Source organism: Scardinius erythrophthalmus (assembly GCF_964197995.2).
Source record: "Scardinius erythrophthalmus genome assembly, chromosome: 6".
NCBI lineage: Eukaryota > Metazoa > Chordata > Actinopteri > Cypriniformes > Leuciscidae > Scardinius > Scardinius erythrophthalmus.
In genome coordinates this window covers 4,213,383-4,357,561 of record NC_138226.1, presented here as the reverse complement: position 1 = coordinate 4,357,561, position 144,179 = coordinate 4,213,383, and the positions used below count along the sequence as shown (strand labels likewise).

The 144,179-nt window shown below is 37.7% G+C and overlaps 1 protein-coding gene across 1 annotated transcript; it reads left to right on the top strand.

Annotated features, from left to right (window-relative positions):
* The first annotated feature begins 43,141 nt into the window (after window positions 1-43,141).
* On the top strand, window positions 43,142-109,421 carry fign (fidgetin). Its single transcript, XM_081367885.1, has 2 exons — window positions 43,142-43,251; window positions 106,758-109,421. Exon 2 carries the CDS (start codon window positions 106,766-106,768, stop codon window positions 108,977-108,979), a length of 2,214 nt encoding a protein of 737 aa, XP_081224011.1. The 5' UTR covers window positions 43,142-43,251; window positions 106,758-106,765; the 3' UTR covers window positions 108,980-109,421.
* Window positions 109,422-144,179: the final 34,758 nt, after the last annotated feature.

The window sequence follows — 144,179 nt, the reverse complement described above, 5'->3', positions numbered from 1 at the left end:
TTCACCCAAAAATGAAAATTCTGTCAGTAATTACTCACCCTCATGTTGTTCCAACCGCGTAAGACCTTTGTTCATCTTCGGAACACAAATTAAGATATTTTTGATGAAATCTGAGCTATGTCTCACTCCTCCATAGGCTGCTATGTGACCGAAACTTGCTGGCCCAGAAAAGTTATTAAAGACATCGTTAATATAGTCCAAGTGACTCCAGTGGCTCAATCTTAAGTATATCAAGCGACGAGAATACTTTTTGTGCGCAAAAACAAACAAAAATAATGACTTTATTCCACTTTTCATTTCCTTCTCTCTGGGCCTCTAGTTGGTTCGCGTAGTCTTTTTGCGCAGCGCGTCTGTGTTACACGTCACCACGTAGGCTCACTATTGGCCGACGCCGGTCATGTGTGTGATGCGTGAAGACGTGCAACACAGACGCGCAGCGCAAAAACACTACGAGGGTGAACTAACCCTTTAACTACTTAAAGATACAAGGTACTTAACGGTTTTAGAGAGGGAAAAAACTAGAATCCTGTAAAGCATTGGGAACAGCATAATTAAAAACGATGGAGAAAAAACTCATTTAATTACAAATGCTGATTATTTGTATAAAAACAATATATTTTTTAATTATTGCAAGATATGCATATATATAAAAACATTTCAGTATTTTGAGAGTGTATGGAGATCGACTTGATCATTCGCAGTGCTTCATGGTAGTAGGTGGAGCTCTTTTGCTTTTTTCGACTCTCTGATTGGTGTAATTGTCTGTAGAGCATCATGGGTAATGCAGTTTTTCACCAGGAATTCCACTGTCAAACACGATTATTTAAAAAACAATAAGCTGAAATATTGCGGGCCGACGGCTTCAACAGAAGCAAGTATTAACACCCTCGTAGCTCACAGTAGATCTGTCTTTAAAGGTTTAAAGTTATTGTTCAAAATCAATTTCCCTATGGAGAGAATGAATGAGTTTTTCACTTCTGGAACCTGAGACTGTTTCTCTCTATAGGAGCATTAGCTCTTTGTGTATCTGTTGTGCATGGATAATGAGAAATTTCTGTTTTTAAATATTTTAGGGGAATTTCATTTTAATTTAAGTTCATTTATTTATTTATTTTTATATACAATTTTGTTATACTATCCAAAGGAACAACACAAAATACATACAACAATACATACAATACATACAATACAACTTTCCTACTCAGTATAAATAATCATTAAATAAAAATAAATAAATAAAAACTATTAATAAAATAACATAAGAATCGTTTATAGAAAAACCCATATTGGTTGGCCTAAAAAACAAAAATTCTGTCAAGTTTAATTGCAGATTTTTTTCATGTTTATCCACTCTATAAAGCTATCTCCATAACCATAGTCCCAGTGGAAAATAATGGAAGAGAAAATAACACTAAAAGAGCTCAGTAGCAACTGCCCACTCCCATGATGCATTGCAAATGACATAATCAAGTTGGTCTCCATATACTCTCAAAAACATGTATATTTAAATATAGTGCAAAAGTCCTCAAATAAACTATATTTTAAACTCATATTCATAAAAAATGTTATATTGTACATTGCTGATTTGATTGTTATTTGCAAGCTTACGTTTATATTTATGCATTTGGGAGATGCTAATCCATAGCGAATTTGGATTTAATGTGAACGTTTTATCAGTTCATGCATTCCCTGAGAATCGAATGTAGCTTCATGGGATGATTGGATCATTCCTTTACAAAAGATTGTATATTATACACTGTAAAAAATATATTTTTTTGAAGTTGTAAATAAAACAAAAATGAATAGTACGTTTTACAAGAAAATACTAGTTCAGTCTTTCCACTTTAGAATTTCACGGGTACATTACAATAAGGTCCCATTAGTTGACGATAGTTAATGCATCAACTAATATAAACTAACAATGAGCAATGCATTTGTTACAGTGTTTATTAATCTTTGTTAACGTTAGTTAATAAAAGTACAACTGTTCATGTTAGATCAGATCCATTAAATAATATTAACAGAAGTTTTTATAATGTATTATGAAATGCTGAAATGAACAGATTAATAAATACTTTAGAAGTACTTTCATTGTTAGTTCAAGTTAACTAATAACTAATGTTAATGAATGAAACCTTAGTGTTACCAATTCATGTTTAATTAAATGTGTCACACTTGCTGTTTCTTTGTAATGATTTGTGAAACTTCTGAGTGGAAATAGTTTCAAAGCCAGTTTTGTTCAGTGTGCACGTGTGCACAACGCCTTTGTCTTTGTTTCTGATGCGCAAAACACCTATTTGCTATAAATTGATGTTTGTAACGTGATTAACAGAGCTGGTTTACTTCAAGGCTTAAAAATCTTGCTTGAAACATTTTTTGGAAAAAACCAAGGCCGCTCACTATGGCACTATATTCGTTAGATGGTTAACTAGCTCTGTCTGTTCACAGGTCTCTTTTCTAGCATTGCTTTGTCTTTCATTCTTATTCCGTCGGAAAACATGGTGTTAGCCTCCTGCGTGCACATAAATCCACGCCGTCTACATCAAAGCCTTGTGATTTAGCCCATCTTTCCTCACCCGAGCTCTCCTGTGAAGCTTACACAGAGTCCTAACCAGATGTGGCGCGACTGCGAGATGCGTCAAAATCAATCAAAACCCACAGCCAATCAGAACCGTGTGTGGGCGGAGTCTTGCGGCGAGTGCACGGCACCAGAGAGTAATCTTGACGGCACTCGCAAGAAAAGTAGGCTCCATAATCAAATTCACAAATATTACACCATTTAAACATTATTAGAAATACCGAGTTACTAAAACAATCTTTGTCAAAGAATACACTTGTTTGTTCACAGTTTGAACGTTCTTGTTTCCATTTGTTTCATTTCAAGATCTGAGGTGAATTATCCATTGTTGCTTTTACAGCTACAAAGCTGGAGCACTAAATGATATTCAAAGTCACATTGCACGCTTTTAACATTAAACAAAGCACATAAACAGCACCTGAGATTATCATCAGCACACTCTGTGTTTGTTGTTCCAGCGCGACGTCGCAGAAAAATAGAAACCGTTTCTAAAATAGAATTGTCGCGTGTCACGGCTGGTTAGGACAAACACTCTGAATAACATGGAAAAGATACCTTTTATCGCACGTCGCGTCGCATGTAGTTAGGATACGGTGTTAGAGTTGATCTCACGGCATAATGCGTCCAGCGTTCTATATATCGAGAGCTAATATTGGCTTGGGCTGGTGCTGATTGACCTGTATTCTGGAATGGCCTCTCTCTGGGCGGCTCCACCTGGGGCCTGATGCTGTCAGAGAGAACGGATTGATGACAGTCATTCAGTGATGAAGCTGTATTCATCATCCCTGTCCAGAGCTGCACTGGCCAGATGGAGTGTGACCATCCATCCACTGCCAGGGACACATCTGTTCCTCGTGTTGCTTAGAGTACTAACAAGTCAGCGGCTCCCTCAAAAGCCAGCCGATGTCAGGCTGAGGGGAAGGGGAGAGGATGGGGGAGGGTGGAGGCGTGCAAGAAATCGGACCCGTTTTCTCAACGCTTTTTTAATCTCGTTTGATGTGTTCAGCTCTGTCTGATTCCTCTGTCAGATTCTAGTGGCTTTATTGGCACGATAACGAATAGAAGCTTTAGATTGCCAAAGCTTTATTATGCTCACATGTACGGAGGCTGATATCGCACCGTTCAAAAGTTTGCGGTTTTATTTGAAGGAAGACAGTAATATTGTGAAATAATATTACACTTTCAAATAATTGTTTCCCATATGAATACATTGTAAAATGTACAATGTACATTCAGTTTCTCCAGTCTTCAGTGTCACACGATCCTTCATAAATCATTCTAATATGCTAATTTGCTTCTCAAGATACATTGTTATTATTATCAATGTTGAAAACAGTTGTGCTGCTTAGGATCTTTGTGACTTTTTATCAATGAATGCATCATTGCTTTACAATTCAATGTATATATTCAATGCATACATTGGCAGGAAATGTTTGTTTTTGTTTACAGTATATGTATGTGCATCCTCCCCTTAATGTGTTTTGTGGTATCCGCCTTTGGAATCACTGGCGCACAATGAGGCATTCTGGCTCAGAGCCCTTTTTTTAAGGCTGACAAGGACAAGATCAGCACTCGGAGAGACAGGCAGAGCAGCGTTTTCTTCTTCTTTTCTTGGCTGACAGACAGGCACCACACAAAGAGACAGCAGCAGAGCCCACCTCTAATCTCTGTCAATCTGTCTCTCTCTCTCGCTCTCTCTCGCTGTCTCTCTCCACTAGATACTCTCCACTAATTCCCACACAGCGATTACAGTTATTATCACACCGAAGCAACACAATAAACACAGTCTGATGCTGCCACATCAAGAGACATGTTGACAGTCGGCGTAAGAGAGAGCCAGACAGAGTTTGTTTTGCTTTCTGTTTTTTTTCCCCCTCTTTTTCTTCTTTTTTTACACAGAAGAAGAAGGTCAAGGATTTTCTGCTTAACGATTTCAATATGCCTCTTCAGCTTTGCTCATTAGAATTCAGACTTTTGCTTGAGGAAAAATTAAAACAAACCGTTCATACCTGTATGTACTGCATCTGCTTGTTTTCACTGCAGAATTGTAGATTTTATCTGTCCTTTTCTGCACATGCAAACACATATAAACACACACCGTTTAACCAGGATTTGTTAAAGTCAACGTGAAATGCCAATCAACCATTTTTCTTATTATTATATTTTCATGATTTTTATTATTTTGGAATCATGCAAAATAAGACTATTAATACAGGAATTTGCTAAATATGGAAATAGAAATCTGATTTCATGTTGACTTTAGATGATGATGAATGACTTCTGTTTGATAAATAATGCCACTACCTGTGCTCGTCGCTCCTTCTTTGACAGATTCTCCATGACACGCTCCAGTCTACACCCTTCATATGAACCTCTCATCTGCTTCTCCCAGCTGCTGCTTATTAAAGAAATACGCCACAAGAGACCATGTGTTACAGTGATTTACAGTTTCAGTACAGTTACCATGGTAAAATCAATGCAACATACAGAATCTTGTGGATTATTGCTTCAAAAAAACTGCACAAATAATACTTTAATTAATTACTTTAATTTACCACTTGAACCCCTGGTTTCCAGACAAGACTTAAATCTAGTCCCAGACTAAAATGCATGTTTGAGCTGTTTTTACTGAAAGCAACTTGAACTAGCTTGAACTAGCATATCTTCAGATATGTCACTGCCATTGTTTTGTCTCAAGATGCACACCAGTAATGCTTTTTTTCTAAGGCACATTTATAAAAAGCTACTTAAATGCCCCAATTGACCTAAGGCCTAATCCTGGCTTAATCTAAGCCCTGTCTATGAAACCAGGCCTAATTATAATATAAATAATTAGATTTTTTTTACCAAGTAATATAGTCTGAAAAAGACGTACTGTTAAATGTATTAAAAATGCATTATAGTATATTTGTATTGTACTAAAAACATACTCAAGTAAATTTTTAATGCATTTAAAAGTACATCATTTTCACCTGGGAATAGTTCTGTTATCATTTATTCACCCTCAGGTTGTTCCAAACCTGTATGAGTTTCTTTGTTCTGCTGAACACAACAGATCTTTTGAAGAATGTTGGTAACCAAACAGTTGATGGATCTCATTGACTTCCATATTCTTCAAGAAAGAAATTCATACAGGTTTGGAACAACTTGAGGGTGTGTAAATGATTTTTCATTTTTGGGTGAACTATCCCTTTAAATGTAGGCTGTTTATGTTTGCATTAATAGAATGTGCAGTCAGAGGTTTATGCATGTGCAACGACTTTAAACGCAGCTGATCCAATCAGAATTCAGAGTCAGAACAACCCCGTTTTTGGTGATGTTGAGTAACGCGTGTTATCCCTCGTGCACCGCTGTGCTAGTTTAGTCTGACTGCAGGATCAGTGCAGACAGAATGTCGTGCCGCTCCGTGTGAGTTCATTAGGTGCCCGGGAAACTGAAGGAGGCTCCGGAGAGAGCCGCGGGAACTTATTCACTGTCTTAAGACTCAATCCTAATCACCTCACTATAGCGTGACTGACAGCAACGCTCTTCAACGTGATTGAAAGTATCGACTGCTCCATCGCTCACTTGCGCTAGCTCTGTAGCCGCGTGCGGGATGCACAATCACAGGCCGCGCTTTCAAAAAGAGATCTCTTCATCTGCCCTAATCATCCAATCAATAATTAGTGTCGGAACAGCGGCACTCTGGCAGGGTTCAGTTAGGCTGCTCCGCTTCACACTTAATTTCTTCATCTCCGTCTTACTCTGACCACCGGGAAAGGAATGTGCTGAGTCAACTTGACTCTGTCGAGTTGTAAACGCTGTAACACAGTTGACATTGAGATTCACAGACACCCTCGGCGCGAGTGTGTGCGTGCATCCTGCAATGAAACGTCGGCACTATTGCTGTCACCTTCAGGAATGGCAGAGAGCCAGCTTGAACTGGTGAGGAGAGCTGCCGTCCGCCTCATGGACATGCAGAAGTTGTTCATCTATAATGTCAGTCTTTACTCAGATCTTATTTTAGTGTATTCAGTTGTGTTTAAGTCAAGCATCACTAGTACTGCAGCTATTAGGGATTCAGACACTCAGAAAACCTCAGGAACAGCATAGTAACACCCTGGCAACAACCAGGTAAGCATATAGCAAAGTGTAAAACACTCAAAATGCGTTAGCAATTGCATAGCAACACCCTGGCAACCACCCAGAATAACCTACAGTAGTAACCAGACAGTCAATTGTTAAAAAACTAAGAACACCTTTGCAACACATTTGCAACAACCAGATAAGCACATACCAAAGTGTTAAAACACTCAGAACACCTTAGCAACACCCTGGCAATAGCCAGGTAAGCACATAGCAACGTCCTAAACGACTCATAACACCTTAGCAACAGCACAGCAGCGCCCTGGCAAGAACCAAGTAAATGCATAGCCAAGTGTTAAAACACTCAACACCTTAGCAACAGCATAGCAGCACCCTGCTATCAACCTAGTAACTACATAGCCAAGTGGTAAAACACTCAGAACACCTTAGCAACAGCATAGCAGCACCCTGGCAACAACTAAGTAACTGCATAGCCAAGTGTTAAAACACTCAGAACACCGTAGGCACTGCATAGCAACACCCTGGCAACAACCAGGTAGGCACATAAAGTGTTAAAACACTCAGAATGCTTCAGCAACTGCATAGCAACACCCTGGCAACCACCTGGAATAACCTAGTAACTGCACAGCAAAGTGTTAAAACACTCAGAACACATTAGCAACAGCAAATTAAAGCAACACCCTGGCAACAGCCAGGGGGCAGTAGCATAAAATTAGCCATTATGTTAAGACTGTGACTCAAGTCAAAACTAGTTTGACCAACCAACAGTAAGACATGAGGCGATCAGTCTTACTTTTCCGATTCAAATGAGACCGTTCTACCTGTTATGTCACTGATTTTAAAAAGTGAGCTAACTTTTAAGACTAGTCTTAGCAGTTTATGCCACCGGCCACAGGTAAGCATATAGCAAAGTGTTAAAACACTCAGAATGCTTTAGCAACTTCATAGCAACACCCTGGCGACCACCCATAATAACCTACAGTAGTATCTGCACAGCAAAATGTTAAAAACTCAGAAAACCTTTGCAACTGCATAGCAACACCTTGGCAACACCCAGATCAGCACATACCAATGTTAAAACACTCAGAACACCTTAGCAACACCCTGGCAACAACCAGGTAAACATATAGCAGTGTAAAAACACTAAAAATGCTTCAGCAACTGCATGGCAACACCCTGGAAACCACCTGGAATAACCTAGTAACCGCACAGCAAAGTGTTAAAACACTCAGAACACCTTAGCAACAGCATAGCAACCCCCTGGCAAGATGATCTCCCACACAGTGTCTCATGTTCTAGTGTGATGCTGCTGATACCTGTTTACAGGAGATGATGACTCACCTGTAGCCATGTGAACGGAAGAAGTTTGCATCTGATTTAACACTGAAATCATGAATAAACATTTTTCCATTCTGAATCAGGACAGTATGTTTTTGCATACAGCATAGATTTGTTGCATTCTTGGCTTTTTTTATATTAGGTAATAATAATAATTTATTTGTTTGTGTGTATAATATATATGGATATCTATCTATTTTACTTGCTACTAAGTGCCTCAAAACAGAAGTCTGGTCTGATTATCTTTGAAAGATTGTATGCCTCTAACCTGACCATTTTTGGCAAAACCAGTACTAGCACTTTAGCAGTGAGTGGCTCTCATCTCATATCACAAGCAGCTGATCTGCACTGGGAATTAAGCATCAAAAAAATAAATAAGAGGAATAAGAGGCCTCAAACAGTGTCCAAAGTGTCTTTGTGTTTCTTCAAGTGTGTGTTGTGTGCATTAGTGAAATCAGAGGATTCGATTACTGTCTGTGTGTTAGAATGGAGCGGAGTGAAGAAGCCTGTAGCAAGCTGTTTTGTTGCTGCTTTGGCTCTCTGGCTGCCTGCAGGCAAGACCTCTGTGAGCAGAATGAGTGAAGCAAAGTCCCTGCAGGCAAACAGACAGAGAGACAGAGATGGATCAAGAAATGTTCATGTTTGCACGCCATTCACGGACCGCTGTTTTCCTTTTTCTTACAGAACTGGCCAGGAAAAAACATTGTTTAATCATGGTTATTTTATGGAATAATTCACCCAAATCACTATTGTGTCATTATTTTCTCTCTCACATTTTTGTTTAAAACACAAAAGGAGATTTTTTTTGAGGATCTTCATGCAGCTCTTTTCTTTTCCATTCAACAATAGTAGTCAATATGACTCATGCACAATATTTAAAGTTTTGTATATGATTATATATATATATGTATGTATATATGTATATATATACATTTTATTTAAATTGTGCTTTTCTTATACCCGAAGCTACAAAAAGTACAGAACAAAAGTATATCCATAAAAAATAATAATAATAATAATTCCAACAAGGGGTAGAATACAATATACATCCAGTGTCTCCAATTAAGACACAAACACTATCTTAAAAAGATGGGGTTTTAACTGTTTCTTAAAACTACCTGATGTTGGGGCATTCCTAACAGTTAAAGGTAATTAAATCAAATATATATGATGGTGCAGTTCCTTGTACAGCATTATATGCTAAAATAAGAGTTTTAAAATCAATACGGGCATGGACCGGAAGCCAATGCAGGTTCCTAAGCACACCAGAGATATGCTGACTAGAAGGAGTATGTGTAAGAACACGTGCAGCTGAGTTCTGGATGTGTTGCAGGCGCTTAATAGACTTTGCAGGTAGGCCAAGATAAAGGGCATTACAATAATCAACCCTAGAGGTAACGAGTGCATGGACAAGCCTTTCTGCATCAGGTAATGAAAGAAAAGGCCTAATCCTGGCAATATTCCTGAGATGAAAAAATGCAGATTTTGAAATGCTCTCATTATTTAATAAATATATCTTATTCTCATTACTGTAAGTCAGAAAATAATACTATTCAATGTTTTAGATAATTTAACAATTTACATTTTTACATATTTATACAATATTACAGTATTTAAGTTTACAATATTTATACATTATTGTTCAATTCATACAAAATAAAATTTCATATTTTTTTTTCTTTTGATTTAGGGGTGAAATTAGACTTGAACTTGGATTTGTGAGATTCTCTCTTGAGTTGAGTTTGTATTTAATGCTGAATATTCCTATAAGGTCTGTTTATGATAGATGCTGTTCGGTTTCAATTATTTTGCTCTGAGGAAAAGCTTTTTTCCTTCACTTTTTTCTGTCTTGTATCAGACATACAGTAACGGCATTACAGTTCTGACCCAAAGCCTCCAGCAGCCATCGGCTAATTGGTGCAGGTCTGAGGCCGGGTCACCCGATAATTAACCAAAATTGGTTGTAGCTTTAAAAACCTTTCTATATATAAAATCCCATATACAGGGTGAAATGAGGTATGAATGAGAGAAATCTGTTGATGTGTGGCAAAAAGTTTTAGTGACAAAAGTTACATCTGACAGTTGCATGCCATCATTTTAATTAAATTTGTTAATATTTATACTAAATTATAATATTTCATATTCACAGTAATACTTTATTTAGACATTCTAATAACTAAGAATGCAACTACATGTAACTAATAAGCAATATTCGTTAGTGTTGACTACTGACATTTGACAACCTCAGTGTCGAAGATCAAAAACACGACGGTCTGTGCTCTTAAAAATACAACAAAACCACGGCTTCGATCTGCACAGTACTGGGTTTGTATATGTTTTTGTGTGTTGATCTGTGAGCAGTTCACTTGTTTCGGTCGGATTACCCTTCCATGCATTCAGTGTTTTATGAGTTCTCTTTTAGAAATGAAGTTGCTAACACTGTATTTTGATGGTACACTTTACACATTCTACTAACTATTTTGCAACTACACTCTAATTAGATTATTACTAGACTGTCTGCTTAATATCTGCTAACACTTTATTCTGATGCCCCCCAGCAGACATTATACTGACTATAGTAGACCATCGAAATAAAGTGTCACCTAGAAGTTTCTGGAAAATCAGCCATTCACAGATCTGTGCTGAGGAAACAGCTTTGTTGGACTTTGACTGAGAAAAAGCAGCTTATTCATATTCATAGGTCATATCTACATATTAATATTATTATTAACTTATTAATTGACAGCATTGTCAGTTTAAAAATGAAATAATTTTTTATATGCACAGTTTAAGAATGTACAAATCTTCTGATGAAGAAACACTGTACATTAAAGACCTTTTAATGCCAAATACATGTTTAAATGATAATGGACTAATAAAGGTAATAAAGGTTAAAAATAAATGAGCCCTCTCGGTACAGATGAATTTAATGAATTCAGCAAGTATCAAATATTAGTGAAACACGTTATAATACCGTTATAATGTCAAATTAGTTCAATGCATTGCATAATGTGATTGGTTTTAATTAATCTCATTTTATAAATATGAAAAAAAAATGATCTTATGAATTCAATATCATGCACCTCAAACATTTACATGTATCAAAAGTTAAAAGGATTGATGGCTATAGGTTGAAAAACTGCTGATGCACACTTTACGTATGAGTACTTATGAGATCACGTTGGTAAATTACACATTTTCCATTAGATGGAAAGTTTTTTTTGTTTTGTTTTTTTAATGTTTACATACCGTATCTCTTAACCACAGAGAGGACAAACCCGATCTCTCCGCCGATTATACACATTTCTGCCACATTTGCATTCAGAATGGCAGTTTGCGATTTGCCAAAAATGAATATTCAGGTGCTGTTTAGCACATCTCTACAGAAGTATATTTTGAGGATGTATTTACTTGAGAGAAAATGGACATCAATTTGCAAAAATAGAGCCCATTTTCCAACTCTTCTCTTCCAGTCACAGTGTCTCTAGCTGTGAAGTGTTGTTCTTTTAACCTCCCTTCATGCGCCAAAGTAGCTCAATTTGCTAAGGGCCTGTTGGAGAAGAAGCGTACTACAGAAACAATCGCTTACGTAATGTTGAAGTGTAGCTCTCTGTAGACACTCCACTGAAGCCCACAGAAAGCGCGTTCCCACCGGCTCCTCTGCGCTGAGGAATCGCTCACCTCATCCAGTAAACGAGTCAGAGATAATGTACAGTCAGCCGGTCATTATCACAAAATAAACCCTGACTGGGTGATCTGTATCATCCTGAAGAGGCTTATTTTGTGATAATGAACGTCTGACTGTACATTATCCTACTTATTACACGGCGATGTAACAAATAAATAAGTGGACTTTTAAATTATTATGTGAGAAGAAAGACTGGGTTAATTATTTTGTTTAACAAAAAATATTTGACCAGAGTGGCCTAATAAACCAATCAGAATCGATTATTGCAGAGAATTGTGAACTATTGTGAGTTATTTAGTTGGCTAGAAACCTGAACTGCATCAGATTAAGTTTCATTGTAAGAATTGACAGTTGCTGATATAATTTACATCAGAACATCTGTCAGGATGCATATATATTACACTTAGGTTTTCCACTTTGATGCGTGTGTATGTACTGTATATATATATATATATATATATATATATATATATATATGTATATATATATAAATTGTGATTGTGTTTGTAAGTAATGATTACTTATTAATTGACAGCATTGTCAGTTTAAAATCTAAAGAGCACAGTTTTAGGAATGTACAAATTGTGTTTGTAAGTAATGATTTCTCAGACATTTTATTGTTTTATTTTACATTTTATTTTATTAACTGAAATAAATATGTATCATCAAAGAGCATTTCCAATAATTATCTCAAGATAATAGTGGTAAAAAGGACATGCATGTTTTTATGTATTCGGAATATGTTGATTACCGTAATCGGAAGATGGTGTGCATGTAAACATGGTCACTGAGTAATTATAATTCCAGTATCTGTCCCGTTTTCCATCAATGCCAGCAGACAGGTGCTTGGTTCAAATCAAACATATCAGTCTTGTTTAATTGGCGAGAGAGAAAGAGAGAGAGAGAGAGAGAGAGAAAGGAGTGCCTGCAGTCCGATGCGTGTGAATTGAGTTTGGTTTTGGTTGAAAGGATCTGAGTTAAGGTGCTTTCATATTACTGTGCATGACAAACAATGAGCAGGGGAACCAATTAGTCTGTTGAGCTGAGAAAAAAACTCACGTCTAGTAAATCCCAGCAGATCTGTTATGATTCATATCCAGGAAGCATTTAGCTGACTATTTCTTTGTTTGCCAATGGCTTAATTATGGAACCACTGTAGCATTGTGTCTCCCCCGAGGGCGACTTGTTGGAGAAGAGCCAAGTGCATTTTTAATGCACCAAGTGTGTTTAGATGGCAAGTATGAGAGTGTGTGTGTGTACTGAAGACAGTTTCTATGAAAAAGCACAATGCTATTGACAGAATCAGTGTGTGAATGTAGTACTTTGGCTATAGGCATAAAGTAGGGGTGGATGATATGAACTCATTTTTATCACATTAATGGTGTGTTTCACAATATGCATCATTTGGTAAAGACTAACAATTAAAAGTGCTGCAATTTTGTTTTATTATTCAAAACAGCTTGACATTATGTGATGCTTAAAAAAAACCTTACAGAAAAAGTACTGTGGCGGTACCATGGTACAGCAATGGCATTACTTGGTACTCCAAGGTTCCTTTAAAACTGGTTTTAATATGGTAAATGGGCCAATGACATGGCGTGTCAATTCTGGTGTCCAAAGCATATTCATAATATTAAAAATGTATACATTTTTAAATGCACTTGATTAAGTGACTATCAAAAGTCAAAAGTCCCATTTATGTAAAAAAAAAAAAAAAAAAAATATATATATATATATATATATTACCATACTTTTTACTTTTTGGTTACTTTTGGTTACTTTAAATTTCAAAATCACTTTTTTCTTTACTCTGCCTTTGACATGTCTATTAATTTGACATCATTAATCCCTCAACCACCTGACTTTATTCTTGCATGTAACACACTTTTCACCATCCAATCAATTCCTGATGGATGAAATCAAGTCCCACCCTGGATTTTTTTCTTCCTTAAATAACGCTTGAATCAAATTTGAAACACATTTCTAAAGCCTCTATATTATCAGCATGATCAAAAGTTTGATTAAAACCTGTTGCACACAATCTACTACAATGCTTCTGTCATCTAATTGATAGTTTATAGACTTCTTTAAATGTAAGAGTACATTTTATACTGTTAATAATATTTCAAGATGAACATTTACTGGCCTGAAGCAACTTATGTTTAATTATCAATACATAATTTTTTTTTTTTAGAACAATCATGTTAATATGTGAATATCAAATACGATCTATCAGGCTTTTGAGGCTTTTTGTTTATTGTATTGTATTGCATTATATGTTTTGCCCCACAATACAAACTACAGAGATTTGTTCATAAATCTAAGCATTTAAAAATCACAACTGATATTTATGTGCATTTTGTGTAAGTCTGTGATACTGTTATGAATATCTTGGCCACATAAATATCAGCATCTGCTGCAAATAGTAGTTTTGCTCAGTTTTGGCCTCAGAATAAAATTTAGGTGTTTTTTCCTTGTCGAGTATGAGCTCCATATTCTCACTATATCACACTGAATGAGCCATTAAAGCCCGATGTAACAAAATAATAATAATAATAATGTTTCTAAAAGTTCATTAAACAAAAATAGGATTTCATATGTCAGGCTTTACAGGGTTAAATCCCGTTTTGATACGTATGTCAGATTACAGAATGGCTGTTTGTATCATGTTGTCCTCAGTATGAATGCTTCAGTGAGGTAATAGGAGAGACTTTATTCACTTGTCAGACCCAGTATGTCCACAAAACACTGATTTTGTCATATAGTATGATGTGTTTTTTCTGTGTATTCTCCGGCACAGAGGTTGATGAGGGCCGTGTAATGATCGCATTAGTCTGGTCTCACTTTACAAACACTCTTTTATCCAGCAGTCAAACAATGGCAGCGCAGAGTGGAACAACAAAGTCAACGAGAGTGGAATGTCGTTTGACTTCATTCATCCCTCGCGCTCTCTTGTTCGCTCCTTCTCTCTGCTTTGTACCTGTGAATACAAATATGTTCCTTTTTTCCTCTCTTTATTTGTGTTCTTTATCAGAGTTGAGTACGCACACCTATGTGTGTGTGTGTGTGTGTGTGTGTGTGTGTGTGTGTGTGTGTGTGTGTGGGCTTTGATAGCGGATCTGTTAGCTTCCCCCTCAGGCAAGACGCCTGTGTTTCTGAGCAGGTACACACACACACACACACACACACACACACACACACACACACACACACACGCACACGCACACACACACACACACACACACACACACACACACTCATTGTCATGTTCTTTCTGTGCTAAATGCCCCCGGCTCTACCCAGCACACAATATGATCATTGAGCTGCAAAATGGCTCTGACAGTCCTGCTTTTACAGTGTTGGCAGATACCTATTTCGAGAGAAGAAAAGTAACACTTGCTCTCTGTCTGTGAATACAGCTGGATCTGAATCCCCTGAATATTTGTGTGTTGTGTGTCTTTTTGTGTTATCTTTCCGTTTGTTTCCACAGCAAGACACTGAAAAGGTGGAGTCTATATGTGCTGGATTCAATGTTTTAAGAAATTCTCTTCTAAATGAAAGTTAAGGTCTTGTCTATTTCTTTGGCATCCCTCCACAATTCCAAGACTAAAGGCCTGTTCACACCAAGAACGATAACTATAAAGAGACCATTTCAATATCCACACTATAGCGGATGAGATCATTCTATTTGTTATCAGCGCGCACTTGTCTGGCACTTTAAATGCTCGAGCTCGAGGATGGATTCTGATTGGCTGTCAATGTTTCTATCATTCATCAGCTGAATAAAATCGTTCTGAAAGTGATTCCAACGATATCATTTCTCTGTGCCGTTATTGGTTTAATTGTGGTGTGGAGTCTGCAATTCTTTAATATTGATAATGATTTTTAGAACTATGGACCCTATAGGCGGATCTTTTGTGACGTCATTGTTTATGTTTGCCGCGTTGCATCACGGGAATCGTGTGGCAGGAAACACCGCTAGATACCTGTAATTTGACTGTTTTGCACGTTTGGAGGAGGATTTAGAGAAGAGGATGGTTCACTCTTGCTGTGTGGTCGATTGTACGGCTCGTTGGGGGCCTGATAAAAAGTTTTTTCGAATTCCCTCCGAAAAGGATCGCGAAAAACGAAAGAAATGGTTGCGTGCAATTAGGCGATTGAACCTGGACGCTCCGAAGCCTGGATTCCTAACGTTCCTGATCGAGTTTGTGAGGCTCATTTTGTTCATGGTAGCCCTAAGTCTTAGTGACTATGTATTTATAGAAGATTGAATAAAATAAAAAATAATAAAACTGAGTCAAATCAACCGAGTCATATGTTTTCGCGTTCTGATTCAGGTGTCCCAAACCGCGATCCACAGCACCCAGACTACCGTATTTTCCGCACTATAAGCAGAGGCGCACCTTCAATAAATGGCCTATTTTATGACTGTTTTCATATATAGGGCGCACCGGATTATAAGGCGCATAGAATAGAAGATACTGCAGACAAACGTTTGACTGGGTTTGCGTTATGCAGTGGTCACCAACCTTTTCAAGCCTATAAGATCACATCCAAGTCCAAATGTAAACCAAGATCTTCCACTTGCAAAAAAATATGAAAAAAACAAGTGGCTGAGCTGTAAAACCTTGTTTATACTCGACGCGTCCGCATGAGCGCGAAGGTAATAAAAAAACTAATATCCGTCTGCTCGGGCAGATTTGCCTTACAGCGCGCGCGCCTCCGCATCAGAAGATGCACGACTTTGAGCCGAATCTGCCCGAGCAGACGGATATTAGTACATCTCATCATCACCCAGTTTGCGCGTCTAAATCAGTTGTATGGTCTGGTGTTCAGTCTAAAACAAAACAGTTGCATCAAGTATAAATGCCTCGTCTGTTTGGGGAGCTGCACGCACAGTCAGCGGAGATCTCATATGGGCTTTGAATAACTTCGATTTTGTCACCAATACAAATTTTGAGCTTCTCTCCAAACCTCCTCCGGTCTTCAGATGTTAAAGTGCTTATATATTGTGGATTTTACCTGCTAACTCTCTTGAAAGTGCTCGTCGCGTCTTTACAGCCCGCAATACTGTTTGATTTGTTGCCACACAACCACTCGCGCATGCGTACAAAGATGTCAACAAAGATCCTCCTATTTTTACGATCTAAGCGCATGGTCTAAAGCGCAGGCCGCAAGTTCCCTTAGGGCGTCTCCGAATCCACTTTTGCTAGTTTAACGACGGGAAAAACGGTCTGCGCGCCAGGCGCATGGTCTAAAAGGGTTGTCCCTATTCTCTTAATGAGTAATGGGTGTGTTTTCGGATTTACGTGCATTAAACCAATCAGAGTCTCATCTCCCATTCCCTTTAAATGCCAATTGGGCTCGTGTCTGGCATTTGATAGTGGAAAGACCGAACGCGTCTCCAGAGCGATAAAGGAACTGCTCGTGCGCAAGGTAAAAGTGCGAAAGCAGACCATCTACGGGACAAGCCGGATTCCACCATATCTTTATGTACACAATAATAATCTTTTACATTGTAATCCTTTCATTTTAAATATTTGGTATGTTCGTATGCTGCTGTAGAGTCCTGCACGGGTTCGGGTACCCACGGGTGACCCGCAAATTTTGTTAAAACGGGTGAAAAATATCCAACTGTGTCGGATAGGGGTGCGGGTCGGGTCGGACACGGGGGGAACACGGGTCTAAACACGGGTTTAAAACAATCACATGTAAACATGAATAGACATGAAGCAACCACAATCTGATTTGTTATTTTTATTTTTATATTTATTTTTTGGGATATTATTATTATTATACATATTGTTTAGGGGTGGATTTATAGCATTATCATACCATACCATATCATATCATTATATTATATTTATGCCATTTATACAGTGCTATGCATAAGTTTAGACACCCATGCTAAAGTTGGCTAAAAAGAGGAATGAAAAAATCATCATTAAAATCCTAGAGATTGGCATGGAGTACTTTCCATAAGATCATCTCTCAATGCAAATCAAACTAGCTATTAGGCTAACTGAAATAAAACCATGCCAATCTCTAGGTATGGTGAAGGCTATGTGATGATGTGGGGCTATTTTAATTCCAAAGGCCAAGGGAACCTTATCAGGATGCATAGTATCCGGGATCCATGAAGTAACTGGCCTTTAAAAATAAAAATCTGCCTGCCTCTATGGGAATTTAACATAGGGGTGTCCAGACTTATGCACCCTGTATTTTAAGGAAGAACATTTATTTATTTACGATACATTATTCATTCACAAAGAAAAATGGTGTCCTTAAAGGTTGTATTTGTCCTAATTTTTTTAATTAAGGCATTAAGTTCAATTTCTTGAATTTTCTTGATTTTTTATTCCTCTTTTTAGTCAACTTTAGCATGGGTGTCTAAACTTATGCATAGCACTGTATATTATGACACTTACTGGCAACCCCATTGATAACTTGAATCATTGAATCAACTTAGTATCTTGCAAACATAGCTTTCATTTGACTTTAAGTATTAATTCAATCTAATAGGAGCTTGCGATTTCCACAAGTGCTTCTAGTATTTATTTATTTTATCCAGTAAGCATATAAGGTTTGTTAACAGACTAACAGCATGCTATTTGAGGCTGACAAAACCATCATGCATGTGCCTGAATGACCTGCTGCGATGCAGTGAGTGTTGTCTGTAAGACACAGAGCGTTTAGTCCCTGTGTGAGACGACTGGAGTCTCTGAGATTACCCCGAGATGGAGAAATGCTGAAAGTGATAGACAGAGACACAGGTGCTCAGGGATGCATGCGGATCCGCGAGCCTCAGAGTGGCTGATAATGGAAGCAGTCGCGGCTGTGGCCGTATTGATTGCTCAGGCCACTAGTTTATTGTTCTAAGGAGTGACTAACAACAACCCGCTGGGTTGCAGCTTCTCCTGGCTCGACCGCTCCAGCCGCTTGGGCCAGAAGAGCCGTGTGTTTAATTGTTTGCTGTGTTGGTCGGGCCGCAGCAAGGGTGTCCGCAGGGACACGGGCCGATCCAGCCTCTGACCTCTCTCTCTCCACAGCGTGATGCACTGATTGAGAGAAGAACCTATCAATGGTGTTTCGTCCCCTCTGCTCTCCAATTAACAGACAAAACCCAGGTTTAGTCCTCACGGAAGGACCGCTGGAGCAGCAACACAATGGAAAACTAATAGATGATCATGGTTCTGCCAGGGCGGATCAGGGAGATCCATGTTTGGAGTGTTTGCTTTTGATTAGACTGAGGCATTTCAGTTAGTAAAGCTGAAATATGCACTGCACAAAATCATGCTCTTAATCAATGTTGTAGTATTCTTGGGGGCTAGGGGGGTATTATTAACTTGAGAAGCAAAATTGTGAATTATGTTTAGATTTCTTTCCCTTTATTTGGCTAATTACTTACTTTTTAAGCATAAACCTCACTAAATTCTGCTGATTTATACTTAAAATAGACCAAAAAGAGACATTCCTCCATGTTTAACATAAAACAAATAAATACAATTAAAGCTATAGCCTAATAATCAATACTAGAATGATTTTAGAATTTTTCCTCCTCAAAAATCATCCTAGGGTACAGAAATGTTCAATAACTATAACATAAACAAGATGATAATAATAATGATATATTGAGATTTGATTCAAGACGATTACTTGAGGGTTCCCCTGTGACAAATCTTCAAACATGATCTCATTAATATTCATTGCTATTTATATATGTGTCGATATTGACATTAAAACACTGTAACATAAACCTTTTTTTTATGTATGTACAATTTTAAAGACGCACAAATGTCAATGAATCTTGTGAGGTTCAATACATAATGTTGAATTTATTGGAATCCATAAACGGATGGTTTTTTATATGTTTAATAAATGAGATTCCTTAATTTTTACTTAATATTTACTTACTGCATTGAGCTGATTTGACATTCTCATGGTGTCTGACTTTCAAAGATGGTTTGGACACAAACAGAAAACCGGTAAATAAGTGAAATACACTATACTGTAAAATAGACACTAATATTTTACTTGAGCTTTTATAATAATGCAGTTCAGTCATAAACGGTCCAAATCAGTGTTATTTGGTGTGTAATTCAGTTTAATATGTTTTATTTTATATCTCAAGTAATGATTTTTTAAAAATGTTTTACAATAATAATGGTCCAAATAACTTTTATTAGCATCTGGATTTCATCTTTAAACAAATAAGGGTTTCTCCATCATTTACTGATGAATGTTATGCTATGTGTTTCGGTATGAGTCTTACATTCATGCTGTCAGTGTGTTGCTATTCATATTCAAAGTGTATGAATCAACGTCTACCCCGACATACACAAATGTATGTGTACGCTTACCAACGAATACGAATGAGATTATCCTGGTTATCTAGCACGTCGTCATGCATATAATGCAATCAAGCAAAAGTAAATGGCCTACAAACTCAAATATTTCTATTGTACACCACAAATGTCAATGGCCGCCACTGCAGAAGTGCGTCAGAAAAGTCAGATTGGAGATTGATCGTCACTCTAGTTTCGCTATAGCAGACACAGAGAGGAGTTAATTTCAGGTGACATTTCAAACATGGTCTGGTGGACTGTGATGCCCACAAAAACAAGCTAACGGGGGCCGTCGGTGCAATTCCTGCTCCAGTGCTCAATCACACAACTAAATGTAGATATCCAACCATCTTCAAATGAACAAACACAATTTGGCAAATAGTACAAAATGAAATTGAGCGTCGTGCGCTTTCCAATCCACTCGCAAGGCTCTCCGGAGGTCCCTCCCCAGGGCCTGCTGAACGGCCGAGGAGTCGGCCTCAATCCTCACAAACATTATCTGTGAGCGAGTGAACTCTATTTGGGAATTGGTAAAGCGCACGGTGAGAGAAATGGACTCGGAATAGAACAGGCCGGCAAATTCCATTTCACATCTGAAGTGGCAGAGCTGCAGAGAGATCATTTGGTTTGGAGTGAGTAAACACTGAGGAGTCCATCGCTCACCATGACTTATGTGTGTGTGTGTGTGTGTGTGTGTGTGTGTGTGTGTGTGTGTGTGTGTGTGTGTGTGTGTGTGAGAGAGAGAAAGGCAAAGACTATAAAACATCAGGACGTAATTCGGCTGTGTGTAAACTCAACATGGCATAAAACAGAGGTGTTTTTTTTTTTTTTGCCACATATAGATCATTTACCCTCTAACTATCTGCCCGTCTGTCTAAAATGCTCAAATGCTTGACATGTATTTAAAATATACTCTAATAATCTTTTTTTATTTACAACATAAAAATATATATATATATATATATATATATATATATATATATATATATATATATATATATATATATATATATATATATATATATATATATATATATATATATGAGCAATAATGATATTCCTCATACATTCTGGTTAAGTATTAAAGTACACTACTGCAATTATTTAGATTTTTTCATTTAAATTCACTTTTATTTTTATATTTTCTAATATGTTATATTTTTTATATTTTATATTATGTTTTAATTTTTATAAATGTCTATACGTATTAAGTTTTATTACATTTGAGTTATTTGAGTTATTTTATTTTAAATTCTTTTATTTCAGTTCATGTTTATTTTATTTCAAGTATTTTTTTTTTTATGGTTTTAGTTTAAGTTAATGATGATAACACCAGTTCATCTGTAAATAAATTTGCCTCTAAACAGTATTTCTCTGACGGTTTCTCCATCATTCACTGATAAATGTTATAGGCTATGGGGTTCTGTATGAATATTAACCTCAATTGCATTCAAATTCTATGCTGTCAATGTATTGCTATTTATTTTCATATTCAATGTGTATGATTCAGGGTCTGCTTCAACATACATAAATGTATGTGTACGCTTACCTCCGAATACGAATGAGATCATCCCGGTTATCTTGCTGTTTCTTTGCAATTTAGTCTTACATTTAAAGAACCAAGACTTGAAGTTGAATGAAACTTTAACACTCTTCTTGTGTTGCCTTGCATACCCTGCTACTTTCCTTTATTTTATGTTTCATAATAAGCAGGTGATTTGTAAGCCTCGCACACACTTCCAAATCTTTCTCTTGGCTGTTCAGATCTATAATGCAAAATATCTGCAGTAGGAGTCTGGCCCGCTTTGTTGTTTTGACATTGAAAACATGCGTTTTCTATCAGCTCGCCCTCACTGCTGCAGTCAATATATTGAGCAAGTGTATATATGTGTAATGGAGGTATTAGAGGAGGCTGCTGTAGGTGAGATGTAGCCTCTATTTATAGCTGTTTATTTTAATTAATATTTACACTGATCAATGGCATGGTAAGTGCTAGCTAAAGAGAAGTCGAGCTATACGCTGAGCCGAACACTTTCAGATCCTCAGCTGATGTAGATCGTTCAGTAACTGCATTTGGAAAACATTATGAGCTACTGGTTAATGGGACACATTCACTGGTGATTTAGTGCTTGATTGCAAATAAAATTGGCATTGGTGTTTGAAATCATATTGCTGTTATTACTGTTTTGTTAAAGCAATAAGCCATGAGAGGCATTGATGTCATTTTTACCGTGGTAAGGGGTTTATATGCAAAATGCAATGGCTAATACTTTCTAAAACTGTAAGTCACTGTCAACATCATGAAAGATATCAATGTTCAATAAATAATTAGTGATGGACTGATATATCAGCCATGCAGGCCAACAATATTTGACTATTTTGATGTAAAAAATAAATAAATGTATCATTAAATTGTGTGTATTTATGTGTAGTCTCTTATGCTCACTAATGCTGCATTTATTTGATCAAAAATACAGTAATATTGTGAAATATAAAAACAACTGTTTTCTATTGTAATATAATTTTGAATGTAATTTATTCCTGTGATCAAAGCTGAATTTTCAGCATCATTACTCCAGTCTTCAGTGTCACATGATCCTTCAGAAATCATTATAATATGATGATTTGCTGCTTAAGAAACATGATTGTTATCAATGTTGAAAACAGTTGTGCTGCTTCATATTTTTCATGTTTTTGTGGCATTTATTTGAAATCACTGACCCTTATCAATGTGTCATAAAACATTACATCAGAATTTAAAGCTTGAACTACTGTATGGTATCCGTTTAATATTAAGATCATATTTATCATTTAAAATAGCTCCTATTAAGATCTCTTTTTGTGATAACAGTGTTTCTTTTATCAAATGGAGTGTTGTTTGTTTACATATTCATAGCTAATTTTTCTACTCTTTAATGGTAAAGTGACCCTCCTCACCCCGATCTCTCTGTCTCTTTCTCTCTTTATAAGGTTGGAATTCTTTCAGATAAAATCAGAGGTGAAGTGAAGCTCTGACATCATTCTGCCAGTATGAAACGTCTCTATTGGCATATGCTAATGACTCTAATTGAAGGACCAGTGACTGATCTTCATGCTGGGAATAAAGTTATTTAATTAGACACAGAAACCAAATGACAGATTAGCACAGATTTACATAGTGACACTAACAGACATTCAGTGTTAGGGAGTAACTAACTGAAATTAGTGATGCTATTAACTAATCTATGTACCTTAGCTGGTTTATATACAATGCAGCTTGTCTAACAATCTACTTTTACCAGTTAGCATTAAGTAGCTGTTTTCGTGTACAACTTCATTGCCAAAGCGGTAATCACATACATCCTCTTATTTTCAGTTTAGTGCTTTATGGAGACAACAAAAGCTCACTGAAAAAAATATATATTTTTGCTGCTTGTTCAAATTGCTTAGTTAAAATGAGCTTAAGCAACACAGTTGCTATACATTTTGTCCTAACTTAATTTGATTGTGTTCAATCTGCTTAAATATATGTAAAATTTAAGTTTACTTAATCCATTTGTGTTGGATTACATGAATGATTTGTGTTGCATTAACTGAAACTGGGCGGTGCATGTTAGTTCCCAGCATGCTTTGCATATGTTAAAATAAAGTGTTATTTTATGTTTTTTTGAGAAAATGAGAAAAGGGGAAGACTTGAATTGTGAAGAATTGAATTAGTGTGTAATTGTGTTTAATGTTCAATTACATTGGAATTATTAGAACCATTTAAATTACAGTGGGTTCCCATTGTGGAGAAGAGTGGAGCATTTTGTTAGGTTGTGGACTGATTCAATTACTTTTAACTGCTTTGGCTGACGGAGCATGTAAATCTTAGCAGTTAAGATGTTAATATGTGCTACTGCTAGCAAATAGCTAGCTATAGTCTATCAATTAAATTGTGTGTCACTAAAATAAATGAAATCTTAATGGATGGATGAATATATAAATATGAATACCTGAATCATATCAGGGAGCCTTTAAAAATTCACTTTGAGACTACTTAAATGGGTCGCTTAAAATTACTTCATTCCATGTTGATGTTACATGAACAAATTATGTTTGTTTAACATAACCCAGTTATGTGGAACCTGTTGACATAAAAAAGTTAATTAAAGCCAACATATCATTTTTTTTAGTGCTGCACATTTGTATTTCCAAACCAGTGGTCTGGTTTGACTAATAGACTTATTAAAATAAAAGTAAGATTGATTACAATAGTTGCAAATGCAGTAAACAGTTAATTTACTCTCTCATATCATATATGTAACAAGACTGATTCCTTTTTGTGAGTCAGTTCATTTAGATGGTTCATGTAAATTAACTGGTTCAAAAAGAAACGAGTCGCAACATGTGCTCTTTGTTTTGGGAAAGATTGTATTAAAAGCTGCTGTTCATTACTTTTAGTTTTATTAGTTGTCATTCATGTAGTAAACAACCAGTTTACTCTCTTATATTTAACATTGTGGAAATACGATTCCTTTTTTAAGGAATTAATGGAAGGTTAAGGTTAATTAATTAGTTTTATTAGTTTAATTAGTTAGTAATTAATTAACCTTAGTTAATTAATTAAGGTTAATGGAAATGAAAAGGTTCAGATAACGAGATGCAGCACGTCTTCTTTGCTTTTGGGAAATATTTTATTGAATGCTGCTGTTCTTCGTTTTATAAAATTGCTGTTTTTTGTTTGTTTTATTAGCTGTATATGGTGTGCAATTATCAGTTCAAATTTAATTATATTAGCCTATTTAAGATCTTCCTCGTTGTTGTGCCACATAAATATGGCTAGTTACGTACCGGAATGGAGCTAGTTATCATATTTTGATGAAAGATTACAAATATTTGTATTTAATTATGGTATTCAGAATTTATTTTTATTGTCGGTTGCTTATAATCAAGCAAGTCCAATTTACTCATATCATACTGGGATTTAATCAACCTGAGCAGCAAAGCAAAAACATTACTCCCTTTAGTTATCTTGTCTTCACAGGCTTTTTGGAGTAAAGTTAAGAATGTGAATAACCTTGCTACAGATAAAGTAATAAATCTCTTGAAATTTGAATTAAAATCTCTACTTGCATTCAGCGTTATTATTTCATCTCTGGCCCTGTGCTATTCACTCATATGAATTGTCAGACCCTTTCACAGCATATCAGACATTTCCCAAAATATTCCAGCTGTGAAAAGGATGTTGGACCGCCACGACTATGGACGCAGCACTTTAGCGCGATAGACAGAGAATCTAACTCTCTCTCACACACACACACACACTCCTGGCGGTCATGAAAGGGAGTGGCGTTAATTGAACGACCTTGGCATGGGTGGGTTTTTCAGGAGTTCCACTTCAACATCGAATGCAGAGAGAGGAAGACAAAATTGTGTTTTAGTGGGTATTTTAAAACCATGTGCTTTGACCATGTCTCACTGAACACTGACCATTGTTGCTGAAAATGACATTTTATGGTTAACAGTTGTGACCTTCTTCAGGAAGCTTTTAAATATAATAGGCCCCAGTGATAATCACATGTGAATGTACCAAAGAAACATGACTGCACAATACGTCAAAAAAAAAAAAAAAAAAAAAAACGGTTGATATCCATTCACGAGGCTAAGACATTTTCCTTTTCACAAGTCTCAAAGAGGCATTTGTTTAGTCTGTATATAATGTATCCATAAATTAGCAAGATCTAAAATGCATATCGCAAACCATCGACCTCTTCAGTGTTATATCTAATACTTCTGGTTGATTTCTTTAAATACTATAGGAGTGTAAAACACAAGCTCTGTCCAATGTCAACATGAATACTGACCTTGTTTGCTGTCAATGCATGTTTTTGGTCTTACTGTGAAACTACTTTTCTCTGACCTGGGGCTGGTTTCATAAACTGCTAAGACTAGACTTACAAAGTTAGGCTACATTCACAACACGAGCCTTAATGCTCAATTCCAATTTATTAGAATAGCACATTGTATAACACATTCACATTGTTGTTTTAAATGTGACCAATATCAGATTCCAGTGACCCGCATGTGTAACCCCTCCACCCGGGTCCTACTCACCCCACTCTCTGCGGGCCTGGAACCCGGGTCTCCGGCGTGTGAGTCAGGCGCTCTAACAAGGAGACTAAAGACTACAGCCTCTAGCGTCTGTCGCTAGGGCACCAATTGAGATCAGAGGATTGAGGTTTACTCGCACAGAGACTACTAGCTGGCCTCCGTTACACTCCCTCCCCTAAACCTCACTCCCATCCGGGTCACGGCACCGATGTAACCCCTCCACCCGGGTCCTACTCGCCCCACTCTCTGCGGGCCTGGAACCCGGGTCTCCGGCGTGTGAGTCAGGTGCTCTAACAAAGGAGACTAAAGACTACAGCCTCTAGCGACTGTCGCTAGAGCACCAATTGAGATCAGGGGAGTGAGGTTTACTCGCACAGAGACTACTAGCTGGTAGGGCTGTCACTTTTTATTCGATATTCGAATATGCATTCGAACATGACGTGAAATATCCGAAACCGAACTATAAATAAACTATCCGGTTTTTAAAGTGCCATGTTTTGCGCATTTTTTACAGTCTATGATTAGACCGTTTGCTTTTTATTTTATTGTTTGCCATCTCATCCAGTAGCGGCCGCTCTAAACGTATTGTAGCGTAGGCCCATGACCAAATCAAGCGAATAATAGCCAATAGCCAGCTTGTTTTGAAAATGGAAGATAACGACAAGACAAATGAGTCCGCGCTGTAATTCCTGCCTATTACACACACACACACACACACACACACACACACGACCCACAGAAAAGACACGTGTCAGTATCGAGTTCTCTTTCGGGCTTGAACAAACCATAACACACAAATTATGCCAAATGTCCGTTTTGTCGAGTGTCCTCATAAGAGCAGTCTTAAATTATTTAAATAAAGTCTTAAATGAACGTAGAGATTTGTGAGAAAATGCGACGCATGTCAGATCGCGTCTCTGTCCGCAGCGGCTGGTCTTAAAGTGTCATTAATGTTAATAACAAAGGTAAGAGAGTACATTACTCACTCAGACACGGCGCCAGGAGGATTATTATACCGGTAGCCTAATCATGAATGCACTCCGCTATCTTTTAACACATCTCCGGCGAACGGCTTTTTCACGCAAAAGAAAAACTCTTCATGAAGCACAGTGAAATTCAGCGACCATGTGGCGTTTCCTGATGGATCGAGGTTGTTCGTTAACTTCATTTTACTCGTAGATATTCGAATATATTCGAATACATTTCTTGATATTCGATATCCGTTCGAATTTGATTTTTCTCAAAAGTGACAGCCCTACTAGCTGGCCTCCGTTACACTCACTCCCCTAAACCTCACTCCCATCCGGGTCACGGCACCGATGTAACCCCTCCACCCGGGTCCTACTCGCCCCACTCTCTGCGGGCCTGGAACCCGGGTCTCCGGCGTGTGAATCAGGTGCTCTAACAAAAGAGACTAAAGACTACAGCCTCTAGCGACTGTCGCTAGAGCACCAATTGAGATCAGGGGAGTGAGGTTTACTCGCACAGCGACTACTAGATGGCCTCCGTTACACATACGCAAAAGAACGATAAAAAGACGTCACACAGAACACTGTCATATGGAAGTAAACACAGATGACATTTAAGTAAGAGATTACGCATTTGTTTATTGCAGAGGTGTATTCACATTCATTACTCAGGTAGAAGTATAGATACTAGGGTTTAAAAAGACTTCTGTAGAAGTTGAAGTATCAACTCAAGCTTTTTACTCAAGTAAAAGTATAAAAAAAGAATTATTTCAAAACTACTTAAAGTATAAAAGTAAAAGTAATGTAAGGAAAAATCTCTCTCTCTCTCTCTCTCTCTCTCTCTCTCTCTCTCTCTCTCTCTCTCTCTCTCTCTCTCTCTCTCTCTCTCTACCCCGATTTCTCCCTCGCTTACTTGATGCGATTTGCCTTGATTTCTCCCTCGCTTACCTGATGTGATTTGCCCCGATTTGTCCCTCGCTTACCGCATATAGGTTTCCTTCGGAGGACTTTTGGCGCTGCGCACAAACAAATGTGACTACAGCCTCTCACAAGTTAGAAAGACACCACAAGCCGGCGTAACGAGGTTATTTTTAAAATGTAAGGAGTAGAAAGTACAGATAATTGCGTCAAAATGTAAGGAGTAGAGGTAAAAAGTCGTCTGAAAAATAATTACTCCAGTAAAGTATAGATACCCCAAATTTCTACTTAAGTAAGGTAACAAAGTATTTGTACTTCGTTACTTGACACCTCTGGTTTATTGTGTGATCTGCTGCGGAACCCCAGTGAATTTATGAGCAGGCAATATTAAAAACAAAGACGTAAATGTGAAAAAAGAGAGCAGCGTTTTTAAACATTTATGATGTTTTGCTTGTTTATAGAGCTGTCACTGTAATACTTCTGAGTTCTGACACATCACTGTCCTCCACTGACTACCTTTCACAACTGTCTTGATAACTTCGGGTATGTAAAATCTTTGAAGTGACTCCCATGAGCACAGAATTGTGACAAATGACGATCTAGAGTGACGTAAAAGCCGCATGAATTCCGATATGACCATTCAGACTGAGGTCACATTGCAAAAACATCAGACCTGAATGGAATTTAGTACCACATATGGAAGTGGCCCAAATCGGAATCAAAAGATCATATTCCGGGCCCTATTTTTACGATCTAAGCGCATGGTCTAAAGTGCAGGGCACAAGTTCACTTAGGGCACGTCCAAATCCACTTTTGCTAATTTGGGAGAACAATGGGAAAAATGGTCGACGCTCCCGGCGCATGGTCTAAAAGGGTTGTCCCTATTCTCTTAATGAGTAATGGGTGTGTTTTGGGATTTACGTGCGTTAAACCTATCAGAGTCTCATCTCCCATTCCCTTTAAATGGCAGTTGTGCTCACGCCATGGCGGATTCGCTATTTACATGACGGAATTTGATAGTGAAAAAAAACGAACGCGTCTCCAGAGCGCAAGCACGAGGTAAAAGTGAGATCTACAGGACAAGCTGGATTCCACCATATCTTTAAGTACACAATCTTTTACATTGTAATCCTTTTATTTGAAATATTTGGCATGTTTGTGTGCTGCTGTGCGTCTCTGTGTGTGTAATAAGCAGAGTGTACGCGCGTTGTGGACACGCCTATAGGCGCACATTACTAACGCGCTCTTTAAATAACAAAAACAAAAAAAATATTGTGCCATTTAGACCGGGTTTCAGTTGGTCAATCTATTTCAGTTCCTCAAAATAGCAACATGCCAACAATGCGCCAGAACACACCTCTTTTTTAGACCAGCAGCCCATGGGCGCACAAATGGGCTATTTAAACAACGTGGCGCAGGACGTGAAAATGATAACTGCGTCGGACTGAAACTAGCAAAACACACAAGCATCGCAGCTGGCGCTGCATTGCACCGGGTGTAAGATAGGGCCTTCCATGTTTTTGTGCTGTTCACAAAACAGACAAAAACAGATCTGAGTCACATATGAGCAAAAATATTGGATTTGGGCCACATTTAGCTGCAGAAATACCACAAATCCTTAATTTACAACAGCACATCCCGTTTGAGATCAGATTTGCACATCAGCAATGTCTAATTGTGCAAAACATTAGCATTAGCATAACATCCAGCAGTATGAAAGCCAAAAACAACTTGGCGACCTACAGCAATTAAAACGTGTTTGTGAACGCCCACTCCTTTTTTTTAACCCTTTGCAATCAACCATCACAATCCATTCCGTTATGTAACGTCCATTTTTCAAGATCCAAAATGGATAAAATCAAGTCCTGTCTTAGTTTTTTCTCATTGAAATACGAAACATGGTTTGCGATCATCCACATTTCATGTCGACTTTAATACATTTTACATGTTTAAATCCATTCCACGTAAAACATCCGCAGGTTCTTGACTATTTTGACTAATTGGCTCAAACTCTTATGTGTGCCGCTCACTGCCTACATCTCTGCCATTTGTTTCTTCCTCCTTCTCTCTGTCAGTGCATTAAATAAATAATAGCCTGTTGGTCTGTATTCCAGATGAGTGCTGTTCCAGCCGGCTCAGAGGGATGTATCTGTGAGATATAGGATATATATTTTCTCTCTGAGATTAAGAGATGAGCGGGCGGGGGAAAGAGGGAGAGGGTGAAGGCCTGGGCTCCTGCTGTCGGACAGAGCAGGGCTGAAATGGCAGATCCATCAAAGCAGCGGAGCTTGTCTCACCTGGGGTGGGCTCAGACCCTGGCACCGCAACGCAGCGCACCGCGTGCCGCCAACGGTCTGCAGCTAGCGGATCGGGAAAGAGAGACAGCGTTTAGGTGTGTAAGGGAAAATGACCTGTGAATATGTGCATGTGTAAAAGAAAGAGAGATGCCGAGAGGAAAAAAAAGCGAGGGAGGGAGCGAGTGAGCGCGTGCTGCCCACTGGCTCAGAGCCAGACGAAACACCATTGTCCTTCACCTTCCACAGCATCCGCCTGACACGCAATTACAATAACTTTACACTCTTCAATCTTCACTCATAACCAGTGTCTTTAGCTCTCATATATTTACCCATAACTAACTTTACACTCTTCGCGTTATGCTTGCATTCAGCATCAACATTTAATTCTAACATTTGGGGCCCTATTTTAACGATCTGAAACGCAAGTGTCAAAGCGCAAAGCGCAAGTAACTTTGTGGGCGGGTCTTGGCGCTGTTGCTATTTTCCCGGCGGGATAAATGACATTTGCGCCAGGCGCAAATCTAAAATGGGTTGGTCTGAAGTAGCTTCATTATTCATAGGTGTGGTTTGGGCATAACGTGAAATAAACCAATCAGAGCGTCATCTCACATTCCCTTTAAGAGCAGGCGGATTGTTCTAAAGCGTATTCGTATTCTAACGGCGGATTTGCCAGGCGCGCGCCAGGAGCGGTTCACAGCCAAGGAGAGCAACGGACTCGTCAGGGACGTTGGGGATGGAGAAACCCACCCAAATTAACTTCGGTTAAAAAGGCGTATGATAATTTGGGTAAATGTGTAAGCTAGATGTATGTTTTTATAATAAATTATCTATCTATCTATCTATCTATCTATCTATCTATCTATCTATCTATCTATCTATCTATCTATCTATCTATCTATCTATCTATCTATCGTAATAATGTATGATTTGCAAAAATGAAAACTGCTGCCTCTGTGTAGATGAGAGAATCAAAGTGCGCGTTGTGCACACGCTACATTGATTATGGCCAAGCATGCGCCCTTAAAATAGCATATGAATAACATGCGCAACGCGCCACTGACTTTAAACTATTTTTTCCTGGTTTGTGGCGCAATTGTTTTCTAAACCTGCAAAATAGCATGAAGGAACGTTTGCGCCGGGACACGCCTCCTTTTTTGCGCTGAACCGCCCAGGGAGCGCAAGTTCATTCCCTAGTTTAACGACGTGCTTCTGTGGAGGGAAAAGCGCACTTTGCGCGGGTGCAAAATAGGAATGATACGTGCGTCGGTGTACAAAGTCAATTGCGCTGGGTGCAAGATAGGGCCCTTGGTGTATTTCATATTCTAGGTAATAGACTGATATAGGCTGATAGAGCTGTTGTTAACCAGAGGATATTTGGCCTAAACTTCAGAGTATTTACTATTTACACACACACACACACACACACACACACACACACACACACACACACACACACCCACACACACACACACACACACACACACACACGTCTGGTTCACTATCTTTGTGGGGACTCTCCATGGTTTTTATACTGTACAAACTGTATATTCTGTCTCCTTACAATAACCCTACCCCTAAACCTACCCATCAGAAAACTTTCTGCATTTTTACATTTTCAAAAAAATATAATTTAGTATGTTTATTAACCCATTTCCCTCGTGGGGACCGCTAGCTGGTCCCCACAATGGAGGTGATCTCAGGTTTTACTCTCCTTGTGGGGACATTTGGTTCCCACAATGTAATATAAACCAAACGCACACGCACACACACACACACACACACACACACACACACACACACACACACACACACACACACACACACACACACACACACACACACACACACACACACACACACACACACACACACACACACACAGAGAGAGAGAGAGAAATAGAGAGAGAGACTATCGGCCTATCTATTGATCTATCACTTGTTTGTATTTAAAGATAGTTTACACATTGATTATTTAAATATATATATATATATATACACATACCCACACACACACATTGGCAGGAGACTATACTGTATACTTTCTGATTGGCTATTCATTATATTAATGCAGTAGAACATATGTGTGATCAGTAATTTCATACGATAACAGTTTAATCTGATCAAATTTATGTTTTTGATCAGCATAAACCTTATATGTAAAGTTGCTGTCTCTAGGTTACCACATTATCTATCTTATATAAGGCATATTTCTGAAAACAGTCATGTTTAATGTTTAACTTCATGCCTACAAACTTGTACACGCTTGTGCAGCGTTGACTTTACCAGCCACAGGTACTGAATGAGTGCAGCACTCACAAAGCGTAAACTATTGGACACCTGTGTTACTGTAGGTGCAGCACTACTTCCATGGTGTCATTTGCATATTCTATGTACCGTTTAAAGTGATGTCAGTGCACCTTTCACATTTACATGAAACCAGCATGAAGAGGGTCACGTGACCTTTGCACAATAACCACAATTGACAGAAAAAACATGTGCGGTGACATCCATCCATTTACACCGGACTCACGTTAAGATTTTACACTAAACGCATTCTGTCACTCTGTAAAATGGAAGTTAAAAAAAAGCAGCAGACAAAAGGTGTGTGGGGGGTGAGGATTGTTCCGCTGTATTTAACATTCACACACAATGCTGCGGGAAAGTGACAATTGCTTATCTCCATGGCGATCAATAATGGCTACGGGTTTAGTTCGCCGAGCGCGTGTCTCTAATGCGGAGAGGATGTCATTATTATTTTCTGTCTCCTAATGATGGTCATTATGCATAGCCACTGATTGAATTCCATTTGTTACCTGCGTTTGAGTCTGAGTAGAATAATTACCATTTAAGTGTCTCCATTAAAATTCATACACGAAGGCCTCCTGTTAAAAATAACTAAAGTATTCTTTGAATGTGAAATGAATTGCATTTCAGCCCAACCCTGATTTAAATACTTGATTAAAGAATAGGGCTGTCGGCACAGATTGTGATTTATTAGAAGATGCTCGATGATCAGCTGAAAACAACTTGTAGCTCTTGTGTCCTGCATTCGTATTTAATATTTAATTAAAATGGATCTGCTGCTGGTAAAACACAATCAATATCCGGCTCTCTGTCGAAATTACATTTTCAACCTCCCGCGCCTCATTCAAAACAAACATTGTTTTTCATTACGTCGAACATCGTCCTCAAACCCTGTTTGTTTGTGGTCAATTCTTGGTGCTGTTTCAGTTCAATATATGCACGAGTTGATTTTTATATCGGATTTGAATGAATACTCGATAAATCCGACAAAGGACAGCCTTGAGACCATTATTGTACAGTATAAATAGACAGATTCATTTTTAACTTGTGCATGTTGGTCTTATTGCTGCTTTCATTAAACTGAAGCGGACTATACAATTTACAACTGAAGGATTGTTTCTAATTCTACATTCTGAATGGAATAAATACTAAACTAAATTCTGCCACATTCAAAGCCCCTGAAACACACGTGGCATATTTTATATTAATGTGATATTAGTGCGACTATAAGTTAGCCTAAAGTTTTGCTAACAAACTATATTACATGCTGTAAGAATTGTTTATTCTGATTAACAAATCTAACTTGTGACTATTATGCTAAAGATTATGAACAGCCTTGAACATGGTAAAATCATGGTAAAGATGCATTGTGTTCTTACTGTATATAACAGTTCTGACTCTAAATTTTGATTGGAAAACATTATAAATGAAATGGCGGGCGATAATATAGTTTACATTTTGCGATGATATAGGCATTCAAGCAGTTGAGATATGCTATAGACCTTTTGCGCCAGAGAAAAGAGGGCGCCGCCATTTTTAGAATATTGTCTTTGAACTATCGTATTTGCGGTCGCTCTGTATATTTCTATGGCATCGCTGTCCAGGAGTATTTAGCTTTTGAAGTGCATTTACTTGATGTAAAGTTAACGAAAGTTATCATGAGGACTGTAATGTTTAAAGCAGATGACTTAACAAATGTCAGTCGACCGGGAAGATTTTAAAACGAGACGTTCATTAATAAACATGCAAAAACGCTGTGAAAATACAGACCGGAAGTCAAAAGACAACGAGTGCAGCGCTGAAAAGGGGCGGGGCTACATAAGGTCTATTGTGAAGCGGAAATGGATTCAAATGGATGTCCTACGCGAGTATACAGTATGCAGATAAAGTTGGATATACTTTTATATCCAACTTTATATAATGAGCCGAGTGATAATATAGTTATATTTTGTGACAAAATAAACAATCAGGCAGTTGAAATTTGCTATGTGTCGCTTTACGTGAGTGTACTGAGAATAAGCTGGATATAGAGCAACTAAACACATATGTGACCCTGGATCACAAAACCAGTTACAAGTCGCACAAGTATATTTGTGGCAATAGCCAACAATACATTGTATGGGTAAAAATTGTCGATTTTTCTTTTAAGGCAAAAATCATTAGGATATTAAGTAGAAATCATGTTCTATGAAGATATTTTGTAAATTTCCTACCATAAATATATAAAACATTTATTTTTGTGAGTGAATACAGCACAATCGTGAACATAAATGGACAACTTTAAAGGCGATTTTCTCAATGTTTTGATTTTTTTTGCACCCTCAGATTCCAGATTTTCAATACTTGTATCTCGGCTAAATATTGTCCTATCCTAACAAAACATACATCAATGGAAAGCTTATTTATTCAGCTTTTAGATGATGTATAAATCTCAATAAAAAAAATAAAAAATAAAAAAAAAAGACCCATGTGACTGGTTTTGTGGTCCAGGCTCACATATACAGGTAGGTTACATGTATAATAATGTGCCGGGTAGCTATGTTGCATGTCAACCTATTGTTTGGTGGATGATTTGTAATTTTTTTTTAAATATATAATTATAATGAATTAATTTAGTGATTTATTGAACAGTGGTGTCTTTTATGCTTTGTTCACCTAACCCCTACCCGTGGCTATTGCTTTAACAGACTTCAGAAACTTCATTGGATTCGCAGTAAACTGTGGCCATTCTGTCTCTTTAACGGCTGCCAGCTACAGCTCTATGAATACATGGTTGTTTTCCTCTTCACTAGATATCTCGAGCACCAACGAAAACATGTCACTTCTCGTTTGTTGTTTTCCTGGAGTCCACCCCTCTGTCCGTCCACCCAAGTGGAATTAACTGTGTTTGTGTTGCAGGTAAATAAGGCGTGTAGGGCCCTAATACAGCCATCGCTCGGCAAGAGCCCAGCTGCGGCCGGGCGTCTATTCCACGGCGAGGAGGGGGGCGGTGGGAGCCGTAGTGAGACCTAATCAATCAATGCCAGATTACGGCTAAAGCCACTTCCATACCCATTAAAGGAGGACAAATGCAGAATTGCAACTGAACAAGTTCTAGTTTTAAGCCAACAGTGGGACTTCCTGGTTATTTATCAAAGTCATTGCTGGTGAGCCAGCATGCCTGGCCACGCAATTGTACTTCTCAGCGAGAGTAGGAGCTCTGCTGAAAGGAGCGTGTTTATGCCCTCAGCTGTGGCGCTGTCAGCCTGCTGGAATTTACTGTAAATCACATTGCTTTTATTGCGAGATTTAGTATCTTATCCTCTGTGGGCTTCATCCACTGCGAGCTTGTCCCCATTAGGACGTTAGCCCGAGACCATAAAGGGACTTGGCTACACATCATCATATAATGTGAAACCAAACCTTTCATTTCTCTCCCTTTCGTTCACCCGCTCTCACTCTCGTCTTTGTCGCCTGCCCGTTATTCCCTCTTTAAGCCCATTTGCCGACAATTGCGACCTCAGACTGGCTGGATTCTCGCTGTCATGTCTATTAATGGAATAGTGCTTTCGGAAATAAAATTCATGATGTCATCATTTGCTCACCTTAATTTTGTTCCTCTGATTTTTTTTTTAAAAAATCATCATGCAGCTCTTTTCCATATATTCTTTAAAAAATGGCTCCAACACCCTTTTTCTTTTAAGGTCATAGCAGAACCATTGCTAACACTTTGCAATAAGGTCCAACTAGTTTACATGAGTTGATGCATGAACTAATATTAACAATGAGCAACACATTTATTCATTTTTGTTCAAATTAGTTAATAAAAAATACAACTGTTCATTATTAGCTTGGGTCCATTAAATAATAGTAATCGATACAACTTTTGATTTTAATAATGTATTTGTAAATGATTAATGATTAATATGATTAATAAATGCTTTTTTTCATTGTTAGTTCATGGTAACTACTGCAGTTAGCAAACGGAACATTATTGTAAAGAGTTACCATATACAATTTTTTGGTTCCCCAAAGAACGTTTCAGTGAACAGTTCTTAAAATATATATATTTTTTTTCTTAGTGTGAAGAACATTATAAAGAACCTTAGAGCCATTTGTGCACTAGAAAGGTACCATGTATGTTAAAGGTTCTTTATGGAACCATATGTGCCAATAAAAAAAAAAAAATTTTTTTTAGGAATGTACATTGTTTGTATTGACCACAACTGTCATGCAATAACATTGTGTGTGAAACACACTGAAATTTAAGTCTATATTTGTTAAAGTTTCAAAAGAGCTGGGGAAGGAGATTTGAAAGGTGGAATGGAAGGGGAAAGCGTCTTGAATTTGAATCTGTTCCTCACGCAAAGTTATCGAAAATAGCGATCAGGATTGTAACGACACTAGGGTGAGAAAATAATGACAACATCTTAAATTTTGTGTGAACTATTTCTTGATCCTGGTAATGCGCAAAACACATGGTTCATCTGAGCGCAAGCAGAACCAGACTTGTTACTCTGTTCAAGGAGAAAGTCGTTATACCAAATGAAGACATTTTTAATGATGCTGCCATGATTTAAAGCATTACAGACCACGTTAACAAGTATTAAATTAAACACCTCACTTCATGAGCTGTGCTTTCAGAGCTGGCATTGTTTGGCTTTTTCTCCAAAGGATTTGTCTCCATCGAGAAAGAAAGAAAAAAATCTCATGAAATCTCTGCCAAGCTCAGTTGAAATGATGGAAGCTGACAGCAAAGTCTGCAGGCAGAAGGTTAAAAAACAGCACATCACGTGACTGGACAAACCCCTAACCCCAGTCCTGAGGAACCAGACAATTTCACTGTGTGTGCGTGTGTGTGTGTGTGTGTGTGTGTGTGTGTGTATGTGTGTGTCTGTCTAAGTAAACAACCTTAGAAACACATTCCTATCAAATTAGCAACTAATGCAGAGTCTACACTGCCCCGATCATTATTACTTAAATGGTTAATCAGTTGAAATCCATTTAGATAAATGGCTGTTGTTAACCACAGCAGAGACGAGCGGCTGAAGTGAGGAAAAACACATTTAAGGTGCAATGTCATGCATTTAAGGACTATTTCATCACCCTCTTTAATGAGTACTTATATAGCTCACATTGGTGCTAAACTTCACCGGGTGTGGTATTAACCACTACAGTGATGGTTTACGCATATGATAATAGAGCATAATCATTTTCATGGACAATGACAGATTTGCATAGATAGATAGATAGATAGATAGATAGATAGATAGATAGATAGATAGATAGATAGATAGATAGATAGATAGATAGATAGATAGATAGATAGATAGATAGATAGATAGATAGATAGATAGATAGATAGATAGATAGATAGATAGATAGACCTGTTTGAAAACAATATTTTTTGCAATTCCATTAGGTGGCGCAGCGCTAGTGGCTCAGAAATTGCACAGTGACACTTTATGGATAAATTAAGAAATACATATTTTTATGCATTTATTTTTGCTTCGAATAGAGATCATGTTAACTCTGACTATTCTGAAGTAAAATGTTTATTTTTTAGGGATTTACCAAACCTGAATACATGAAACATGAATGTAAAGTTTTCATAATTTTCATAGACATGGCTGAATTGTTATTTAGTAATAAGATTGTGTGAGTCTTTGATTCGAGAACGAATAAATTGTGCCGCTGTTGCCACTATAGCAATACAGCAATTGATTACCACAGTTAAAAAGTTATTCACGATGACATGCAATTTGCAGAAACATACCAAATGTCATTCATTTTCAATTTTTGAAGTTGGAAAGCTCAACTATTTTCAAATCAGCAATGATGCGATGTGACAGCTACCAATGAGAGCGCAGAGAGCGATCCACCACGGGATAAAACTGGATACTGCATTCGAGTAGGAACGCCTACGAGCAACCAGAGACTCGCCAACCTCCGGGTATTTAAGCGCTGTCAGTATAAACAGGCCTTTATGGGGGTTTGATAAACATCCCATTGTAAAATCACTGTAAGTGGCTTATTGGTTTAACAATGTACAGCCAATTATGTCAATATGCATTGTTGTATCTCATCAGAATATTTTGATTCAACAAGCTCAAATGACTAAATATGTTATCAAAATTTCCTCGCAACAAGGGAACGGTGTGCACTTGAACAGTAATTACCAATTAAACGACTAATCAATACACTAACAAGAAACCGGAGCCGTGCTTCATCCGTAGCTAATGTTATGCTAGTGTGTTGTGTGTGTGTGTGTATTAGTGTTTTTGAGGATTTGTGGTGGATGTTAGGGCAGTGCAGGCACACACTCACGTCTCCGATGTGCGTATGTGTGTGTGTGTCTGGATGATGTGTGTGTTGACGTGCCGTAGCAAGAGTTCAGGGAGGCAGCTGAGCAAAATAATTTAGAATGTCCTGCCTGCTGACACAAGGACAAAAGGCGCAGAGAGAACTTTCTCATATGCGGCTGGGAGACAATGGCGGCCGCTCTGGCTGGAGTCTACACAGCGGTTGTTTTCTCTCTGACCTCTCGTCCTTAGAGTGATGGTCGAAGGCAGCAGACAGCAAGGCTCTCCTGCATTACTCCTGCATCGTGCCCGTGCAGCGCGCAGGTAGAGAAACACCAATACTAATGGACAGCTTCTCTTCAGCTGTTTCTTACAGTGACAACCTGGAGATTAATAACCGTCCTGATTGCATCAACAGTTCTGATAGAGCTTACTGTCTCTCTCTCTCTCTCTCTCTCTCTCTCTCTCTCTCTCTCTCTCTCTCTCTCTCGAATGCTCTGTTCTAATACCTAATTTTGAGCAGCACTTCCAAGACTTTTCCAAAAGGTAGTAGCTAGGGCTGCACGATATTAAGAAAAATTTGATATGCGATAACTCATTAAATAATGCGATATTCGATATTCGATGCGATAATGCCTAAAGTGTGTAAAATACACTTAAAATATCTTAAAAATTCTATAACCTACATACGTGTTTCACATTCTTTTTGTGACAAGAAAACATCCCTACAGCTTCTGAAAGTGAGCATCAGTGTTTTACTGTAGCATAAGAAGTGTTATTTTAACATCAGTGGGGTTCAGGGTTTCTGGTTATCCTACATTAGGTTTATTTAACAACAGAAACTGAATAATCAAATGTAAAAATAAAACACTTAGTTTTCACTGTATGAATTAAATATATACTTGTTCTTATTAAAGCTACAAAAGTTATTCAGCCAAGAGCAGTGAGTGATTTTCTCTTTGTCTTTTGTCATGACCCCAGTTATTGCAAGCCATTGCGATATGCATATCGCGATATATACATTTGTGATATTTCGATAATTTCGATATATTGTGTAGCCCCAGTAGTAGCATTATAGTAAATAAAGATGCCAAATTCTAAGGCAGCATTGCATGTCTTTTTCAGCCAATGCAATCCATGCACCAAATAAATCTTAAGTTGTGGACGAAATTTTATTATATTCATATATTTTATTCAACTCCGAAAAGAATAGATAAAATATTTGTGTGTGATTTAAAGTTGGCATGAAACGGAAATTGTGATCATATTTTTTCTTCCCTATTGTGACGTATATCTGAGTGAAAAAAAAAATTTAGGATGGGACTTTATTTTGCTATGTGATACAACTCGACAGCAACCTTTTCGTGCTTGTACTGTCCCAAAGTGAGCGCATACAGAATGGGCCTTATCAGTCACGCACCAGAGGAAGACACAAAAAAACAGCATTATCGTAATCGATGGTCAACCAACATTATCAATATGTGTTTACATGCCTGCAAATCAGTCACTTATGAGGTTGTAACTTAGTTAGAAAGCAGATGCCTATCCACATTATTCCTACGCCCCATGGCGCATTATGGGTGTAACTTCCGTTAAGCTGTAAACAATCAGTGAAAGACTCGCTCTATGAACGCAATACGTTAAAAAGGTGTCACAATGAGATGACATTAATCTACTCACCCTTCAACCATCGAACATTAAAAGGAAATTTAAAAATGTAAAAGCATCAACAAGGTACTTTCAACAGACCAAATAACCCCAAAAGCGCGAGTCTTTGGTTAAATATCACTGTAGTAATATATATCTGTATTATGTAACTTACGTTGCCTTAATCAAAATTGTTCATTAACTTCAGCATTACGTGATACTATTTCAAAGTGATTTCTGTCATTTTGACTGATAGTAAATTGCATTTACCTGTGAAAACAAACCTGGAAAGAGAAGTGAGGATTTGAGGAGAATAACGAGAAATTCTTCATGCATTCCAGTGAATTAATGAAATATATCGTAAATTAAATTCCGGAGAACAGACCACAAATGTGCAGTATATGTTGTCCTTTTTCATACTTTTACAGCGGATTGCAAAGGGAAAAAAGAAAATAATCACGAGGAAAAGAAAGCAGCGACTGAAAAGAGCTCTTGCCATAGATATTCTTGTTATAACATATCATGTTAAAATACCAAGTATTACGTTTTTCTCATGATAAATCATGAAGGAAAATTGACAGCTCATCCAGTCAAACTGACAGATCAGCTTTATTTGTAGGGCAACCTTATGATTTGAAATGATTTGTTTCAGCCTTTTTGAATGGAAGTTCCCCAAACCGGAAGTGCCACTCATAATTCAAAACGCAGTAAGCTCGTCAGGAATAAGGTGGATATGTAGGCGATAGGCAGCTCACTGGGTTTTGAAACAGAGCCATTTTATCTCTCTCGCTTTCTTTGTTCTTTCTTGTCTGGTCCAGTTTACCATTTGTGTCTGCAGCATTTAATCGGATGCCCCCCCTTCCTTAACTGCACGCTTCCTCTACCCTCATCACATACATATTGTTCAGACATAATGAGGGCTGCAAGGTGTGGTGGGACTCAATCAAATCAAAATTTGAGATGCAACAATAGAAAAGAGGGACTCAATGGGTATCCACCGATCAGAGTCTGAAGTAGTACAGTAATTATTACCTTAGATTGCGGCAAGCAGTCGTTTGTTAGGAAAGGCTGAATGGAGTGGTGCTGACTGCCGACGGGCAGACATTCTCCAAAGGCTTTGGGGCTGTACTGGAAATGGCCTGCAAACTCATCGGGGAACGCTCAGGGCCAGATCGATGCATCAACCCAAGGCCCCAGCGCACGAATGCGAGAGGCCATGCTGGGACTGTGGGTTCCACAGTACACATCATGTGTCTAAACTCCAGGTCCTCAGCCAGGTCCCTCTGGGTTGTCAAAAGAGCACTGGGAGACGGCAGAGAAGAGGTGTGGAGTGGTTTTGTCATGGTGTGATATACGACAGGATGTCAAACTCAGATACAAGAAGACACATCAAGATTTGCCCTTCATTTTTTTTTTTTCTCAAAAAACCCAGATAGATATACACCATAAAGGTATGATATCTACAGTTTTGTCCACAAATAAAGATAAAATAATGTGATTGTTTTAATGGTTTATTTGTAATTAAATCCCGCAATAAATAATAGCACTCAAGCATTAACATGCAGAATTAATCATAAGTATCATTCAATAAAAAGCTTTTCTTTTTTTTTCTTTTTTTAAGAAAATGTGACTGGTGCTTGCTCGTGTAAAATGCTAGGTTGTTGTGGGTGTAAAGTTAGTTGTGATATTGAAAAATGTATAGCCTTAAGGATGAGGAATAGTAAAACGCCTATTAAATCACAAATTTCTTAATTTTATTATATATTTGTAGTGCTGTCAAACTGATTAATCGTGATTAATTGCATCCAACAGAAATGTCTTTGTTTATATAATGTGTGTGTGTGTGTGTGTGTGTGTGTGTGTGTATATATATATAACGTTATATATATATATATATGTGTGTGTGTGTGTGTGTGTGTGTGTGTGTGTGTGTGTGTATATATTCTATACGTGTGTATATACAATATACAGTACATACATTTTATGTTAGAATTGATAAATCGTTTGACAGCACTGATATTTAGACATTGAGGTACAATAATTCATTTACAATATTACACACTTTTTAAAAACTTTTTAAAAACGTAATGTTCATGAACTGTCATAATAGAAATAACGATGGCTACATGCGAATATTTACATTTATTTCTATATTTAGCAGTCTACCCCCTGACTGTGTGTTTTTATATTAATGTAACGTTAGTTCTGAATGTTATTTGACTTTGTTCTGTCAGTTCATTGAAAATAGATTAAAAAATAACGATCGCCACGTTTGCTGCGCAGTGATTTAGTGAACGTTTTTCGCTCTTACGACGTGGATTTTACAATATATCAATAATATTAAATACTATACTCACTTATTGTACTTGTGTTATATATACACATCGTGTATAGAGCCAAAAAGTCCATATACAGCCCACTAATGAATAATTCCTGTCAGTGTACTGTGACAGGACAGCGAGCGCTACTCCACTGAGAGTGTTTAGGCAAATCTGACCGTTGCTTTGAATTTGGCTCTCGCGCAGCGCGCATGCGCAATCTGCGGCACGCTGTGCTTCTCTAGAGCAGCTGTTTGGGGTTTGAAATTCCAACATGGCAGAGGCAGTGGTCAGTCTTCCCCACACTAACTTGGAATGGTTTCAAGTCGCTTAACCCGCAGAAGCATTCATCAGCGTGCCCGTCGGATCGATGCCGCTCTAACCCGAGAGGTTATCCTGTCATACTAACAGGTAAGAGTTAACCCGGCTATTTCCACCGAAATTAGGGAATTAAACTGGACTAGAGGAGAGGAGCGCGAGCGCCTGCCTTTATCGCAACGCATGTCCAGTCCATGCATCACCGGGCTGAATTGAAGCGCTCGCGCTGTCCATATCTAAATACATGGATTGTGTTTTGATACGAGATGTGATCGCGCGTGCAACGGGATGTTAACGCGCAGGCGGATGAAGTTGATCAGTGATAGTTGAATATGATTAATTACATTTTGCATTGGAAAGTGAGAGTGGGTGGGGTTAAAATTCGTAAAAGTAACTTTCTGGTGCACTAGAGCCGCATTATAGCCTACACAATAATAATCTGAAAAAGTTTTTGCATCCTTCCTTTTTTGCGTATCATAGAAAATGTGCATTTTTTTATTCTTGACTTTTTTTGGGACCGCAAATGTGTTTTTAAAGTAAAAAGACATACAATGCGTGTTTCCATTAAGATAATAATATCGTTTCTTTAAACCTGGGGAGGGAAACTGACATGAGCTCGCTGTCGTGGTCATGTTTTTTTTTTCTCCTTCCCTCTCTCCTCCTCTCTCTCCTCCTCTCACATGTTGTCCAAGAGCTTTTGTTGGTTTTGCCTTCTTAATTATATGCATGTAGGTTAAATGAATACCTGACGAAAAGGCCCCTGGTTTTCACAGTGTAATTCGATAGCTGAGAGGAAAAAGTGGCTGTAAGCAACCTTTGGAATTCACATTTTCCTTTCTCCTGTTTGCGCCTTTGAGAAGATGATCACTAGCTCCAGTGTACATGGTACGTTGATTTATTGTTTATATTTTGGCATACACTATTACATTTGTGCTTGTGCTTGCATGGTGTGGTTTGTTTTAGTCATGAAATGCGTGCTAGACTATAAACAGCAGCTATATTCACGTAACCTGTTAGATTGTATGTTAATAATGCATGCATGATTCTATTTCACACGTATAAAGCAGTCCTAATGTATATATCTTGATCTAACTTAAGCGTGTTTGTATAAAAGTTGTGCAAATTTGCATATATTGCATATATAATTATAAGAGTCGCGTGCGATGTGTTTACCTCAGTCTGTCAGAACTGAGTTGACACAATGTCAACTTACTGTCAAAATGATGACTAGCGACTTATTTTTGAATTAAAGACGTGGTCTTTAAATATGTATTATCTTTCATATCTTTAAAGAAGACATGTAACATTAATATTTACTATAGTCTTTGAAAATATACTCTAATGTCCTAAACCGAGCCCTTTTTTACAAGCAAAATTACTATTTTTGTTTTACATTTGCCGATTATTTTGTTTTATCTAGGCTTTAATTTGTTCTAAACCCAACTATATTTAGATTGAAATAACTTAGGCATTTTAAGTTTGAGTTAATTAGCTGTGTATGAAGTTGTAGTTGGTATTTGTTTAATTGTAGATTTGCATAAAACTTCAGTCTGGAGTGATATGCATTCACGTTATTCATTATCTCTTTTTGCAGTCTTTTTCAAAACAGCTTAAAAATGTACTATATATATACAAAGTCTTGGTTTATTCAAGCCAATTATATTATTTGATATACTAAATCAATCTCAAAACACAATGTTTAGTGGTTAGGTAGAAATTTGTCCCTGTAAATATTCACTTTTTTAGTATCAAGCACTAAGCGGGCACAGAGAAGTTACCAGAAGGAATTACTGTATGTGTCCGCATACATTTTTCAGCCTTAATATGGGACTTCATCCATCAGTGAGGTTGTATATTACTACATTTTATGTAGTTCTTGAACACATATTTGCATGAATATTTGATGTGCACCCTGCATTATGCACATTTAGCTATTTTTCTATGCATGTCCTTTCTTCTTTGTACTTGTGTATATTTCTTTCCCAACTCTTTAGCTCTGGCTCTTAGTTCTGTGGATGTTGTCAGATTAGAAACTTGAGGTCAGAAATTGATTTGTTGAAGGTTATGCCACTGTCAATGCAAACTTGTAGTGTTTTTTTTTTTTAAGGGAATTGAATGTCGATTTGTTTTACATTTTCATATTCAAACCTTTGGTTTTCACTCTCAACAAACTAACCAACCAACAAAACCAAAAAAAACCCCTCAATTTTTCATTTATAATGTTAGTTATTTTGTGAATACCTCTTGCATTTGCATTTTGTTATTTAAAAACACAATCAAAAATCGCCTGACTAAGACTGAAGTGTGTTTTCCAAGCCTCTTCAGCTCTATCAATAGAAAAATGCACTACATGATGAGTGATTTCATTACAGTAGAGTGTTTTTTTGTGATGTGTTTTAATCAAAGTGGACATTGAGCATGTGTTTTTTTTCTTTCCTGTAGGGAGGTCTAATAAGCCATTAGATGTGTAATGCACTACAGTTAGCAGAGGTATATTAACACAACAGGCATCAGTGACCTAATTTAGCTTTGCAGATCTGAGTTTGAGGTGTAAATGTTATTAATAAGTGTACTTTAAGCTTTTAATATGATACTATTTTGACAAAGTGATGTGCTAGGTTGGTGCTCGGAGGGATTCCTTGTGGGCGCAGCGAGCGGCTGACGTGTGAAAGTGCTGTTATCGTTAACTGGGTCCCGGTTTAACCCCAGGCTGGGCTTTATGAGCATGTTAAACGACACGACAGCTTCACACACTCCTGATTGCGCGGCACGTCAGTTTGCGTGAGCCTGTGTGTGTGTGTGCGTGCGTGTGAGTCCGCAGGGTTGACATGAAACCTCATGTTGAGTTTTGTGGTGTGCGTGATGACAGATGCTGACCCCTCCCCTTTTCAGCACCCTCTTTGCTTGATGTATCTTGTGTTGACATTCTAGCACAGGGCTACAGGCAGCTTGCTACACACAGACTGCTACACACAGACCTATAGAAGACGTTCATCCCGCGCGGATGATGCGGCAATTAGCAGATGCGTGCAAACAGTTAGATTGGGGCTTGCGTTTGGCCAATATTTTGACAAGTTTCATACATATAGTGATAGCGTCGGCTGCAGTGTTCATTAGTTTGTATTCTTGTGATGTCTGAATGTACTGTCATTTGTATTTAGCAGTTAAATGTCTTTAACATATTATTTTTGTCAAATTCTTGCACAAATCTATTACAGGGTCAGGCAGTTTAAACATATTTAGAACTAGACCGCTTTTCTATGATAAAAATAAGTATACTGTGCAGTTTCAACAGTGTCATGCAGTGAAATGAATCTAAAAGCATGTTGAATGTTTTTTTCACAGTTATTTTGCATGCATTTTTAAATCTCTTTATTTGAGGGTTTTTTTTTTCAACATGTAACCTAGTGACTGTAATGTTCATTAGTTTGTATTCTTATGACGTTTGCATATGTACTGACATTTGTGTTTAGCTGCCCGTATCATGCAAGTTAATTGGCTCAAACACATTATTTTTGGAAATTTATTTTACAAATCTGTTACATGCAGTATAAACATATTTAGAAATCGACAGCTTTTCTATTGTTTACCAATTTCTCTAATTATTTTACATGGATTTTTGTAATTATCTCATTAGTTGTGAGTTTTTGTACTAGTGAAAGCAAATATTTTGCAGCATTGTATACACTGCATTTAAAATATATGCATCTAAAAACATAAAGGCCTATATAAATGTGTTTATAGCATATATTAATTCACATTCATCAAACTTGCATTCATTTGAAACAAGTTTTTTGTTGACTTGCTTGTTGGTCTGATGTATTAATATTGGCAACAGTGAGGCAGAAGCATTGTTCATCAAAGAAAAGATTGAATTCTCACATGATCACATCTGACATGATCTGGTGTAAATATAATATTTTTCAATATGCAGATTTCAATTTCCCTCTGTTCTGATGGTTTACAAACCGCTCTTTTACATATTCATAGAGGCCATTAACGTTTGGAGGGTTTGTGTGAAATGCACTGTAGTTTTTAAATAGACTCTCCACACTGTAAAAATGTTTAGACAGAAAACCTAGAACATTTAATCTGGATTTATTCAGGTCAATTACCTTAAATTATTGAACGAGTCTAAATCAAGCTCAGCTTGGTTACACTTAAAAAACAACATACGAGTAAGTTGCATTGCATTCAGTGTATGACAGAGTCGTTCTATTGATCTGTGTTTGGCATGTAGAGCTTTTTGAAGCAAATGCATCAGGCTGAGATTGTGAGCTGTTACTCATCATGACACAATGTGGGTTATGTAGGTTTGTGGGGGGGTTTTTGTATTTTTTTTTTAAACAGTAGATTGCAACCTTATTAATTGTTTAGTAACAAAGCTCACCACAGAATGTTTCTATAAGGATCCTAACAGAATAGTACAAGAAATATATTTTTAAAATCTGTTGGTGCATCTTTAGCAAGTCAGTTACAGGTTAGTGGTGGGCGAATGGCCAAAAGCGTATGGTACGAGTATTTGAAATCCCAGTAACTGTATCACAATATAGTTATTTTTGCGAGGAATTCTAAAACAAATGGATTATATAAATAACCATACGGTTATGCATGTTTTCTGACTAATCTGAAATGATTAAATGATGAAAATCTTACAATTTTACAAATGAAAGTTTATGGATGTCAACTAAGAAATAAATAGATCTGGCATTAGTTCAGAAAACGGCTTGAGTTAAGGACTAATTGATTCTAATTGGACGAGCCACATTCAGATCTGTTCTAAAATAGTTAATATGCACAAACCTGTTTTTCAGTGGTGCATGTGTGTATTTTCCCATTGCAATGTTCGAATCGTATAAATAACGTACAATGGTCCATGTATGTGCCACAGTACAGCAAGCGTCATGCTGTAGGTATACCGGGATTTACGGTTTAGAAGCCCAGCGTTGGCAGAAGACGATGCCGTTGGTGCGTCAGACGTGTAAGTGGCCCGGGCCTCCTGGGATTGTTTGTATAAATGAGAATGACAGGTTTTATCTCAATCTAATGGTGACAATTAAAGGGAACCTTCAGACTAACTCGGCTCGCTGGCGGATGAGCACCTTGGGGGATCTCGGGGGCCGTTTCAAATTGATGAAACACTCATCCGTACAGACGGATACATTTGTCAGTCTGTGTAACAAATCTTATTCGGTACCCCCTGTCTCCGTTTCAGACAAAAGCCCGGCTCAAATGAAATCAGTAGCGGCTTGTCATCTTTAAGCAAATATGTTAAGCGTAGTCTCGCGTGCTTTTCATCCGAACGCTGAGGAAGAACCCCAAGGGAGACGGACGCGTGCAAACGCAACAAATTTCATTTCCACGCAGGGATCGCTCTCTCTCTCTCTCTTTCTCTCTCGGTCTCTCTCTCTCTCTCGTGGCAGCTGGCTGTGTTATCTTCGTATGATTCGGTGTGCGCTGACAATTCTTTCACTGATCTAAGTTAGAGTGCATTTGGAAGTGGTTGCAGCTGTCTGTTGCTATACTGAGAGATGTGTTTGCTCTACTGCAAAGATGAAGGACCATGAATCCTTGACATCCCCCTCCCGCTCCTCTCCACCAGCTCATTTAGACACTTTCTGTCTGTCGGCCTCTCTCTACCTCCCTTGCTGTGACTGACAGCATACAGGGTTGCATGTCTTTTAAAATGCACATATGTCTGTTATCCGTGCTGTAGGCCTGTTTTGCTTTCTCGGCTCTGAAATCATCCTCTAGAGTCGCGGATGAAGAAAGTATTCGCGCTCGAGGCTGTCGTCTTTCCCCTTCCATGTATCTTAAACGCATTACATTTTCCTTTTAGTTTGCTTAAGTCAATGTTACTGGAATTTCATTATTAAGCGGTTGTTGTACCCGTAATGATGGTATCGACCGTGGCGTTAGGATGCTATTGTGCACGGTGGCGTGAAGCAAAAAATGTCCAGGCGTTCTGCTCCAGTAAATGTTCCTGCCATTGAGATATTGGACAAAAAGGCTGTCTGATGATGTAAAAGATGTAGCGGTTCATCGTAAACCTGAACAGAGGTGAAGTGCCCTCATCTCTCACCAGTTTATCGGCCTCTCCATGGGGCGAATCAACAAATGAGGACTTAAACGCGCCACACGTATTGATTTGCAGAATACTTGATTTGATTCATTTGGCTCGCTGTGGGTTATTTTTAGTCGATAATCGTGTGCAAGAAAAGACACTGAAAGGTGTTTGTCTCAGTGTCTTTTCTCTTTCATTAGGGTCCCGCTATGGCTGGCTCAATGTAAATGTGGTGATTTTAGCGTTTGTCAGGACGGTTTGAACTGTAGTTAGCCGGCGATGTGATCTGATCAGAGGAGCGTAACCGTGATTGACAGTCAGCGGTGAGGACGCCACTGGACTCCCGTTCATTATGATACGTCGCACACACACGCAGAATAATAAGTCAAAACAAAGCAAAATCATGCCTCTGTTGACAGTTGGCTCCATTTTAAAAGCTTTAACTCGTTGAGGATGGATGTGAACACAGAACATTATAGTTGATCGTTGCTTTTGTTGATTAACAGCATTTGCTTTGAGGGATGCATGATTGTATGAGTGATTTCTCTGTTAGTATAGTTCAGGTTAGACTGTTATAAAGCTAAAAATCTGAAAATATTGTATTGCCCTTTTGATGATATTTTAATATTTATGTATTTGCTCTCAAATTGCTTATAAGTGTGATATTTATTTGTTTATCTTTTTTTAAACTTAATTTCAGCTAGTCATTGTGGTCATATATTTAAAATGTTTAATGTTAGAAGTTCCCTAAATACGGTAAATAATGATTAGTTAATATAAGTCAATGTAAGTAATCCACACTGTTTTTCTCCTGAACGAACACTGAATAGGAAGGATGGTAGTTAATTATTTTCGTTTATATGCACCAATATAACTTTGCATGATCGTAAACAGATATTTACTTGCATATATTTGTACTAAAACATTTTGATGCATGGTGAACATTTTTAGTAATGTCACAAATGAACTGTTGAATCAGAGTTTTGTATTGATTCACTGAAACGGACAGTTTGAACTGATTCACTGAAATGATTTAAAATGTTTAATGTCAGAAATAAAATAAAGATCTAGCTGAAGTAATCAAGGTTTTGCAACACTGTTTTTCACAGCAATTTACTTGCATGTATGTTTACTAAAACATTTTTAATGTGTGAAAAACACATTTTTGGCGACGTCGCACAATTGTGGAATCAGAGTTTTGAATTGATTAATTGACGGACAGTTTGAACTGATTCACTGAAATTATTTAGAATGAAGAAGATCTAGTTAAAATAACCACGGCAATTTACTCGCATATATTTTTACTGGAACATTTTAATGTGTGAAACAACTTTATTGTGAATTAATTGTTAAATCAAAGTTTGAATCAGTTATGGACAGTTTGAACTGATTCACTGAAATGATTTAAAATGTTAAATGAAGAAGATCTAGTTAAAATAACCACAGCAATTTACTCGCATATATTTTTACTAAAACATTTTAATGTGTGAAACAACTTTATTGTGAATTAATTGTTGAATCAAAGTTTGAATCAGTTATGGACAGTTTGAACTGATTCACTGAAATGATTTTAAATGAAGAAGATCTAGTTAAAATAACCACAGCAATTTACTCGCATATATTTATACTAAAACATTTTAATGTGTGAAACACTTCTGTGAACAGCGACTTTATTGTGAATTAATTGTTGAATCAAAGTTTGAATCAGTTATGGACAGTTTGAACTGATTCACTGAAATGAATCAAACTCGCCAGCTCTGTTGTGGTTTAAATCAGAGACAAACCAGTAAAACCATATTAAAATCACAGTGCAGATATATTGTGACACTTCATTAAACCGCTCAGCCATATTTCAGAGAAATGTAAACCTGCTTCTCTATGTTTTGTTTATTCCGATAGACTCACTAATCCACCACAGCCCTTAGGAAGAAAAAAAACAAAGATGATAAAGTTAATGCAGCGCCAGTGTTTCAAACAAACAATCTGAATTATTAGAACGGAACATAAGCGGCGCTTTGGTCCTTTTTCTTTTTTCTGCCATTTCAAACAATGAGTCTGAGCTTTTGTTTTCGCCGTCCCTGGTCACTAAAGCTGTCTGGCTGCATAAAGCGAAGTGGCAGCGCACTGCCTGCTGGGGATTGGTTGCGAACACTCAATCCCCTGGTGGGAAAAACCAGTTTTAGCAGCAGAACTGTTAATCTAGGCAGCGCGCAGATTCTCCTGCGTTCCCACATTTGCTTGAGTAATTATCATACCCCCAGTGGCAAGGAGAGAGACATCGCCTTAAATCACTGATGTCTTCATTACTCTGTTTACATTTTAATTAGACATACTAAACTTTTTGATTTTTAATGGGCTTTGCAGAACAAGACACGTTCTCTTCTTTAGTTGAAGGGAAATGAAGGAGACGTGCTGAGAGCGAACCTTGCACCTCGCCATGAAAGACAATCTGCACTTTTCTGCATATTTAACGCGTGACAATAATTATTTCTGCTCTGACCTTTGATGCCAAACTATCTGGTTTTGAAGTGTAGCCTACTTTTGATGCATCGCGGAGGCATTGTTCGTTACCTCGAATACCTGCAACGTCCTATTTTGGCATGAATTGACGACGGTAACAGGATTTTATCGGTTTAGCAATTTAAAGGTTGGCCGTTGCAAAGGCCCTTTTTAGCGCTTTTCTCAGACTCTGTGTATAAAGTTCTTAGATGCATTTGTGTTGCTGCGATTGGTCTAAATTGTGAAATTGAAGAATTGTTAATCACAAATGCATAAAAAACTGATGTCACCTAGTTTCACAGGGCTTAGAATAGCAGGGTCACAAGATTTGTCAATACCTTCCTTCCAGCCGAGAAATGCGTCCTTTATCATTCAACAACCTTGAGAAATGAGACGAGCAATTTCAGTCCCACTTCAAAACGTTCTGTTGTGTATTGAGAGAGGGGTTTCTATGCCTGCTGAAGTGTCTGGAAATGCATAAAGATAAGAAACATTAGAGAAATTAATCTAGTAAAGAAATAAACTGCTGGTGAATTGAAGCAAGAAGAAGCTCTCGGGTAGAATAGGGCAAACGTGTGGTTTTTTTCTTTCTTTTTGTTTAGCCTCAGATGCTGCATATGCAACAAGTTTGCTATTGACTGGGAGCTCAAGGCTTTAGCTGACCCACAATGCATCTGAGATGCATGACCTTTTTTTTTTTTTAGTGCATCCTTATGTCTTTTGTTAAAATATAATATCCTTGAATTAGTTTGGACTAGGATTTTGGAGGGATTTAATTGAAAGAGGTTTGTCCCTATTATTACAGCCTTGACGGGGAAACCGCCCGGTTCATTTTCATAGGCATCACTTTCTTTTATTGTAGGCTGCTGAAATCCCTTTCTTTAATTCATTATTTGATGTTTCATGACATTTAAATTCATGTGAATTACCCTAAGCCGGGGAAAACATGGCGAGTGGAGATCACAGTCATTTGAAGCTCGACTTGGAGAGGGAATTATATCATCTAATGAGAACATAAAATTGTAATTAATGTCTTGAAATTAGCCTCTGAGAAACCCCCCCCCCCCCTCTCAAAAAAAAAAAAAAAAAACGTGTCCATTGATATGCATGGCAGAAAACATTCAATGTGAGAGCCAATATTTTGGCTGTTTCTTTTTTTTCCTTCCCCTGTATTCTGTGCCTGTGAAAGAAAGAATGAAAAAAATCCTTCAGGAATGATGAATTGAGTTATCACGTTCAGCAGCTAATTGTCTCAAATTGATATTTTGATGTACTACTAAAGATCACATAAAAGCAGTCAGATCTTAATTAGGCTGATGATCATGGGGAGACGTGAGCTATCGTGCCGATGCCGCGCGCTAACTTCCCGGTGCTCTATTCGTCCTCGGCGGAGCGCGGCTGGCTGACAGGTTGGCAGTGTGCCAAGGATTGATAGGAGAAACCTTGAGTGTGGCGGCGTGGAGCCGTGTGTGAGGCCTGCCGGCAGGAGCGAACGCAGATGGGACGAGTGCTGTGGAGGCTTAAGGCGTCAGGCCTTAGGAAGGACACTGGTTTGAGCATTGCAGCCGTACCGAAGCTTGCAGGTTTAGGGTGGGCGGTATGAACAGAATCTAGCAGTAGTTTAATGTCATAGTTATAGTTTTTACTGGAAATGCAACAAAAATTATTTCTATATAAAACCATGTAGTAATAGAATACAGAGAATATAAATCTTTTTTATTTTTTATTTACCCATTTCATAGTGTTATTTTTCTATATTTTTTTACTTTGAAGTGAACACTTAAGGCACGACAGGCAAAACTTTACATTAGCAGCACGTACACCAAACTTTATAGTTTTATTCTTGTCTATATTCTGATATATTTTACAGCGATTATATATATTTTTTACAGAGTGGTTTATTCAAATAGCATTAACATTTTATGCTTAAAATCATGGTGATTTAAAAAAAAAATAATTCTGCGTTATTCTGGCCTTATTGATTTATATTTATGGTGTGATAAAAAGCAGGGGTGTGACGATACACAAGGGTTCACGAAAATGAAATGAGACAATATTTTTAAGAAACACCATATTTAAATCTTCAATGACAAAATATGACTGGAAAAATACTCTTTTATTCGACTGAAAGTCACAAAATGCAAAACAATGCAGGTGCATTTTACTTATCATTTAACTGATATGCTGTTACTAACGATTTTTTTGGTAATCAAGTAATCGGTCGATTATTTTTTTGACGATTAATCAAGTTATTTGTGGGAATGAAAATAGACCTAAGTGAACAATAGCCTTTAAAATGACTTGAGGCAATAATAATAGTTTCAAATAAAGTATCATAAGCAAGAAATCATATGGTTTTATTGAATAAGACTGTTAAAATACATAATGTAATATACTTAACATTATAAACAATCAACTTATGTGCATTATGTATGGCAAATGCCAGCAGAGAGCGCCTAGGGCCTGTTGATTGTTATTACACTTTACAGCATGATCAAATCCTCGTTTAATATTGGCCAAACAACATTTAATTTAAGTGTTCTCTTAATCTTTAATATTTGGTCACTTCTTTACATTAGAAATGCTACAGCCACTGTAATTTCTTGAGCAAGAATATGAGGACATCAAAACATCCAAACTTTTATTTTGAAATCACGATGAAGGACAGTTCGTATATTTAGAAACGCACTGATGTATTCTCCTGTGTTAGTAAAGGTTTATAAATGACAGCACTATGCTAAGCTATAATGTTTTTATATCGTGCAGCCTTAGAAAACGTTCATGGATTCTCTTATGTGGAAGGCGCCACTTCCGTTTAAATTGCAATCGAGGATTTTTTTAAAATCAAGTAATCGAATTTAATTGAGGAATCGTGACAGCCCTACACTAATCATCTTGTAATGAATGTCACTTCAGTTGTACTATCTGTAAATGAATTATAAATGCAGTAAAATACAGAACAATATAATTATAAGCATATGTCCCAATTTACCGGCTACAGAAGTATTGTAGAAGGTTTTGCCACAAACTCAACCTAGTCATGCTGATATCGCGAGACAACTTTTTACCTTGATGAGAAATATCGTCATGTTTTAATATCACAATATCTCGTACGCGATCTCGTCACACCACTAATAAAGAGACATCCAAAATCCCCTTCGTAAAAACTCAAATCTTCAACCAATGCTCAGGTTTCTGTTCTGGAAATGTATGCAAATTGGTGCATATTTATTTAGATAATGCCTCATTTGCATATCTAAACATTACATTTTTAGAAAACTTGTAATACAAAACAGTTCTCTTAATTCACTGATTAATCAATTGGGGACAGTATGGTGAATTTGTAAAAAAAAAAAAAAAATATATATATATATATATATATATATATATATATATATATATATATATATATATATATATATATATATATATATATATTAGGTAATTTATAGGTAATTTTCATTGCCATTTAAGTGAAATTACTGAATTTAAATATACAAGCTTGATAAAAATGATCATTCTAGAAGAAAATTTCAGATGGCACTTAGAGGCTTTTGCATCTGAACTCACTATATATATATATATATATATATATATATATATATATATATATATATATATATATATATGAAGAGTTCAGATGCAAAAGCCTCTAAGTGCCATCTGAAATTTTCTTCTAGAATGATCATTTTTATCAAGCTTATATATTTAAATTCAGTAATTTCACTTAAATGGCAATGAAAATTACCTATTTAAAAAATAATGATAAAAAAAGATTTAAAAAATAATAATGTTAACAGCATGAAATGGATAGTCTCTTTAAATTCTAATTTAGTGAACTGTGTTGTTGCACAAATGTTATTGCACATGAATTGAATTATATATAAATTGATTTATAGTTGTATCTTGAACCCTAAATGACTGAACTTAACGTTTAAATATCTATATAAAAGGTATTGCAAAATCTCGAACAGTTGACATTTCTCCCATCGCACATTATATGCTGTCAAGAAAAGCCTAGAATTCATAATACGACACCACAGATCATAATCAATAGAATCTTGGAATCTTGCATTAAAAAAAAAAGATGTGTGTTTGTAGGTTAGAAGTGTGCAGCCATTCGCAAAACAATTCCCTATAAACTGACTTAAATGAGGTGTTTATTTCTGAGGCATAATCTTGGATCATTTAAACAAACCAGACAGCTGCCCGGAGACTTCCATCGTGACCGTGATGTCCATTAGGAGTTGGTTTCAGGTAGTAAAGCCACCAGAATGCGAGGCCGGTCATCTCTCGGCAGGCTGTACGAGCGCTGGCTGCTGAGGTGGCAGGCTGGCTGTGCTAATGATGGGTGCTAATGTAATTAGCTCATCCCAGCAGTCTGTAGAGCTGCGCTTTTCAGCTGTCGCGCTCACCAGCTCACGCTGACCCTGACTCACCCCAGCCTTTCACGGCCTACCTCTCTCTCATAGGCATTACCCTGCATTTAGTGCCCTGAAGGGCTGACAGCCTCGCCATTTGTTGATTTTTGGCTCCAAAACCTATGTGCAATTTCTTGTTAGAGTCAATGGGAAAATCAGAATTGACCCTATTTACTTTCTTAATGCACATCCCTGGTCGTGTTGTGCATGATTCAATGGCTCGCATTTTTCCTTTTGTTATATTTTATATGAATGTTGTAAATTGATGCTTCTGAAATTTGAATATCCTGTTTCGCTTGGAAATACATGCGATTACATAAGCAAATTGGGTTGAGCACAGTGTTTAATGATGACTTTTTAGGGCACCCTACGCTATCTATGCATTTATATTCTTTGTGTAACTTGTACGGTTTTTTTAATGTTAAGTCTATTTTTGTATATCATCAAAGCATCAGTACTTTGAGAAATTGGAGCATAAATAGAATTGATTATGCATTTATTCTCCACTTCCCCAAAGTATTGATTCTTATTTAAATCATTTTATATTCGCTTATACTGGATAACCTGCACATTTCTTAATCAAAGCATCAATGCTTTAGGAAATTAGACATTAAACTGATCATGCTATTATTCTCCACTTGCCCAAAGTATTGATGTTTATTGATTATTTCAATAAATGTGTGGTATTACATAGACATTAAACACAAAACATATAGGTGCATCTGCTTAAACTCCCATAAATTATTAACCTGCAAATTAGCATAAAAGGACATCACTGAATCTGCTGGTCGCATAAATTGTGTGAAGTGCCCTTCATTCATGCCCTTCAACATGGATAATTATGGAATAGATGTAAATTTCATGAATTTAATTGTAGAAATTGTATTGTATGCTAATGTATATGTTAATATTGAGTTAAGACACAAGTGATACGCTGCCCACCCCTCAGACATCCAACTTTTAAAGTTAGCACTCTCAACATGAGCGTGAAGATTAATTCAAGCATATTATAAGCAGAACAAGATCAAAATGTAGTTGTTTTTAATTGTATATTCAGTGGTGTAATTGCTACTAAACAAAGACTTCCCTTTTGTGATTTAGTTGATTAATATGTGGAACGTTTAGTGTTTAGAGGCCTAGCAGGAGTGGATTATAATGATCATTCCCTTGGGCTTAGGCTCGGTTTTATTTTTTAGGATGTCTGAACACACACACACACACACACACACCACCCCCATCTTCTGCACCCCCACCCTTCCTTTTCACCCCGTTCAGCAGGCGTTAAGGATGACCCTGTTTCCTCACTCCTAAGTAGAACCAATTTGGTTTGGAATGAGCCTGAAGGTTTCTCTTAATGAGATTCCCATATGAACCGCCACATTTCCACAGAGAGTTTTGCAGATCTTTCTCTGTGACGTTTGTTTGTGAATAGCGGATGTTCTTCTCAGCTTCCACTTTCTGAAGAGTTTTATTGGTGTTCGTCTCAAGCTTGGTTTTCTATATTTCTCTTATTTCACCGATTTGTCTTGTTATATGCTCTCTATCTTACAGAATTGTGTTTGATTGATGCTAGGGATGCACTGACTGATCTACACATTTTGATTGATTACTAATTATTTTTATTTTGACCACTGTCTAATATGATGCCCATTATTGTGAATCTATTGTCACTTTAAAATTATTCACATGAAAGTCTCCCATCTAAAGTTTAGTTGCTTTAAGTCAAATTGGACAAGTACAGAAAATATTGTTAAACCCTTTTGTATATTTTGCACATCACTACTTGAGAATAATGTTGGGTTACACTTTATTTTAAGGTGTAATTGTTACAGTGTAGTTATGTATTTAAGTACTGAGTAATATTAAGCAACTACATTTACTTACTATAGGGTTAGGGTTTGGCTGAGGGTTAGTTGCATGTAATTATGCATAATTTACTGTTATGGTAAGTACATATAACATATGTGTTACCTAATGTTGCTTTTGCCTTTACAGATTTTCACCATGTCACCAAATTGACTAGTTTTGTTATTTTAAAACAAATCTTAAATTTTAATTTGCACATTTTGCATGTGCAATTGTATATCAAAACATTTACAATTGGTAAGATTGATAACAGTGAAGTATTTTTGTAACTCAGCATAGAAAGATTATATTTGTTTGCTTACTATATCTGCCAAATCTAATGGATATTGCTAATCTGAAAATGCTAGTATTGGCTTATAAAGTCATGTATATCATGCATCAATATTTGCCTGAATCTTTTGCATTTAGTATATTTGGTGAAATGTATTTTGAAAACAAACGTATGACCCTGCAGAGAAATTAGCGTGTGTGACTCTACAAAGCCGTTTAAGCAATTATCACTGTATTAGAAAAATTATGATTAATTATTCTGATATGCTATTTTAATTTGCACAAAGATGGCAAATCTAGGTGCGCTGTCCTCTTTAAGAGATGGATTGCTATGTAAAGCATGTTTAGGATCTGGCCTATTTGACGATCTCTTTAAATGTCCACGTGGAATTGTGTTAATTTAAAAGAGAAAGAGCTCATATAGAGTTCAGCATCATCCTTGAGCTTTATGAGGGCTGGCACCTCTTTTGTGTTCATTATCGTGAAATCACCTCAGGGAGGAATGTTGACTTTTCCTCGTCCAGAATAGCTGCTAATGTGCTGTGTAACACTCTCATGTGCGACCGGAGACAGCGGCGCCGCTCTTTACTGGGGAAATAGCAGTGTTTCCAGCACTGGTCACTAGGCGTTGTACAAGTACTCGAGTACTTGGAAGTGACAGAGATGATCGACCATGAAATCATTAATTGTATTTTTTTTTTTGTGTGTGTGTGTGTGTGTGTGTGTGTGTGTGTGTGTGTGTGTGTGTGTGTGTGTGTGTGTGTGTGTGTGTGTGTGTGTGTGTGTGTGTGTGTGTGTGTGTGTGTGTGTGTGTGTGTGTGTGTGTGTGTGTGTGTGTGTGTGTGTGTGTGTGTGTGTGTGTGTGTGTGTGTGTGTGTGTGTATTTTATTATTATTAATTAATGTATTAATGACATTTTGCACAAATTGAGGTCCAATAAAAATTAGGTATCACTTAGTGTCCTTGTTACATACACAATAATAACAGTAAATCATGCATAATTACTTGCAACTTAACCTCAACCCAATTCTAATCCTACCCTAACCCTATAGTAAGTACATGTAGTTGCTTAATATTACTCAGTACTTAAATGTATAATTACACTGTAAGAATGACACCTTAAAATAGTGTAACCAAAAATATGGAAACATGCATAATTTTTTTTTTCTTTACTTTTTTTTTTGTCTCCATTGGATGCATGCAACAGCAAACATAATTTGTGTAGTCTGATTCACAAAACACTGACTGTTACAAGCCTTTTCTTTTAAAGTAACCATACAATCATAATGGACGATTCTTAGTTTTTTATGGATTATTGCCGTATTTATTTTAAATGATGTATCCATGCACACACCATTATTTATTAAAGCGCACTCATAATCTTTACTCAAAATATCTTCTCACTCTTGCAGCGACATCTCTTCTCTGATGACGTGCTTACTGGTGTATGGGCGGGACAACCAACCTGTCAATCACATGAGATCTACCAATAGCAGACACATTTCACAATCAATTCCCCAGGAACAAAATCAAGTCCCGCCCTGTTTTCTTACTTGTTTGAGATATACACTCGGATATACGTCGCAATAGGGATGAAAAGACTATCGCAACTTCTCTTTCATACCGCCCTGTTTCTTTGTTGTATTAATTCTTTTTCATTTAAAAATAGAAAAATAAATGTTAGCCAAATTATTCTGTTTTGAACCATTTGTTGTTAACCAGATTGTTGTTGGATACTGGTGCATGCATTTTACGACATTCTCAAACACAGGGTCTTAGACGTGCGTTAAAGTGTTAATATTAACATTTATTATTTTACAGCTATTTTTAACTTGATACACGATGCCAAAGATGTCCGCCTGACTCTCATCTGTAATGCAATTAAAACATGGAGCAAACGATACTCTGTTGAATTTTCTGTCGAGTACTCGAGTTGACCCTAGTACAACTAGCTTTGAGCTTTTGAGAAGATGCATTACATCTTTTGCATTTGTTAATGATGCAATATTTATTTCACTCTATATAAGTGATATTTCATGGCAATATCTAGAGGACTGCCTCAAGTTCTGTTTAGCATTTGTTTTTTTCTGTTTTATTCCATTCTGTCTGGCTTTTACAGGCTTTTTTAAAAAAAAATATTCCATACCCTGACGAAATTTCTTCCACATTTTAATGCTTCCCAAAGCCTTTCGCCTCTTTGTTTCCATTATTCATTCCAAAAAAAAAAGTTCTGCATTTGGAGGCCGGGAGGGGGGGAAAATAATTTTGTGTCTGACTAAATTTATGTGGAGCAAAGTCAGCGCTTTATGCAAAATCTATGCTTTATGCAACCGTGGGGTTGTGTAGGAGGCCTCAGTGTGCTCTTGCGTGCATCGCAGGATTGTGTGTGTGTGTGTTGTGGAGGGAGAGAAACAGAGAACAAATCTGTGTGTGTGTGTGGGCCTGTCATGCTGTCACCAAGGCCTAATGTCTCTCCCGAGGGGTACCTGGAGGAGATTCGTACCCACCCAGTCAGCCTTTAGCTGGGGCGCGCGGTGACACTGCCTTCCCATGGAGACTGGAGGTGTCACTGTATGTATGTAAACCAGTGACAGATGACTGGAGACATGCAGACTGGAGAGACCAGTCACTGAGGAAAAAACACTGCTTCTCTTTTCATCTCCCCTCCACAGCTCAGACACAGATGAATAAAACAAAACAACAGAGCCTTTGCATTGGTGAGACACCCTCATGTTTGTCTATAGTGTGACACCCTAATAAAAGATCTTTTGTTTATGTTGTGGGTTCCTTTAGAGCTAAATGTTGCTAACACTAGAGTTGGGAATTGAGAACCTGTCTATTGTTTAAATACTGGAACCAAAGGATTTTTTTTTTATGACGTTAGATTTAGTTAGCAGTTCTTGAATATTGACGTTCTTCCACCAACAGAGCCACAGCAAAGGGCAGTGTTTCAGATGAGTGGTGAATGTGATGAGAAAACGAACGAACAAAATAATACAAAGTCGGTAAGCAGAAAATCTTTCTATTGAGTTATTCTCGCTGTTTGCAAGCAAAAATATGCAGTGCAACCAATGTTGTCGATTTGCAAATGAAGGACATGGTCAGAATGACTCACGAATTGGTTGAAATCCGTGTAAGCCGTGTGGCAACAGTTGTTTATTTATTTATTTGTTTATGTATTTTGTATTATTTCTTTGAATATTTACAAGGATATCATTTTAGTTTCCTAATTACCATGTACTTGCATCAAAAATTAAGTTAAATGTAGTTATTGTGTTTGAATTGCAAAACACTTTTGCTGTGATTGAGGTGTGACACAGGTACGGTTAGGGACAGGTGTGGTGGTATGGGCAGGTTTAAGGGTGGGGTAAGGGAAGGGTCAACAGAGTAATTACAGAGATTAATTACAGCTGTAATTACATGCAGATATTTTTACAAATATAAGTACATTGTAAAAACATGTATGTGTAGACAATAAGTGCATTGCATCAAATTATTCATTGAAATGTTAGTACATAGTAGTTAAAGACACTTATTATAAAGTGGGACCGTAATTTTAATATAAAAATAAATGTTTATGGTAAATGAACAGTTTCGCAGTTGTGAAGGACTGGCCGATAAAACGAAAACGATAATTATCGCAATATAATTTTCCTCAGTAAATTAACAAAAGTTTGATATAATGTTTATGCACTATGCAAATAATGCTGTGCATGCTTGTTGCAGACTGATTGCATCTCTGTTGCGTATGAAAAACATTAAACTGCAAACGTGTTGAAAGGGCAAAAGAGCTGCATGTTTGAACAGCGCGCCACACAGACCATTTGTTAGTTTGGCTCAAAACACAGAGCTGCGTTAACTTGGATTGAATGCATTTACTCGCTGACCCTTTAAACAACGCCGTGAGATCCAGTGAGAAGCGTTCGAGTTCTCCCAGACAAACCACAAAGCAAATGCCCTGTGATTTAATCTAACGCCAGATGAAACATTCTCAACAACACTAATGCGGAAAACAGGAGAAACGTTGAGCAACAACGATACTGTTAGAAGGCTTTTCAATCCACAAATCACCTACATTTACCATGGATTTACTCTAGTAACGCAAACTGTAACCATGTATTGTGGCACAAATGTGGGATATTCATATCGAATTTGATTTATATTATTAATGTAGACATTAAATGTATTTAACATTTAAGTATTTTTTATGCATTTGTGTTATACTATATGTCTTTAGGCTACTATTTTTTGTAACAGATACCATAGAAAGTATATAGTTACTTTTCACCATGGTAGTGAGGTGCAATGTGGGATTTTACCTGTGGTTAACATGATCCAAAAAACAAATTTTGCCCTATAAAAATTACCCAACTCAAGCATTTTAAAGAGACATTTTATCATGATAAGGGCCTAACTGTTTTGGCCATTTCACCCAGCCCTACATTGAATTAAATGTGACATTTTGAAGTAGAAAACCTGAAATGGTATTTTCTTGTAAAACACACTCCAATAATCTGTTTTATCAACTTCAAAAATTCATATTTCATGTTTTTTTTACATTGTAGTACAGAAGCTAGAGCAGAGGAAAAGTAAGAATATATATTTAGGAGGTGATTGTGGTTGTGCCTACGGGAAGCATTTTGGGGGCGGAGCTATTGTTAATGGAATCATTAAAAAGAACCGGAATCGTTGACTTCCTAATGCTTCCCATCCCTATTTGCGCCGTTGTAGGTTTAGGTATAGTGCACTCGTCAGGAAAGGGCACGGCCGGTAATTGCAAACGAATGAGGATTTGCCGAGCAGGAGCCTTGGGCAGCTTTACTAGGTCAGAGGTCACTCAGGTCAGTGTTACACACTGCAGCCTCACTGCGAACCCGTCTCTATGGAAATAAAACCTGCAACGTCATGCCGGCGTTAGAGAGGTGGATTCCAGCCCGTGAGGTGCGCGTGTAATCTTCGGCTCAAGTCTTTAACCTGAGTGTTTTAGGAAAGCCGGCAATGCAATCAGCTGTCGTAATTTCACAGATGGTGAAAGAGACTCTTGAGGCGATAGTATTGTACTTGTGCAAAGAGGTGTCTGAAAGAGCCAGCTGTGTTGTGATATCACACTATATCGTTTCTGTATGCTTCAGTTTCCTCTTTAACATTCATAAAGGAAGCTCGCGGTCACATCTGCTCATGATGGGTACGAAACGGAGAGATGCGACTGTGCTCAACCGTCTCCAGCTTGTCCACTGCAGCGAACGCTCCGAATAAACCGGGAATTTTCCTTCTCGTTTAACAGTGTTTTGTAGTAGCACACTGACCCGAAGCATTTTGTTACTCCTAACAACTCGCAGCCAAAAACACTGTAGCCGTATTTTAGATCAGCGCCCACATGCTGGAAGTAGTTTTGAGATAAATTGTTCGTCTTTCGCAGAGTTGTTTATAAAGCATTTTCACATTTCCTCAACAAACGGCTCTTTCTCAGGCAGGGGTGTCTGAAGCTGGCACAGCAACAGCAGATTAATAGCAGAAGAGTTGCTTTACTGCGGAGAGGTGCTGTGGAAAAGGAAATGCTGAACGGTGCTCAAGGACAAGCTCTGAAGTAAACACAATGAGGGAAGAAAAGTCCTAAATCTTTTGATAAAAATATAGTATATATAGGTTTCTAACTGAACAGAACACAGGGGTTTTGAAATATTTTAAAAAAAATCTCTATAATTTGTCTTTTAACTTGTACAGGTTGACTTAAAGTAAAATAGTAAAATTGTAAAAATGTACTTTTTACACTAACCATGTTTTGTTTGTTAACATTAGTTTGCTACATTAGTTAACATGAACTAGCAATGAAAAATACTTCTACTTAATGTTAATTTCAACATTTTCTAATACATTATAAAATCTAAAGTTGTATCTGTTAATATTATTTAATGGATTATTTAAAGGTCAATCTAACAATGAACAGGGTTTTTTTATTAACTAGCATTAACAGAAATGTATAAATACAAATGTATTTCAAATTGTTAGATAATATTAGTTAATGCATTTACTTGTGTGGGACCTTTTATTGTAGTATTTACCCAAAAAAATTATAGAATTATTTATAAAGTACAGATTAGACAATTGCAAACATTAGACAAAACCTTTTTTTTTCTTTAGTAAAAAAATTGTTTATAAATTATTTTCTTTTTAACTTTTTATATTGGCATTATAAACTATTAACATTTTTACTGTTACTGATTTTTACAATTTGATTTAATTTTACAGTACTTTTTTGTTTGTAATAATTTATTACATTATGCCTACTTTTTTTAAAAAATATATAAACAACAGATTATCATTATACTATTCTTTAAAAACAAACCTGCCAAAGTATTTAAGCAAAACTCCCAAAAAATGTAATGTAAATACAAATATATAATTTAAATGTACATTTTGCACCAATATCTCTTTTCTCACGTTCTACTCTTTATGAATTATTTATGTGAACAAATATCTCTGTCGCTGCTCAAGAGTGAATCATATTCATGATGTCTTCATGTTCCCACACTGAGCTTGTTATATGTTCCAGCATGTAAAGCACTTTCTATTTTTAGTTTCACACCATGCAAAAAAAAAAAAAAAATCTATTCACATTTGAGCGGTGGCTGACCTCAGGTTGTGTATATTGAAGAGTGGGATTTGTTCTTTAATAGAATTGTATCTAATTAATTAGCTTTTAATTGCAAGAATACAGAACATGCAAATACAGCACATTCAGATGCAGTCGTTACTTAACTGCATATATAATTGCACATTCATTTGCGTTTAATGGAAGGTGGCAACTCTTAGAGGATTTTTGTCATTTAACTGGTGACTGGTAATCAGCTTTACTATGTCAAAAACACATCCAGTGCTCTTTGAGGGTGTTATTATTTAGGAGTTAAGGGAACTTATATACTAGAGTTTAGACGTTTAGCTATTGATTTCAATGAGAATGGCGCACCACAAGAGAGTAGTGGGAAAATGCAAGGGTTTGCAAAAGTAATGCCATGGCTTGCAACCAAAACATAACTTAACTTTTGGCTAGTATATCACTTAATCGCTAGTATGTTGTAAATTATGACTGACCGATATCTCAGGAAGCTTTTTGTGTGAAAGACAAGATGCCAAGCAGCATGTCTATAGATTCAGTTCTGTACTCTCTTTTTTTTCCCCAATCCAAATTCTTTAATTATGCATTTATCATTCATGATTTCTTGTGATAGTCCAATCAGGACAGTACTCAGTAGTTGGCCATTTTGACATTATCAGCACAAGAACCACATAATATGCCCATATCTGTTAACTGGCAAAAGGGCAGGACAACCAACCTGTCAATCACATGAGATTGACCAATAGCAAACCACAACCATCCAATCAATTCCCCATGGACAAAATCAAGTCCCGCCCCACAGTTTTTCTTTTTTTTTTTTTTTTTTTCTGTTCACTTGATTCGTCATAATAGGGAAGAAAAGGCTATTGCAACGTTCGTTTCATGCCAAATGTGACCCTGGACCACAAAACCAGTCACATGGGTAAATTTTTTTAATTTGAGATTTAGGCATCATCTGAAAGCCGAATAAATAAGCTTCCCGTTGATGTATGGTTTTGTTAGGTAGGATAATATTTGGCCGAGATACAACTATTGAAAATCTGGAATCTGAGGGTGAGGAAATGGAAACATTGAGAAAATCACGTGATTGTGCTGTTTTCACTCAAAAAAATAAATGTTTTATATATTTACAGTGAGAAATTTACAAAAAAATTTAATGGAACATGATCTTTACTTAATATCTTAATGATATTTGGCATAAAAGAAAAATCAATAATTTTGACCCATACAATGTATTGTTGGCTATTGCCACAAATAAACCTGTGCGACTTATGTCACAAATGAGCAACATGGTTCAGTGTGTTTGTTCAGAAAACTGTTGGCACAACAGAAAAGGCTAGTTGGAACAACATTTGGGGAATACTGTTAGTTTATCAAGCGATTTAAAGTGTAGCAACTGGACCCTGAGTGCTTCTTACCCAACATACTTTAGTCGGTTATCTTCTCCTGTCTGATTTTCTTTTTGTTTACTGCCATTTAAAATGACCAGTCATTCGCCTGTTAATCTGCGTGAGCACGGTTATGTGTTATTTGGATGGAAAGCACAACTGTAACGAGGCTCTTTTATTTGCAATCCTTCTCAGACTTGTAAAGGAAAACTGTGGTTGATCAGAGGCATGCTGGAAATGTCAATTCAATACTCTGCCACTTAGATCCTCAGTATTCCTGTCAAACGGCTTTTACAGCTGGCAGCCATGATCTGAGTGCGGCGCCAAATGCGCACTGACGCTGCCTTTATAGCTCTTAAATAGACTTAAAAGTGGCGTGCAAATGAAAGCTATTAATATTTATTAACACTCTGATGCGTAAGGTTAAAAGCAGTGTCTCGACGTGTTGCGTTTGGCCGTTTGATTAATCACAATGTTGATGGTCTTCACATCCGCGACATTGAAGGTTACAGGCATCGATTCTTTTCCTGTCCCGTTGGCTCATGGAAAACTTGCACAGAATTCTGTTTCCACATGTTTAATGCACATCTAACTGGTATAGGGAAGTATTTTAGTCAGAACTGGTTTAATTTTTGTGATGACTACCAATAGAAGTGGTAGAAGAAGAAGACCTGATGATCAGCTTATTGCTTTATTTTTTTGAGTGTGTTGCATACTTTCCATTGAGATAAAAATATTGTACAAATGCACTTTTTCATGCATATACTCTCTGGGAAAAAAAGGTACAAAAGCTGTCACTGGGACAGTACCCCTTTAAAAGGGTTCTAATATGTACCATTTAGGTACTAATATGTACACTTTTGGTACCAATATGTACCTTTGAGGGACTAATATGTACTCTTTAGGTACAAAGGTGTAAAAAAACTTGAAAAAGGTACCGCCACAGTAGCCGCGTTTTCATTACCCTTCAAATTGGAAACACGTCATTTATCGCAACTCCCATTTATCACAAAAACGTTTTTACGCTCGTATGAGGAGGTTTTTCAGGCAATTCGAAAAAGAAATATTTCGCAAAACTGCAATGGAAACAGTTTTTGCGCATTTACAGGTCACCTAACGTAGATGACGCGGTGTGTTTGGACAGAATACGAGACCGAGCTCTTTATTAAATTCATAAAAGACAAAAGAATTACAGGAATACTGGATTCTAAACCTCAAATAAATGGCACAATCAAGACCTCGAAGCAGAAATGAGTGAGAAACACCCAGAAACACCTCATATGTGCCGCTCACAGTATAAGGGTCTTTCCATGCCATTAATGATTGGATAACACACATACGTCTCCTTTGATTAATAATGGCCAGTGCGGTGGCTGAGATACATAAACCGACCAACGTCCGTTGCTATGATTTTTGGAATGACTTATCGCGAGAGGAAAAAATGACGTTGTAGTCGCATAACATCAATGGAAACACTGTCATTTCGCAATTGTTTTTTGTCGACATTTAGAAAAAATCGCAAAAGTTTTGTGCAAATCTGTAATGGAAATGCGTCTAGTGACAGCTTTTGTACCTTTTTTTCTAAGAGTGTATACATATGCCTCTTTTGTTTTGCCTTTTCAGTGGAATGACATTTTATATATAAAATATAAATGTTTGTCGGTCGATAACCCTGCCCATCCCATCTCTTCATCCTCTTCCCTTTTTTTTTGCTCAGCTGAGCATTTGTCTTCACAATTGCATTAGCTCTGAGTTATACCTTTTGTCTCTCTTGTCAAATCAATACGTGGATGACAGGAGAACCCCGGCCGTGAGGTATCGCTCTCGCAGAGTGAGACGGATCTATCTGTGTCAGGGCCCCGGCAGAGCGCCGAGGCTGCTGGGAACACACTGCGCGGTGGGAAACTCTACACTGATGGAGACGAGGAGATTTGGTTTTGTTTAACCTGCCAAAAAGTGTACCGAGTGCATCTCCTCTCACTTTGCTCTGTCAGAACTGCTGTCTAGTCCTAGACCTCGCAGGATGAATCAACACTCGGAATCAACATGATATGTGGGCAGAAAAATCCAAACGGCTCACAAGCGTAGTAGACTTCCTTGTCAAAATGTGTTACTCTGATGTTCCTATAAAAGCATGTGCTCCCACTCGGGACGCTCTGGACTGAATGTTTCTCATGCTGCTGAAAACCGTTTGATCTGTTGGCTTTTGCTTAAATGTTTGAAATCCATTTTGATGAACATGATCATCACGCATGCTCCCAAGATGCACCTCGTAAAGTTAAGTTGATGAACGTTCAGAGAGTGAACAGAACAGGAATCATCGAGACAAAGAAGACAAATCACATGTTTTGGTCACTGCATCATTCCCAGACTTCCATTAGTTTACATAATTTTATATTATTTCTTAAATGTGTAAAACAGACTAGTGGTGTTGTACTTTAGATTAATAGTAACATATTTTGAATACTATAGATTCTACTATATATATATATATATATATATATATATATATATATATATATATATATATATATATATATATATATATATATATATATGTATATATATATATATATATATATATATATATATATATGTATATATATATATATATATGTATATGTATATATATATATATATATGTATATATATATATATATGCATGTATGTATGTATGTATTTATACAGTATGTGTGTGTGTGTGTGTATATATATATATATATATATATATATATATATATATACATACATACATACACACACACACACACACACACACACACACACACACACACACACACACACACACACACACACACACACACACACACACATACTGTATAAATACATACATACATACATGCAAAACCTGTAAAACCATAAACAATAAAATAGTACATGTAATCAGTTACTGATGGTGGTATATGAACATGAATCTTTAAAATGATTTCCAATTATGAAAAATTAATGCTTGTTATAGCAGTACAAATGCTCGGATGAATCTGGGCCGTATGGCTAATGTGTAAACGCTAATCAGTGCCGATGGCGCTCTGTTTTATGTCTGGATGACTGAGGCACGTCGGAGTGCCAGTGGGCGAGCCAATTTCCCCAACAGGCTCTTTTCATTTGTAAAAGTTTGCTGTACAGCAAGGCTACCTCACTTCAGTAACTTTGTAACAGAGTACAGCCCTGAGATTTCTATTTCATACTGACCAAAGATTGCTTCGGTTGCCTCATTCAACCTTTTGTGCGGTCTGTATTCTGCGGCTGACCTTTCTTAGTGGCTGCAGTCAATAGTGGCTGCGAGTGCTGCGGGCCCTGGACACAACGGTGCAATTTACAGCAGGGGACCGCAACTGTCCAGGCTTTGTTTAGCTCTTTTCACGGCTCTTTTCTTAATTAAATCATTATTGAGATTCTTAATTGCTGTTCATTAGGTCTGCAAATGATAGAGACGCCTTTGATTTTGTGCTTCTCTCTGTCTTTCTTTTCTTTTAACCCACTCTCTTTTTCTTTCTCAAGTCTCGCTCCACTCAGTCTGACCTAGATGAATTCGTTTTTTTTAAAGATGTCTGCTACTTCAACATCACGTTCGCCTCAGAGCCGGAGACCCCGTGGGTCACTCTCTGGACGTTTGTACCAAACATGCTCTGATTGCTTTTCTACTGTAAGCAGAACTACAGTAAAAAAATATATTTTTTTATAAATCTTGCTCAGCCATTTGCCAGTAATACCTCTGCCAAAAATAACTATCATTTTTGGATATTATGTGGGTAGGGATGGGCGATATAACATTAGACACGATTAACTAAAAATTTGTCAACCAGTAGAGATTTTGGACTATCGTCTCAATTGCGGATTGCTCACTTGACATTGCTGTGATGCACAATAGGGTTGGGTACCGAAACGGTACCTATAAGACCGGTATGTACCGGACCGAATCTGAGCGCAGATTTCGGTGCCACTTAGGCCTCGTTTACACTGTCAGTAGGCACGTTTCCATTATAGATTTGCGCAAAACTTTTGCGATTTTTATTTTATTTTATTTTATTATTATTATTATTATTTTTTTTTTCTTCTAAATGTCGACAAAAAACTTTTGCGAAATGATGGCGTTTCCATTAACTGATGTTATGCGACTAAAACTTAATTTTCCCTCTCGCAACAGTAAAATCATTCCAAAAACCATGTTAACGGACGTTGGAAGGTTTATGTACTATTGAGGTGTTTCTGGGTGTTTCTCCCTCACTTCTGCTACGAGGTCTTGATTGTGGCATTTATTTGAGGTTTCGAATCCAGTATTCCTGTAATTCTTTTGTCTTATATGAATTTAATAAAGAACTCTGTCTCGTATTCTGTCCAAGCACACCGCATCATCTACGTCAGCTGACCTGTAAATGCGCAAAAACTGTTTTCATTGTAGTTTTGCGAAATATTTCTTTTTCGAATTGACTGAAAAACCTCCTCATGCGAGCGTAAAAACTTTTTTGCGTTAAATGGGAGTTTTTGCAAAATTGATGTGTTTCCATTGGGCGTATTTTCCATTCGCAATTTCAATTTGCGCAATTTGAAGGGTAATGGAAACGCAGCTAGTGAAATGTGACTGAATTCTGTGTCATATGTGATATAGATTGGATGTGTTCTATGACTCTGTAAACAGGAAAAAAAAAACACATGCATTCGGATATTTCGAGATTGGTTTCAGGCCTCGTTCATATGTGGAAATAAATCAGATATGAATCAGATATGTGCCAATGCAACTCATGAAAACAGGCAGATCGGATTTTTTTAGGCATTATCTACATCTCCGCGGTTCAATGACGAGAGCAACCCCAACTCGCATCAACGAAGGGACGAAATGTCGTGTCGTCGTAGGAGAGAATTTTGGACAAGCGTTGATGCAACATTAAAAGGTTGACTTGCTCATGGTAAAATTTCGGACTGACCGCTCCTCGTTAAAGCCAATATTTTAAACACAATATGCTCCTGAGATCTCTCTCACACTCAATATCTGAAGCATGAGCTCAGGCTGCAATGATGGCACTTTTCGTCCTCCTCCGCCTCAAAATCATGGTGATGTTTGGCGAACTTCGCATCGCAGAGCAAGCATCAAGCATATTTCCCGTCCGTCCATCTGTGCAAGAGATTTTAACCCTTTAAGCATGCACAATGTTTCAGATAGTATGGCAAGTGTAAACACATGGGTCTCAATTGAAAGAACGTGTAAACGGCGACAAATCAGAATTGGGCATCAAGACCTGCCGTGTAAACGAGGCCTTAAATGCCTGATGTGGCGGCAAGTGTCTGTCTTTGAGTGAGTCATTCATTCGTTCATTCAACTAACACGTTCAATAATGCAGATTCATTCAAGGATAGATGTAATGAAACAAGGTGTTGAAATGATTTTAACTTTGAGCACCACTTTACAAGACTCGGCCGCATGAGCAACGCTGAAACTGATGCTTCACTTCATAGAGATCAATGGCATTGATTTAATGCATTGAACAGCGCTGACACCATTCATGGGAAATACCCTTAAATGATGATACGACAAAGATTTCGCTTTCCTTGGACATGGAAAACTATGACTTGACCTGATGGACAGATGCAGGTAAAACGAGAAGGGCATACCCTTATGAAAAAAAAAAATAGCGCGATTGCTTGAATTCCTCTACTAATGCCTGTTATTAGAACTGTAACTGTTATTAAGTGTTAAATTATGGGGTCGGTGGCTTAGGTTTTATTGTGAATTTATGTAAATTTGTAGTATTTTGTATGTACTTAGATTTATAATCTAAGTATACTTTAACCTTTTAAAGTTAACTCAACCCATCATGACCCTTTAGTTTCTGTCATTTCGTGTTCATCTAATGTGTTGTTATTAAATTATATACTTTGACATTACTATTAAAAGTTTGGACATGAATTTGTTTCTTATGATCTAAGAAAAATTATTTAATAAAATAATAATCTAAAACCTTGATACTGGTTTTCTAGACTAATATACATTATACCTGCATGAGTTTTTGTTTTGTTTTTTAACTAAACTTTTTTTTTTTAAATGAATAAATTAGTCAATTATTCTTTTGATTTCATGCCTGTGCTATTATCCTAAAATACGTCAAGTAGTAGTAAAAAGCAGACCTGTACAAACTTCAACTATATGATGTACTACCTTAACGTTAGTATTATATCAGTCAATCATGCTCTCTAGATCAGAAAAAATACTTGGTCATATTATAAAGCAAAATATGATGCATATTGATGCCATACAGTGAAAGTTTTATTAAAAAATTGTGAGGTGTGTAGTGAAACGCAGGAAGGGTTTTAAAAATGAATTTCATCCAAACTGATAGTCTGAGTCTCGTCCTTCTCGCAGGCTGTTTTAAGGGCTATCGATCTCAGCGAGCTAAAGGGCCGCGTGATGTTTTGGAGCTCTGCTGTGGCGCTGAGGCTATTTGAATTCCATTCAGATATCCAATAGCCACTTGGCTGTACATATTTCATAAGCCTGAGACGCTTTAGCCACCACATACTTCAGTTTTTATTAGTCTCTAAGAGCAAGAAACCAAATGTTAAGCAATCAAACAGAAGGGCTGTGGAGAGGCTTTATAGAAATACATATTTATGAATGACAGACTGAAATGACGAGGCACGTCACAGACAGGACGAGATTCTTTATGGAGCAAATCAGGGTTAATATAGTTTTGAAAATCTCAATATTTTTTTTTTTTGCATCTTTGATTTGAGCCAGATTTAGTTTAGTAGTTGTTTTTGTGTAATAATAGCCTAGTTATTAGGTTTTTATCACTGCACCACAACATTTGAATTAAATCAGACTGTCAAATATTGAAATATTGCTATGTCTGCTAAATGAATAAATATAAATTTAAGTGTAAATATTGATTTCAAATATAAAAAATATTATCTGCTATCATTTTCATTCATATTTAGTTGTAGATAAACAGTTTATTGGAGTATGTTTTACAAGAAAATGCTATTTCAGTCTTTCTACTTCAAATTTTCACGTTTAATTTAATGTTTACCAAATATCATCTTCGCTACTGCTTTTTGTCTTCATAGTTTTTGTTGATAATGATAACATTTGTGCTGCTGATCAATGTCTGGACATGATGGAGATTGTTGAAGGAGCCGGTCATCTGGTCTGTTTACTTGTCTTATTAGACTGGCCTTAAGATATACTTCACCGTCCCAGGACACAGGAGAGTGATAGAGAGAAGTGTAGCATTTCAGAAGAAGGTGTTGAGGATCTGATGAGGATGAGAGAGCGAGAGAGAGAGAGGCCGCTGACCACAGATTGAGTTTCACTCCTTTATTTGAGATGATCATGGCACCTGGAACTCAACTCTGAAAGACACACTACTACTGCATTGGTGATGGTATTCTCTCTCTCTCTCTCTCTCTCTCTCTCTCTCTCTCTCTCTCTCTCTCTCTCTCTCTCTCTCTCTCTCTCTCTCTCTCTCTCTCTCTCTCTCTCTCTCTCTCTCTCTCTCTCTCTCTCTCTCTCTCTCTCTCTCTGAAAATTTTCAATCCGCTTTAATGAATGATGTTTTGTCAAAGAACCATCTTCTTCTCCCTATGTTTGGTATACTTACTTTTTATATTATTTTGTTGTTGTTAATTTATAATAATAAAAATGTGTTGTTAAAATGTTGAAAATATTGTTTAATATTTAAATTTTATTTAAATGTTATTGTTTTTAATTATAATAATAATAATAATAACACAATATATTATTTGTATTTATAAGAGTGAGAAAGTACAATTTATTATCAATATTGAGTAATATTGTTATAATAATACTGATAATGATGATATTATCACAATATTATGTTTTAAAATATTTATGAGAGAGAAAGTACACAAGACCAAATGCACATCTTCAAGGGCACAAGATAATATATATATATAAAACATTTTTTTTTTTATTAAAATTCACACGTTTTATTATAATGATGACTATAGAAATTTTTATTTTGATGTAAATTAACTTATGCAAGGGTAAATTAATTAGGATTTTTTTATATATATTTTTATCCTAATTAATTTACCCTTGCATAAGTTAATAATATACATCAAAATCTCTACAGTTATAATTACAGTAAAACTTGTGAATTTAGTATTAGCCACCACAATCATTAAAAAACTGTAAATAGACAGATCTTGAAAGCATTTTTAAGTACTTTTATAGTATTTTGGGGGAAACTGTAGTTTTTATTACTCCAGATATTAACTTCAGATCTGCTCTGATGGTCTTTTACACACTGACTAAAATGTTTACTTCTAAACGCAGCGACTCACAGCGTATCGCTACTGTAAACAGAACATCATCAGCACAGCTGTTTATTAATTCCATCAACGGCGTGTTAACAGCAATCAGATTATTCCGATCAGGTTTTTTTATTTTTTTTTCACAGTGGCTTTTTATTCCTGTGTGTGTAATGAGGGGAGAGCGTGAGGTAATCACAATCCTGCGTCGGACCACTGAACAAGGTAATCTGTTCATTTGCGGCGGGCCGGGCCTGTTGGCTCCTAATTCAAATAATGGCCCATTGCTGCTATTAAATTTGCTGAAGAGAAGCGCTAAGCGGCTAAACAGCGACTGCCACAACAGCTAGCACACACTCGACGAGATCTGCTCTTCCTTCCTGCCCTACTTCCAGCTTTTTCCGCTAGAAGTTGTGTGTGAACATCCTCATGGAGATTACGACGAGTTCTGAGGAAGTGTGTGTCGAGGAGGAAGTGGATTTTGGTCAATGAGGCTTCATGTAGCAAGGTCGCAGTCTTGGCAACCTCGTCTTTGAAGTGTGTAAGTAATCTCTGGAGTGGGACAACTGATCCAAACCTCTAAGTCAGTCTATCTGATTTCGATCTTCACTTCTGCATCACTATGCTGCAGAACTAAATGAACACGCCAGCGTTTTCTCGTGCCGCTTTCAGGAGGAAACACAGGCCTGTTACGTTGCTATTGCGTTTTCTCCATAGACTGCAAACAAAACTTAAAGGATAATTCCGGCATTTAGCACTTTGAGTCTCTTTTCTGGTTTGTTTTGGATGAACTAGAGTGGTGGACACAGAAAGTTTGACGATAGGTCCTGTCTCGACTTCTTTACTCGTTTAGAAACGCCTTTGACCGCTTCAGAGTGGCTGTCTATGGCCATGCACAAACATGTCCTTAAACAACCCTTAACGTTCGTTTTCAAAACTGTGCAACTCACCGAGTGGTTAGTGGTGTTCGTTGATGATTAAAAACAAATATGTTATTGTTGCATGTTATTTGCTATAATGAAACTATTTTTTCAGATACCTCACAACCGCGTATAAACTTCCGCTCGATATTTGAGTCTGTGAAGCGCCGTAATATCAACGAGCAATGAGTCCTTCAACAGAAATCAATGGGATTTTGCAAAATGCCAAATAAAACACGACAGAAACTGTATTTTCGCTACGCTACTTGTTTTAGAACATCAACGAACACCACCATCGTGTCCACTACTCTAGTTCATCCAAAACAAACCAGAAAAGAGACTCAAAGTGCTAAATAGCGGAATTATCCTTTAATGAAGAAGTTAAAGGAATAGTTCATTATCCCATAATTTACTCACCTTCAAGTCATCCTGTGCTTATGACTTGTTGAATAGTGTCTGAGTTTTTGAAACACCAAAAAGCGTGTCCATCCATCATGAAAGTAAACCATATGACTCCAGTGGGTTAAAGGGATAGTTCACCCAAAAATGAAAATTCTGTCATCATAGACTCACCCTCAAGTTGTTTCAAACCTGTATGAATTTCTTTTTTCTGCTGAACACAAAAGAAGATATTTTGAAAAATGTCTGTAACCAAACAGTTGGTTTGTGCCAAACACTAACACTTAGTGTCCATTTACTTCCATAGTATTTTTTTTTCCTACTATGGAAGTAAATGGACACGTCAACTGTTTGGTTACAGACATTTTTCAAAATATCTTCTTTTGTGTTCAGCAGAAAAAAGAAATTCATACAGGTTTGAAACAACTTGAGGGTGAGTCTATGATGACAGAATTTTCATTTTTGGGTGAAATATCCCTTTAAAGCAACATAGGGTGACCAGACGTCCCGAAAAATTCGGGACAGTCCCGAAATCTAAGCTGTTGTCCCGAATCCCGAATCCGGCCCTAATTGTCCCGAAAATTATACTAAAGCAAATTCTTGAGTAGTTATTGTCTGATAAAACATTAAAAACTGTCCGTGGAGGTTGAGTCGTCCTGCAGCCAGCCCCCGCCGGCTGCTTATTGGCTGCAGCATATTTTTCTTTTTCTTTTTTTGAAGTTCAACAAAGATACCGTAGGCGCGAATTAAAATGCATTGATAAGCGAGCGCGAGTTGCCGCAACCGCGAGGACAGTGAATGTGCAGGCAGCCAGTAAAGGAGTGATTGATTGGTCGCAGCACTGTGTGCAAAAAAAAAAACTTCGGCCTAATGTCTGATGTTGGGTTACACAAAGCAAATCATCTACACAATTATTTAGTTTTCTTATTTAATGACCGACAATTTCGTCATAATAATAATTTTGGCATAAGGCTTATTAGCGTTAGACTTTAGCCTGAAATGTCTGATTTACGCACGTCTTTTTTTTTTTTGGTCACAATGACATTTGAGTTCATGATTTTAATATTGTTTTTTTGTGGCAGACTAAATATTAATGACAAACTGTTATTGATCTTTGAATAAAAATATGTTTGGTTCAGGTTTGAAAATTCATTTTATTATAGGCTATGTAGTCTAATATCATAGTAGGACTACCCCAAAACCTCCCCAAACAACGACCCCCCCATCCCCCCCCCCCCCCCCCCCCCCGTCCCGTCCCGTCCCGTCCCGAATTTCAGCCAATCTCATCTGGTCACCATAAAGCAACACCAAAGCACCTCTCCTCTTCGGTCCCCCTACAGGTTGGAAGTGGAATTGTCTATAAACGCTGTCGAAAATAATTTAGCCTACCGTAACCTACCGTCGCACACACGCTATTTGTTTATCCAGCACCGGCTTTGGAAATAATGATGTCCACAGACAAGGTAAAGTATGTTTCATGATTTTATTAAAATATGATGTATTGCGACATCAGAAACTAAGAAAAACAAAATAATGACATTGCTTGCTATTTTTTTTTTTTTTTTGATTGTGTGAAACGGTAATTTTGAAACGGCCTAGCAATAGCAAGATAGGTTTACACAAGGATGAAAAATAAAAACTTATTGCCTAACAGTTTAGCATGTAATAGCCATTTGCATTGTCTGTGAAAATCTTGAGCATTTTATTGAAAATTATTTTCTTCGCCGCCTCCGACATCATACCCTTCCTTTTATTTGCAGACTCCGTCATGATGACAATTCAAAAGCTTCCTGGCTGCTTGGTATCTTCCATTTATATGTAACGCTTGCCGTAAAGCAAGTCAAATTTGTAGTTTCTTATGTCTCATTCGAACTACAGATCTGGCAAACTTGCATAGTGCGGTTATAGCAGATATAGGGCCGCAAAGCGAATGCAGAAGTGCCGTTCACCCTGTTACGACTTGATGAACCACTGATACGATTTTGGAATCATTATTTTAAGGTACAAAAGAATCTTTGGTGTTGCTTTAATAAATGGCTTCTGAAGCGAATTAATATTCATATTAAAAACTTCATAAACTATAATCACTGGCTTCCGGCAACGGCTGTACGTGTGCTCACGAGAGAGTCGAGTTCTGGAGGAAGGGTGACCTCTGACCTGACTCATGATAGCGAAAGCTTAGGTGAGAACTGTCGAACAAGGAATCGCAGAGGATAAAGCAAAACAAAACGCTGGGCATGAATTAGAAGTCGAAAACAAAATGTGTGTTTTTTATGTCAGAGGATTTCAATATAAGAGAAGAGGAGCTACGTCATACGTCAGGTCAGAGGTCACTCTTCCGCCATTCGACTCTCGTGTACGGCTGTTGCCAGGAGCCAGTGATTATAGTTTCTAAAGTTATAAATGTGTCGTATGGATTACTTTTATGATGGATGGACGCGCTTTTTAGAGCTTCAAAAATTCAGACACTCTTCAACGCCATTACAAATCTGGGAAGAACCAGGATATTATTTAATATAACTCTGATTGTGTTTGGCTGAAAGAAGAAAGTCATATACCTAGGATGGCTTGAGGGTGAGTAAATTATAGGATAATTTTCATTTTTTGGGTGAACTATTCCTTTAAGACAGTGAGAACGGCTTGAGCGAGAGTGAAACCTTAGCGCTAAACACTGAGGGCTGGGGTTGTGTTTCTCTTTCAGACAAAAAAACAAAAATGCCATTTTCAGCCAATAATTTTCAACGGCCAAAATTTCATTGCATTCCTATTTAAGAACATATTTTTTTTTATTCTATCTTAAGAAGAAAATGACAAGCGTTGGTGTTACTGTATTAACCTCTGCCGTCATTTTGCATTGCCTTCAGATTGTTTGGCCTTGTAAACAGTTATTTTGTGCTGAATGCTGCCAAAAATTGTTGCAATTATAAAACTAAAACGTTTATTATTTTAAATGTATTATAAGTTTAAAGTAATTAATTTGAATACGTTGTATGACATAATGATAATTTTGTTAAAATGCCATTTGAACGAAAAAAATATACAAATATATAAAAAAATAATAATAATAATAATTTCCAGCATCATTTCTTCACTGCAGTTGTAAACGGCTAAACCTGACCTTAAGTTCTGTCTCATCTTGAGTTGTTGTGGAACTCTCAGCTCTGTTGTTTCCCATCACTTTCACACATACTGTAAATAACACAAAGCAGTCCTGCCGCAATAGCCATGCTACTATATGTGACCCTGGATCACAAAACCAGTCACAAGTCGCACGGGTATATGTGTGACAATAGCAAACAATACATTGTATGGGTCAAAATGATCGATTTTTCTTTTATACTAAAAATTATTAGGATATTAAGTAAAGATCATGTTCCATGAAGATATTTTGTAAATTTCCTACCGTAAATATATAAAACATTTATTTTTGTGAGTGAATGCAACACAATCGCGAACATAAATGGACAACTTTGAAGGAGATTTTCTCAAAGTTTTGATTATTTTGCACCCTCAGATTCCAATTTTAAAATAGTTGTATCTCGACCAAATATTGTCATATATACATCAATGGAAACAAACCATACATCAATGGAAAGCCTATTTATTCAGCTTTCATATGATATATAAATCTCAATTGAAAAAAATTGACCCATGTGACTGGTTTTGTGGTCCAAGGTCACATATCTACCGTGTTATAAATGGCATAGCAAAATCTTGACCTGTATTTTGACCTCGCTACAGAATACATTGTCATACCACCCAGCCATAGCTTATAGATAATTTCTCTCTGTGAGTTCTGGAAGTTTTCACTGTTTTGCAGCTGAAATCTCTACATTGCGGTGAAACATCTCCGGCCCGCTGCTCGTGTGGTGGTTAGTGTTCTTTAGAGTAAAGTGATGGGCTCAGCTCTTTTGACCTCGAGTGGCGTGTCTTAATGAGCATCGCTTGGACAGAATAGTGACGCCCCACGTATGCGCAGGACCCCGTGAATTATTGCTTTGCATAAGAAAATGCCAAATGTGAAACAGTTGTCTCTTTTCACAGCGAAGCGTTAGTCAGGCAGAACGCCATCATGGGCTATTAGTCCTTGCATATGCGCCGTCAACAGCGCACAACTCATCAGCTATAAAATCATCTGTGATTATGTGGAAAGGTTGGAGCATTTAAATTTGCATTTGAATGATGACGCGCGAGTACGTTTTAAGCATGCCGTGATGAATTTCGCCAGAGATGTGTTGTGGATTGTTTCACTTGCTCACTTAACACCTCGCCTGAGGGTTTTTTTCTCTCTTGGATCTGTTTGCTGTTCATGTTTACTGAACCATTTGAATGTTTTACCTAGTGTGAGCTAATTGTTCAGCTCAGATTTTTGATTAATGGTACGTGTGTGTTGGTTTTTATTCAAGATAAATAGCGCTTCTGTATGACTTGCGAGGCTTAAACGCTGCCTGAAATGTTATACATTTTACATTTATGCATTAAGCAGGCGATTTTATCCAAAGTGACTCACAAAAGAGGAGCCAAGGCAATTCGTCAAAGAGCCAACAATATTTGTTATATACAACGCCAGGTTTATTAGACACCTTAGAAAGCAAGCCAGAGAAGAGAAGAACATGCGTAGAGTGTAAGGGGGGGGGGGGGGGTAATTTGTATTATTTTCTGATAAAAATTGTGATTTGCAATTTTAAAATAGAATAAATTATTGCTGTGCTTGTTTGTTGGGCTGCACAATTTGGTCACAATTTTGTGATTATATATCGATATGGCTATATAATAAAAATTTTATATTAGACTCCTTTAGACTCTATTAGACGAAAAAAAAAAATCCTTTTCCTTTAAATCCACGCTTATCGGGCTTATGCTACTCTGAACAATGCCTGAACTTCGTATTTTGGGCACTTCTTGCTTTGTTTTTGCCTCTTCACGATGACTCGCTTAATTTAGTCCTAATTTGTAAGTCTCTTTGGACAAAAGCGTCTGCTTAATGACTAAATGTAAATATAAAAAAAATATATATAATTGTAACTAACTATTGTTATATTTAATAATAAATATAAAATTATTATTCTTAAATGCTTAAAGTTACAATACTAATATTTATGGCTGTTTTATATCATTTTCACACGTTAAACCATCAAACTTTTATTTTGACTGAAACCCACTGAAAGCTTTAAAGCTTCTCTTTTATTGATAACAGTTATTATATCTCTCTTTTATCTCATTACAAGTACGGAAAGATGATTTGAACAACAAATTATGTCAAAGCCACAATCTTGGAGCTGAAAAATTGCACTTAGCCATATCACGATTTCATTTTTATTTGGATTAATCGTGCAGCCATAGTGTTTGCTGTAGAGAAATGCAATGATACGTGCAGTTAAAAAAATAGGCAGACCATTTTATTATTCTGCACACGAGTCATTTTTCTTCTGTCAGGCAGAAGAAAGCATTGTTTCTTCTAAAGCATTGTTAAGGTGCCAGCGTTTGGTTTTCACTAGTCAAAGAGGTGTTAAATTGTGTGTGGCGTGTGCGTTTAGTTTTATTGTCTCAAGTCTTGTAAGCTTTGTAATCTTTGGCAAGAAAGCATTTGCGAAGACCATAATTGTAAATGTAATTTTAGTCCAGCACATGGCCTTTTTGTTGGCTGCAGACATCAGTAATCATAGCCCAAATGCAAACATCCCGTGAAAAACAGCCCTCGGGTGTTTCAAGCCTTTGGTTTTTGTTTAACTTGTCTTACATCTGTGTTTGTTTCTGATCTATATTCATCCCTAGTGAGAGTATCATAAAACCGTGTTCAGGTGGGACGTAGATGATGATGAGTGTGTGTGTCGAAGCGAGTCTATGTATCATAGCTGGACTCAATTGAGTGTGAACATTTAAATCTGGCTTAGAAATTGCTGCAGAGGGTCTCTTGTGACGCGCGGGATGCATTATTCAACGCATGGACTGCTGGGAGAGTTTGAGTCAGGGCCAGCTTACTTCCAGGTTCACCAGCCGAACACAATCTGACTGCTCTGATCTGAGGACAAAATTTGAGGTGGCTTACCGAAACGCCTGGCTAACCACGACCGGTTCGGCTAGCAAGACTTACAAACAGGCAGTGCTAATGCACTGAACAAAAAGAATGGTGTAGGCTTTTTCTTTGAAACTGTTTTCTCTTGCACATTGCTTGTAAATTACAAAGAAACGGAAGGTTAAGGAGAAAAACTTAAACAGTATTTTCTTGTAAAACATACTCCACTAATCTTTGTTTGTAAAAATGATTTACGATTGCTTATTTAAAGTGTACTCACTAGTGAACACTAAGGTTGCAACATTTAAATAGTCAATACTAGAGATGTGCAGTTATGTGCAAACTATGATTGACAGCATATACAAACAAATCTACTTTGTGTTTTTGGGATTTGGACTGATGGGGCAGTGAACCCGAGGTTACCCCGTGAATCCTAGAGCTCCTCCTGTCCGATTTTAGCGAAAAATCAGGTCTGTTGGAGACGTCCAATAGATTTTTTTTGGGCGCGTCGAAGACACGGTACAATCCACATGGGAAAATCTCACAGTAAAACAAGCAGCTGTGCAAAATATGATACACCGGTGCTCTGCCAGATGAGAAGTTTATGTATATATAATCATATTAGTCTTAATTCTTTTTCTAACTGTATCCACTGTATGTCCGACTGATTGCTCTGTATTCCTCCTTTTGATTCTAAACTGAACTCAAATGGCACTGAGAATTGGGTAAGAGACAAACATAAATGACTTAAAGAAACACGCCACCATAGGGGTTGTCAGATATTGAATCAGATATTGACTTGGGACTATATTGGGGTGAAGCACAGACGAAGCACTGCTACTTGGGCGCAGAGATATCAGATATCTTGGGTGCAGAGATAGCGGATTTCAGGTGTTGCATGATATCTCTGCGCCCAAGTAGCAGTGCTTCGCCTGTGCTTCACCCCAATATAGTCCCAAGTCAATACCTTCCTAGGAAATCGCCTAGTGTTAATCTGCATTGCTATTTGTGCTCGTTGTGAATACGCAGGCCACAAAATGGAATATTTTTTTGTTTGTTTGTTTGTTTTTTTTGGATCACTTTTACTCACGACATGCTATCTGGCAACAAAGGATTCCATTCATTATGCCAAGCTAAGCTAGCGGCGGCGCTGAGACAAAAATGCGTTTGCCCACCGATCTAAATGTAGGGGAGACGGTGAATAACCCCTATTTCAAAAAACGGTGGTGTGTTCCTTTAATTGGGGAACTTGAGAGATGAAACCATACTGATGACCTGGTTCTGTGATGGAGTGGTGAGTTTGATGTGTAATAATTAAACTCAAGGTTCTGTGGGATGCGGACTGGATCGACTCCATTCCTAAAGCTTCCCAACAAATGGGTTTTTGGGGTTTGGACTGATGGGGCAGTGAACCCGAGGTTACCCCGTGAGTCTTAGAGCTCCTCCTGTCCGATTATAGGGGAAAATCGGGTCCATCGGAGATGTCCAATAGATTTCTTAGGCACTGCAAAAGAACACCACCGTGTAATCACCATGGGAAAATCTCAGAGTAAAACTGGGAGTTGTAAAAAATATGAGACACTGTATGAGAAGTTTATCTATGTATCATCTTTTTACTCTTGTAATCATTTTATATAATCATCATTTTGTAATCATTCATTTTATAACTGTATCATATCTCTTTTAATTTCTTGTATAACTGTTTTAATTTTCCTTGCTTTTATTTTGTGATTATATTAATTCCTTTCTGTAAAGCACTTTGAATTGCCATAGTGTATGAAATGTGCTTTATAATAAATAAACTTGCCTTGCCTTACTTTTCTTCAATGCAACATTTTATTTTCATTCAAAAGAAGTAATAAAATAAGAACAAATAAACAAATCGCAAACAACAGCACAAATAAATGCAATTGAATAAAAAGGGATATGAAATAAATACGGCTTTAAGTTTTTCAGGTGGGTCTAACAGCAGGTTAGTATTCAGGTAAGAAATACTTTAGAAATGAAAGTAATCAAATGCAAAATAACACTGGATATAGTCTTCATTGTAAAAAATAAAATACAGATCAATGCTTACAATTAAAGTTACAAAGTTATTCAGTCAAGAGCAAAGAGTGATTTTCTTTGATTAACATGACGACGGCATCAGGAATATTAGACTGCTGTCACTTTAAGAGTTAAAGCACGGATCCGATATACTGTTACACGAGTTGCTCCAGAGGCGGCTTTATGCGCTCGCCACTTACATAAATCAGTGGTGCGCGCTTTTGGTGTGAGTGTGAAACCTGCGGGAATTACCGGCAGTAAAATTATGCGCAATATAAGCTAGGGGTGGAACGGTACATGTATTCGTATTGAACCGAAACGGTACGGGCGTCATGGTTCTGTGCATAAATTCACACGGAGAATACACGGTATAAAAATAAATAAAACTTGCGTGCAAATTAATTAATGTAATGCGGAACTACTGTTAGATACGTGGGTTCTTTAGGGACATCTGTAGCCCCGCCTTAGCTCTGAAAAGATTGCAATGCTGGAATATGGTGTGTGTGTGTGAGAGAGAGAGAGAGAGGTGCGGACGTGATTGAAAAGTCGCAAAGTGTTTACTTATATTTGTGTGCGTGTGTGTGAGGCGCGGGCGCGATCGAACAGTGGAAACATAAAAACATACTCCGTCATTTTGTTTATACAGGACATCATTCAAACTGCAAAGTGTTTAAGTTACTGTTAATTAAAATTTTAAGGAAAACAAATATATTAATCTGAAATGTAGCAAATTAATTTTCAATTCATTCAGGTACAGTTACCATACATATCTCAAGGTCTTTTTGTCTTTTTTTATTAATTTAATTAATAAACTAATTATATTGTCAGTGCATTACAAATAAACTGGTTCTATGCCTTTACTTTATTAATAAAACTTATTTAAAAAATACAAGGCTTAAGTAATTTATTTTCTTTTGGTGGTACAGCCTGAGACATGCACAAGCCTTCTGCATTTTTGTTTTGCTTTTCCCTCCATTGTACCGAACTCGGTTGATGTCTGAACCGAGGTATGAACCGAACCGTGACTTCTGTGTACCGGTCCACCCCTAATATAAGCACTATTTAATCACAGCGAATGAGATGAGTGAGTGAGAGGTGACGGGTGTGTGTCACTTTTGCCGTCGCAGAGAAGAGAGCGAGGATGCGCCTGTGCCACCGGTCCAGTCCGAGCATGCAGAAAATCGTCTGATTACTGTCCTCTGTCGATCGGTCAATACTAATGGATCTTAGTAAGGGTGAATGGCATTTTTGTAATGAGTGTATATAGTTGTCTACGTTGGTGTTGATTGTTCAGCTAAAGAAGCTTTGAAAGTAAGTCTTTCCGAGAAGTTCCCAGTGGAAAATGAACTACAGCAAATATGGGTTTTCAATTTTAGGCATGATCCAGTACAAACTGCCTCGTTTTCTTTCTTTAAATTTCGATATAAACTAGTAAAAGTTGGAGATTCTCAATGCTCCAGCTAAACTATTTAGAAGTTTAACTAATTGAATTAGTCATGAGGCTTTCATGTAGTTTTCCATTCGCATTTAAACATTGCTTTGTGTTTGTCCAAGTAATTCTGCCAGTCATTATAATAAAATTACAAGCAAAAAAATAATAAAAATTTGATTTACAGAAGCAATGCTTGATGCTTTTCAGATGTTAAATAAAAAACATTATTGCATTATATTACAAAGTACAAGAAACGCTGAACTTGAAATGCACACATGCATTTATTAGCCTTTCATCATCTACAACAGTTTTAAAGTATGACCATTGAAGTGTCAATTGTTGGTTGTTCATATTCTATTGTTTGTGTGTCACCATTAAATTTAACCCTTTTTTTTACTTATAGACTAGGATTCTTCTCATAAAAATATTTTGTTTGTGATGATGCAAACTTTAGTGTGCACAATTTAATTTTTTACTACTATATCTACTTTTCTGCTAAATGCATAACTCTAACCAAGTATTTGAGTTACATTTGTTAAGTTAAACAGGAAGTTTTGGACTAGATGAGTCCAGCTCTTCTGTAGTGTGGTGTTGAAGGATGAGTGGCGTAATGCGATGGTAATCTGCATAATGTGGCTGATTTCTGTAATGCGTCAGTGGCTCAGCAGAGGTGTTTTCTACAGAGGTTATTCATGGCTGTCAAACTCTAACGTAGCGCTCAGAACTAATGCACACACCTACTCTCTGGACCTATACAAACTTGCTGGAAATGCTGAATAGAATTTCACTTCACAGTAGTGTAGTTAAACATCTCTCTGCTTTTTTTAAATCTTATTATTATTTTTTGCAAAGTCCAGAATCTTCTCAGGGTTTGAAGCTCTCTGCCAAATGCACTGAAATCTATCAATGTTTGAATGACACTTTCTACAGCGGTTGCTCTTACAAATGCTTTTTTAATATCTTTTATAGTAAGAGTGTTCTGATTGATCGGGTGCAGATCGTTATACCGGCCGATAATAGCTTTATATAGTTTGATCGGGGGTTTCTATGACGGCAGATCAGGATAGCCGATCAGGTGACGCAAAACTCGAGAGACAATTTTTCTATGCGCAGCTAAAATTGCTTTTAGCGGTTGCACCAGGTGTCTGAAAAGGACAATAAATTTGCAGCATCTTGGCAGAGAGTGGAACCATTACAACTCTACAGCAATGAGAGCAAGAAACGGTTTTACTGCTTTTCTTTCCTTCACATCAGTACGCTTTCGTTCCTCCATAAAAGCCCAAACTTCACGTCCAAATCAGCTAGATCAGGGATGTCATAAAATAGTCTACTGTTGCTAAACTGCAGGACGTGCTCGATTAATAAAAAGAGTTATTAAACTGAATTGGGTCGCAAAAGAGATACTGTTCCCCAAGCGCAGACGGAGTGAACTTTGAACTTTAGGTTCATGCCTGAACGGTCAAATACACACAAATCTGTCAAAATATATCAAACTAAAATACTTTTGGTTATGTCTTAAGTGCCGGTATACGGTAATCGCTATTTTACGATAAAGAACATAAACGATATTGTTATCGTGGGCACTTCAAAATACCATGAATAATTGTTTATTACGACTTATTCAGAATGCATTTTAAGAATACTTTATACATTTTTTGTGTATTGCTTTATTGTATTTATATGTTCAGAGTTCTTTTTGTTTTAAGTTTTGTTAAAAAAAGTTATTCAACCTGTTATAGTATGGCAGCACTTTTTGTCGCAACTTATTTCAATATCGTGATAATGCCGTATACCGTGATAAAAGCTTTAGCTATTAGTAATCTGTGATTGGCCCAAAAAATCCTGATCGGAGCACCCTTTAGTTTAGTTAATCAAAAAGTGAATGAAACAATGGAATAGTGCACTAAAATTGAAATGTCGTTTTTATTATTCTTAAAAATAGCGATTATTTATTTGCGTCAATGGTTCCATGAAGAACCTTTAAAATCCATTGAATCTTTCCATTCCACAGAAGGTTCTTTATAGAGCAAAAAAGATTCTTTAAATTATTCTAATGTTTTTCACACTAACAGACACACAAAATTAAGGATGCACGATATATCGGCCACCATATCGGTATCGGCCGATATGTTCATTTTTAATGTTGTCGTAATCGGCCTGATAAGAAAGTTTGGCCTATATATTAAAGCCGATAAATAATGGATTGTTTCCTTCAGTTGAGACGCTTCAGATGATCACTGGTCGCCATAATGGTTTTAAATTGTTTGAAATTGAATTTAAATCACTTTAAAAAGGAAAATCCAGTTAAGTGCAACATGTCCACCGCAAGTGTCATAAAGGCTACATACTATACAATTATGATAACACTATAATTGTGTGCTTGGGACATGGCTTTAAATGGTGAGACTTGTTTTTGTAATTATAAAATTAAATAAGTAAAAAAATCGGATTTAGATTTATCGGCCAATATATCGGTTATCGGCTTTCAAATATAACGAGTTATCGGTATTGACCACAATTTTCTTATTGGTGCATTCCTACAAAAATGGTTATTTTAAGAACTGTTCACTCAAAGGTTCTTTGGGGAACAAAAAAAATGTGGTGATGTGGTCACTATTAATCATCACTGCCTTAATTTCTTCTTTTGTGTTCCATGAATGCAGGTTTGGAATGACATTGGGGTCAATAATAATGACACAAATAATGTGCAAATAATAAAACACAATTGACAAGTAAATAAGTTAGTTGTTGATTTTATTTTTGACATTTAATTTACCTGTTAATCAGGCAATGCTAAAGTGGATTGTTTTAATGCTTTAGAGATTTATGAAGGTTTATGATGTTTTCATTTATCTAAAACATTTGGATTACATTTGAATTTCTGAACTAAATAAAAGAATTCCTGATTTTTCAGTTATGTTGTCATACAAGGTTTTTATGCCATTTTTATTGAAATATATCAAAATGATTCCACCACTTCAAAATGTCCAAGTATTAACGTTTCTCATTTCTCCATTCTTTTTATGCCGTTGTTATGTTGTGAAGTGCTAAACTCATCCAGCACTTTCAAATGTTTCATAATACTGAAAAAGAAACATTTTTCTAAAGCCATTTAAATAGTTTTTCTTAAGTAACAAAAAAACAGCTTTGTGGTGAGCAAGGGCATGACGCTCTTCTCGAGACTGTTGACCTTGTCTGCACCATTCAGCAAATCTTCTTTTTTGTAATTTATTTATTTTTTACTAGTTTTCACTTTGGTATGAATTGTAACTAGATTTGCCTTTTCTGTTTAACCATCTTTTATTTATTTAATTTTTTATTATTATTTTACTTTTTATTTTCAATTGATCTGATTATCTAGTGTTTAAGATGACAGCTATCAAGGCCAGACATTAGTTTGCTGTTTCTGCAAGTATGTCACTCATAGTTTAGTTAATATAGCCATGGCCAAATCAATGCTATTGGATATCATGGTCTTGGAACAGTTAGGGTTAGGGTGGAACTGCACATGTATATTTATTAAAGCAAAAAAAAAAAAAAAAAAAGCTATTAATTTTCATCCTTTTGTTTATGTAATTGATCGTTTGATTAATGTAAAAAAAAAAAGATGCATACACCTCTTTTTTTGTAAATATCTTAGTTTGATTTAAAATAATCAATGCACGTTTTCCACTATTCCCAGAAAAAATTATTGTGAATATGTGACATATTTTGAATCGTACTTTTCTCTTTTTATTTTGATTTCTCGTCTATTCCTGCTACAGATAGAGCAGTGTTTTAATAACATTATCGTGGCAGTGTATAAAAGATGATATATTTATAAAACGCATATGACGTTCTGTGATCACTGGCGTTTTAGATGTAAAAATAACCTCCCCCAAGGGTTTTATCCGTGTCTTCATTTAACGACCTTTAAAAAGCGATTTTAGGATTACGTAGGAAAGTCTTTGTCCTAAACATCTGACGGACCACCCTTCACGAAACGAGTCTCTTGAAAATTATTATTGCAAGCAATATAAGATAATGGGTGGTCATTACTCTAGCTGCCGTCACGTCTGTGTATATTGTCTGCTCTTGAAATATGATGCATCCACTGTACTTACAAACCACTTAATATCAGAAAGCGTAGCATGTGTAATGATTTATCTTCCAGCCGATGTAATGTGCATCATGTCTGGGTTATGGGCTAAATAATTAGCTCACTGTAGTTAGACTGATGGATGAGACCGAAGCAAATGAGACGATTCTGTTGGCCTTAATGTCGCCGTAAGAACAGGCAACCGAGCTGAAAATGAGTATATCATGCACTACAGCTGCAGACGACTGGCCAGAAGTGGACGCTTTTTAGCTTTGTCAGGGATGTCTTTTTTTTTTTTTTTTTTTTTTATGTACAGATTTCCATATTTTCCGACCTGAATAGTATCGGGTACAATTACAGAATAAACGGGGAAATGTTACGTTTTCAATAGGGCTGCACGATATTGAAGAAAATTGCGATATGCGATAACTCATTAAATAATGCTTAAAGTGTGTAAAATAAACTTAAATTATCTTTAAAATATCTTTAAAATGATATAACCTACATGCATGTTTCACATTCTTTTTGCTGCAGAGTTTTACTGTAGCGTAAGAAGTGTTATTTTAACATCAGTGGTTTAGGGTTTCAGGTTATCCTACATTAGGTTTATTAAACAACAGAAACTGAATAATCAAATGTAAAATAAAACTGCTTAGTTTTCACTGTATGAATTGTGAGTGATTTTCTCTTTGTCTTTTGTTCATGACCCCAGTTATTGCAAGCCGTTGCGATATGCATATCGCGATATATACATTTGCGATATTTCAATAATTTCGATATATTGTGCAGCCCTAGTTTTCAAATAAATGTATCTCATGATGCACGGATTGCGACGGCATCTGCGTGTTAGCCCAGGTTCAAAGCACCAAATGCGAGTAAAAATCGGCATTGAAACGGCGTTACTCGTCTGTTACCTGGTAACTTTTTTTTTTTTTTATGAATTTTGACAATGCATGGTTGTGAGAATGTAATATGGCTTAGTGTGGATCATCAAATCGCTATGGTTTTGATGTAATTACATAAATGTTTCGTCTGCCGCGCTGCATGTTTCAGAGTAAAGCACAGCACTGTGTTCATTTTCATAATTGCTTCTCTGCAAATGCTGTGTGTCACTTTGAGTCGCTCGTAATTTGCATTTGAGAACGCAACATACGCCAATCATCTTCCCAGATTCATAATTAGATTTGTTTATAAATCTGTGGGGGGGTGTCAGGTTTTCCTTCTGTTTTTGGTCTTTAGCTGATCAGATCACATGCATGTTTGTGAATTTGTAGTGTAAATGCTTCCAGTTTTCAATCAATTCCATATGGATAAAATCAAGTCCAACCTTAGTTTTTTCCTTAGTCTCGTTGAATATCCTGTTTCACATTACAGAAGTGTACAGAATGTCCATATTTGAAAGTTTGTATCTCCATATGGTTTTGCTTTTCTAAATTTTTACTTTATTTTTTATTTTTTCCAAATGCAACCCTTGTGTTTTGGTCTTCTAGTCATTTGAGACTGCAGACTCTGGGAATTAATGCAAGTTTAGAATAAAAACAAAAGCTACAGATTAACTTTTAGGAGCTTTTACTTTATTTTGATATTTTTGATTTTATATAGTTTATTATTTATTTAATGTTTTATATACATTTACATTTCTGAACTAAATTAAAGAATTCCTGATAATTCAGTTATGTTGTCATACAAGGTTTTTATGCCATTTTTATTGAAATATTTTCAATTGAATTTGATTCTATCAAAATGATTCCACCACTCCAAAATGTCCAAGTATTAACGTTTCTCATTTCTCCCTTCTTTTGAACGCCATTGTGTTATGTTGTGAAGTGCTAAACTCATCCAGCACTTTCAAATGTTTAGTACTGAAAAAGAAACGTTTTTCTAAAGTCATTTAAATATTTTTTCTTAAGTAACAAAAAACAGCTTTGTGGTGAGCAAGGGCATGACGCTCTTCTCAAGACTGTTGATCTGACCTGCACCATTCAGCAAATCTTTTTTTTTTTTTTGCATGAATTGTAATTTGCCTTTTCTGTTTAACCATCTTTTATTTATTTAATTTTTTATTATTATTTTACTTTTTTTTTTTATCTAGAGTGTTTAAGATGACAGTTATCAAGGCCAGACATTAGTTTGCTGTCTCTGTCAGTCTCTATTATGTGCTATATATATATATATATATATATATATATATATATATATATATATATATATATATATATATATATATATATATATATATATATAAAATATATGCTATATGTTATCAAACATTTTCAACACATTTTGTATATTTTATCTGATTTAATTTTTTTTAAATTATATTTAATTTTATTCATTTGATAATTTATTTTAGTTTTTATTTTAGAAGCACTGTTTTCCCTGTAAAATTAGACTTTTTTTTTTTTTTTTTTTTGATGATGATTTTTGAGAATACATTGCAGCGTTTGAAGATTTGCATAGAAATGAAGCATCCAACCATAGTTTTTAGTCGCAGTCTGGAGCCCTTGAAAGATAAAATGATTGATTTGACTATCTTTGTGGATTCATTTACTAATTCTCACCTATATATATATATATATATATATATATATATATATATATATATATATATATATATATATATATATATATATATATATATATATATATATATATATATATATATTGCCGTAGAAATTTCCCGCATCTTGAACGTGGAGCTTGCAGGATTTGATTGAAATTGCGTGCGACACCTGCGCTGAAACTCAGGCCACGGCGTGTCTGGTTTCACAGAGCGTGCAAGAGAAGAGGCGAGACTACTGTATCAGTTGAACAGCCAGACGCTTTGAGAGGCATAATCGGTGTTTACCAGATTGAAATGATTACAGCTCTGTCACAGTCCACGCCGTCTGCGCTTCGTCTTCCCTCAGAATTGAATCGTGAATATTACGTTGATTTACAAAGAGTGGCCTTGTCGCTTGAAATTGACTGCTTGACTGACAGGCCGACCACATTAAAGATAAGTACACAGTGTACACTTCTCGGCAGGTATGCTCATATTTGGGCCTTTTGTTTCCCAGCAGTCATCTTGCTTGTGTGTATGGGAAACGAGCGTCGGGCCGTGTTGTACGGTGTGTGTGAAGGGCTGTTGGCAGTCCACACTGAAAGCCTTCGAGAGCATCGGGCTACAGACGGAAAGTAAAGCTGCTTCATGCTAACGGTGACATTGATACAATAGCAGATGGTACATTAGACAGAAATTATCACATTATCCGCCTCCAGTTTCTTCAGTACAGCTTCGCTTCGCTGCCGCGCATATGCAAGACTCGCAAACATATTGACGGATTGACCACTTCAGGTTGTTGGTGTGTTAGTGTGGTCAACCGCACCAACTGTTCTTTAGTGAAAGACTCTTTTTGACGAGGTTAAATGTGATATTTGGCCATTTTTAGGTTATCGCATCGGTCAATAGTTGTTCATTTGGCAGATTAACACAAATGTTGCCTAAACGTTTTCAGAGACACTTTACAATAAGGTTTCATTTAATAGCATTAGTTAATGTATTAAAATAAACTAACAATGAGAAATACATTTGTTACTGTATTTATTAATCTTACAGCCTATTGTAATCTTAATATTACAGTATAATACAGCTGTTGATTGTTTGTTCATGTTAGTTCTCAGTGCATTAACTAATACAACTTTTGTTTTAATAATGTAATAGTAAATGTTGAAATTAACATATTGATTATTAACGAAATTAACAAAGTACTGTTTATCACATTCACTAAAGTAGTTACCTAATGCTAACTAATGAAACCTTTTTGTAGTGTTACCACAATTTCTGTTTTTAAATCTTATTTGCCATCATTTAAAATGTATTTTGTGTGTGTGAGTACGTGTAAATATGTGTGTGATTTTTGTTTTACCTACAAAACTTGTTTTTAAGTTCTTTTTTCTTGCATAAATAATTACGTTAATTCAATTTAGTGTTTCAGTTGTTTATTTGAGCATTGGCACAACACTCATTCAGACCAATAGTGTGATTTGGGGGGCGGGACTTTCTGTTTGGTTGGCCAATGGCAGAGTGTTTGGACAACCTGTTTTGTTTAGCGATACTTATGGTATAGTGATGACCGCTGTCAGAGGTTTTAATATTTATCGGATGTCAATGTTCAATCTTAAAATGTTCTCGTCACTTGAATGATCAATGATCTTGAGTACAGGTGTTCACACAGACGGCGTTCTCATACACCTGTCGTTCAGTTGCTGTTTTCAGCTATAGGAGTTTGGCGTCAGATACACAGATCTGCGGAGATCTGCAGATGAGGGGTCAGTCTGAAAATTTAAACAGACATGCTGGAAAAAGCCCGAAGGTCTGAGTGTCAGTGGGAATGAAAATTCGGCTGCATTGCCGAAAGAAAAAGAGTTTTGTGCTTTAGCTATTCAGTCATGTGACAGTGTCCTCTCTAAAAGCGCTTGATTGAGGTGAAACGCTTTCAGCGATAACTCACACTAGTTGTGAGAGCCAGGCGTGCATGGACGGTACAGGACATGTGATGTGAATCTATCAATGTGTGCATCATAAATGTTTATGCATCAAAATGCATTAAAGACATGGATACATGTTTTCTGTTATTTAATCAATTAAATTTAATTTGGACTTAAACTTAATGTTTAGGAGGTGCAACTGTGCAGATATTGTAATAAATAAAAAAGTTTATATTATACAGTGAGGAAAATAAGTATTTGAACTAGGGATGGCGAAAACGGAAAAAATTCTTGACCGACCACCGAGCCTCATTAGCCGGTTGAAACCGGTTAACCGATTAGTTTAAAATATGCTACGCTATTTGAAATAACAGCCATTTCAAATAACTGGCATGCGTATCGCGCCGCGCTAAACGCCTCACCATTCGCGCCGCAGGACCTCCAGACGCGCGTAAACACGTCTTTGCATTGACTTAACATTGAAATCACTCGCGCCAGACGCTCTATTCGCGTTTGGTGTGAACGCACGAGGCTTGCGGGTGTCGCGTTTTCAGGTGATACATCATAGGTGATGTGCTACTAATGTATTTAAGCACTGTATCACACAAGTTGCAACTTACATCTGTGTCATTCTTTTTGGTGAAATGGTCCCACACACTATTTTTCTTTGCACGCTTCATCCTGTCGTCTGTCCTGGCTCTAACCTCGAGTGTTTTAGCCTGTAGCCTTTACTTTTCGCAAACCTTGTGAGCGCGCGAACCCAAACGCTGTGACATCGCGCCAAATGTTTGTATTGGTTTATTAAGTACAAACAGGCGAGTTATGAAAAATTGAGTGTGAGGGATTTGTTCACTTCACACAAAAAGATCTTGGAATGAGATGGCTAACTGTAGTAGCGTTTAGCCCACTGTCTATAATAGCCTAATAGAGATCACCTTTTTTTTTTAACCGACTACCGACAACTTTGATCGGTTAACGTTGATACGGTCAACCATCGGTCAAACGGTCATCGGTTAACATCCCTAATTTGAACACCCTGCTATTTTGCAAGTTTTCCCACTTAGAAATCAGGGAGGGGTCTGAAATTGTCATCGTAGGTGCATGTCCACTGTGAGAGACATAATCTAAAAAAAAAAAATCCAGAAATGACAATGTATGATTTTTTTTTACTATTTATTTGTATGATTCAGCTGCAAATAAGTATTTGAACACCTGAGAAAATCAATGTTAATATTTGGTACAGTAGCCTTTGTTTGCAATTACAGAGGTCAAACGTTTCCTGTAGTTTTTCACCAGGTTTGCACACACTGCAGGAGGGATTTTGGCCCACTCCTCCACACAGATCTTCTCTAGATCAGTCAGGTTTCTGGGCTGTCGCTGAGAAACACGGAGTTTGAGCTCCCTCCAAAGATTCTCTATTGGGTTTAGGTCTGGAGACTGGCTAGGCCACACCAGAACCTTGATATGCTTCTTACAGAGCCACTCCTTGGTTATCCTGGCTGTGTGCTTCGGGTCATTGTCATGTTGGAAGACCCAGCCTCGACCCATCTTCAATGCTCTAACTGAGGGAAGGAGGTTGTTCCCCAAAATCTCGCAATAGATGGCCCCGGTCATCCTCTCCTTAATACAGTGCAGTCGCCCTGTCCCATGTGCAGAAAAACACCCCCAAAGCATGATGCTAGTGCCATGCTTCACAGTAGGGATGGTGTTCTTGGGATGGTACTCATCATTCTTCTTTCTCCAAACACGTTTAGTGGAATTATGACCAAAAAGTTCTATTTTGGTCTCATCTGACCACATGACTTTCTCCCATGACTCCTCTGGATCATCCAAATGGTCATTGGCAAACTTAAGACGGGCCTTGGCATGTGCTGGTTTAAGCAGGGGAACCTTCCGTGCCATGCATGATTTCAAACCATGATGTCTTAGTGTATTACCAACAGTAACCTTGGAAACGGTGGTCCCAGCTCTTTTCAGGTCATTGACCAGCTCCTCCCGTGTAGTTCTGGGCTGATTTCTCACCTTTCTTAGGATCATTGAGACCCCACGAGGTAAGATCTTGCATGGAGCCCCAGTCCGAGGGAGATTGTCAGTCATATTTAGCTTCTTCCATTTTCTAATGATTGCTCCAACAGTGGACCTTTTTTCACCAAGCTGCTTGGCAATTTCCCCGTAGCCCTTTCCAGCCTTGTGGAGGTGTACAATTTTGTCTCTAGTGTCTTTGGACAGCTCTTTGGTCTTGGCCATGTTAGTAGTTGGATTCTTACTGATTGTATGGGGTGGACAGGTGTCTTTGACCTCAAACAGGTGCATCTAATTTAGGATAATAAATGGAGTGGAGGTGGACATTTTAAAGGCAGACTAACAGGTCTTTGAGGGTCAGAATTCTAGCTGATAGACAGGTGTTCAAATACTTATTTGCAGCTGTATCATACAAATAAATAGTTAAAAAATCATATATTGTGATTTCTGAATTTTTTTTTTTTTTTAGATTGTCTCTCACAGTGGACATGCACCTACGATGACAATTTCAGACCCCTCCATGATTTCCAAGTGGGAGAACTTGCAAATTAGCAGTGTGTTCAAATACTTATTTTCCTCACTGTATATGGTAAAACCAAAATGTATTTCATGTGATAAGACAACCAGAAAACAGTTATTTAGTTTATGCAAAGTTCATGTTTTCATTTTTTCAATTACTCAAGAAAACTTCAGATTTGTTAAAAAAAAAAAAAAAAATCCTTGAAACATATTTTTGGAAATAATTGTGATGTGTATTGAAGGTCTAAGGAAAATATTTGTAATACTTATTACTTGATTGATATGCCACTTGACATTTGATTTATCAAGTCAAATATTTTCAGTGAGAATTGTATAAATATGCTTGGAATCGACACGAACACAAAGACTTGAGATGTGCTCGTAGCTTCCTCGTCTTCATCTTCATCTCATGGGTTTGTCATCGACCGCTATTTCCCTGTCATGTTTCTGCTCTTACTCCCACAATTAACCGAATCACTGAATGATGGACTTCAGTCTCTGACATGTATTTAAGAGTAATTAATTGATTAATTGTGTTTAGACGGCTTGATTAAATTATAGCGCCCAGAAGACAGTGTGACTCTGCAGGTGTGTTACTTCATTTGATGTTGTTGGTCATTAACTAATTAGAAAAGAGAGAGAGAGAGAGAGAGAGAGAGAGAGAGAGAGAGAGAGAGAGAGAGAGAGAGAGAGAGAGAGAGAGAGAGAGAGAGAGAGAGAGAGAGAGAGAGAGAGAGAGAGAGAGAGAGAGAGAGAGAGAGAGAGAGAGAGAGAGAGAGAGAGTGTGTGTGTGTGTGTGTGTGTGTGTAAAGTAGGACTGGCTGATCTATCTGTGTCTTTCTATCTATACACTGTAGTTCTATCTATCTATCTCTTGCTCTATCTATCTATCTATCTATCTCTTGCTCTATATATCTATCTATCTATCTATATATCTATCTCTTGCTCTATCTATCTATCTATCTATCTATCTATCTATCTATCTATCTATCTATTGTCCCATCTATATATAGTTGTCTGTCGTTCTATCTATCGTTCAGACTATATCTATCATTCTATCTATCCGTCTGTCTCTTTCTGTCGTTCCGCCTGTCTATACATCCACCCATCTATCTGTCTATCGTTCTATCTATCTATTGTCCCATCTACAGCTCTGTCTGTCTATCTATCTTTCTAACTTATCGTTCTATCTATAGGTAGTTTGATTAATCAAATTTTTACTAATCTAACACAATTTTTACTACTCTCAACACTGCCTAACTTTGTTTAGGCTGCATAAACTTTATATCGTCCAGCCAAATTGGAAACCGAAAATAAAAATAAAAACCGAGATGAGAAAAAACGTCGTCCTCCGTCATGGCACGCGTGCGGTCATGAAGACGGGACGCTCCACCGCAGTCACAGGGCCTCGACTACATTTCTTGAGTAAATTAGGGGCTAAACGATGACCTCTAGTCTCTGCCGGCATTTGAACGAGGACGACATGGATTTTCAAATTACCTTTTAAGTTGAGATGTAAGATGAATTGCTATAATCATTTCTAGTAGCGATTGAATTAGAAGCACATCCCATGCTCGCACTAAAAGAGGGGAAAGAGAAAAGGCGAGCGTGCGAGAGAGATCTGTGGAGCGTTGAAACAAAAACACGAGCTTGTTTTTATTTATAAATGTAATTAATGTGTGTCCACACTATTTGCACGCTTGTCATATGGAGTCCTCTGTTTGAGGCACATGAAAGCAAGAGGCTCTCATAATTGTGTTTACATCCGCAGATAAAAATCCCTGGGCTGTAATGATCAGTAATTATAAATATTTTCCCGGGTTTTACAGGCCTATCCATTGTGAAAGCAGGTTGCATGGCTTAATTATGACATTGCGCAAGACTAAATGTAGCAGTCTGTGCGCGGCAGGCTAAACACTTCCACTGGCATAATCACACTCCGAGCTGACTTTAAAGAGCTCATTACTGTTAGCTTTCTAAAGAGCGCTTTATTAAACACAGTTACCTAATAAGCATCTTTGGTGGTGCAAATTGCCCAAAATGGTAATGAGTCTGATTAGGCCACGTTTCAATTATGACAGCTTCCTCCTAGGGCAACCGCATCATCCATCTATCCATCCACCCGCGCAAAACACCAGACGACAACCGGCTAAAACAGGCCTTTAGTGCGACTGAATCCTGCTAGAAATGATTGCATGGATATACCATATTAAAGTTAAACTTTAAAGCAAGTCTAAAAATAAAATCGAATTTGAAACAACACAAACTATATTAGTATATCAATGATACTAAACTAGCACTTCTTGGTACTATAGTGACGTGATAGTGGCATTTATTTATTTTACACGTTTTATAGGGGTGTAACAATATATCGTGTCACAATATATCGCAATACAAAAATGCAACAATATGTATCGTGGATGGTGACAATATGAATTGTGTATATTTCACCCAAAATAAAAATTACGGTGTGAGAAAAATTTTGTTTTGAGTTTTAGTGTCAGTACTGCATTAAACTACTAAATATAATGTATAATAATGCAATGGGGGAATATTTGTGGGTCCTGGTAATGCCAAATGTCTTATGTTGTTACCAGTAAACACTACATTATTTTAAATATATCTAGTCTGTGAAAGAGTGCAAGCATATTCATCTAAAATAATTCTGTATTTTCAGCTTCAGAATCATCAATATTTTTATTCTGGTCTCACTATTGTTCTGTGCATTGGGTTTCAGCACCAAGTCCAAGCCTATTCATTTACACACACAATGTAATATCAAATTAAGGATTTTAATAAACACTAAATTTTTTGTTAACCTTTAATCATATGTCTTGGAGTATCGCAATAATATCGTATCGTGAGTTCAGTATCGTGATATGTATCGAATCGTGACATGAGGGTATCGTTGCACCCCTAACGTTTTATTAAAATTGTGATTGTCATTTTGAGTGGTACATTTTGGGACAGCAACGATAGATAGCTCACATCTGATGGAATCGAGCGGTACGCAGATTTGAGATCCATTATAACAAATTATTATTATTATTTTTTACTTGACAGCATCTTAACTCAATGCATATGGTTTGAGACGCTGAAAAAAGCGAGAAGACATCATGAAATCTGATGCATGTGTATAAAAAAATAGCACACTGCAAAAATAAAACGTATAATCAGTATTTTTGTGGTTTCTAGCTGATGCATTGCATCTCAATCATTTAGCATTTTTAATTCTCTGCATTTTTGTCTTGCTTTCTGCTAGAAATACCTTATACTTTAATATAAGGTATACTAAAATATACTTTATCCTTAAAACAATATATATATGTATTTACTTCTAAAACTTTCTGTTGTGCAATTGTTTTTTCTTCTTCTTGTTTTTCGTTTTTTTGTTGTTCCGTAACAATCTGTATTGTTTCAAATATAGAAATAAATGTATTTGCTAATTTTGTACGAGAAAATAAAAGTAGTCAAAAGCATGTTTGCTGTATTTTCTTTTATTTTTTATTCTAAACTGTTTTAATTATTCTTATTTCTTTTGATTATTTAAATTTTTTTCTATGTAAAGCACTTTTGAATTACCATTGTGTATGAAATGTGCTTTATAAATAAACTTGCCTTGCCTTGACTTGCCTATTAAAATAGTAGCCTGTGCGATTCAGTAAATTCAACTTGTTTAAAGGATGTTTAGATCATTTTACTGGAGAGCAAGATGAAAACTGAATTAAAATGACAAAAGGCACAAAGTTCTCTTTTCTGGTGGAAATGTGCACAAATGAACAACTGAAATATAGACAGAAGTCCATCCGGTTACTCATCTGATTCATCTATTGAGTATTTGAGCAGTCAAAATGACCAAACTGCACATCCCTAGTCGATACACACACACACACATCAGGACACACACCTCTCCGCCACCTCATAGCTTCCTTTCAGCAGCACAGTAATGAATTGAGAATGGTGCGAGCGGCTGTCCAATTTACGCACTGGGAAATTGGACAGACAGAGCGCAAGCTCGCCGCTGTTTGCTTAAAATCGGCCGAGGCTAGCCAGATTAATAGATCCGAAAAAGGTCAGCTTCTCTGTCTCATTGGCCATGATCACAGTGTCTGAAATTACACACTGCAGTGTATCGCCGCACACTCGCTCTCTCGCTCGCTCTCGTTCGCTCCCCCCTCCATCCCGACTCGCTGTGTTGATCACTCTGAGAACTAACAGAGCCATTAGACGAGCACAGATGATCAGTAATTACTGTCAGGTTTCGGCTTGTGATAGGTGAGGACGTATGCCGTGTCTTCAATCATTTAGATGAGTCTGTGCTAGGATGTACGGAAGACAAAGTTGACTTAATTTATCTTTCTGAAATGTATAGCTTGTTTTTGACGTTGTGTTTGTGTGATAGTGGAGGTTGTACAAAGCATGTGTTCAGGACCCAGCATGTTGAAGTTTTTATCGGATAAAACAAACAATTCCTTCCAATCAAATGCTGATATGTTTTGATATCACCATAAACTTCATTGGCCTAACAATAATTCAGAATCACGTTCAAAAGTCGACTGTGGCTTCTAAATGTTTAAGCCTCCAAACGGCCAATAGTTCATTACTCCCAGCATATTGTCATCAACACAAACCTTATTTATCCCAGCTGCAAGTTGAATGTATTTTGAGTCGTATTTTCTTTCACTTTTTGGGGTTTTGTTCATGATATCAAAGCATGTCTCGCAACCTGTCTATGTTGGCATCTATTTTTGATGAGTTTCTATCAAATGCCAGATGAATTTCCTCAAAAGTCGAGTTTGATGTTGTCTTTTGGCGTCATACTTTTAAACATTTGACTCTGACTCTAACTGTGCATTTTGCGTTTTTATCATATGCATTTAAAACTGCTTTTCCCTGCTGTCTGTGACCCTCAGAAAAGACCTGCGACCCAAAGACCCACGACACCACGTCATGTGCAAAGTTCTTTTGGAAAGTAGCACATTATTATCAGAGAGTCAATGCACCTTCAGAATATCCCGTCTAATGAAGTCCAGCTCGCGATCAATCCGTCTCTCCTGCTTTTGTTTGGCATCTCACCCAAATGAGTGACAATGGTCAGCGTAATCTAAGATTTTCCAGGCGTAAAGTAGACCAGCAGACAGTGGTAAATTAAACAAAAGGGGGTTTTGTGAGAAGTCAATCAGTGAAAATTGAGCTTTGGGGCCTTAGGCTGTCTCCAAACATCCCTGTAATACAAAATACAAGTAATTATATGACGATTCAGATTACACAGAGAAGAATTAGTGCTTTTAGAACTGATGTTTGCTCTGTTCCTAAACCTAGTGAGCGGCCTTGGTGTCCAAGCCTACATAGACAGCATCCTAACTGGAGCCGCTTACATAAACTGCTTAAACTTAGACTAGTCTTACAAACTTACAAGTTGGTCATCTATTTAAAAAAAAAAAAAAAAAAAAAAACTTAAGTCAGTTACATAATGTAGATCAGCCTAATTTAATACCGAAGACTGACTTTACCCCTAACTTATATATTATATATCACCATACTGCATTTATTTGATTTAAAAAAGAAAAAAAACTGTAATATTGTGAAATATTATTCCACAATAAATTAAATAAATCAATATTTTTATTCAGCAAGAATGCATTAAATTGATAGTTACAGTAAAGACATTTATAATGTTACAAAAGATTCTATTTCAAATAAATGAATCCTGAAACTGAAAACTTGTACACAACTGTTTTTAACTTTGATAATAATTTTGAGCATCAAATCATCATATTAGAATGATTTCTGAAGGATCATGTGACACTGAAGAGTAATGATGCTGAAAATTCAGCTTTGATCACAGGGATAAATTATATTTAATTAAAATATATTCAAATAGAAAACAGTTATTTTAAATTATCATAATATTTTTTTTTGTAGAAAAAACATACAAAATCTTACCGATCCCAGACTTTTGAACGGCAACGTGTGTACACATATAACGTGTGTATACATACATACATACACATACATACATACATACATACATACATACACACACATATATATATATATATATATATATATATATATATATATATATATATATATATATATATATATATATATATATATATATATATATATATATATATATATATATATATATATATATATATATATTAGGACCTTAGGAACCATGACATAAGATAGTAAACTATGGTATGGCCACAGGAACCTCATTGTTGATCATAGTGCTAGTCGACATGTTAGCAAGCTTACGATGACAGATTAGAGAGGCCTGAATGACATTTTTATAACTCCAGTAGCGATAAGGATGTGATTTGTGTGTTATTTATGTTTCTGTCACAGTGCTAACTGAAATTTGAGCGTTGATTTAGTGGGGTATAAACTCAGACTACACAGGATTCATTTTCTTCTCTCTGCCGTTTTCCTCCTCCGTAGTTCACACTTGTACGCTCAATTATTTTCCTCAACTCTTTCTCAAGTGGTGCCATCGCACAAAGCTCACAATTTATGTTTAAACAAGCTATAGGGACGACAGGGCTGCGACTGACTGAAGGGTCAAAGTAAGCATATTGAATAAAAATAGAAAAGAAGCAATTTACAAATACTGGCACTGGCACATACATGAGGCGAGGACTGTAATTCAAAGTGTCCAGAGCAACTCTCACTATTCATCTGTACAATAAATCCCTGATGTCTCATTTCCAACTGCTTTAATCTTGTTGAGGAAGGTTTTATTTTTGTAATGGCTCGGTAATAGTGACGGGAAGTGAATTTGTTCTTTTGTTCGAGAGTAGTGCATTTCATAAAACCCATCAAACAGTGAGACGAGAGCATTGTTTGAAATCTCTGTGTGCGCAGCCGAGGATTTCAACCTCTTGAAATGTCTTACTTTGTTGTAGAGCAAGTTAACACCCACATTCCTTACAAAGACCTGCCTGTGAGAGGAGCAAAATATATATATAATATAATATATATATATATATATTAACAAGTGGATGTACAGAGGCAAGGAGAAAGCTGAACCTCTGTATTCCCAAGGTTATATTCCCTGGCGCTACAGCCACAGTAAAAAAAAAAAAAAAATATGTAAAAAATGAAAAGCTTATCCTCAGATGATTGCACATATGCATTCAGTGTTTAAATCAATATGTACCAGCAGAAGTTTGCATTGAAAAATAAAACTTAAGGCTGATATTAAAATTCTTATCACATGTATATTTTATATATGGACGCAGTCAAAGACATACATTTAATGTGTGAATAAGGACTTTAGACACCTTCACTTATGAACGCTTAATATTTTCAGTTATCCTGACATTTGTCCTATACATTAGCAATTGCAAACACACTTTTTTTTTTTTTTTTTTGACTTGGATGTGAAGCAACAGAAAAGCAGCAAATCGCAGTGTGTGAAACGTAATTTGCCAGCAAAAGTGAGGATCTGTTGAAAAAATTAGTTTTGATTTGGGTGTCAGATGTCACTTGCAACGGCATAATTGCTCCAAATAGTTTTATTTTTTACATTTGCATGCAGCAATTTTGCACTTATGCTTACACACTGTAGAGACCTGCTTTTGGAAAAAAATGATGAAGGGAGTCTACATAAAAAGTCAGTGTCATACAGTGGACTGTGATGATAATTAAATGTATTTATTGCAAGCAAGTCTTAAACATAGGTGTTACATTGCTGATCAGTTGATAATCGTGCTAGAACTGACATCTGTCTAGGTTTGCAGCACTGGTTTTATCCCTGGGCTTTATTAATGGGCTTGCTGGCATGTCTGCCATGTTCTTGCCAGCTTTCTTTGTCTTCAGCCTTTCTTAGTCATTAACTCGCGGGCCTGACAGCCTTGCCAGCCAAAGCAGCGATCCCTTTGACTAAAACCTTGTAAATTAACACAATTAGCTCAGCATCATCCTGCTAATTAGCTCTCTCTCTCTCTCTCTCTGTGTGTGTGTGTGTGTGTGTGTGTGTGTGTGGTGTCTGGCCAGGCTACTGGGGGATTCAGGCGAGGGAAAACCACATGCCCATCTTCTATTGTGGAAAAAGTACTCTGATATACACACAATGCACTGATGGGGGTATCAGAGGGGATTTATTTATAGAGACATAGTGAGTAGACATCATACAGTAGATGCCTCAAATACAACTAGGGCAGGGTGATGTACTGAATATTATGTTATGTTTGTGATGATTTTGCTGGCAACACAAAATTAAGCGATATTGAGAATATTGCAGTGATTTTAGTGCACTTTTAATTTGTGTGTAGTTAGACTAGTTTCACAATCCTTTATTGCCTCGTTCAGAAGAATTTAACTTCAGTAGTGAAAACAGCATTTATAAAACCTGTTCAAACTGTCCATTTCAATGAATCAAAATTATTAATTTGTGTCATTGCTCAAATGTTCAGGGATGCATCATCTTTCGGTCACACTTTAGGGTCCAGTTTTCACTATTAACTTTGACTTTTGCCTCAATAAACTCCTAATTACTGCTTATTAATAGTAAGGTAGTTGTTAAGTTTAGGTATTGGGTAGGAATAAAAGATGTAGAATATGGTCATGCAGAGTAAGTCATTAATATGTGCTTATAAACGAGTACTAATAAACGGACAATAATATCCTAGTCATATGCATGCTAATAAGCAACTAGTTTATAGTGAGAATTGGACGCTAAAGTGTTACCCATCTTTAATAACGGTAAAATAATTTCTCTGATATTGCACTCAAGTGTTGTTTGTGGATAAATATGATTGCTTTTATTATAATATTTTGCTTCATGCATTTAAACATTTTTAATTTAATTGTCAAAATCGTGGTTCCTTTGAGAGAAAACAAAAAAACAGTTTGGACCAAATATCTAAATATCAAGATATATAGATAGGATATTTTCAGAAGGTGGAAAATGAATGCAGTCCCCAAATGGGTTATTTGCAATTGAGTAATATATGTTATTTGACAGACTTTAAAGATCAAGGTACATGGACTCATGGCTAAAAGCTAGTAAACGGCATCGTTTTCTGTGACATCTTCTTTCCTTTTTGTGCCGTGAATAGTGTTCGTGAGTGCTTAGGCCCAGTAAGCTCAGATAAGCGGGAGGTGTGTGCACAATAACACGCCCGCTGGACACTGCGGCCGAGCGCTGTTGTCATCAGAAGTCTATCTACAGACGCGAGAGTGTGCGCGCGACCACCCCCGTCATCCCGTCGGCTCTTGAGTAAATGTCTCTTTGATAATCCCATGCTGTGTCTAAGATGACAGCGTATGTAACTGCTTGTGTTTGCAGATGGAGTTTGGGATTAAACTTGATGGTGGCTTTTGAGCCCTGGAGCCAATAAAAGACGGAGGCTGTGGAGAGAAAAGACAGTGAGAAAGAGAAAGGCAAAACCCAGAGCGTCAGAGTAAAAGGAAGAGAGAGAAAAGGGAGCATTAGAGCGAATGAGAGGGAGGCAGGCATGTTTTTTCCCCCTTTCCAGTTCTCTGTGCTCCGGGAGGCGGGCAGCAGACAGAAAGCTGTTGTAATTCATGCTGTGCTGCGAGTTTGTGTGATGAAAGCAGTAGAGCGCTGCCTGGGAGATTGCTTTGCTGCACTCCTCCAAGCAGATTTGAAACTGTCTGGGACTGCTTTAGATGAGAGTTGGATTATAGAGTGACCTGCGATGTCTGTGTCACTCGGCTGTGTGCAGGGTGCATTATACTGTGCTAACCAGGTGTTGGAGGCCCAAATCTGCACTGTTCCTGAGATAACTGTCAGCAGTGCCTGCGATATGAAGCCAGGACTCTTGGAGAGCTGGATGGGGGGAAAATGGAAATAATATTTTATGGTGGTTGTTGCGGTTTGTGTGCATTTAATTTCTTTTCAATGGCAGTTGCTTATTGGATCATTGAGTCTGAAACCCTGAAATTCATGAATATTGGTTGTAGGATGTGTTTTTTTTTAATGGCCAGTACTTTTTTCTGTGTAATATAATGTACACAACATTTGTAGTTTATGCAATATTTAATTCCCATATTCAATATTTGAAAACAGGTTATATGCATGAAAAAATGTCTGTTACATTTAACTATTGAAAAATAGAAAATGAAAAGTGTATATATGTACTACCCATTGATATCAAGCCACGTGACCACTTCCAAAGCAAAAATCTCAAAAACTCAAATAATGGCGGATTAACCAGCATGGCATATCTATCAGTCTCTATTCATGAGGGCTGTTTATCAAGTTTCTAACACCTGTTTGTTTTTGTTTGTTGTTTGCTGATTGTTTAGGCTTAAAGATGCAGTGGACCCCAGAGCATGCGCAGTGGGCCGAGCAACATTTCGACATCTCATCCACCACACGTTCCCCCGCACATAAAGCAGAGGCGTACCGTGGACACCTGCAGCGGACCTACCAGTATGCCTGGGCCAATGACGACATATCAGCTTTGACGGCCTCCAACCTTCTGAAAAAGTACGCAGAGAAGTATTCTGGGATCCTGGAGGGTCCCAGCGAGCGGGCGCTCCTCTGCTCGTACTCCGAGAGTGCCCATGGACTCATGAACGGACGCAAGTCGGAGAGCGAAGCATGGCAGGAGGGGATCTACCCAATGAGCTGTGCTGCAGATGTGATTTCTGCTAGTAAGACTGGCATGACGCCCGCCCTGCCTCCTCCAGATGTGACGGCAAGTGTTGGCAGCTCCACGGGAGTGGCTAGTAGCTTGAGCGAGCCCAGCTACTCCAGCAGTAACTGTGGGAATCATGCGTCTACTGCACTCCACTCGGGTATCCCCTCTCAGGAATTCGCTAGCAGTTACAATGGCTCGTACTTGCATTCCACTTACAGCGGTGGGCAAAGCACACCAGCTCTCCCGTCCCCACATCCCTCACCTTTGCACAGCGCTGGGCTCCTTCAGCCTCCACCCCCGCCACCTCCAACCCTGGTGCCCAGCTACAACGCAAGTTCCCCCAATCTCTCCAGTTACAATTACCCTCCAGCAGGGTATCCCCCACAGACTGCTGTTCCCCCAGGCTACAGCCCAGGAGGAGCACCCCCTCCTTCAGCTTACTTGCCCTCAGGCATTGCTGCCCCCACTCCCCTACCCCCTTCCACCCTTCCCGGTTACTCCTACCAGTCCCACAACCATGGGCCAATTGCACCAACCCCTTTGAATGGCAGCTCGGCTAACACACTGAAAAGAAAAGCATTTTACATGACGGGCCAGGGAGATATGGACTCCAGTTATGGAAATTTCAACTACAGCCAGCAGCGTTCTGCTCAAAGCCCCATGTACAGAATGCCAGACAACAGTCTTGTTGACTCAACCAGAGGGAATGGATTTGACAGGAATGCTGACACATCATCTTTGGCGTTTAAGCCCACAAAGCAGTCAATGCCACCGGATCAGCAGCGAAAGTTTGGCAGTCAGTCCGGCAGGGCACTAACCCCTCCTTCATACGGATCCTCCAAAGGTTCCTTGGGATCCCTGCGGTCAGGCGAGTCATTTGGAAAGTTTGGCTCCCCCGTTTTGAGTGACCACGGTGACGACAACAGACAGCATCTCCCCCATTCCATGGGCACGACAACTTCATCCAGCCACCCTGCTGAGGAGCAGTTAAAAAACAGCGATGCCAGTCTGGTAGAGATGGTCACCACTGAGATTCTGCAGCAGACGCCCCCTGTGGACTGGAGTGACATTGCTGGACTGGAGATGGCGAAAGCCACCATCAAAGATGAGGTCCTGTGGCCTATTCTGAGGCCAGACATGTTCAGCGGACTGGCCACATTACCTCGCAGCATCCTTCTCTTTGGACCTCAGGGCACGGGTCGGACTCTTCTTGGTCGGTGTATGGCCAGTCAGCTTGGCGCTGCTTTCCTCCTGCTTAGTGGCTCTGCACTGGTCACAAAGTGGCTGGGAGAGGGCGAGAAGATCGTCCAGGCCTCATTCCTCGTCGCTCGCTGCCGGCAGCCTTCGGTGGTTTTCATCAGCGATGTGGATCTGCTGTTGTCTGCCCAGTTGAGCGAAGAAAGCCCGGTGAACCGAATCAAGAGTGAACTCCTCCTCCAGCTTGACGGAGTTCTAAGCTCACCAGAGGAACATGTTCTAGTGGTATGTTCCACCAGCAAACCTGAAGAGATTGATGAGTCTCTGCGAAGGTACTTTGTAAAGCGGTTGCTCGTCCCCTTACCGGATGCCACTGCACGACATCAGATAATCAGCCAGCTGATCTCACAGCACAACTACTGCCTCAGCGACAAAGAGGTTGCGCTGCTTGTTCAGCGGACAGAAGGCTTTTCCGGGCTGGATGTGGTCCGACTTTGCCAAGAGGCCATGGTCGGTCCTCTCCATGGCTTGTCCGGTACAGACATTTCCGGAATGATGCCGGGTCAGATGAGGCCGGTATCATACCAAGACTTTGAGAATGTGTTTTGCAAAATCCAGCCCAGCATATCACAGAAAGAACTTGATACATACACTGAATGGAATAAGATGTTTGGCTGTAGTCAGTAAAGAGCGAGGGCATAACTAAATTGGTGGGGTGACCTCCCCTACTCTAAAAGGGGATACAATTCAGAATTCTTTGGGTGACACATGCAGTTAAACAGTGTGGTTATTACAAATGTAGATGACCCCTAAAGAAGAACCTGAAGGACGGTCAGATAGATTTGAATGATGCATGACTGTACTTAAGTCAAGGTCTGGCCCTTTGCACATAATCCAGACAGAGAAGTACTGTTTTCTGGGCTCAGTACTGCAGACGCAGAGCTCCACTTACCGAGGGGCTCTGTAAGTGAGGACAAACTTCTTTGTGTGTAAATATCATTCTGCTGTTTTTGAGATTCTGTTGCTATGAAGTGCCTGAAGTGGTACTTTATTGATTTGGATTTGGATTTGTTTGCCTCACCATCTCATTGGTGGCATGTGCTAATATAGAGAGCTTTAACATGAAACTAAAACAGATATGTTCTGCTTTTTGTTCTTTTCCTTGTTTTCAACACTTCCTTCAAAAGAACAACAGTATTCCTCAATCAAGTCTGACCTGTAGACCCCAGGAAGGGCAGGAGAAGGTCCATGTTGTACTTTGAATCTGGATCCTAATTTATGAAATTCATTTGTGTTCGATTTTCTTCAAAAACTCAGGAAAGTGATTTGTGATTTGTACAGTACCTCAAAAAAGATTATGAGATAGCACTACATACTGCTGACAACATTGGGTTTGGTTTCTAATTTCTAACTCTAGGTTTACCTCAACCAATTAAAAAATGAAAAGGATATGACTATGAATGTAACCAGAACATTTCTGGGTTGTTTGGAAGAAAAATTTGAGGAGTTTCTTTTTCTTCCGTTATATTCTTATTGTTCTTTCTAAATTACGTTTAAATTCCATTGTGGATATTTCTTCAAGTTTCGAAAGCAGAATTGCGTGCCAGTATTGTCTACAGCACTGGTTCCTCCCTGCATAGCACAGTTCAGACTCTACAACGAATGCTTGAGTCAGAGATGGGCGGTGTCGTCTTGTGTAGATAAGGTTTGTCTGAAACCACGTCCACAACAGAGTATGCAGTAGACGTCAACATTTGCGTGTTTGTCTCCTCTCTGCAGAATAGACAGAAACGTTGGGGTGAACCAAAACTTTACAAAGAGGCTACTAGATTCTTGAAGTGGAAACATTTTCACGTTCTTCGTAACGCGTTTCGTTTTTGTTCTGGACTCTGTCCTGCTGCTGTGTGGTGTTGGTGTAAAGATATCTGAAGGATCATGTGTACCCTGCATTCTGTTCTACCTCAGTTTAGCACTATTTTCTCTGCAACTAGAACAGAAAGATGAGAGCTTGGTGTCTTTAACCTCTTTAGGTTTGCTCCACTCTGAAGCCTCCATAAAGAACAAGCTGCCTTCCCCCCCTCCCAAAAAAGATACAACAAACGTTTGTCTCACACTACCTGTGCAATTTTCTGCTTAGAGTGCCCAGATGTCTGTAAAAACACCTCCGTGTACACGCACATTATTGATGGGGTCTCTATGGGGCCACTTATTGGGGCCACATTGCCTAAAGCCAGAAACATACTCTACGCAGGTACGCAAGCACTTCTAGCAATGCAAGTTAGAAGACTTCAAGCATTGTTGCATTTGGAAAGGCGTCAGATCGCAATGTATAACGCAATGCAAGGAGGCTAAAGCAGGCATTACTAAAAATTTAGTCTTATACATTGAGTTTTCTTTTTAAGCTCAACTACTATTATAGCAAAGCAACAGTTTATTTAGGGAATATTGCTGAGCAAGTTAGTCAAACTGTCTACATTTTTATGTTTGTCCACCCAGTTTACCGGCGATTACCACAGAGTATGGAGGTGAAGACCATGCTCTTGCAATGCTTTGGCTAAGCTTTGCCATTTGTGCACTTGCTTACAGTGTGTTTCTGGCTCAAGGTAGCACAGGATGTTGGTAACCATAAGACGAAACCTTGTGTTTGAATGTATTTTTTGTTTGTTTTTTGATGTTTACTTTCTCTGATCATTTGAGTCAGCTTTTTTCTTTTGTCTAGCACTAGAGAGTTGGTGAAGCGATGTGTTCCCTCTGTCAATTTTCTCTGCCTTTATACCATGTGTCTCAAATGTTGGGGAGAATGCACACTCTGTTTTGATTTTTTTTTTTTTTTTTTTTTTTTTTGGTCCACTGCAGTGTAATTTGACACCATTTAAAGGTGCTTATTTAGCGGTTGGAGGCACCAAACCTCCAATACACGTGTGTATATATATGACATATCCTTGAAGAAATATCTGTTTGCTTTTTTGACAGACATCCAGATAGTCTTTTCAGTAGCTGTGAGACACCACTTACTTCACAATGTTCGTAAAGTGATATGTACGCCCAAAGGACTACGATTTCTAGCCTTGTTTTGTCGTCTAAAGTGGAAGCCTTTTTTTTTTTTTTTTTGTGGTATTTTCATTCTGCTTTCTTGTTTTTGTTTTGTGTTGTTTTGAAGAAAAGTTACTATTGTGCAATTTGTCAAATGCACTTTTAATGTTTTGTGTTAAAGCCGATCATACTTAATTGTCCTCCCTCTAAACCAAAGCGAACAAAACTATTTAAGATCCAAAACTGATCCATAACTCCAAGATCAAATATTCAGATCCATAAGATCTGAATTCATCCACACATTTACACGTTTAGAGAAATTTGTATGGAACTTCGCATAGGTTAAGCCTGTGATATCCACAAAGTATTGCTCTCAGTTTTGTTGAAAATGATCGCACTCTGGATTTCAAAGCCAAATAGCACTGATAAACAAAACCCACATTAACCCTGACGAGGACTGATCTTATAGTGCTTCTGCTGGTGGTGTTGTTAGGGTTGGGGCTCTACGCTAATGTTTGAAGCCTATATGCCCTTGAACAAAACCGATTTATTTGTGAAAGCTCTTTATAATTGGTTAAAGGAATGTTCCCGACAGCATTGGTATGGCTCGTCACTTGTTTTCTATCTCATTATTGTTTTTAAACACCAGATCACATTTAAAAGTGCACTTTTTTTTTATTATAGCCAGAAGACTTTACATGTTACCATAAGTCTAGCGAGATTAAAATAATTTGTATCCAATTTTTCAACTTCATTGAAAAAGGCACAGTAAAGTTAGTAACTTTACTCACAAAAGTTATGATAATCAAGCATTCATCCACTAGAAGTCTTCCCACTTCAGAACGGTCAATTTAAAACCAATTTACAGCCATAATTCATACAAGTGCTGTAAGAAAAAAAAAAGCTTTTAAACCCTCCAAAACTCTTGACCTGTTTACTTCCATTGTAAGAGTTACTGTAACTTTTACTGTAATTTTGAAAATTGAGGGATTAGTCCAAATTATACTCTGTGGTAATCAGTATTATGCCACAAATGCTTAGCTTGGATTGAACTGGAACATTCCTTTAATTGAATGCAAAATAGAAAGAGGGGGGAAAGAAATGTGGGAACATCCAAAAAGTACAATACGTTTTAAAGCACATCTCCTATGTAGATATAAATCAAAATATCACTTGATTTTTGTGTTGTTGTTTTTCTCGGGTTTGTGTTCATTTGCTTCAGCGATGTTGTAGATGTTTCTTTCACCAGTATGTAACTGTCATCAGTGTTTTGTTTTTCAACCATTATTCTTTATGACCATTTCTACCTCATTGCTACATATTGACATGTAGTACCTATGTTCTGTCTTTTTTGAATGTCACACATTTGTATAAAAGAAAATAAAAAAAAGAAAGAAAAACGTATAAACAATTTAAAAGAACAAAAAAATAAATGCATAAAAAAGGCTTGTTCTTTAACCTGAGCAGTCTACCTCAGAAAGACTGTCTGTCCGTACACTGAGCAGTGGAGTAGCTGCACATACTGAAAAGACACGCATTAGGCAGAGACGACGCACACTGACCACATGAACTCGGACCATTCGTTACGCCGCCGTGATCGGGGATATTGTGGACTGTATAGGTCTTCTCCAAGGTCTCTACATGCAAGTTTTTCTTTTCATTTTTCAATCGAAGTAAATCGCTTTTTTCCCCCTTGTGAATTGTAGTGTGCATGTGGATGTGTGTGCACTTATTATGAAGTGTGTAAGTGTGCATTTTTATATATGAAAATTCTATATGAAATGTAGGTACATTTCATATACCATATTTGTACATTAGATACACTTGCACATTTGTGTACTTAATGTACATTTGTTATTAGTATAACATTTTGAAACGCACCACATACATGTTAATATGTGTGTGTATGTACAATATTGCCATAATTACATTCAACGTAAATGTATTTTCATGTATGCATAGGGGCAAAGGACAATAAAAGATCATTCAAATGCTTTTGAAACGTCGTGTTTTATTTTTCTTTTCTGTTGCATTTCCTCATGCATCACAATTTTAGACCTCTCTGTGAACTGTAAATCTGCTTTGAAATGAAATGGTTCATTGAAAGAGACCTATACACTGCACAATATATCAAACATTAAAGTGTTTTCTTTTGTTCAACGAGAGCTTCTACGGTGAAATGACATTTTAACAGGGCACCAGTTTAGACATCCAATCAGATCACATTCATTTGTGCATTTATTTATGGTTTTCTTTCTTCTTCATTGTGTGAATGTGCACATTTATAAATGCTAATGGGTTTTTCAGGTGCCAGACTGTCTAATCTAATATCTTTTCAAAACTTTAACCCCCTTAAATGGTTGCAAATTTTAATATTTCACTCTTAATAAGCTGTAAATACAGCTTGAATTTTTTTGATAATTTTCCGATTTTAGGATGTTTTTTCTGTAAAGCTACTTTGAAACACGTGCACTGTGAAAAGTGCTGTGCAAATAAAATGTGCTTTCTATAACAAAGTAAAGCTATGGTAGGCAATGGTTTTCACAAAAAAAAAAACATTAAGGCTACTGGTTGAAACTCCTCACATCCTGATAGTAATTAATTGTAGAAATGGTCTAAATATATATTTAAAAAAAATTACACCTTCTGTTGAAGTCTCAAAACCAAAAAAAAAAAAAAAAAAATGTTCATCCAATCTTTGCATTAAGTCTAATTTCAATGTTTGTGGTTCTGCAGAGGTGTACACACACACACACACACACACACACACACACACACACAATGCCCCAAACAAACAGCAGTTGCCTTTTACAGCTCCTCCTGAACCAAAACATTGATCTTATGCTGCGTTCACGTCATGTCATTTTCTACTCGGAGCGGTTCACATCCTCAGACCCGAGAGAAACGTAGCTATAAGTCTGAATCCGAGGAACGGCTCGAATTAGTGTCACATGTTGTCATCTCTTATTTATGGTAATTATGACATTGCGTGAACCATCATCAAAGCTAGCTTGCTATTGCTAGCCTCTCTGAAATTGCCTACCCTAGCTTTAAATCTTTATTTTTCAGCCTGTTTGCAATATTCAGTTTGTACATTTAGATTTTTTGGCTTTGAGTGATGTAAACAAATAGTTCATTAGGTTTTTAATTGATTTATTTAAAAAAAAAAAAAAAAAAAAATCGTTTTCACTACATTTACCTGTAGGCCTACAATGTTGACTTAATCATTGTGAATTGATCGACGACTCATTGCATCGCCCAGCCCTAGCACTGAAGATGTTATTTGGTGAAGTTTTTACACCGCAACCCATTTAAAAAAGGCCGAGTACTTCTGCATTAAACAAAACTAAAGCTTTTAAAGCACAATACCTGGAGTTTAAGCGGCACGTTTCCAGAGTCTACCCAGTAATTACGCTTCTGAAAGATGACCATTAGCATGTGTTTCCAAAACCATTTGCTGCATTTCTTAAATAGTTTCCATTGTTTGTGATATTTCATTATTCTTCATTTCGAATAAGACATTCCATTAATGCCCTGGATTTTTTTTTTTTTTTTTTGATGGCGTAATTATGTAGTTGGATGGTCTATGCGTGGGAAGCTGCAGTACAATTAACATTGGGAAGTTGGTGCATTTGGTGCCCATTGCTGTTTCATCTGTAAAGAGCTGTGTGTCATTTCCATGGCTGTACATGTTTAAATACTCTCTCTTAATGGATGCAATTCAACAGGGTCCTCCACAGAAACACAGGGAACGCGCTCGGGCCAAATCACAACGAGGGGACGATGAGATGTACTTTTTATTGGGGCGTCTCGTGTTCATATCTGTAATTTATGTCTTAAATGGAGAAGGAAGGCGAGCGGACCTCAAACACACAGTGCTGGAGTCGCACGCGGTGTGTGTTTATGACGTGGGAAGATACATTCACGTGAACGCCTTCAGAATCTGACATTAATGGGAGACACGTTGTAATTTCTTTCTCATTTGATTGTACATTTCCTTTTTGTTTCTAATACCTGGAAGGTTGCCTCAGTGTTCATTAAAATGCAATTAATTCTGCAACTCTGCTGTTGATGTGTGCGAGTCTCCTTTACTTCGATATAGGTCACCGCGTGGCAGCCGATACGGGCTAGTGTTGCTGAGTCATGCATCGACTGATTGAAAGCTGATAATCACGAGGCTTTAGCTCCATCAAAACTCTCTGGTCAGTTTTTATTTGACCGTATCTCATCATTGTCACAGCTGAGGTGCCGCACATTTGTATTGCTCAGCGCTGTGTTCATTACATTTAGTGCTTTGCATTTTATTTATTCAAATTATTTAGGCTAATGATGAGTGTGTAAAATATAAATTAATTAATTAATTATTAAAATAAACTTTAAGGTAATGACATAAAATCTGACTTAAACTCAGAATGTATGGCAGAATCCATTTAGATGCGGGGAAAAAAGTCCATGTGGCTCTACACTTAAATTTATTGGTATGTATATATTTACACACACACACACACATACATAGCCTATATATACATAATTTTTTTTTTTTTTTTTTTTTTTGGTCTTTTAAGATGAATGCTTTCATAGTCCGAAGTCTGGGTATTTTAAAAGTAGCATACTAAATACATCATACTATTACTATTAACACTTTACAATAAGGTTCCATTAATTAAATTCGCTTAACTCTTTCCCCGCCAGCGGTTTAAAAAAAAAAAAATATAATAATTGTAATGCCCCCCAGTATATTTTGTGTTGAATATCTGAACATGCAATATGTCAAAAGAAAGAACAGAGCCTCTGCTTTTAAACAACAACAAAAAATTCGAGCTTCATGCATTCTTTTTTTATATCAACACTTGAATGTGGCTGTTTAATATATAAATAAAGCAACATTTTGAACAAAACGCTGAGAAAATGGTGTTTTTGTCAAAGACTACATCCAGATCAGATTCAGAACGATGATCAAAACACAGATGGAGAAGATCGAGTCCATCAACACCCCTAAAGCTTCACAGTCCTATATCTCGTCCTGAGTCGACGTCTACATGTAATCTACATGTGTGTAAGCAATGCTTCTATGGCTTGTTTCTGCTTCTTTAAAGGTGCTGTATGTAACTTTTTTTATAAAATGAATCCTTTTTTTATTGGCCGTCTGTGAAGGGGTTGTAATCACACATTACATTGATCCACTTTTCGTGTTTTGCTATTACCTCTGAAGGCCAGTAATCCTATTTTTATGTGAAGTCTCTGGGTCGGATTTTCTGCGAAATCCACCGGATGTGACGTGCATGCGCGCTCCCGAGCCTACAGTCTTGGTGCATTCAAGTCCTCCTGGGAAGTTCGTACGTACGAGGTGGGAAGTCGTGCTTATAACGACATGTGCGTTCAAGTCACTTTCGTCGGAGCAAAATGGCGGAGTACTTTCTCTTAATTAATTACACAAAAATACAATAAGGTTCTTAAACTCTTGTTCTAGAAAATGAAGAACAAAGAAATGTGCATCAGGTGTACTTTGTATTTTTATGTTTTTAATTAATTTATGAAGCCACTGCCAACTCATCGTTACATGTTGCATTGTTATATTATAATACTATCATATTCTGTGTTGGCGATTAGCTAACTGCACTGTAAATAGAAAAGCCTGACAATATCACAGCTAAATACCTTTACGTATTGTGCATTCCGCCATGTTAATCACTGACACGCCCCCAACTCGTAAAGATCGGAGCTTAGAGAAAATCCCGAGCTCCCCACTGGTATTTACGACATTGTGGTGGCGTTCAAGTGCGTTCAACTCGTAAATACGATCTATACGAGATGACTTGAACGCACAATCTATTGCAACTGCACTGCAGCTAACAACATGGAGTCTGATAACACCAAAAAACGACCTGCCTCCAGCACAACACAGACTCCAACACAAACTCCAAATATATATATATATATATATATATATATATATATATATATATATATATATATATATATATATATATATATATATATATAAAAAATATAGCTGCTGAAGCTCGTCAGGCCAAATGTCAATCGGATCGACTCAGGACGAAAACACGGATCAACATCGGCAGAGCGTTTGAATTATGGAGAGACCTCCGTTTTGAAATAGCAAGGTAAAATATAACATACATAAGACATGAAATGAATAAAAAAGACTGGTCCATGATAACAAAAAGCAGGTGCTTTAGGATGTAACTTTTATTTTATGTACTAGATCTACTGTCTAACGTCACTCATCCCACTACTATCATATTGTTTATAATACACATTTCCAGACATGTTCAGTACAGTAATATTACTTCCTACTGTCTTATTGTTACACTGAAATTGTCCAGTCTAGTTGACTAACCGTTTTCGTTTTCATTCATTGACCTATGTTGACATTGCTGATTGTGAAAGATACACAAATAGTTAGTGAAATAATGCTAGATAACACCACATGTCGTCAAAATACAGTCAATGTAACGTTATCATGGTACGAGCATGGAGCATTAGTTCTACGTCAAGCTGATAAAAGTAGCCTATTATGGTAATGTTGCAGTGGGAGTTTACATGAGTTTCCAGCATGTTGTGTGATGCTTTCTCCGTTGTGTTGAAAGTCTCAGTGTGGCCGCCGGTAGTGAGTTCGCGCTCTTGAGTTTGAGCACGCGCACGAGCACTGTTGTTGCAATCTGAAACATCACCGCTAGAGCCCGCTGGATCCTACATACAGCACCTTTAACTGTATTCTGATCTGGAGGTTCAGTATTCTTTCAGGAGATGTGTTATAGCGCCCCCTACCATTTAACAGTGAAAACACAGAAAGCCGGAAAATTACATCAATGGCGGGGAAAGGGTTAATGTACACTATGATGAACACTATATTTGTTACAATATTTTTTAGTCAATGCTAATTCTTAAACAACTATTCATTGTTAGTTCATGTCAGCTCAGGTACATTAAATAATATTAACAATAAGGTTTTAATTTAAGGTACCTACAATAAGGTTTTAATTTGTTAACATTAGTTAATGTATTAACTAACATGAACAATAAATGTTACGTTATTTGTTAATCTTTAAGTTAATAAAAATCCAGCTGTTGATTGTTCATGTTAATTCACATGCATTTACTAATGTTAACAAATACAACTTTTGATTTTTAATAATGTATTAGGAAATTAAATTGACATGAACTAAAACGAATAAATGCTGTAGAAGTGCAGTTAATTATTAGTTCATGTTAATGTTGTTAAATAATGTTAACTAAGAAACCTTACTGTAAAGTTACCGCATTTATTAATCTTAGTTAATATCAACATTTACTATTTTAAGATCAAAAGTTGAATGTTACCATTAGTTAATGCACCGTGAACTAGCATGAACATTTTTATTCAAAATAACAGGTTAATAAAAGCTGTAAAAATGTATTGCTAATTTTTAGCATTAACTAATGTTAACAAATAAAGTAAAGTTTTACCACAAATTCCTATAAATACATACTCTATCTGCTCAAATGTCTACAACAGAGCATAACGCAATGCTTGACCTTTCATGTCCATGTGATGAATTAATGGAAACATCAACTGTGATTTCTTTTCTCTTTCTTGACTCATTAAACAGTAACATTTAAGATATTATTAACAAAATTGGATCAAGAATGCAATATACCGTTTATTTTATAAATGATAAATGAATGTCAACGTAACCTGATTAGAAACATATTGATTTTTATACAATACAATATAATACAGCGTGCTTTGAGTCCATGAAGCACTAGTGTTTTATTCCCTTTCATAAGGTGCCAATGAAACGGATCTCTTCTTTGTGGTTTAGCGTTCAATAGAGAATATTTTGAGAATGTTTCCTTTCACACAGACTGTAAAAAAACCTGCAGGCCTCACGTTGCTGTCATCAGTTTTAGTATGATGAATGAGAAATTCACTTTCCTTTGTTTCTCAGTTTCAAACAAACAGAGACTGATATAAAACTCTTCCGTCTTATATTGATCGCCTGGTGTGTTTTTGTGCAAGTGAGCATGCAGAACAATGTATGTATGTGTGAGATCTTTGTATGTATCTGTGAGTGCACTTAATACTCTATATATATTTAAATAGTTTATTAGAAAACAGGAAGAGTTGAGTATAAAAACTACACTGTAGTTATTGGGGTTTGTACATATAGGGCCATCAAAGATCCACTTGTCCAAGCTTTAGCCAAGTAAAAGTTGCATAAAATTACACAATTATTGTGATCATCAGTACCAGCTTCCTGATTATCATGATGAATGTATGGTTGGTAAAGTTGGTAAATCAGGAGAAAAGGAAACAAAAAAATAAATAAAGATGCACTCCACGTAAATATCAAAGATCTGCTTATACTAACATTAACTTCTTCATTAGCATTTGGATGAAAGTGAACCATAAAGCTTCTGTTATACTCCAGTTTGGACGCGTACACGACAGCTGCGCACAGCTCAGACGCGGACTACTTTTATTTATGCTTTCTGCTGAGGTCCGCTCGGTGAACGCGTTCAACGCATGCGCAGTAGTTCGACCGGGACAGTATAATCGATAATAATTTTTATATTTATAGTTTATATTTGCATTTATGTCAAAACCTAGACACTTTCAAACATCAAAATGACATTTATTAATATGTATGTTAAAAAATAGGCATTGGTTCTATTTCTAGCATGCACGCGTTTTCCGTTTTTTTTTTTCAAATTCGCCGTCCATGTTATTTCCATCTCTTTCGCGGTTTTAACCTAATGAACGCGTGTCCTTTTGACCGCGCGGTCACAAAAAATGGGAGGCACGCGGCTGTCTGCAAGGAGCCTCCGCGCGCACCCCCGATGACGATTTTTACGTCACGGGGACCCTCGTGGACCCTCGCGCCCTCGCGGTCGCAGAAAGTATAACAGAGGCTTAAGGGTGTGTTTACACTTGTAGTTCGGTTCACTTCGTTCATTTGATCCGGACAAAAACATTTTTTTTAATCCTGGTCTCCACCTAGTGTTCACATTATTTATCACCTAAACCTAAATATACCAAACCTAAAGGATGTGTTCACAACCTGATTGGTCAGCTTTTATGACGTATATTTTGCAACGGAACTTTCCGAACATCCACACAAATGCTGTTTGCTGGGCTAAATGCACTCGTTGTATGTGTAAACCCTAATGCTCAAAATAATTAATTGGTTTGAGTAGAGCTAACTCAAATTGAACATTTTGTTCAATCAAATGAACTTTTATGAGTATTTAGAACTTTCTTTTCTTTCGAGTTCACAAAACTGACACATTTTAAGTAATCTGGATTTTTTCATTGTTTTGAGTTTTATGAACTTGTTTCTTTTAATTTAGATAAACTTAAATTTAACAGAATGTGGACTGGGATTTCTATTTGCCTAAAAAAATATTGTGCAAGATTAATGTTAAGGGGGAAATTTAGTAGTGTTTAATGTTTTGCTAAGCTAGTTTAGAAGAGTTTGTTATATTATAATTATAATATACTATATATTATAATGTTGGTTGGGGGTTACCATCGAGACGAGGAGCATGAGCTTGAGAACAGATAGTACTCATTCAGCAAGTGCTATGCTATGCTAATGCTATCAAAGCATTGTGTTACCAATTAGCAAGGTAGCATTATTTGAATTAGCTAGTTACAGCCAAATTCCACTACTAAAAATATTTAAGTTGAGATTACATGATAATGTGTATGAATTAGTTTACTCAAATATTTCAAGTTAAGAGCAATTAAAATGTACGAGTACAAAAAAAACTTATCTTAAAAACTGCTTACTTAAATGTTAAATTTCTTAACTTAAAAATATGATGTAACTGATGACCTCAAATTTTTTGAGTTTTGCCAACTTATTCGGGTTTACAGTGTACATATGATGGTATTTTGAGCTGAGAACTCGTGAGAAGCTTCTAAAATGTGTAAAGGAGTCAAAACAGCTTCATGAATCCCTCCATCACACACACACACACACCAAGATCCGCTGTGAGGAGACACGGTTCTGATGCCTGAACTGAACTGAGACAACATCACGACTGACGATAAAAAAAAAAAAACGTTATGCTTGAGCATTCTGTCCTGTTTAGAGTCTCATCTTCCTGTTTTTGGTTAGTTTACATGACTTTGGTCCGTGTTGCGTTCATATTTCAGTCGAACCGCACTAGAGTTGGTTTGGAAGCGGATCGAGACCCATCTTTTCAGCGTCTCGGTCCACTTGTTTGTTTCAGATGGCAGCATTCACAATTATTCAAATGAACCACACTAACAGCAATCGCACCAGGGTTCGTTTTAATCCAACCAAACATGCCACGTGTGAACACACCCTATAAATAGTCTTTATTTCTGCACAAAAACAACTGACCAAACACACATGCATACACAAACAAAAACATACTAATAAAAAATATCTATGTACAACATATTACACTCCAGTTATTAGGACCTAAATTTCAAAGATCCACTAGCGTTAGTGTCCTCATTAGCATTCTGATGAAAGTGGAGTGGAAAGTCTGTGAACTTTATTCTGTTTTATTTCTGGGCAAAAAAAAAAAAAAAAAAAGAAATGAAATGAAATATAAGTGGTGATAAGACAAGAGGAAAAACTAAAGTTGTGTGAAACAAATTACACTCCAGTTATTAGGGCCTATTTTGTAAATATCAAAGATCCACTTGTCCTAGCGTTAGCTTCCTCATTAGCATTCTGATGAAAGTGGAGTGGAAAGTCTGTGAACTCGGAGGTTATCTGACGCCACAGCGCGCGTCTCTCTCTCTCTCTCTCGCACACACACACACACGCACGCACACACACACCGCTCAAGAGGATGAGGCGCGGACCTCTCTCAAATCACTTCCTTCATAACAATTAAAATATGCAAAGTGATAATTTTCTTTAAGTAGCCTTAAATGTGCAATCGATTTAAATGTGAGGGAAATTGCCTAAAGCTCCGGGCGAGGAGGAGGGGGGGAAAAGAATAAATTATGCAAATCACAGAAAGGACTCTTGAAAGCCTAATTTTTCGGTAATAAGCATACTGTTTCATTTAATATTTTGCCTCTTATTAAAAGTGACAGTTCTTTTGCACCGTCTGATGGCTATATCTGACACAAGCCAGCGGAAATGACTGGCCAACTAAACGCTAAAGCGTTTTCTCAAGCTTTTAGATGATGGTTACATTCACAAAGTAATTATGCGCCGGAGAGTCCAGAAATAAGCTTTAATTACATAGTAATCGCCTCTGATGGACACTGGAAAGTGTGAGAGCTGCCAGACTGCAATCCATCAATGCCAAACCCCTGGCCACTTTTAATTCTCCTTCATTTGCATCATAACCTCGGCACCAAGTTGCACAAACGCTGTTAAATGTTAATAGGACCTGTCTCTCTACTCAGAATGAATGCTTAAGCCGTTTTCATCTCTCTCTCTTTTCTTCCACTATCTCTCTCTCTCTCTCTCTCTCTCTCTCTCTCTCGCGTGCCGTCAGGAGAGTGTGTTAGTCTGAGACAGCGCATGGTCACTGCTGCACTAATTGGGAGCACTATGCTAAGTTTTATCTCCTCATTTCTAACAAGCCATACACACAATCCCTGACGCCTGTGTGTGTTCCGGGGGAAAAAAGTGAAGGATTTGTTAATGGTTTGTGTGTGTGTGTAAGTGCATGATATAAAAAAGAGGAGCATGCTTTTTTTTATGTGTACTTTGCCTTACCACATCTGAGCACTAATGCAATTACTTGATAAAATCAGACAATGTGCCTGTAATAGTTCTCTAGCACTCCAACACGTTTGCAAACATGCACATGGTTTTTTTTTTCTCTCTGAACAGTTTTAATGCACTCATTCAGAACTGTCTTAGTTTATTTTTCATATTTTAGCACATTGTGATGATAACAATTTTATTTAAAATGGTATAGAATTGTGTTACTTGAATATATAATACATTTGGGTGAATATTGCTGAATATCAACCTCTCAAGAACATGACCAGGTATAAAAAGAACACACACACACACACACACACACACACACACACACACACACACACACACACACACACACACATTATATATTCAAGTTCAAATTCTATAAAATTTTTAAATAATTTTTTAACATTACAATGTGCTAAAATATGAAATATAAACTTTATGACATTGTTCTGAATAAGTACAGTGAAAATGATAAGAGAAAAAAACAATAAATAGTTAAATAGTTATATATTAAAAAAGACTGTGTGTGTATATATATATATATATATATATATATGTAATAGTACTTTTTGTACCGCCATTGTGCTGATTTAAATAAAAAAGATTGTTTTAGTGTTTCTTACTGTAATTACATTAAAAAAATACTGCATTACAACAAAGAAAATCTCTACTCAGAATGAGAATTATAAAAATAATCATTTTAAAGAAAAAATCTCAGTGCATTATTTTGAAGAAAAATCCCAAAAATGCAGAAGGCCTTTTTAACAAAATTATATATATATATATGTTTTCTTTTTGTTTCGAGGCAGAGGAGAATTTAACCCAGAAATGTTCTTAACATATTTTTGTAATATTCACCCAAATACATTTGTTTCAAGAGCGGAGAGATTTAACAGTCTATTTGCTGTTATACATGTATATTCAGTATATATATTAGAGAAACAAAAAAAAATGTCTGCAGACTGCAAAGAGCAGCCGACTACGCTCTCACACTCATGCATTTATAAATGCATTTAAAGAGCCTCTAAAAAATCGATATGGAATAGCTCGGCCCAAACCGGGATGCGGAGACCACTGAGGCTGTCTAGCTGCAGGCAGGACTGAGTGTGTGAGCAAAGGCGTAAGTGCATGCAGAACGCGAGAGCTGCATGTGTGTGTGTTTGCAGAGAGAGAGAGAGCTGTGGCCTCCAGTCAAACCGACAAACTGCCCACCTCCAATTAGCACTTGACTTCGCTGCATAGAGTTAAAAACGCACAACCTTCACTCCTCCATCACGGAGGAGAAGAGGTGTCTGGGTACGGGTCGAAAGGTCAACCTGCTGAATTTTGAGAGAGCCGAGTTCGCAGCGGTTGCGTTGTGTATAGATATGTTTGACGTCAACCTCGCTTAGCCTTGCCGATCGGCGAAAACACCTGCTGGGTGCGTTCAGGGGAGGAGTTTAAAGTCGGATGCTTTCTGCTACCTGTGTCTGCAGGAACAACACCTGATACATGGACGAGAACAGTGTGTTGTTCCCGAGTAGGCTTGGTGTAAATATATGAGTGCAGGACTCAAACTCATATTCAAACATGCTATTTTCTAGTCAATTGTTGATTGTATTAGGGGGAGAGCCTTTCTCATTCAACACCACTGATATTTTAGCATACTATTATAGATTTTTCATTTTAAAGTTTTAGTAATTCAGTTAAGTGTTTTAAAATGTCTGTTTAAAATGTAATGTCTATATGACTTTAAGATATTAACTAAATGAAAATTATAAATGTATGAAAGCTTGTTTCCGCCACAGAATAAAAAATAAAAAAGGTAATTGCAATTGATTTCTCTCACAATTTTGACTTTATTCTTGCAATTGCGAGAAAATACACAATTCTGAGAAAATAAGTAAGAAATGCGAGATATAAACTCGCAATTGCATCCAATTCTGAGAAAAAAAATACTGACTTATTTCACAATTATGACTTTATAACTTGAAGTTGTGAGAGAAAAAAATCTGAATTGTGAGATTAAAAAGTCGCAATTACCTTTTTTATTTTTATTCTGTGGTGGAAACAAGCTTCCATAGGAATGTTTCCATCGCAACTAGCTGAAATAAGTATAAAAAAAATATTTTTTTAATGTTTATTTTATTTTATTTCAAATAATGTTTATTATTTATTATTTCAAGTAACTAAAATGTTTTTGTTTTTTGTTTTTTTTATGTTACAGTTACAGTTTAGTTAAAGTTTTGTTTAGTCATCAGCATTTTTTGTCCTTCTTCCCAGAAATAGAAAAATTGCACAATAATGTGTAAAACTGCTTTTGTCACTTCTAAACAAATTTCAAATTTAAGGTCATTTGATGAACAAAAGTTTTTACATTTTCCATTGTTAGTTGAGGCTAACAACTTGAATGTAATCGGTTACCTTGTTTTTTTTTTAAGTTATAACTTAGGTCAGTTTGGTTATTTTACTGTTATTCTGTTATATTTCAGTAGTACCTCAATCTACAACACAATGGCCTGGTTTCACAGACAGGGTTTAGATTAAGCCAGGATTAGGCCTGAGTTCAATTAGGACATTTAAGTAGCTTTTATAAACATGCCATTACTGGTGTGCATCTTGAGACAAAACAATGGCATTGACATGTTTTAAGATATGCCAGTGCAAGTTGCTTTCAGTTAAAACAGGCATTTTAGCCTGGGATAGACTTAAAGGGGTGGTATAATGCCCTTTAACATGTAAAATAAGTCTCTGATGTAGCTCAAAATACCCCACAGATATTTTTATATACTGTAGCATGTTAAAGTTTTCACTTTTTGAGGGTGAGCAAAAACACACCATTTTTGTGTCTGTTCCTACAAATGAGAAATGAGCTTCAACATCTTGTGTCCTTTAACCTCACACACACATGCACTGAAAATTTGTAAAACTTTTAGGCTTTTATGTTCAAACCGGAGTCAGACAATAATGGAGAGACTCAAGAAGAAGTGACAACATGTAGAAGCAACAGGACATTTCTGAATGGTTAGTTGATGAGTTTATGTAGCTGATGTGTAGTTATCTTCTAGTCATTGAGTAGCATATTCTGTCTTGATAATCTATATCAAGGGGGTGGGGTTTATGTAAATTTCAGGGTTGGTGATGTCACTAACCCGGGAGGAATGTGGTGTAGTCTCTACCAGCCGTTTGTTGTAGTCCTTAAAAAGCGATTTCTTTAAAAGCAAATATCTCCCTTTGCTTTGAACTTTGAGCGTTGTAACTTTGCAGATGTTGTTTATGCTCAAACAGCAACATTACACACTAACTAAAGTTAGAAAAGTCAAATCATAATCAACCACCCCTTTAAGCCTTGTCTTGTGAAACCAGGGGTGAACGTTAAATTCAAATAGATCAGGCCTGTTTGTTGGATAAACATGGCTATAATGTCTCCTTAATAAGTGTTTCCAACATTCATAATGTCCATGCTTGTGTACTCTCCATATTTCGCCATGGTTATGGTACTAATCACATACACATAATCACAGTACTCTACTGTAATCTGCTTAGCAGGGACTAACTGACCGAACAAACCAGCCAAACCCCAACAACAACTGTTTCTCCCTCATTTTCCCCCGAAAAATGGATCATCCCAATCTCACACTGATAAGACGCCAGCAATGATATCCATCCAAATACCAATGGCTTGAGGTCAGCTAACTCTCCCTGTCATTTCATATACACAAGGACGACCCCCATCGCATATAGGGTGGAACATGCCAGATAATCACACCATCATCCCTCATTGGCTGCACATTTTCACAAAGTGGCCAAAGTGTCATGTAGTTCCCCTTTAGCGTGCTCAGGAAGAACTTAATGATGTGCTGATAACAGCTGATACCTGTTCCTCTGCCACTGCGCAATAAATATCCTCATTAATGTCAAGAAACCAAAAGAGTGGCCCATTATTTAAAAGTTATGACTTAATAAAGCCTCTTTTTCTTGATCTGTAGAGTGACACAATTTTCTGTTCTAATTCAGTGGCAATTATCTATCTTTTTTTTTCCTTCTTTTTTTTTTTTTTTTTAAAGATTCGACTATCCTAGTAACATTTTAATTACAACAATAAATGAAGTTGTTACAGCATTCCGGCTCCAACTCTGATGAAGTGTAGATTCTTATTAATATCTTAATTACTATTTGGAAATCCCTAATTGACTGTAATACTTAGCACTTCTGTTGATTGTAGGTCATTTCAAATATAGAAATTGGTGTAAGAGAGCACAAGAATCTCTGGTTATTGTTTTCCCGCTGTTTAATTATTCATTTATTCCCTTCTTTTTCTATATATCACAACAGTAATGTTCCAGATGTCAAAATCCCTTCCATTTTCCGCATAGTGGACCTGATTTTTAGAGATAACGTATAAACCTTTCACAGCAGACCTACTTTCCTCTGACCATGAGTTTAGGTTACATTTATACATTTTATCCAAAGGGACTAACACTGCATTCAAGGTATACAGTACATTACACACAACCTTGGTGTTGTAGCGCAGGAATGTTAAATGCTGATATTTTTATATTTTTATCTTTTTTATATCTTCTGTAGTAGACACGTTAACATAAAAAAAAAAAAGTTTTAAAAACTTGTTTAATTGTTTATGAAAATGTGAAGTCTCCCTGCACTCTCAAATTACTCTCTCTATGTTTGAATAATATGAATAATAATAACAATAATATAGCCTATTCATATTTTATAAGTGTGTGTGTGTGTGTGTGTGTGTGTGTGTGTGTGTGTGTGTGTTTGCTTAATGCATTTTAAGGAACACTGAATATACGAATGCACTTAATGTCATTTTCCCGTTTTCCGTGACCTAATTTAAATTGAGAACTATTTACTGTTAATAAGTTAACAAAGCATTAACTAACTCTTTACATATGAGCGAATAAAAAAAAAAATGTGTTAATTACAATAAATGAAGAACTTACTATTTGTATATAGTCTATTAATGTATAACTACAGTTGATAAACTATTAACTAACTATAAACTAGTTTGCAAATGATTTGTAAGTACTGTATTACACTATACTTATTATAAAATGGTACCAATTTTTTTTAAACGTTACTACTTTTTTCAGAATGTTCCGAGAAATAACATTCCCATAATGAATGTTCCTTTAATTAATGTTCACATAACCAAGAAACATTTTTAAAAACATTTTTGTTTTGAACATTCAGAAATAAAGTTTTTTTGTTTTTTACTTAATGGAATGTTCGCAAAATGTTCTTAAAACATATTTTTGTTCTCTGGGAAAGCCTAAGTAAAAGTGTCCGGCTACCGTCACGCTTTATCACAGCTTTCCAACACAACAGCCGACATGTTCATCTCTTAGTTCTAACGCATCTTTTCCTGCTAGTCTTAACCTGGAGCAAAGAACAAGAGGAGCTAATAGGGTGCGCTACGCTAGCGCCTCCAATAACCACACACACACAAACACACGGCTCACAGGCCAATCATTTGAAACATATAGCATCAGTCTTTCAATTTGATCCCTCTCCCCTCCGCAAACCTCTCCCGTAACATCATTATTGATGGCGGATCTAAATCCTCCTCTGACAGGGCTGTGTTATCCGGGCTCGGGGGAAATGCAAATTGATTCCAGATCTGAAGTGGCATTTTTTGAGGGCCTGAGCATATTACGCGCTCTGTCATTTCAGGCCCGACTGGAAGAATCACAGGTAAATGTCAGTCTCTATCTCCCGCGGTGAGTGTTTCTCACATCGACTGCGGCGCAAACAGGCGTGTGTTTGATATGGGGAAGCGTCTCTCGGTTTCTCACGCTGCTCTGTTTATCACACATGAAAATCAGATATCGCTGCATCAGATGAGTGATTGACTCATACCAAACCTGGGTTAGTATAGAAGCACACATACACTTGAAATGACAATTTATAAAGAGAAATGTTAAATAACATCACATTTGTTCCATGCTCTGAGATCTGCCTTGCTGTTTAATGGCATACAAAGTATCCTAACTCAAATAAAACCTCATATAGTAGTAAAGATAACAATGTGTACGACTCGAAAAGGAGTTCGCGTTTGACCATTTCTGGTTCCATCGTCCTGAAGCCAATGGTATTTTTGAATGGGTTTTTGAGTTTAAATGCCTGAAATAAGGTCTATGATCTTGAACACAAGCTCAAGATATTCTCAAAGTTTTAAATCTACAACATAAAATACATCAGTACAGTTTAAAATAAATAAATAAAAAGCGGTACAGGTTTTATGTGTCTTGAAAAAGGCTGTTTTTAACTAGTGTCTAATTATTAAACATTATCACACCGAACCGGTAAACTCATCAACTCACTACTCCACTTTTACAGTCCCATTGTGTTTATAATCATGCTCTTGCTAACTTTTACAACTCAAACTTTTTAAACTTGTAGATTTTAATTAAAGCTAAAAGCCTAACATAACTTATATCCTAACTTTAGCTTTTTACTTCTGCAGTGTCTTCATTTGTGTACTATAAGGTTTTATTAATATTTTGAATTTTATTTTTGTATTTCTTCTTTCATTTTAATTTCAGTTAAAGTTTTAGTAATTTTGTTGTGAACTGAATTCATTTTTATTAGTTTTGTTTTTTAATATGTCCATATTGTTTTTATTACATTTTAGTTTATTTAGTTTTTGTTATTTTACTTCAACTTCAACTAAACAAAAAAGAGAAATGTTGTCTTTGCAACTAGCTGAAATAAAATAAATTTAACTTTTGTTTTAATTGATATTTTATTTCAGTTCATGTTTATTTGTTTTGAAGTATTTTTTTATTTTTATTAATGATTTTAGCGATAATAACCTTGTTAAAGATAATAACTGTTTCTGGCAAATGCATTTAGGCATTTAGTTACTTTGAAGATTATCTTGAGGAACAAAACGTGCAAGAATTGTACACTTTTGCTGGTCACAGAGCTTATTTTCTGCAATAATTTTTTGTATAAGAAATAAAAAAATGATACTATAGTTTAGTGCCAAGTACAAAGGTCCTGAGAGGGGTTGGAGAGGATGTATCTTAACAATGTGACTTCTGGGTTGGCCTACAAATACACCTTCCATACAGCACTCAAAAATCACATAAATAATGGGTAAAATAGTCACTTTCTAATTGCATTGTTGGATCATTCTTGGATTGGAATGCCAATACAAGTTATGTTTGATAGTGCCATGTGCAGCTTAAGCAATACCTTTCACAGTAGCCTTCATGTTGTCCCAAAATGCTGTCAGGGGTTTTAGAACAGAGCTCAAATGGATCCTGTGTGTCAACTGAATCTAAATTCATGGTTTGCCATCAGAAACCACACCTGTAATGCAGAAACCACACCTGTAATGCAGAAAACACAGCTTTAATTCAACAGCAACATAGTCTTAAGTACTCAAGTATAGTGTTAAATCAAATAGGTTTTTGGTTGAGTCCAAACAGCCACTAGATGCCAGTCACATAAGTCCTGACATTGAGATGAAGCGATAACCATAACAGCTCTAAACGAGACTCCAACAGTCCAACCCGTTAGTCAAAGAGGACAATAATTGAACCATATTTGAACATGTCTAATGAGTGTTTATGTTCCCATATACAGATCTCTAAAACGTGAACATTAACCGTGTACGAGACACGAGAGGTCATGATATCGGTTTACTGACAAGAAAAGGAGGAATTAAAATGGAACGACTGAATGACAGGAAGGGAAATCTGGAGAAAGAGAAAGAGTTGCTGGATCAGTGAAATAAAGGGGAAGCAGATGGGTGAAAATGAAGGTCAAATTGGATTGGGAGGTTTGTCAAAATGTGATGACATAAGCAATCTGTACACTGTTATTGCACTTTGCTGGAGGTGGAGGGAAACATTTTAAAATTACAGAAAGAAAAAAAAAAGGAAAACCGGGAAAGAAAGCCTAGAGAGCTGCCAGCTCTCTGCCAGGAATGATCGCCTCAAGTGTTTTCTCTTTGTTCCCTCGCCGATTCACTTTCCTCCATCTCTGGCTCGTTTGTACTTGCTCTATTCCTCCTATAAGACATGAAGAAAAAAAAACGTCAATTAAGATCTCTTAAATATCTCAATTGTTTCCCCTAAACCAGTGGTTCTCCACCAATGGGTCGCAGGCGTTCTGAGGGTCGCGGACAGCAGCGAACAGTAAATGCAAAAAAACAAAATAATGCTAAATGCAAAAATATAAACACTGGGGGAAAAAAATGGTGTATGAACAACTTTCACCCAGAAATGTGCAGTAAATTTCACAACGAATTATAAAGAAACTGCAAGTAACACATTTTGGGGTAGAAACATACTTATAATATTTGTTTTATTAACAACTTCAAAAAATATATTTCCACAGTTTCCTGCAGGCTGATCGGATATATATATACAGCTAATGGTTTAATTGTGTATAAATATGATAGCAAAACAAATTAATATATTTCAATATTTTATATTTTTTTTTACTATACTGTACTGTGATGGGTCACCAGTTAAAACCTGGATCCTGACGCAAAACCAATTAAGAACCACTAGATTGGATTGAATGGAGAGAAAATTGGGACTCTATGCCAAGAAATTTGATTCTGAGACGATGTTGATACTTCAGCTGAGATCTCCATCCTGAGCTAAGAAAAAGAGATACCCGCTTATTTCTCTCTCTCTCTCTCTCTCTCTCTCTCTCTCTCTCTCTCTCTCTCTCTCTCTGCCTCCTACCAGCCCTCACACACACACACACGCATGGATGGATGCCAGATGAAGAGGAGAGGCATATCGGGATGTAATGTCATTATGAACGCTTCCCTTAAAGCTCAATCATAACTCCGTTATGAGCGATACAGCTCTTTATATGACACAAATGAAGTCGTCCATCTTCCCCTGGATTGAGTCATCAATTTCCCTTGGCGATAAGGCTCGTTTGCAGTACCTAATCATCTGTCTGCTCTGCGCTGTCCTGCAGGCTGATCGGATGGTGCTTTTGAATACTGCTACAAGCATGACAATCGTAGCCGTCCATTAAGATTGAAAGGCCTCCATTATGGTGCCAGTCTGTGGGGGGAACTGAGCTTTTCTTTGTGCGTGAAACACGGGGCCGCGTAAATCACTCCGCTCGACGGTGTGTTTATTGATTACAGCCACTTGTGCGCTGAATTCTGTGCCGAATAAAGGAGGGGATTTATTTTCCTCGCTGTCAGAGTGTCGGAGAACGCTCAGGAGAGTTAGAGCTCAAGGTGCGACGGGGCTACGGGTGAGATTTCTATACGAGTGCGCGCGTACGCTCTTGTATACTCTGTGATAGCAACCCCGCTGGGCCATTGATTTCTTTGATGCTCTGTAATGAAGCAATGCTGAGACATAAATTATGTATTAACCAGCAGACAGGCGATGACCTCTGATTCATTCACAACCTGTTATGTTTATACAGTCATACAGCAGGCCGGCTTTCACTTTCATACTGCCGTTTCGCTGAGCGAGCCACTTCGGGTCACAAATTTTATGGTCGCCATTTAACACGGCCTCTCTCGTTGAAAGCAAGATTAAAAAGCAGAAAAATTCACGTGGAAACAAAGAACAATTTTTCAGCTGTTCCTACCAACAATTTATAATATGATTTCGCAGGTTGCATTTTTTCACCCATGATTGACTCACCCTCAAGCCATCCTACGTGTATATGACATTCTTCTTTCAGACGAATACAATGTATTTGGAGTTATATTAAAAAACTCTTTTGGTGTAAGTCGACTTTCGTAGGCCGTCTGCCGGAAGCTGGTTATATTAGGCGATAAAGTTTTAAGACAGATGCACTTTTATCATGGATAGATGCACTTTTATCAATGATAGATGCACTTTTATCATTGATAGATGCACTTTTATCATGGATAGATGCACTTTTATCATTGATAGATGCACTTTTATCATGGATAGATGCACTTTTATCAATGATAGATGCACTTTTATCATGGATAGATGCACTTTTATCATTGATAGATGCACTTTTATCATGGATAGATGCACTTTTATCATTGATAGATGCACTTTTATCATGGATAGATGCACTTTTATCAATGATAGATGCACTTTTATCATGGATAGATGCACTTTTATCAATGATAGATGCACTTTTATCATGGATAGATGCACTTTTATCATGGATAGATGCACTTTTATCATGGATAGATGCACTTTTATCATGGATAGATGCACTTTTATCATGGATAGATGCACTTTTATCATTGATAGATGCACTTTTATCATGGATAGATGCACTTTTATCATTGATAGATGCACTTTTATCATGGATAGAAAAATATCCATGTGCACTGCGAAATAATGACACGAAACGTCCTTCTATAGTATAAGTTGTTCTCATGGGCTGAACGCAAAAAAAAACTCAATGCAACCACTGACTAGTCCGATTCAAGTGCAAATGAGTCAATGAATCAAAACATACATCGCAACCATATTGTCTGATTCCCGAACGGAGGACACTTACGAGCCAGTTATAATGAATCAAAACCTATAGCGTGGGCTGTGTTTTTCAAAAAGCATTAGAAGCTAGATCGTAGAAACCACTGAAACCAATGGTCTCTGATATACTTAGGCTTATGCTTTTGGGAAATGTGGCTGTGACGATGTAGTCTGATTCCTAAATAATTGACTCATATGAGCAGGTTCTTTACACTGAATCAAAAACATTAGTGCAATCAGAGTAGACTGATTCTTAAACGAATTACTTGTATGAGCCAATCCTTTTCAGCGAATTAAAAACATTGGCGCGATCAGTGTAGACTGATTCCTCAACTAATGACTCTTATGAGCCAGTTCTTTTACTAAATTAAAAAATATCAGTGTAGATTGATTCTCAAAATAATGAGCCAATTCTTTCAATGAATAGCTATAACGAATTACTAGTTTGAATCAATCACTGAATTGAATAGAGCAGTTACTGAATCAATGTCTGATTCGCTTACTGAACGGCAGGTTATCAGTGTTTTCAGTAAAGCAGGTTTTGTGTCAATCACTATTGACTGTTTTGTTAAATATAATTAGTTTAAAAGTATTTATTTATTGCAATGAAAGAATGTTCATATTTTGTACTGCCTCTAACATGACCTAATTGTCATGTTTTACTCCATATGGAGAAAAAAAAAGAAAGCCCAGTTAAATTTTTTCTGTAAAGGGAGAAAACTTTCTCTTTTAAAAGTCTCCCAGCAGAGCTACAAATTAGACTCACTTCAATTTGAGCGAGCAAAGCTTTTCAACGGCTCTGCGCTCAGAACTCTCAAAGCTGTAAATCTGTGCCGAATCTCCCTGTTTATGGTCAAACCTCCCAGGAGCCCCGGTGTCCAGAGCTCTGCTGGGATTCTCTCCGGCTGTAAAGTGTTTCCTGAGTAATCATTACTCACAGTTTTGGAGCGGCGCTGGCTGGCTGGCTGCGTGTTGATATTTTCTCCATCCTTTTCATTAATTGAGTATTGACGGAGATTGGAGAGTCATTACACCTCATTGATCTGCCTTAGTTCTGCGGCAGCGCGTTGCCAAACTGGCGGACGAACAGCGAGAGCTTCAGGGAATTAGTTTAAAGTATATAACTCAACATCATATCATAACCAGCATCTCAGCGTGAGTGCCTAGAGAGCTAAATGAACCAGCTTCTGCCTCCTTGAGCTTATTTAGGAGGATGCAGGGCTTAATCTGTACAGCTCTGGAATTGGATCCGCCACTTATTTTACTGGATATGCCTCGGATATAAATTCATGCTTTGACCTCTACGTATGTTGCATGAAAAAAAAATCAAGTATAATAATAATGCTGACCATACATCAACCTAAAAATGTACATGCTTTTTGTTAATCAGTCTGTTTGGAATGGAATACTAGCTTAATAACGAATGAAAATTGCATAATAAATGCCTAAAACATAGGTACAATTTTGAATAAGGACATTTTGCATCCTGTCCAAAGCATAAATGCTGCAGAAATAGTATCCTATTTCTAACATACTGTAGCCTCAGTCATGCCTTATAATGGCACCAGGAATTCCTCTTAAGAGTAAGTATATTTGACCAATTGCAGGTCATTATCTTTGCTATTTAGAGACATTTTGCAACAGAAAATACACATTTTGTGCAATAAAAGCATTGACAAATGTAAAAAGTCTAGCTGAATTTTCTCCTTCCACAAAAGGAGGGAGGTAACAGCAACTTCTAGCCACATCTGCTAAGAACAAAGGTCACTGACAAAAAATGTTAGTGCTAGACATTTCAATTGCATGTTAAATGTGCTGCTGTTGTCGATTTATGGCAGTTGCTTCCTTGACATTTTTACAAAGTTTCTGTTTAAATCTTAGGTCAGATTTCAGTGATATACAGGCCCGTGAGTTCAGGGGTTTTGAGAGCACTTTCATGGCCTGTTGTGAACTAAGACATATTGTTGATGATAAAAAACACTGTATATCCTTGTTTACAACTGAGCGCGTTAGGAATAAACCAACTCACTCCAGTGTTGCTGGGAAAAAAAATGCGGCATTTCAATCCATAAATGTAAATACGGTGCTGCTCATCTCTGATGATAATGTACCACTTTTGTGTAGGTTGGTGTTAGCAGAGAGAGACGGAAAAAGAAGATCTTTCTGCTAGTGGGTAAAATCTATTGATTGAGAATTCCTACAGCTCTGGAGTGATAAATATTCATTGCAGAATCTGATTGTGAAATGGTGATCAGCATTTGAACGGATCGCTTTCCATGCCTCAACATCAGCGGACGTAATTGCTTGACCACAGCTGCTACCGCGTGAGCTCACCCACAGCTTTATATTCACACGGGAAGCCTGAAAAAAAAAAAAAACTCAACATGCAAAAGCTTGAATGCTTAAAGGAACAATTCAACCAAAAATGGAAATTCGTTATTTACTCACCCTCCCTCATCCGTACACTGACTTTTTTTCCTGTAGAATACAATTTTTGAAGAATCTTCACATTTGTTTTCCATATATAGCGACAGTTTACGTCGGTCAAGCTCCTAAAATGACAGAGAAATACTGTAAAAGAAGTTTATGCAACACCATAAGTCTTCTAAGTGGACTAAACCTGGATTGATGCACGATTTCTGAGCTTGGGCAAAGGGGAAGGTTATAAGGCTATCAGGTTATTGACTAAAATTTCAGTCTGTTCTTCACAGCAATTTATCATTTGAGTTCAGAAGACTTGGAATATAGTCCATTATTTGTATTGCACTTTCAAAGCAGCTTTACTGAAAACGTCTCAGGTTACGACTGTAACCTATGTTCCCTGAGAACAGGGAACGAGACACTACGTCAGAATGACGCTATGGGGAACGCCTCAGGCGTGACAGGTGTCTGAAATCAATATCAAATCACGGCAATCACATTGACCGGCGACAGCCCGTGAATCATTAACGTGAATGATTAACATGCGACCTGCAAGTATAAAAGGGCGCCTTGCAAACATGACAACATCCTATCGTCTGAAGGGACTGTTGCAGGCAGGCCCCGAGGCATGGCAGGAAGACGTAGTGTCTCGTTCCCTGTTCTCAGGGAACATAGGTTACAGTCGTAACCTGAGACGTTCCCTTTCGAAAGGGAACTCTACACTACGTCAGAATGACGCTATGGGGAACGATATACCAACGCCACCATGCTAAGGGGAGTGCATGCCAAAGGCAGTGACAACTGTCAGAACCGGCAATTCAAATGAACGCTAGTACCACTCACCCCCAGGTCACACTGAGCTGTCAGTGACAGCACTCCCTACGGTCATAGCCCAAGCTAAATGACACCACAGAAAACCTCCATAAACATAGTTTAGTGAAAGGTCTACCTGGGCCTGCTCAAGGGCCTAGGACCACAACTTCAACTTCTTAGAAGGGGTCCCTTCTAGGGAATGTGGCTAGGGAACCTGAGGGAACCCCAGCCAGTCACTATTCAGGGGAACGTGCCACCTGAAATGCCACCAGGCAGGCCTGACCTGGTGTCACCATATAAGACACTACAGTCTGGCCACTTCCTGTCTGTCCGAAGACAGAGCCTCTGGACACTTGCCTTTAGGAAGGCATCCAACCCGAGGGACTGCGAAGCAGGCAGTAAACCACTCGGACCGGATCTCAGAGACGGGATATCCTGGAGAGTATGACTCAGCATAGTGCTTTACAACCCTTGCCAGCGAGGGGAGTTTCTCTACTCGATCCACGGATCAACCCAGTGTTTGTGTTTCAAAACACTAAGGAGGCCTGTGAGGGCCTAAGGACTGATCTAACTGGGAGGCCTCATGAGAGGCCTACGACCGACTGATCAGACTCAGGAGACCACATACTCATACTGACCCTCAGTGAGGGGAGCATTAGATCTACCTGGTAGGCAACCAGGCTGTAGCAGGATAAAGAGGTTCCAGGAGGGAACCCGTAGCAGAGAATACAAACTTGAGTCGAGCCAGTGCGCAAGCTCACCTTCGGTAGCTGCCTGATAAGGTCTGCTAAACTGAAAGTAAGCGGCCACTAGCTTACAAAACCCAGCACCACAGTGAAACTACTCAGGGAGACCTGGAGAGGCCTACTACCTGACAACCACAGTATGTGGGAGCTCACCTTCAGAGAGGCCTGGTGAAGCCTACTATCTGATAACCACAAAACGTGGGAGCTCACTTTCAGAGAGGCCTGGAGAGGCCTACTACCTGACAACCACAGTATGTGGGAGCTCACCTTCAGAGAGGCCTGGTGAAGCCTACTATCTGATAACCACAAAACGTGGGAGCTCACTTTCAGAGAGGCCTGGAGAGGCCTACTACCTGAAAAACCATGCTCAGTGGAACACACAGTAAGTGGGAGCTAACCCTTCAAGGAGGCCTGGAGAGGCCTACTACATGACAACCACAGTATGTGGGAGCTCAACTTCAGGGAGGCCTAGTGAGGCCTACTACCTGATAACCACAGCGCATGGGAGTTCACTTACAGAGAGGCCTGGAGAGGCCTACTACATGACAACCACAGTATGCGGGGGCTCAACTTCAGGGAGGCCTAGTGAGGCCTACTACCTGATAACCACAGTGCATGGGAGTTCACTTACAGAGAGGCCTGGAGAGGCCTGCTACATGACAACCACAAAACGTGGGAGCTCAACTTAAGGGAGGCCTACTGAAGCCTACCACAGTACATGGGAGTTCGCTTACAGAGAGGCCTAGAGAGGCCTACTACCCATTACCAGAAAAACCACATTAAGTGGAAACTCAAAGTATGTTGGAACTCAACTCCAGGGAGGCCTGGTGAGGCCTACTACCAGAGAACCATGACATGAAGGAGCTTACTTTCAGGGAGGCCTGGAGAGGCCTACTACCTGAAAACCACAGCTGACATTGGGCCAGACTGGCATTCCAGTTGACTGTCTATGGGGCTTTGCCTTCAGGGAGGCCTTATGAGGCCTACTAACTGATAGTTCAACCTCAGGGCCACTTAGTACCACAGTATGAGGGATTTAGCCCTCAGGGAGGCCTAGTAAAGCCTACTACCTGACCCCCACAAAAAATGTGGGAGCCCATCTCCAGGGAGGCCTGAAGAGGCCTACTTCCTGAAACAGTCTAATCAGCTGGATGTGACTGCTGCTGGGGACTCGCCTAACAGGGAGGCCCGGTCGAGCCTACTAGCTGATAGCGAGTCTTTCTGCTACTTTAATGAACACTGCTGGAACCATACTAATAAAAAACTTTCCTAAAGTTTTGACCTAGTGTATGCTCCACAATGTTGTGACCCACCTCCGAGGAGGCCTGTTAAGACCTACTACTCGGTAGTGAGTCTTCTGCCCGAACTACCAGGGCCAACCAACGAAGGTGAGCTGGCCTAGGAGCCCTATCTTAGGGGCTACCCGGTCAAGGAGGCCTGCTGGGGCCTACTACCTAACTGTGCAGCCTTCAAGGCAGAAAAACTGTTACTACAGCACTTACAGCATCCTGGCACCTAATCACATTGCCAAAGGCAGTGTACTCAGCAAAAAGCAATACCCTCATAGCAGGGGAGTACAACATACGCCACTCTGCCTAGTGGAGGCCCCATTTTAAGGGCCTACCTACTAAATGCATGGGCATCAGCTCATGGCAATGCTCTGGCTTCAAGGGAGCGGAGTTCAAATACCGGAATGAAATGTAGTTAGAACTCCCTACTCACCCGGAGCCATCGTGGTGTGAGGTAGATAATACAGAGCTGAGAATGGATTACTCAAAACTACCCCGCGTTTAGTGGGGGAGAAACACCATATGCCCCTGAAATGTTAGACAGGGAGCGGGCCTGCAAGTGGCTCCAAAGGGTGACAGGGATTTGTCCTGTGCCCAGCCTGGGGAAGCGGAGCTTGCTTGCAAGCCAACCAACCTTCACCCATCGTTCGAGTGGTTCAGCTCAACGGGCTGAGTGGAGCCAGCTCTAGAGGCCTAAAAACAAGTAGCTCTGTTCGACAGGGTCTGGCAAACTATCACATCGCAGAGCGAAAGACAGCCTGACCCGCCTGAAGGATCATACCTCAACTACCACCCTGCATTACTCTATCACCCCTGAATGCAGTGAAAGGGGCGGGCCTTGGCCAACAACTCCCATTTAAGGGAGGAGGCTGAAATCTAGGGGAGGAAGCCTAACACATAATGAATGCGGCAGCTATACTTAGCAGAACGCCTCCAACATCCCAAACATAGCCTAGGCCAGCTACAGAGGCGGCCCGGGTTAGGGCCGACCCATAAGCATAGATCTACCTGAGGGCTCAGAGGAGCCAAAGCCAACTTGATTGAGAGGCTGTGAAACACTCAACCTACTGACACCTTACAGAGCTCAGGGGAGCGAAGTACTCAGGATACAAATGTCACAAACTGATAGGTAAGACATAAGATCTATCTGAAGCGCCAGCGTCAGTCTAAACCTAAACAAAAAAGCTTTTTTTTTTTTTTTTAGGAAGACCAACTACTCTACCCCTGGGTGGCTAATAGCCCTGAGGCTAAACAGAAATGAGCGGCGGCCCACCACGCATAAAAAATGTTATGACCGGAAGGCCATCACACACTCAGCACGGAAGCCAAATCTTCTTTGAGCTTCTCCCTAATTCGTTCCAGCCACCAACTGAGGGGAGGCTTCAGGGCCCTGAAGTCCAAAACTTACTTTACCTTATTCCTCCTTGCCAGTACGACTCCCTAGGTCTATACAGGGAACGAGGTCTGTAGAGAAATAAATGTCAGTGTTATTTGTACACACAGATATTCTTAAAAGACCAATCAGCTCACCTGCGGCATGCGGAGTGAAGACTCCACCAGAGATTCACAAAAACCTGGGGTCCACCACTTTTACATGCCTAAAAGAGGCGCTCACACTAATCAAGCCAAGGCGGGCCAACAGAACATAGTTCTATCATGGGCCCAGCCCCAGGCCTGATGTAGCAAGAACGCCTGGGGAGTCAGGAAGAGAGAGAGGGCTGGTAGAAAAAGGCCCTCCAGGGAGATCAACCCTTACTCACGCTGTGTGCGCTTGCGCTGGATGACCTCCCTTAGATCCCTCTTCTTGCGGGAGGCTCGCCTTCTCTGTGTCCTACTCCTCCATGGAGGGGGCGCACGAGAGGCGACACTGGACCTCTGGTCCTGTCTACGGTCCTCGGACCGAGAGGGACCAGGGCCTCCCGTCTGCCTGGGCTTGGACCCGGATCTCAGCGGTATACATGTTTCAAAAGCAGCTGAGCGTGCCTTCGCCTCTCTAAACTTCCCAACCACCGTCATCCACGGAGGTGCCAAAAAGCTTAGAAGGCGAAACTGGTGAATTGAGGAGAAAAGGATTTCTCTTTCTCCCCGATATCAGCCATGTTAAGTCACAGATGCCTCTCCGTGGCCACCATCGCTGCCATCGATCAGCCGATCGCGGCAGCAGGCCCGGAGAGACAAACTGTGGTTCGACGCAGCTCAGCAACCGCCTCAGGGGACAGCCCCGCCCCCTGGTCGAGATCCCACAGCAGGTCAGCCTGGTAAGCTTGCAGCACCGCCATGGTATGGGGAGCAGCGCCGGCCTGACCTGCTGCCGTGTATGCTCTGCCATTCAAACGAGCTGATACTTTAAGCGGTTTGGATGGCAGGGTTGGAGCTTTAAGTGTCGACACCCGCCCAGACACGAGATATTTTGTGAACGTCTCGTCAATCGGCGGTATCGACACATACCCATGCTTCCCGATCCACTCAACATCAGCGAAATCACCCCGCTGATGTCAGTGAATATGAGCAGAGCATGGGTTCTTCCAAGCCCTCTCGATCTCAGTATGGAGATCAGGAAGGAAAGGAAGGCTCACCTGAGCTGGTGCCATATGTTCAGGGAGAAATCGATCGTCAAGCCTGCCGCGAGCGATCTCTCCCTGAGCGCGCCGCCATGGCAACTGAAGTTTGTCGGCGGCGCGCCCCATATCAACCACCAGCTCAGCATACACGGGGCAGGATGGCTGACGAGGCTCTGGATCTAATGCATCCTCATCAGCCATTTCTTGCCCGTCCTGAAGAGCACTCTCTGCAGTACCAGTAGGAGAAACGTCTCCGTCATCCACCTGCAACACGCTCTCGTCAGTCGATGACGCATCTGAGAGGGTTTTTTTTTTTTTTTTATTTGCACAGGACGCTCCCTCGAGAGCGTCCCGTGCGTGCTCTTCACTCAGACAGAAAATGCACATTTCATGTGTGTCACCCGGCAACAAAAACCTTGGGCACGGGTCAACACATATAATGAAATTCTTACCTTAGGACTTGCCTTAAGTGTGCGCTTCATTTTCTAATTGCCGTTAATGCTTGACATTAAGACCAGACAAAACAGTCCCTGAAGACGAAAAGATGTTGTCATGTTTGCAAGGCGCCCTTTTATACTTGCAGGTCGCATGTTAATCATTCACGTTAATGATTCACGGGCTGTCGCCGGTCAATGTGATTGCCGTGATTTGATATTGATTTCAGACACCTGTCACGCCTGAGGCGTTCCCCATAGCGTCATTCTGACGTAGTGTAGAGTTCCCTTTCGAAAGGGAACTACTGTTACTAAATGTCTATGATGCCTTAAAGCAAGACATTACAGGTGAATAGGGTAAAAAAAAAAAAAAAGTTAACAGATATCACTATACTTTCTTCTATCGATTAATCATAGTACATTAAGACAATTGCTTTGTATTACAAGTTTTCTGAAATGTAATGTTTAAACACGCAAATCAGTCATTGTCTAACTGAATATGCACTCATTTACACCAATTTACAGAACAGAAATCTGAACATTGGATAAAGCCAGATTTGAAATGGTTTTATTTTGTATAAAGGTTTTATCTAATTTTATCACTCCATGAATTAGATTTTTTTTTTGGAATAAAATTAATCGGGTGAATGATATATTAACAAACTACACTGTAAGTGGAGATTTCTGGCTCAGTGCAGATGAAAAACTAATTTTGAGAAAATGTTTTGTGATTGAAATCTACACATGCAAAAAAGTGTAATAAAATGAACACTAAAATGTGTATTTTGGATGTTTTCTTTCCACTAACCTAAAAAAAAGACAAGTTATGGAGCAAATAGTCCAAAATCTGAAAGTTGATCAATGCCCTAAAAAAATAAAATAAAAAATAGAATAAAAAGATAATTTTGGAAGAACATAAAGGTAAGTAAATATGTCATCATTATTATTATTATTATTATTATTATTATTATTATTATTATTATTATTATTATTCATTTTTAGGTGGACTATATGCCTTTAAAAAAAAGTATTAAAGTATTAAAGTTAAGTATTAAAAAAGCAATACTACTGACCCATTGGGCTATGAAGAAGGGGAAAAAGTGTAATAAAATAAACACTTAAATATGTATTTTGGATGTTTTCTAAATTTATGGAGCAAATAGCCCAAAATCTAAAAATGTATCAATGCCAAAAAATTTTTAATAATTTTGGACGAACATAAAGGTAAGTAAATATAATGTCTTAAAAAAAATAATAATTAGGTGGACTATGCCTTTAAAAACAAAGTCTAAATCAATACTACTGACCTATTGGGCTATGAAGGAGGGAAAAAGTGTAATAAAATAAACACTTAAATGTGTATTTTGGATGTTTTCTCTCCAATAGTCTAGAAAAGACATGTTATGGAGCAAATAGCCAAAAATCTATAGCCCCCCCCCCAAAAAAAACAAATAAAACTATGGTTTTATCTGTATTGGTTTGCCTTACAGCTTTAACATCAGTTTTAGGGCTGGACGTTATGACAAAATATGTTGATATAAACGAGCCACCATTTGAGATTTAGCTATATTGCATTTATTATTTGAAACTGAAATTATCAGAGAGCAATGCAAAGAAGCTTCTTTATATTGTGCAAGATTCCTATGGACTTCTATTTGTCATTTTGGAGCTTGATATTATCTTGTATTAGGGAAAAAAATCTAATTTTGGAAGAACATAATGATAAGTAAATATAATGTCATATTTTTCTTTTTTTTTTCTTTTTTAGGTGGACTTTGCACTTTAAAACCTCTCGAACTCTGTCTTCAGGACATCTGATGACAGATACTAATAAGATTCGTTTCTCCTTGCGAAGATTCAAAGAGAAAGATTCCCTCGATCCATTCCAGGCACATTCAAAGGCAGGGGACTCTGCCCAAACTCTCCCCTCTTCATTATCATTCTCAGGTTATCCACCGCCAAGCGAATCTGGAGCGCAAATGAATTAGTGAGAATTAAGGAGCCTCTGTGGTGTGAACCCTCTCCAAATCTCTGCTAAGATGAAAGGTACACAGCTCCCGTCTCATGCACCTAAGCTCCGAGGGATCAAGCACCTTCATGAGTCTCCTACTCTTCTCTCGCCCTCTTTCTCTGAAATAGCAACAGCGCAGGCAGTTAATGTAGCCTAACGTCTGCTGACCGTGAGCTGGGCCGCGTGGGAGACGAGCGGGTATCGGAGGACCACACCTGCCATCACTGGCCATTAATTACAGACTGAGAGCCGAGCGGTGACGATCTTCTTTCCACACGCTGGCCTTCCGCTCATCTGAGCCCCTCGCAAAAGAATTAAAGCGTTAGTTCACCCAAAAATGAAAATTCTGTCAGTAATTACTCACCGTCATGTTGTTCCAACCCCGTAAGACTTTCGTTCATC

Coding starts and splice junctions, on each gene's coding strand:
- fign (XM_081367885.1), top strand. CDS start 106,766: ATGCAGTGGACCCCAGAGCATGCGCAGTGGGCCGAGCAACATTTCGAC.